At 43.1% G+C, this 144,179-nt stretch overlaps 2 protein-coding genes across 3 annotated transcripts; both read left to right on the top strand.

Annotated features, from left to right (window-relative positions):
• Positions 1–24,803: 24,803 nt before the first annotated feature.
• On the top strand, positions 24,804–42,253 carry LPL (lipoprotein lipase). 2 transcript variants are annotated; one of them, XM_074812641.1, is made up of 10 exons: positions 24,804–25,049; positions 31,830–31,993; positions 32,126–32,305; positions 32,931–33,042; positions 34,923–35,156; positions 35,397–35,639; positions 36,715–36,835; positions 37,648–37,830; positions 38,985–39,089; positions 40,106–42,253. In XM_074812641.1, the coding sequence occupies exons 1-10, from the start codon at positions 24,968–24,970 to the stop codon at positions 40,149–40,151; spliced, it is 1,470 nt and encodes a 489-aa protein (XP_074668742.1). In that variant the 5' UTR covers positions 24,804–24,967; the 3' UTR covers positions 40,152–42,253. The 2 variants fall into 2 exon arrangements, with proteins under 2 accessions (XP_074668742.1, XP_074668741.1); XM_074812640.1 differs by having other exon boundaries at positions 31,827–31,993.
• Positions 42,254–56,102: 13,849 nt separating this feature from the next.
• AMBN (ameloblastin) lies at positions 56,103–98,409 on the top strand. The gene is made up of 3 exons (XM_074813662.1): positions 56,103–56,253; positions 97,494–97,544; positions 98,044–98,409. The coding sequence occupies exons 1-3, from the start codon at positions 56,155–56,157 to the stop codon at positions 98,407–98,409; spliced, it is 516 nt and encodes a 171-aa protein (XP_074669763.1). The 5' UTR covers positions 56,103–56,154.
• The last annotated feature ends 45,770 nt before the right edge of the window (positions 98,410–144,179 follow it).

Genomic DNA, 144,179 nt, shown 5'->3' with positions numbered 1-144,179 from the left:
TGCAGGGTGGTGATGAGGTTGGCAAAATAAGAGAGGGGGCAGAACTTGCTAGATGGAGCTTGATGTTCCTCTTTGGCCAAAAAAAGTTGCTGCTGTGATTATTCACCCTTTCCAAGGCTATTAGTGGGCTGTAGGCGTATAGGGTTTCAAGAAAAGTGTTATTCATTTAAAAGCCAGTTAAAAAAATACCAGCAACCAACTATGTGTCTGAACAGAAATACAAATTTTTGGAGAGCCAAACACCTATTTATTGTTACTGAGAAGCCAAGTACTTCTGAAAAACCTCACTCTTTGTTGGTTCTTGTAGTTTCAAATCTGATGCAGTTGCAGGTGGGGACAGTTCAGTGGTAGGAGCTTTCACATGGATTAGTAGCACAATAGGTTCAGGAGCAGAGGGAACAGTTTGTGCGTTGCATCACAGCAGCTAAGAAAGGCATATGTGAAATATCACCCTCCCATCAGCCATGCAGGCATACATCTCAATCCTTTCTTCCTCAACTGGCTCCTCCCACTTCAGGGGGCAATGAGGAATGGAGTGCTGTGCGGGGAAGGCAGTCACTCATTGCAGAGGAAAGGTCAGTCTTCGGTGAAGCAGTTATCATTCAAGCCTTGTGCCTGCTCCACAAGAGCCAGGACTTAACATTCTTCCTGAGCAAAGGGAAAGGAAGGATGGACTGGGGTAAACCACTGTGCATTTTAAACAGCTTTGATTCTGAGTTGGAGTTTTATGTTAAATACCATGATTCATCTCTATTTATTTTGTTAAGCAGTGAGCAAGCAGAAAGTCTAGCAGCTGAAATGATGTGCCTGAAAGACTCCTGGCAGGCAATCCACCAAACAAGTATTGATTAGTACTGCCACAGGAGCCATTTTGCACAGTAAGACCTTTAGTCTTTACTCTGACAAATGTTCATAGAAGTAAGTTAGCTGAAGGTGTCCTTCTCTCACACTGTAGGGCTGAACTGGAAATGCAGTTTTGCTCTCCTAAGAGCAGAATTGTGGAAAGCATAGCAAGAGCCATGAGGGAAAAAATATGGCTAAGATTCCAGGGCTGCAGGAGGCTTTAAAAAAGGAGGAGAGAAGACAAACCCAAAAATTTCCCCAAGGGAGATAGCATGGTATAACTGAGAAGTCCTCTAGTGGGCTGAAATGGCCAAACAGAGGCTTGCTGGTAATGGTGCTACTGGACAGCCTAGCCTCACTCACCTCCTGTGGGGCATAATGTGAAGGAAATCAAAGGTAAGAAAGGTACAATGGAGGTGCTATTATACCATTTAGCCTTGCATTACAGGCAGAAACTTCCCTGCATTGCCACAGTAGAGTGCACGTCAGTACAATGGATGAGCCAAGCTTTGCTCTCCCAGAAGAGGTCTAAAGGTGCTACCCTTGACACTTCCTACCAAATGGTTAATTCCTCCTTAATTTTAGAAATATTTCTAAACTCAGTGTAAACATCTGACTTCAATTTCCAGCCATTGGTTCCCATTGTACCTTTCTCTGCTTGATTAAACAGCTTTTCAGGATCCAGAATTTTCTCTCCCACAGAGGTGCTTTTGCACTGCAATCACAGCCTATTTAGTTACTTCTTGAAGAGCTAAACAGATTGAGCTCTCCACTTCTCTCGGTACCAGACATCTGCTCTGATCCTAGCCTCAAACGCCCATTCTAGTTTTCTCAATGTCCCTACTCATGGGCATTTCAAGTACCATTACATCACAGTGTGCTCAGACACAGTATTATACCTTAGGTTTCCTTCACACAGGGTGCATAAACACAATCACACCTCTTGTCCTGCCCCTTGCCTCTCTGCAGAAACTTTGCAGAGGCACTGCTCATAATACCTGGTGCTGACAGCCAGAATGGAACATTGCATTTTTTCTGGGCTCCACGGTGGTCTGTGGATGAATTTGCTCAGGGTGATGACCTGTTTGGCTTTAAGCTCCCTGAGCTTCTTTTTGCTCTTGGCTATGAAAATAGGTGGTGTTATTTCTGCTGGCACCTTGTTGAACTACTTGTTCACTGTTTTCCCCAAAGAACGGAGGGATGCAGATCTCATTCTCGCATCATAATCTTCTCCCAAACTCATGGGAAATACATAGTGGTGAAACAATCAGTATGAGCTCATGCTTGGCTGTTTGTGACGGCTAGATGAGAGGCACCTTGCTGGTTGTACCTAGAGAGATCTCTACATGCACGATATTCAATCCCTCTATGAGTGACATACCCTTCATAGCTTGCAGGTAATGCCATCTCTCTCCTGGAATTAATTAGGTGTTGCCACATCAACAGCAAGTTTCTAAACTAGGTAGGACGATTGCAGTAATTTGCACGATTTAGATTTAGACAATTTGTAGACGATTGCTCAGTCTGTCAGCAGCTCAACAAACCCATAAACATCAGTCCAACAAGGTGATATAGTGGGAAGTCTCACAGGCAAACAGGAGTTGGTAGGATCTTGAGTACAGCAGCTGGGAAGGGGTAGTATCTGGGGAATGTCCTGGGTTTTCATCCTCATAATGAAGCAGACAGTGCTTAAATGTCTGCAGCTTGTGGCTAAATGCTGACAAGAGTCCCTGCCCGTCCTGTGAACAGGTGAGTGGCAGGTGAATTGCCCCAGGCCCTGGATGGTGACTTAATGGAGGGCTCTGCTGCAGCTCAGGTGAACCACAACCCTGCTAAGTTGCCACGTGGGCAGTGAGAAGGGGGGTCTTTCTGCTCCTTTTACCCCTGCATCCAGGGAAAGCTTTTGACTGTTTCTCAGATATAATGCTGTCTCCATTGCCCATGGAGGTCTTGGTCTGAGGCTGCTCCCGTACTGAACTACCTTAGTTCTCATCCTGGCAATATGCAAACACCTTGCTAATCCACCATCTCTGTGTGATATGGATTTAATTTAGGTTTAGGTGGCTTAAGACATTACTGTAGTCAGATGCCCAGTCCATCTCTTGGAAAGGTGTTACTGGACCTGAAATGAAGCAGTACATCCATGTTTCATCTCAGCATTGTTCACCTCGCACCACCAATGCACTTGAAGTTGCATTAAAACAACTAGGTATACATCCTATAATGTCATGGAGTATAAGATCATGCAGGAAATAATGTGACAGAGAAGGAAAATGAATCCGTCTCTTCCAAACCACTGCCTAAATCCACTATCTTGGAGAAAATATTTTATTACAATGCTTTGGCTGCAGTGATTCTGAATGATTTCAACTGCTTTGGCTTCAATGCAATTTTAGCCATAGCGAAAGCTAAAACTGTATAGAGCCTGTGCCGAAGTGCATTTTGAACTGAGGCTGGTGCGAAATGTAACAATCTTAGCAAAACTGTGACTGGTACTCTTTCAGACTTTATGGTTTTTGTTTGTTTGTTTTCCTTAGCAATTAATTATTTCAGGAACAGGTGGAGGGGAGAGGATGAATGCATCTATAGAGACGTGTTCAGTCTCAGCCATTTAAACAGCAATTAGTTGTAATCTCTTCTAATTTATTAACTTGTTCAGGGTCTGATATCACAAAATATTAATAAGAGCTGGACAGGGAATTCAACAGCAACAAACTATCTGTATACATTTAATTGAGTGTTCAGCTTATTAACTTGTAGTGATAGTACAATTTGAAGACACTCCACTGTGTACACTGATGTGACCTCACCTATTTTACTCTGTGTTTATAGTCAGTGGGGACTCTCAGTACTTCTCTGTTGTTCTTGGGAACCATTTTTATTTCACAGCTCAGGTATTGATTTCTCCTACTAGGGGCAGGCACAAAAATAATGGAGAAGCACAGGGCAGGATCCAACTGGGGCACTGGAAGAGGAGGACTTGTAATTATGAACCATCGGTGTCTAATTCCATCATTAATTTTGCAGGAAAAGGATCAGAAGGGACACTTGTGGTCAGATGTACACATTGGCTGCAAGGACTGATAAGGTCTCATGCACCACATGCTGCTCTGCTTTGCCTCCATGGTACTACCTCTTCACCACTGCTCGATGCCTTTCTTTGCTATATGCATTTCTGGGCTCCCTCCTTGCGACACCTCAGGTTTTTCCTGCTACATGTGGATGCCAGCAACCATTAGCAAGATGCTGTAGGGCTGATTCTTCTTTACAGCTGTCTAAAATGCAACAGGAAGGAATTTCTAAGGACCTAGAAGCACCTTTACTGATTTTTCTAGCTGTACCATCAGCCAGCCCACAAAATGGGGGAGGGGAGCCAACAACCTTAAAGGTGAAGCACCCTTAAATGGAGCAGCCCTTAAAGATACATGATCATATGTTTCACCAGCAGTGCCATTCGGGCTGTGAGCTCCCAGTGCTCACTTTATGGAAACCTTTTAGGAAGCAAGACCCCACAGCTGGTAGTGGTAATGTATCATCATTGGCTGCTGCCTTAGTCCAACTGTTTTAGAAAACTCTAACAATTGTGCCCCGCTGGTGACAGTGACAGAAGGCAATGGGACCTGGAGGTGCTGGCAGGATTGGTGGCCACCCAGAGGGCTTGCTGGGAGTAAGGAACTCCGTTGTGCTGTGGCCAGTGCTAATGAGCCTCTGACGCAGTGGTTTCTGGCTTGGAGATTCCTGGAGTCTGCAAGGCCAGCCCTGGGCTGTGCTACACTTCTACTGTCACCGTGCTTCTTCCAGAGAAGCCCAGAAACACAGCAGAGGCGGTAGACTTTGTCTCATTTAGCTTGTGCAGCAAGTGTGACTGCCAACCCCTTCAGTGGGACCCATCTTGGTTCTATGCCCACACACATACTTTGTGTATGCCTCTGCCACAACTCAACTTGGCAAAACAAGGGGAAAGCCCTTCTCAGGTGCAGCGAGGGACACAGGACTGGCTCTGGGGTGGGTGCCTGGGGCAATACCTGTGCTTGCAAGAACAAGGGCTGACAAAATGGCCACAGCTACCCTTGACAGAGTCAGGGAAATGCAGACTGGTGGCTGCTGAAGGAAAAGCAGGGAGTCTGCCCTCCCAGGGCCTTTGGTGCAATGCCAGCTCCTGGCATCCTCCTTCACCCTGCCAGGGGATGCAACTGACCTTCTCTGGCTTGGTTCCTGGCAGTAGTCTCTTCAGGGTGTTGCTTTCCCTGCTCCTTGGAGGCCAGCATACCCTCTGAATCAGGAGGAGGCTTTGCAGATGCATGCTGCAGCACCCTACATTCCTCTCATGATTTCAGAGGGAGCAGGACTGGAAAACAATCAACACCCTGGAAATGCTCTCCACTGATGCATTAACTTTTGCATAAGTGCTTACCTCAGTGCAGTCAACCCTCTGGAGATGGGATGGGGGAACCCACGCAAACAGAATATCCTGTACTAGGGACTTCCTTAGTTTAGTTACAGGGTTTGTTATTTTTCTTTGTGTGTTTTAAGCCTATTATTTGCAAATGTTTCTGCATCCATGTGTTATGAGAGTGGAATTGCTCAGCTGCCCATCCACCAAGCCATTCAGTATTTGACGCATAGCCTTAAATTTCCATTTATGACTTATCCTTCTGAAATGAAGTCCTGATCCTTCAGTCCCTGAAGCTGCATGAGGTTCTTGCCTTCCTCAGAGGCTTTTCCTACACCGAATTTACACTCACCCACAAATATTGCTAGGCAAAGTAGTAATATCATCTAATCACTGCATGTTCACCTTCTGAGGAAGTTCAGGGGTTGCCCTGGAATGCAGACTGTGCATCAACACCAGGTCTAGTTGCTGTTTTCCTCACTATTCATTGTCTAATGGTGAAAGCCAGTCAGCTACTGAATGTTTCCTACAGAGCTTAGCCGAGTAACACTTGTGAGGAGAAAAGCTCCTCTTTGCTTCCACCTCGCTTTCAGCTGCAAAAGACCATCTGAAGAACAGTGACAGCCATCTCCTTTATGATCTTTCCATCGCACCAACCCACTAGAGCAGTTAAATCTTCCATTTTGGTGCCAGTAGGTGGCACTGCTTACTCTCTTAAATGCCTGAAAGCGAAGCAAAACGTTCGGCCTTGCATTTAGAGGTACCCTGTTGGCAAGTCTCACAACCTTTCCCAACACTGCAACACCATCCAAAATCAGTGTCTGAATTTAAGCTGGAAATTACTCTGCTTTCTAACCACCAGCGAAATTAAGTTGTGTGAGCACTTCCCTGCTGGAATTACAGGGGCAGGAAGAACTAGGTAGTTTTATGCTGTAACATGCTAAATTTGTGAACAGGGTGGCATGGTGTGGTTACCTGATATTAAAGAATTACAGTCCATGACCTTGCAATTTCTGCAGTAGTGTGCTAATGCAGTCTGCTGAATGAAGCTGGGCCACTTGTGCTGGATTGCAATCATGTTGTGTCACTCCATGGCACAGACTGCCAAAGATGTGGCTGTGCCATCTCTCTTCCCAGTGGATAGCCATTTCCTTTCCTGGAAATAAAGCACATGGGACACCATCTCTCTATCATAAAAAGACTGGAGAGTTTTCCAAGTGGATGTTGAAAGTTCTTGGGTTTGGCATTTTAATGCAACTTTGCTGAGAATTAACACTTCAGGAAAGGGAACTTGGCAGGTTATAGATGGCTATGGTGCCATCACAGAAGATGACTGTCTACAGGGAGAGAAGGAGCATTATGAGGAGGAGGGCAAGCAGCACAAAGGCAAAGTCTAAGTTGTAAACCCTCCCCAGTGCTGTCCTGCATCCTGGAAAAAATACACAGACACATACATGACTCCAGGGAAAACCTCAGGGTCTCTTGGAGAGGGTCTCTGGAGGACTCTTCCTAGCACTTAGCACCACTGAATTAGATTTATGAGCAGAAGACATATCTTTGATCCACTCATGAGGGGACTACTGAAATGGACAGGATACATTAAGTGACATGCCCAAGATCACCCTGGACACCTGTCTGAAGCAAAGGGCTAACCATCATGCTGTTCATCCTGACTCAGGGAAGTGGAGGTCCAAGCACAACTTTTTATCAAACCATTTGTGTCATCACACAGCACAAGGTGTCCCATTGTAACAGCTAATGCGGTATGCTTTGAGCATGATGATGAGAGACTGTGTGATTCACCTGCTTCCTCTGAGGAGATACTCTGGGGCAGAAGACAGACTGTACAAAAATACTGAGCAGCTCTCTGAAGGAGAACTAGGCCCAAATCAGCCCTGGACCACTGCACAGCACAATCATGGAGCGTGGGGAAAGTTTTAAGAACTAGTCAAAGCCCATTGTTTTGCCCTCTGTCAGGTTGGTCTGCTTCTTGCTGCCAGGATGATATACTGCACATGCCAGTGCTCTAGCTCCAGATGCGATATGACTCTGCCTTTCTTTACACAGCAGGTAGACTACTATTTCCTGAGCTATGCATGGCATCTGACACAAATATGGGATGCATGTGAGCCATCATTCAAGCTGCCCGTGGCAAAAGCAAACAGGCCACTCTTGGCTCTACAGTGACCTTCTACTACCATATGCTGTCCCTATCTTCTGATTAGGAAAAGCTTGTTGGAGTGCATGTCTGCTCTTTCAGGAGTTGAAATAGCTCTAATGGACCAGGCCCTACATGGTTCTCACCTGTGCAGCTGGGGTCCTTGATCTATACCACTGAGATACCACCCTTGATGGAGTAGGAGTGAGGCTCATCTGGCACAGGAACCTGAGCCATGTGGAAGACACCCCACCAGCAAAACTTCAGGACACAGACAGTGATTTTAGGCCCTTTCCCTCTTAACCATACCTGAAAGGTCCTATGTTCTATCTACCTCATTCTTCAAACTGCTCTCCAGAGCTAACAGTTTTGGCCCCTGAACACCAGCTGTGCAGCAAGAGCAAGGCCTGGAGAATACATTTCCTTATCAGATGACCATTATCAAATACCTTTCAGTTTGTATCATAATATTCCTTTGTCCCAGATTGAAGATTCCTGAATGAAGAATATAATTAACATCAGCCAATATGCACTGTGAATTAAAAGACTTTCAATTCCATTGTATATTAATTCTATGGTGCCTACTTACATTACACTTCCTGGATTTATTTTTAAATTGTGGCAAAGCACTGGAGTCTATTCTTCTTGGAAAGTGACGTATGACAAGCTGTGTAATGTTCTCCTGGTTGGAGTCAGATTGTCTTCTCACATAGTGACTTTACCATTTTTGGCTGCAGACCCTTACAGAAAATTTGAGGGTGATAAACACATGTACCCAGCACCATTTTAGACATTCCTGATGTGTCCAAACCCTCCACCCAGAACAGGCAGATCTGGTCTGGCACCTGCGGGCCCACAGGGTCCACAGACTATTGACTGCAAGGTACAGCTTTGGTAGGTGGCCCTTTTGTTATGCAATATAGATTGTTTCTTGCATATTCATGTACCAATGGAAAAATAATGTTGTTCTGTACCACTGGAGGAGTTATGGGGGAATTAGCCTCTTGGACTAATAATCAGCTCATCACCTGCTTATTCTATGTCATGCCTTGCCCAGAGCACTGCAGCCAGAATGGACTTGCATCAGAAGTGGAAAAGAGAATAAGAAGGGCTTCTATGGTAGGAAATAATAGGTTAAAATAAACAAGTGAATGTACAACTTGTCCACTTTGACAATAAGAAATTACATATGCCTCTCTTTCACTTGTGCAATCAAGGAGCTGACAGCCAAGTAGAAGGCAGAGTGATTTTTTCTGGTAAAAGATGCCTCTGCTTTCTTTTCTTCTGCAGTTAGGAAATCCCACTCCTTCACCTGTGGCCATGATGGCCTTGGCTGCACATTTCATAGGTCAGGCTGACCCAGATTGGCCTATTCCTTTGAGTCCTCCAGAGTCCTCCAGTGACAGCACAGAAATGAAACACATGGTGTTTCCTCCTCAGACTAGGCTGGGCCACTGCTCTACTGTTGGCAACCCTTCCTCAGCTCTGCTTTTTGTCTTGCAGGGTATATGCTCACTGCCATGATATCCACTCATTGGGACTAAATTAGCCCTGAAGCAGCCTGATTGGGGACATATTGTGGCATTGCTGTGGTAGCCAAGAGCTGAGAATGGTTCAGCTGCCTGAGCATGGGTGGCTGGTGAATGTGGAGGTCCTGGTCCTTGCAGTGGGCCACTCACCCCAAAGTGTGCTGCTTCTAGAAGTGTTTCAGGCTCTGTTACAAGAGCGACATTGGTTGTGTTGACTATGGTATGGAAAGGAGGACAACAACAAAGGAAGAAAATATGACTCCTCGCTTGCTCACACTGCATGTACCTGTATGTCCTGACTTCAGAGAAGAAGGATCCTTCCTGAATAATATAAAAGTACCTTTTTTTAAAGAAAATGACACTGTGTTTTCTTTCCTGCTACTTAGGACAAGCAAAGCCTAGTATTTAGTATCAAAAGAGATCACCTGTCCAGAAGCTCTTGGGAGATTTTGAATGCTGTCACCAACATGGGTGCAGCATGCTACTCTCTGGAAGAGTAGCATGATGGTGGAGGAAGTGGCAATGCAAAGCCTCTGAAGGATGACAGTACTGGAGAGACGTGTTGGCACTTCCCTCTATCACAGGCATCCAGAGGGAATAAGGCATGTAAACAAATGTCAGGCTTTTTATTTGTTTCTAAGTGGGGCCTGCAAAGCCCCATCAGGAGGTGGAGGATGTGCCCAGGATATGCAGCTCCTTAGGACCACTCTTGGGGCCTGAAAGCTAAATAAACCACCCGGGAGCACGAGAGGGTGTAAAATGACAAATTATTCTAACATTGCATGTGTCCCTGAAAGACCGCACAACTATTGGATTAGCAGCCAACAGATATCTCTTCATTAATGAGAAGACAAATAAGCTAGTCGGAACATGCCACAGACAGGGTGGCCTCATGTTTCCTTGTAGGTCTAGTCAATGAATCCCAGAGCTCTTTTCTTCTATTTATACCCCATTAGCAAGCACCAGCTGAGTGTCAGATGCTGCTAGTTTTGCTAGGCTGGAACTTGGAGGCGCTGCCTGAGACGAGGGTCCTGCTTTCTAGGACTCTCACATCCCAGGCACATATTGAAAGATTTTTTCAACCTCCATGAGGTCCAGTGGTACCAGCTACCAGACACCCATCTTCTTCTCAAACCCCTCCATAAGCAGGTTTGAACAGGGTTTCAGAGGTTTTCTCCTCCAGTTCAGGAGCCAGTCCTTCCAAGGCCATATCAGCTATTGGTAAGGAGTTGCCATAGCTGTGTTTGGCAAGGAGCTGTGCGCTTTTGGAGCAGTGCAAGAGTGCACGCTGAATATGCCTGTGATTGCTCTTCTGCTAGAAATACCAATTGGCCAAGACCTCAGCTGTGTAATGCTGTGAACCTCAATGTGTCTCCTGCAGAGTTTGGCAGATGAAAGACCCAAGGGAGGAAACTGAGGCATAGCAAAGTGTTTAGGCTCTTTTGATGGTGCTTGTGGTCCCAGAGTGGGAGAAACTGTTACAAGATCTTTTGTCCATGACAAACATTAGCTGACCTTCATGTGCAAGGTTCTGAGTGATCAATGTCTTTTGGATGAAGTTTGAAATTGGGATCTGCCCTGTGCCTTCCTTTCTCCTTCTAGGGATCGTGTCATACAGTCTTTTAGCACCTCGTCAGGACTGCATAATTGTGTTTCAGATCTTGGGGGTCACAATTTCTTTAATAGCTCATCACGAAAAAATATTGACTCACGGACCTGTTCCTGCCTCTAGACCTCCTGAAATGCCCATGCCCAAGGCCTTCAGGGTCTGCATCTGAGAAAATATATGAGACAAAACTGCTCCAGATAGTTTTACAGCCTCAATACTGAACATGATATCTGAACTGAAGGTAGGAATGGGGATTACTTGCTTTAGGAGAGGGATTGCTTGCTTCAGGTATCTTTAAGACTTCAAGTGTTTTATCTGCAGTGTAATAAACTGTCTGGTCAATTTGTGGATGGTGAGAACCTGATGACGGAAAGAGAGCTACAGGTTAAAGGTATTGATCATCCCCTTTGGAATGATTTGTCCTGCAACAAGTGACCTTTCCTGGGCAAAAGCATATTAAGAAATATTTCTGAACTTCTTAGCTTGCATTTAATTTCAGTAAATAATAGAATTTTAAATAGCTCAGGACTAGCAGTATGTTTCATAATTTGCGTAATACTGTTTTTTTCCTAACTGTACACTAGGGATGAATGGTAGGAGTTTATGTCCTATTGCATAATTAACCAATTCATGCTGTTCTTTCCTGATTTTTCATAACAGTTTTGATACTTCTGTAGCACACAGTGATTGTCTTCTGGCTGAAGATTTTTGTTCCTTCTTTTGCATTTTGCTGCTTACAATACACATTTATGGGAATACCCCAGCCCCCCTTATCTTTAACTTTTTCTGTCTTGTCAGTAACCCTCAAGAGGCTTTCTCCTTTATCTTTTGTATCTAATGACATGTGCATTGGAACAGCAAATTCTTTTTCCATTTTTCAATATTTTCCATGCCCTCACCTGATGTACCGGAAAGTCTTTGGGCTCCTTGCCGGGGCCACAGAAAACCAGTAATGGATCTTCCAGAACTGTACGTATTTTTAACTCTCATGTCTGAAGACCTATTCTGGAACATATAGGAACTGCCATACTTTTCCTGAAGGCTTGTTGTCTGATTTTGATACTGCCTACTAATGCTAAATTCTTCCAGAATAGTTAATGGACTTGGGTGCCCGGTCTAGAAATAAATGGGTGTCAAGTGTTCCTCTAAAAAACTTTGAAATCTCTTGGCCACACTATGAAGTCTGTCTTTGCATCTTTTTTCAGAGAGTGTGCAGTGGGAGCACTCTCTTGAGTTGGATCAGGCCCTAAAACAGTTTTGTTTTCATCAAATCCTGTATGTCATCCAAGAAAAACAACTGGAACTTTCCTTTGGCTGAATTAACTGAACAGCTCTTAGAGTCTGTGTTTGACTTTCTGAGGACTGAATTGTATTCTTAAGGGATAAGGAGCAGGGGAAAATTGTAGAAATTGACTGCCAAAAGTTGGTGGCAGGGACTTGAGTAGGTGGAGGGATAGCAACAGCATCATCTTTGTCCCAAGAGAGTTGTTCCAGTTGACCCTTTCAGGGTTTGCAGAGCTGAACATGTGAGTGGGAAGGGCTGTGATCCTGTCTGTTTGCCATGGCACTCTGGGGCTTGGAGGGTCTTAAAGTGGTCACTGCTGCCCCTTTACTGGGGTAGAGGGGGCAAAACATGCAAGACATGATACTTAGACTCTCTTTTCCTCTTTATTTCTCAGCAGACCTCACTGTGTGCTGAGTCTTCAGCCAAGCAGAGTCTTATGAAGGTGATGTGTTTCCAGTTAGGTTGCACCTAAATGTGCTGGAATTCTGTGCTGGATCAGGGCATTTCTGTGTAAGGGCTTGATGCACCTTGGAGGGCCTGCTTGAAATCCATTTCACAGAGAAGGTTATGATATAGTTGAGTTAGTTTCCAACATAACACCCTCTTTCTTTTGTATTTTCATATGTGGAGACAGATACAAACACTTGATACAACCAAAATGCACAAACTGAAGTAGTGAATGAGAAGTCTCAGAAGGTGGTGAGGACATGCTGCAGCTGTATTCAAGGAGTGATTTTACAATGGAGTGTTTCCAGTTCTTGGTGAACACATCAACCTTGCCTCAAATACGTGTCCTCAAAGCTGCACCAACCCCCAGATTCACCACAAAGAGATGCTCTTTATAGGTTGCAGACAAGAATCTGCTTGTGGATGTTGAGTTGCATTTAGCAATCATTGGCTGAGCTGGTTGCAACGCAAGCTCAGTTCATGCAATTTCAGCTGTGTACTCCCTCCAGAGCATTGTGTCAGACAGGAAAGGCCTGTAACTTTTAAAAAGGCTGGACTCCCAAGGGCTTTAGATTGCCCTTCTCTATCCTTGGGGAAGAGATTAATTTTCCGATGGGTGTGGGTGTAGAGAGAGAAAGGATGGTGTAAGATCTTGGAACAAAACATCAGACTGGGATTTAAGCAAGTTTGAGGCTAGAGGGGAATCGGCCTGATTCTCCTCTTGAGTTGTTAAGCAGTGATTTACTGAGATGGTTTACCCAAGTGCAAGGACCCTTAAGCTCAAGTTTGATATCAGTGGGTTGAAAAAGAAAGCCACATTCTCAAGTGAGAACAAGGCATAAAGGTGATCAACACAAGAAAAAGATCTAGAAAAGGGATGTATTCATGCAATATAGACTTGTATGAGGACAGCTGAATGAAAGGGCTTGTCACATGAGACCTTATCAGTAGAAGAGCGCTAGCAGCATTGACTTCAGCTCTACAGTTTGCCAATTTGTTTGGTAGGTTGGGTAGCAGTGTGAGAATGAATAGCCACCAGAAAAAAAGGACTGGTCAGAAAAAGAAAATAATAACTGAATTTACAATTTATGCACTTTTAGTCTCAACAGGATTTTTAATTTTAGTAAGAAATAAAGCTTCTTGCTCCTGGTTTGACCACATATCCTGAAAGTTTAAAAGGCCAAAAGTCTTTCCAGCTTGTGCAGTCATAACACAAAAAGCTAGTGAACTGATCCTGCTTGAATTCATGTCAGGTAGATAGGAGGCCTCCTTTGTGCTATCCAGAGGTTGCAAGAATTATTTGGCATAGAAAGTAGCAAACTTCTGTATGAATCAGCTGTATTTTTGTGGAGTTGGCGGGGCTCTGGATTTACTGGAACTTCAGAATCTCTTTTCACAACCCCTCTCACAATGGTGGGTATATACAACTTGGTACTCTGAATTTTGGGGTCAATGTTAGAGTGCTACAAGCAACACAGATGGATGGATGGAGCAGGCTACAGCACTGTCTGGACAGCCCAGAATTTTGCCTCTAGAACAGGTGCTTAAGGAAAGGCTGGCAGATATACCAGACCACATGAATAACTCTAGGTAGCCAGCTCACACAAAGGAGTATGTGCCTCACATTTTCTGGGAGATCATGCCATCCTGTAAATTTCACATGTGGTTTCAGCATGCAAGAGTCCTCTTCCTCCAAACTGTTTCCTTTCTCCAAACTGTTTCCTTTCTCCAGTGCCTGGGGCGATGGAGTCTACAGAGGTTTTGGAAATCTAGCTTTTGCAATGCATGCTGTGATCATTGGATGACAGGTGATAAGGTAATATATAATTGCTGTAAGTCTCTTGCTCTCTATGCCAGCATCCAACCATGGTAAATACTTTGGGGAACAGGATTTCTCTCTGAGCATCAGAGAGAACAGTAGAACGAGGAACGAGGCACAGACACACACACACTGACATATTTCAGCAGCCCTAGTAGAAAACAAATACTGCCCTCTGCTCAAGTCAATCAGTGCTTCCAGTCCTGTGTTTCAACAGGACCAAAATCTACTGACAGGTTGAGCTGGGAGGAATGAGCCTGTTCTTTCGCAAACAGTATCGGGATAAGCACTGGTTCTCCTCTTTGAGGAGGTACCAGATTTTGCTTCCACATGTGTAAACGCTTCATTGCAGAAGGAGGGTCATCTGGCCAGGAAAAAGGCTGTCTAGTAAAGGGTCTTGTTTCACTATAAGGAAACCTTAGACTTCACTGCCAGCTATTGCAAAGTTTACTAGTAGCTGATGAGAGTTGATTTACTGTAGCCACTGCGTTATTCAAGAAGCATACACCTTTCCAGGCAGAGTAAATCCAACAATTATACAGATGCCAAATTATGAAAAATCATTTATGTTTTTCAAGTATTTGCATTTTCAGATTCAGTTTACAGATCTTTGAATTTATGCTGCTATTATAAAGTCAGGAAATTACTTTTTGGGGATAAAAATGTTTCATTTTCAACAAAAAATATTTTAAAATCCTATGAGTTTTTTTCTTCAGAAAAAGGAAAAACAGAAAGTGAAAGGAAATTGGAAGCTCAGATGAAGAAATTTTAAAAGTCTGGGTAAATTTAAGACTAAATAGATCATATACATACAGACTTGTTCTTGCCTCACTCTATAGGAAAGTGGGCAACTGACCACTTCTTGTTCTAAAGTACTGCAAGGCAAATCGGAAGGGCTGGTCCTGCAGCATTCATTCAGAGCATGAATCATGCACCTATATGCATAGATCTGTATGCAGACACCTGCCAGTGTAGGCAAGTCCAAAAGCAACAGCCCCGATGTGTCCTGTCTGCAGCAAGTCCCAGGTATCTGGGAGTGTGTCTGTTTAATGGCAATTGTGATACTGAGTTTCTCTGCACAAGCACAAGTGATCTTCTGCAGAGATCCCAAAAACACAGACCAAGTATGGCAGTGAGTTATCATTAAGAATCATTTTTATTCCAGGATCAGGGAAGCTGGCATGTTTGTAGTATATTTCTCTGGCTAGTACTGTTCCAGCAAAAGGAAATGAGATATGTGTGTTACCCTGTCAGCTGGACCAAGTTTATAGCTGCTTAGCACCTTTGAGAATGGCAATTGCACAGAGCACAGAGCAGCTGAATTGATCGTTGTGGATTTATGTGGTGTATTTGAATGGAAAGTAGTTGGATGCAGAAGAAGATTCAGTGAAACAAAAAACTTACAGCTGAAATACCTGTCTGAGGCCAAACACAACTACTTATTGACACCATCAGTGATCAATAACTACTCATTAAATCAAAAAATGGTCAATATTCAAATTTGATTTCAAGAGCTGGGTGGTCATTTCCTTTTCTACTTTTTAAAAACAAATTTGAAATGAGGTTCCAAACCAGAAGGTTTTAAAAAGCAATGTTTTGCTTTAAAACGTGTCAAAACCAAAAGTTTGGGTGGCATTATTTTTTAATCTTGAGCAGTTTAGTTAATTCAGCACAAAACTGCAAAATACTGTGATTGAGTCATAACATAAATTTTAAAGCCAAGAATTATTTAGGTTGAAAATACTTTGCTGAGCTGTACTTACGCCTCGAAGGAGAAGCCTGGGCTGTTTCATCCTGAATTATCTGTGGAGCACTGACTCCTTCCTTTACCATGCCTAATCAGCCCCAAATTTGCCTTAATCCATTAGTTTTGTTTGCTCTGTTGTCTGTCTCTGCTTTATCTTGGGAAGGAATAAAGGTGACAGCCCAGAACTAAACAGGGCAGTGACTGTCCTCTTCCATTGTTTGCAAAGCAAATCACAGGGTGGTTCTCCCCTCTAATCAGGGTCCCATAATGTCCCTAAAACACAGGAAAGAATTTTTTTAGATCTCCCTTGTGAAATAAAAACTCATATAGGAACTGATTTTTCCATGTCCACATGTGGAAGCTCCTTTGAGTCGAATTCTTTCTTTTACAAAGCTTCCTTCCCTCCAGGCTGTTAAGGAAAAGAAATACACAGGCCAAAACAACAACAAAAAATCCGTGCTTGGCTGAGATGACAAACTGCAACATCCAGATATAAACCATTGAAGGAGTCAGAGAGTGGCTTTCCACTAGTTTGTTGGTAAACATAAATGAATGATAAAAGAATTATTCAGTAAATCTGAGTGGACATTACAAGCAAGAGAAAACCAGAGCAGATTGTGAACTGTTCACTAATCCTAGAAAGGGTTGAAGCTCTCAGGAATGAGGGCAAGTCTTGTGGAAGCAGGTAGTTTATGTCAGACTCCTCTTTCAGTCCTGCAATTACTTACGACTCATAGCTTGCATTACAGAAGAGTAAATGTTTAGCCTTCATGGCCACAGAGAATAGTTTGATGACAAGAATGTTAAACCTCAAAGATCAGAAGGCAAATAAAAAATAACCTAGCATTTGTCTTTTGAAATAAAACAAAGAAAGCCCAGCAGTTTTTAAGCTAGACTGAGTAGTATTCATTCTTTCTGCTGCATGTATTTTCTAGAGCTTCTTCTCAGGCCTGTTAGTTCAACCCTATACTTCAACAACATTTGTCGAAAATCACAGGGTTAAAACATATGTATGTAATTGGATGCACCCCTGCTTCTCCATGTGGTCGAACAGGTATGCATGGGCTCAGTTCAGTTCAGGGCAGTGTCATCCAATTCCCAGTATCTCCTCACATTTTCTGCAGTGGCACTTACGATGGGTTTAGATGGCATTACTAAAACCTGAATTCAAGGTCATGTCTAGGTCAGGACTGCTGCTGAAGAAAGTCCTGTATTTGGTCCTCCAGGGTGCCTAAGCATCACACAGCCAAGCAACTCCAGAAGTAGCCCACAGCTGGTAAATGCAGATGTCCTCAGAAAAAGACATCTCTGTTAGGAGCAGTTTGAGCACATGGAAGACACAGAAACTGCCTTTTGCATAACAACCTGTGCTACAGCTGCTAGATGTGAAAGTGCTGTTTGGTCCTGGGCTGAAGGCAAGCTGAGGCATCCAGCAGGAGCTGAGTGGCAAGTTTGAGTGCCAAGAAGACTGAGGTCCTTTGGTGGTCTGTGGGACCAAAACAAAATTTTGTCAAGTTTACATCAAAATGGCCTCAGGAAAGTCTCAATGCTTGGAACAAAATGTAGAACAACAGTGGTGAGTCAACAATTTATTTTCCCTGGAGAGGAAAAGCCTAGCTTCAACAACAAAGGCCTTGGTGTGGCATGGATGTGCTGTTGGAGGTGGCACCCAGCCGGTGGTGTGTTCCTCTGCCCAGCAAAAGCTTAACCCATCCTGCAGTCCGGAGAGCTGTCAGGCAGCTGGCACAGGGGTCTGCTGCCACCAACAAAACAGATGTGTTCCTGGGACCTTCCAACTTGTTGGAGGCACTTTTCACTGCTGCTCAGCTGTGTGAGTCCACAACTCTATATGTACTAGGAACTTCTCCTACTGATTTTATTTCCCCAAGACTTTTAGGTCAAAAAAACTTTTAATGCAAGGGCCTGGAAGCCTTAGTTCTTACTCCGATATAAAATAATACCTAAGGATGTGAATGACTTTAAACATCATGACCCTAGAAAATTTGAGGAAGAAATTTACTCAACAAAGGAACCAATATTCCTTAAAAAAGCTGCATTCCCAGAGTTCTCATGGCATCAGACCGATTGAAAATCAAATTCACATGTCCTTAATTATTTAACAATAATTCTTAATATTCCCACAGGATAAGTAATTTGAAACAACCCACAGAGCTATTTTGCCTGTTTCCTGGGGCAAGTTTATGTCATAGTTTGGTTAGTTACAGTGTTATCTGCTGCCTTGGAAAAACAGGCTATGTTAATACGACCATTACCTAATTCATGCCTAGAGTCTAATCTCGAGATTTCTAAGCCTTTTAGTGATCCTTTGAGTGGCCTCTTTATAACTTTAAACACAAGGATATTTATTAAGGTAGCTGCCATAGTAAGTAAACAGGAAGATTTCTAAGAATAGCCATTTTTTATTTGGCATCCTACCATCTACACACCTGCAGACTTGTGTATAAACACACGACTAGTTTTTCACAGCTAGACATGAAAACAAGAATTCCCCAACAGATTTCAAGGATTCACTGGGAGATGTGAATATGCAGGAGGTGAAGGCACTGGTGAAGCCTGATATCATTGGCATCCAGAGCAGTTGGAGACTGCCAATACTTTTCCTGTTTTTTATTATTTATTCTGGTTTTATACCCCTTAGAAAGACCAGTGGGTGGGGAGCCTGCCCTGCCAAAGGCAGTCTGGGCCATGGGTGTCTTCCTGCTCCTGACTTTGTGCACAACCTTGGGGCAGGCCATTTCAATCTTTGGTGCCTCAGCTTCCTACTCTCTTTCTAAAGTGCTTACACATGGCCTTTGGAGTTGCAGAGGACAAGAGTTGCTGCCAGTGAGAGTCTCACTGATGTCTGCTGTGGCCCCAGGGAGGCACTGGAGCACAGCAGGAGTGAGTCAGGAGGAAGATGGTGACAGAGACCATCAAACCATCCAAATTTCCATCTGCTCTGTGTGTGCTCTGACAGGTGGAGAGGACCTTGATGCAGACTGACTGTATTTTCTGCTTCCAGGGCTGCCCTTGACACCCAGGACTGGTGCCCCTGCACTCCAGCAGGAGCTGGAACATGCCTCTTCTCTTGTGTGCTGCATGGCAATGCCTCCAGTGACAGGCACATGCTTTTCACATGAAAAGTGCTAGACTGAGACAGAAAAAACTTCCCCAGATTTGTGGCTGCCATGAGCAGATGACAATGACAGCATCATTTGGTGCCCTGAAGGCCAAGTTGATGTACTTCCCTCACAGGCTCTCTCTGAATGAAAGGCACCTAGGGAAAGTGTGATTTTTCAACTCGGAGAATCCTGTCTATGGGATCTGAGGCCCTCCATAACCAAGGAATCAGGTCTGCTATTTTTTGGGCTCCTCCCATAGTTTGCATGGTGATTGGGGTCAACTGACGAATGGTGGGATTTTGTTGCTGCAGCCCCTGCCCTCCCTCTCCCCTTCCCCTCTTGTTTATATGTCCTCTTTGTTGCCATGTCTTAATTTTGGCAGGAGTATCTCTGGGACACGGACTGCAGCTATACATGATCCTACATAGTGTCAGCATACTTGTCAAGATAGTGAAGTAATGGGGTGAAAGAAGTGGGTGGAAATAAATGCTATTTATTCGTTATTTACATGTGACAAATAGAATAGACCAGACAAGGAAATTTTTACAGTGCATATGCAAAGTTGGTCTGTTTCCTGTCCATAGTTTGAAGACAGATAATTTACCGAGTTCAAGCTTTTCTCAAAATGTTTTAAATCTTCGTGAGACCTAAAAATTGATGCACGTAGAATTTAGGAGCACAAAATTACTGCAGTAGTTCCTGGAGGCACTGCATGAGTGTGGTTTGACCACAGGCAGGCTGAACTGTCCTTTGGGAGCACAACCCTCACTCCATGAGCACTTGGGTTGGATGTCTACAGCAGGAGTGCTGGACCAGGAGGCAGTTTTTACTTACCAGTTGCAAAATCCCAGAGCAGCAATGCTAACTCAGCCTAAACTTTAAATGAAAATTAAAATAAATCTCCTTTGGGATAAGATGGAAATGTCAGCCCAAGGAGGAATCTGTTCTCAGTAAGTTGCAAGCGACCGAAGGAGATACAAGTTGGAATCCAGCCTTGGCTGCACCACACACCATCTGTCAGCCTTGCAGAGCAAAATAAAGGAAAAGCAGAAAGTATGCGATTATCCTCTCCCTCGCTGGAGCACCCAGAGGCCAGAGAAGTGACTTCCCTTTCCCGACACTTCTTGAGATGGAAATGACACATTCATTTTCCCACCCTGGCAATGCCGTGCATTGCTCTCTCATCCTACTCACCTTCCCCTTGGCAAGCAGGGACACAGACTACCAGGCTGGGACCTGAATGAGAAGGTTTTGTTCCCATGGTTAGAGAGATGAGTTCAGCAAATTGCAAGAGAAGAACAAGAGAGAGCAGGGGTCGATAAAGTCTCTCCACAGGCACCCTGCTGGCAAGATGCAGGGGCTTGTTCCTGCCCTATGGGAACCTGAGCACCACTGGGACTGAACGCTTTCAGTAAGGCAAGAGTTCTCTCCTTCTCCCCTCTCCCCTTGCACATTTTCGTAACCTTGCAAAAGTTTCAGACAACGTCATCTTTAACCTACTGCAGGCAGGGCTTGGGAGCCATGTGAGGGACAGCAAGGGGGACCATACTTGATCAGCACACCAGTGCCATGGCCAATGAGTGGGGAGCTGGACTACACTCCCCTACTCGCCACCCCAAAAGAGGTGCAGGAATGTCTCTCCTCTGGCATTGAATTTTGAAAGATGTGTCTGGCGAGACAGCTAGCTGACTTTGGCAGGAACTACCAGCAGTGTGACAATTAATTAAAACACAGTTGAGAAAATCGTAGCACAAGCTTATTCCATGGCCAGATCTGCAGCTCAGTAGCAGAGCAGGGCATCCTGCTCTAGCCTGTATCTCTTTATCTGAAGAAGTAGGCAGCTTGCATTTTGCACTAAAAAGAACAGAGCAGGATGAAGAGGGATGAATCCTTGTGCTAATCAGTGAGAGAGGACCTTGTCTGCAAGATAAGGAAAGGCAACCTGGAAACAGAACAGCAAGTCATACCACAGCAATAGAAAGGATAAGCAAGGCAAGACAGCTAAAGGCTATTTTACACGAGGAGGATCCCCTCCTCCTGTTGCATGTGTGCACTGAAGACTGAAGGAGCCTCTCTGCAAAACAGAAAAGTGAGCAGGAGGAATAGGTGCCCTGTCTATTGCAGTCAGAATTGCAGCTGCTGCACAGCTCCCCATATTTCGATGCCTTCAGCTGAGCTTTCCCAGGTACCAACAACAGTGAAGTTGCATGGATTGTGTTCCTAAACAGACACCCAGGTGGTTCCTGCTGTTACGTTTCTCACCACTGCACATTTAGGGAGATTCAAGATAGCCATGACATGCAGACTTCCCAGCAACTGTAGCTCTCACCTGCCTGCATGCCTGCCTGTCACTGGGTTGCCTCTGACCCTACTGACAGGCACCTGCGCCCCATGCTCACTGCCAGTGTGGAAAGGCAGGCAATACTGTGCTACAAAATGGGCTTGTAGATCAGTGTTGGTGAGACAGGCTTGCCACAGGTCACCCTCCAGTCCCTGGATGGCTTGATGCCATATTGTTCCTTACTGAGAGCATATCAAAGAGCTCAGCCCAGGATGAGAGGACCTCCACTGCATGTGAAGCTGTTGCTGTAGTCCAGTTAGTCATTGCGGACACAGGTAGGGAAGAGTTATTTTTTTATCCTCAAACTGGGGTTTCATTAAAAATGGTTGGTTTTCAGAAAAATATTTCATTGATATCTTTGATCAAACTTTGATCGAAGTAGGAGAAAAAGATCCTTTTTTTGTTTGTTTGAACTTACTAACACAGAAATCACCTGAAAGCTCACTCTGACTTTTTGGACTTAATTGCACTTATCTTCTGTGGGGGGAAGAGAAAATTTAAATATTTATAGGGAGAAAAAAGACTTACTTACTTGCATTTCCTAGTCAGGATGAGAGCAGAACATGGTTTTTGCTTGTTTCTAAGCAGATAATTTTTGGAAGACCTCTCATCCTGAAAGAGCTCTCATCCTGGAAGACCTCTTATCTACAACTATCAAAATTTTTATACGAATAAAATTAAAGCAGCACTGGAATTTTCAAAGTTAGTGTTAGTCTCTCTCTCACACCTCCCCCTTCCCCCCCTGCCCCCAACGTTTCAAGCTGTTTTTGCACCATTGCTGTGGAAATGAAATTTTGGGGTTGATTCTCCTATTGCTTGCTGCTGTGTGAGGCCAGTGAATTTGTTTGGGGTTTAGCACAGCTGCACCACACACAAAAATGCTGACCACATTGTGTTGGAGATACTTGTGGGCTTGTTTTGACTTTAACCTTCCACATGGTCTGTGGGTGCAAGTACCAGCCTAGTTATGCAACTCTTGTCTCCATTCCTCCAGACTCCCCCCCTCCTTGTCCCCCCTTGTTAGAAATCATGTATTGTAGCTCTCGCTCTATTACCTTCCACCCACTTTGGAATCCCTGAGTACTATAAATCAGGCTCTGTTTTACAGATGGAACTTTGCTTTCCCCTATAGGATTATGTATTTTACAGAGGAAGCAAAACTCAAATCCAGTTAATGATTGCACTGAAGCACACTGAGTTGATGCCATGAAGCTTCATCTCCATCTGATCATGATTATCTGCAAGGGAAAGACACTTTTTAAATGTTGGAAAATGTGCTGTGTCAGACTGGTGCAACTGCACATTGCTTAGTGTTCAGGGACACATTCTGCCTTCATGAAGTCCCTTCTATCTCAGATTATTTTGCAGCTGGGTTTACAACAGATTTAGGCAACTTTTTCAAGATCCAAGAAATCAGAATTATGCTCCCGCCCCACGTCTTTCATCACTTTGAAGTTTTCTTTTAGTGTTTTGTTTTTAATTTCCTTCTTTGTTTTAGGTGGAGATTTTGCATAACTCTTTCAAATTATGTTTTAAAATTAGACATGGGCGTGAGAAGGAACAAAAAATTATACAAATGAGCATTTTCAGTGTAACAAGATTTTATGCTGAGTAGGTTGTAAATCTGCTGCTTGCCCTTGCTGTCAATGGGTTTCGTGATCTCTGTTGGGAATGAATTGAAAGTTTGTGGATTAGCAGAGGTTAGTGAGGGCCAGCAGTCCACCCAGGGCTGCCCTGACAAGCATTGCCACTGCTCTCTTCTACTTGCCTAATCTGATCCCACCAGCCGTTAAAACTACACTAGTTGTCTTCCCACAGTTACATTGTAATGTAAGTTTTTGCTGGCAGTAGCCATGGATGTAGCTGTGCAAAACAGGAGTCTTCATGCTGTTTTGCTCTGACTGGGTTGGTAGCATCACCTATGATTAAGGTGGCGTGGCTGTCTCTTTTTTTTTTTTTTTTTGTTTGCTCTTTTAGTTTGCCAGATGTTGCCTGTATGGATTAGAATTTTCTAGGAAGGATGTCTGAACCTAGACAGAGTCAGACTGATTTCTAGGGGGGAAATTACACTGTAGAGTTTCCACTAAATTAAGAGAAAATGCATTGTTTAGTCCAGATATGCTTGGGACTTAACAAACTGCAGCGCAATCCATATTTTTCCCTGCTGACACCACCACCATCCGCTGGTGAGGAAGGCTGGTCACTCTCCTTATCACCACCCTCCTAGCCCCTGCCTCTGACTCCCACCCTCTCCCGCTGCCTCAGCCACTGCTTTAGCCCTCCTCCCTGACCCTGCCACTCCAGTTGTCTCAGTTTGAAAGAAAGTCTCAGCACGATCAGTTTGCACCCTCATTAAATTCTTCCAATGCCTTTTGGATATAAATAGGGGCTGGTGGTGGAGGAACTTCAAGTTGTGTCCTGGGGGAGAGGTACCGTCACATAGACCTTACTGGTCTTTTAATGGAATCTAACATTGCAAAGGTGACCCAGTTCTGCTACACTCGAGCAACTGCTTATTAACTAGCCTTGCTAATATGAACCATATATATTTTAGTCTCCTAAAGTGACTGGTCTGAGAAGAATCAGTTACCCTCAAAGTGAATCCCATTTGCTTCATGTTGCAAAACCCAGGGAGTCCTCATTCCCTGTAAGTGTCATAAGCTTCTTTATGAAGCTGGGCCGTTGACAACACACTGCATAGTGAAATGAGAACTGGCCTTGTTATTAATTTAATATTTCTCTATGACATGTCCTTACATAACTGATCTTTCACCCAGTGGCCACCTACGCAAGGCTGCTTGCAAACCCTGTCACTGAGAGGGCAGAGAGAGTTGAAAGGCTGAAAGAGGCAACTTTGTATTTCTCCAGAGTACAGATGCAATCTCCAGAGAATTAATTTGTGATCCAAACTTGCGCTCCCCTTGAGTGCTGACAAAACAAGGTTTTGGCAAAGGTTTTTCGAGGGAACAGCATAAGGCCCCTTGCAGGCACTGAAATGAAAATGGAAAATGATTCCTGGTGCAAAAGCATGGATGAGAAGGAAGATGGTCTGTGAGGCACAGCGGAGCTAGGTCGCCAAAGGCAGGGGTAGCACGGGGAGAGCGGCGGGGCCGCGTCCTGGTTGTGCGGGCGGGGATGGCGAGGCAGAGTGCGGCGGGGAGCGGCGGAGCTGTGTTCGGTGCGGGTGGAGAGCGGGAGCCAGGCCCGAGGGCTCAGAGCCGAGGGGTCCGTGCACACCGGTGCGCTCTGCCTGAGGTCCTGGCTCTCACCGCGTCGTGCCGTGCCGGACGGTGCCATGACGAGCCGGGCCGAGCCGCGCCGCTCCCACGGGGCGCTGCGATCCCACCCCGGCTCGGCTCCGCACCCAGCCCCGCCCCGCCCTCCCCGGGCAGCGCCGACCCCTCCCCGCAGCACGCGCCCAATGGGTGCGGGGCTCGTTTGCATATTTGCATACTGGCGGGGACATAAGGGCCCGGCGAGGCAGCGGTGGTGATAGAGGTTGTGTTGCCCGTCGGCCTCGAGGCACTCTGGGGCTGCTCCCGTAGCGATTCATTACCATCGCGTTATTTTTGCGCTACAGTTGTACTTATTTTAACCAAAAAAAATTTTTTATTTAAGTTTTTGCACCGAAACTTTTCTGCCGCGGCAGGGCGCGCAGGGAGAAGGAAGGCGAGATGGCCGGGAAGGCGTTTCTGGCTGCCCTCTGCCTCTGCCTGCGCGGAGCGGCGGCTGTCGGCGCGGCTGCGGCCGCCGGCGGTGAGTCCGGGCGCGGGGAGGGGGCGCGGGGCGGCCGGAGCCCACGGCACGCACGGGGCGGGGGGTGCCGGGGCTGCCGGGCACGCCTGTCGCGTTTGGGGCGGGGGCGGCGCGGGCAGGCGGAATGCCGCCGGTGTGGCGGGACGGGGGAGTTTGCAACCCAGTTTTGCAAGGCTCTGCGCGGTGCTGGGGATGCTGCGGCGCTGAAGAGCGGTGTTGGGGGGACCTACGTCCTGTTAGGACAGACCCGGAGCGCAGGCACGGGCTGTGGAGCTTCGGAATGTGTTTTTTCGCCAGGAGCAAGGTGGCTTCCGAGAGTCCCTTGCTGGACGCGCATTGGCACAGCCGTAGCAGCACGGTAGGGTCCATCGTCTCCCTGCGAGGCCAGGGTTGTCCTGGTGCATGGGACTCCCCCATCCCATGGGAGCTCAGCATTCCAACTTTCTACTGTTCTTGGTCCGAATTGTCCAAGGCGAGGCTGAGTTTCATCAGTGTCATGATAATGTTTGGGTTGTTAATGCCTTTTAATGCAGCAGAATCCATTAGGGAAAAAGTGAACAAAGGGGTATACTCTCACAGTGTCTGTATATACACATATGATTGTACCCACGCTATGCCTGTGGTACCTGTATTTGTGCAGAGGCACCCTCCAGGCTAGAGGGAGTGGGACACGGGCAAATATTGACGACTAAATGTTCACTAATGCTCTCTGTCACAACATGATTGCAGCTTTAATGAGCAAAGAGCCTAGTTTTAGGAGACCACTACTCCTCAAACTTATGTTAGCAGTGTGCCTCCACAGTCTTACTTTCTCACACTAATCTCCCAAACATAATTATCTTTAAAAGTCCACAGCCTTAGAAGAAAATGTGACTGTAGCTCTTAGAGCTACTGTGTGATGCTAAAACGGAATATGGAAACTACTGCTTTTTTCACTGAGGATGCCTGTGTTATTATTTCCTTTGTGTACAAGGAAGCTGAAGGGAAATACTGAAAAGTAAGAGGATGGGGTGCTAGGGCACAGCCAAAGGAATGTATTCTCGCTTTGAATCCTATCTTGTGCCATCAGAGGCAATCAAAAGCAGTTTTCATCACAGTGTCCAAGTAAAATATCTAGCTTCCCAGAGCAAGCTTTCATCTCTGTAGGAATTGATTTGCCACAGACTCACTAATCTTTACATTATTTCTCCTTAGGAACAGGTTATATGAAAACAGGTTCTGTGATCATCCTAAAGGTATCCAAGCCTTCAGTCCCGCACTATTTCTTGCACACCACAGTAAAAAGATGCTTTCCATGGAAACCATGGAAAATACATGATCCAGCCCTCTAGGAATCCAGAATATTTAACAAACAACATAGAAAAAGATATTCTAGGTGAAGATAACATTGGTGTTCCATGAAAAGATGAAAACACTGCTAGGAACACATTCTGATCTCCATTTTTACCAGCATAAATCCAGAGTCAGGGGTTACAGCAGATTTACACTGTTGTGTGATGTGAGCCGCTGGCTTTTGCTATTCCTGCATTTGGGATGGACCTACAAGAACAGCTTTGGCATGGTCTTTCCAGAAACAGTGCATTTCTGAGAAGGCACAGAGGTGAGGCTGTCAGGCATCAAAAGTGTGGTGGAGAACAGCATGAGCACTAGCACTCTTAAAAGTTTGCTGGAATCTCTTCTGTGCAGGATGTGCTTGCATGTTATGGCTTTCTCATACATCTTTTACTCCATATTACTGCAAGGTCTGATTGCGTTTTGCTGTGTTGGGCTAATTCCAGATATCCCAGAGGGACTGGTGGATGGCAAGAGTTCTGCTGGATTGAGTTACAGGCCTCCCAGCTGCAGCTGAGTAAGGAAGTATTTGATAGGGAGTGTGCTGGAGAAGGGCGAGCACCCATGTGCACAGTGCGAGAGCAGCAGCATGCCCTCGTTTTACTAGCTGCAGGACTTGAGCTGGGAGGTCCCTGAACTTGGGCCCAGTTACTTTTCAGAGATGTTGCTCTTTCTGTTGACTCTGCCTGGGAAGTGAAGAAGAATGTACTCTCAGGGCTCTGCCATTCAGGAAGACATAAATAAACTTGAAGTTGTAATTTCTTTACAGCAAAGTTAAACAATAACCTGACTTACGGAGTAAATTTAATGGAATTGCAACACACAGTAGTCTTCTTTCAGTTTACAGTGTAGGTCAAATTAAACAATAACAATTTCTGTGATACAGACCCTTTATTACAGCTGACCATGAGTTTACTTCTGAACTCCTTTAGGACATTCAGTATGACTGATTGATGGATGATCCTAGTGCTGGTTATCAGCTGAGGGAAGAGTTATTCCAGATGAATATGTAAATGTTTGATGCTGTGTGCAGATGTTTGTTGCTTTGCATGTGTGTGTATGTACATGTCTGTGTGGGCTTGAGTTTACAGTCTAGCAGTATAATTTCTAATGGTCTTTGCACCTATTTAATAGTATTTCCATTCTGTGTACATAATGATAGGAAATTGCTGTTTATCAAAGATTCCTTTTTTAAACCATGGTTCAGGTGCATGGAATCTGACAAATGCATTGTTATCATATTTGGCATTGTGTGTCTGATATGGCCAGTTCAATTTTTGATTAGTATTCCAGATGCTGTTACTTCCTCAAAATTCACGTTTTTCTTCATCAAAATCAGTTGCCAGGTTGCCTTGGCCTTCCCATGAAGGAAATTTGAAGCCAAATTCTCTTGAGTAGTTTGTAAACTTGTATTTGTACTGGGTCAGAATGCTTAAAGTCAGTGGAATGCTTTAAAAATTGTTGACTCCCTATCTGAATGGAGTTTCACAAATTGCAAGTCCAAAGTGTCACAAGGTTTAAACAGGAAAATGAAACTATGGAGCTTTCCCAGTCTCTAAGCTTTTATTTTTCCTCTTTCTTCTGAGTTCTGTGATATTATTTATACCTTGACATACAAGAGAGCTTTTTAAAATATGAAAACTGAGATTATGTAAGTGGAGGTGTAAGAAAAGCGTCAGAAAGTTTGCAGAGCATGATAAAATGAAGTTTGGCAATGCAGCCTGTAGACTGTTAGAAAATCCAGCTTGGGTCTGAAATTGATAGCTTAATTCTTAATTCCATGCCTTTTTCCAGTTCCCTAAATAAGTGCTTTGTAGGTCACCTTGTTAACTGAAGCACATAGTAGTGGTCAGAAAACTTTATTTTGTAACTGGGGTTTGCATTTGAAGCTGTGTGCCTTGAAGCTTTTGCAATACAAAACATATGCCTTCATACCTCTGAAAGTGTGATTTTTATTTTTTTTTTTTTTTTTGCAAAAGCATGGATTTGTTTTGTCTGTGCATTTTTACCTCCAGGTCTGATGCTCTTCAAGGCCTTGTTTAGAAATGAACTCGGATTCTTGTTGATAAAAATTACTCCAGTGTCTCAGTATGGATGCACATAAATATCTTTGTATCTAATTTCTGTGTCTATATTATGTAAAACCTGATGCAAATTCAGGTAAATTTCTATCCACTTTTTATAAACATGCTGAAGACTCCCCATTTCTGGGTTTTCCCTTGTTTAATTTAGGTTAAAACACATCATTAACTAACCAGTGGTGGCTGTGTACATTGCCTTTCTCTGCATTTCTTTGGCTTTGTGTACGGCTGTAAGAATAAGACCCAACTGTTTGACTAGCTCAGTTAGGACACGATTCAAGGAGACTTCTCACTTTATGAGGAAAAGGTGTGTGACAAAAGTCTATGTATGACAAAGTTTGATTCTGAATAACTTTTTAAAATAGACCAAGATACTTAAGGAAGTACAAAAGTAGAAGTGAGAAATGTTACCTTTATGAAGTGATATGCTTTGTAGCTTCTCTGCTGCAGTTTTAAGGCATGTTACATATAGATGTCAGTATGTGTGGTGAGTGCATACATACTATTACATGCCTCTCTACTATATTTCTAAAATTTAATCTGTGGAAGGTGGTAGGTGAGGTGGTGTTGCAGTGTTTGTGCAGCACAAGATGAGGTGCAAACAAGTTATCTTAGGCTCTGAGCCATACAGAAGTTGCAAAGCCTAACTGGCAAATTTTGAGGAGAGCTTCTTAATGAGCACATCATTAAGAAGTCTCCAACAAACCCCACCACACACATTTCCCTCATCCAGAAGGTGTCTTGCTGTGGGGAACTGAGCATAGGTGGACATTAGACAATGTGAGACTTTCTGTGAGCATAAAAGATAAAAATAATTTCTTCTGACTTTGTAATTCCTCATACAACATAGCTAAATGAGCAGAGTCACCTTCTTTCCCTAATTCATGGACTGTTGCTTTGCAGCTGCTGCTTTCCTGGTGGTGACTGCATCTCAGTGCTCCTATGTCCTTAAATCCCAGCCAAAGATTTCTATACCAAAACACATGAATATTTGTAAAGCACTTTGCACTTTTTCAGTGGTAGGTGCGACAGTATGGCAATCTGTCTTAAATTTGGTGCACTTTTCTAAGCGCACCTTCAAGTATGGTGCACTTGTAGTAAACTGAATTTAAAATTCTAAGTTTATTTTCAAAAGAGAGGGGGTCTGAACTTGTATATAAATTCTAGCATGTGTTTATAATTGAAAACACACTACAAGACAGGATATCAATTGAATTTAGATTTTGGATAATTATCAGATAGATATTATTTCCCTTCTGAATTAAAACTAAGTATGAAAGGAAGCACTATCAACTAGTGAGCAGGTGGATTATTCTTGTTTGCTGTTCTGTGCTGGGCAGGCGCATACATAATTGAAAGTCCTTGCATTGTATGCCTTACAGTTGAAATCTGTTCTTGGTCCTCTCAAGGTTTTACTGATTTCACTGCTGAGTGAAAAGTTGTATTTGATATTTAACCAATCAACCTTTAAGACTCTTCTTTTTCTGACTAAAAATTAAATAGTGTAAGTCTAAATTTGTTTCTGAAAGGGATTTTGTACTCTCTTCGTGAGAAAATGAAGTTTTGAATGTGCAAAAATATAAGAAGGGGCAACTTCTGAGAAAGATCAGCATTTGGTTAGTTTGGTAAATTTTGCTTTCAGTAGGTAAAGTCTTTTATTCATCATTATGTGAATACTTATACTGGTTTGGAGAAAGGTGTTTTTCATAAACTTTATCCTTTCTTTAGGGGGAAGGAGATAGGAAGGGGGCCCTCAGTGTAATTATGCTGGATTAGCTAGCCATCCTAGTGCAGTCAAGGTCAAAACCTAAAATTGAGCACTGCCTATGTTCAGTGAACAGTTCTTGTTACTGCGCTGTGTGTGCTTTGCTTTCTGCAGGTGAGAAGTCCTGATGAACTCGGGCAATGTTAGGCAGTTGACTGCGAATGATAGAGTCTCTCTGAGACTTGTACATGAGCATTTGTTGCCAGTCTGTGTTCTGTGATTTCTGTGGCCCTCCAAGCACAGCAGTAACCTTCCAGGCTTTATACAGCTACCTGAGTGCTGAGTGAGGTCAGGCATAAGTCAGTGCCCTGCTGAGTCTGGTAGCTTGAATGAGAAGACCAGAAAACCTAAGTTTTATTAAAAAATGGGTAGTTCATTCATTGCCTCTGAGTGATGCAGCACAACTTTATGGAGAAATACAAATCTGCCAGTTATCATAAAAAACCTTTTTTGCGATGGAAAAAAAGGGAAGTGGAAGTCTGTTTTGCATGTCTGACATGAGGTCCTCACTGTGTCCGTTTGCATTCTGTATGGTGGCTTGGAGCCATTCATTAATGTGTGTTTAGGAGTTTGTAAAAGCTTGGTCATGATGATGCCAAGAAACACAACACTGAGTAGAACAGAGCTGGCTCTAGTTCAGCTGCACTTGGAAAACAGGCAATCAATATTTGCTAAATGCAAGTTGCCAAAGTAGAGCCTGGATTTGAAAAGCATTGGAGTTTAAGTCCACAGTTATTACAGGGTCTGCTGGATATAGAGGTACTTAAGTGTTGATTCTGATGTAAAAAGAGGAGGCATTTAAGTTTCTTCTCAGACAAAGGAAGTAGTGAGCATGAAGTCTCAAGTCACTTCCTTGGCAGGAACAAAAGGAAAGCTTATACTTTGAACCTGGAGGGAGTTTTGTAAGAAGGTATCTTCACAGGTCATCACATACTTTGTTACTGCCAGTACATGATCTTCACCTCCCCCCTTCCCCCCATTCAAAATACCTTAAAGCAGAAGAAGTTTTTTTCCTGCAATGTTGCTTATCAGATGATCTGAAAAATTACTGCCTTCAAAATATAAGCTTCTGCTTTGCTAGTTCAGTTTCCTTAATGCGTGTCTGATCTCAACTGCTGTTTTTCTCTGGCAAAAAGTCAAAACTAGTGCTTCTAAAACAGTGTTGACTTTGCAGCTCTTATTTTTAATGCACTGTGACTACTGTGCACTATAAAGAACCTTGTTAGGCAGTGAGTATTGATGAAGTGATGTGGAAGATTCACCACCACAATATGTAACAGGGGTATGAACTGTCCTGTGCAGTTTTCTGTTCTGCTGTGGTAATGGGGAAAATACTGACTCCTAAAAGGAATTCATGCTTCTGACAGCTGGCCAGATTCTCACTGTTTTAGCAGGACCTTGGAGGGTAAGCAATTTTCACCCTTTGATTTCCTCTTTACATGGCTGTTGTCATGCAAAAGGAGCACTGTAGGAAATGAAAAGCATGTGTCCCTTTTCTTGACTGTTCCGATATCTCTCCAGCATTGTACCTATGACTCCTGGACTGTTTGTCCTAGTACTGCTAAACCACTGCTGTATGTTTCCTGTGCTTTTGCATAGCAGAAGCTGAGACCAATTTTGAGGGAATTGAGAGCAAGTTTTCCTTACGGACACCTAAAGAGCCTGACGAGGATGTCTGCTACCTGGTTCCTGGGCAGGTGGACAGCCTGGCACGGTGCAACTTCAACCATACCAGTAAAACCTTTGTGGTGATCCACGGATGGACGGTAAGAAGAAAGGGGAGGGATCTCCCTTTTAAGCAGACTCCTGATAAACTGTGCTAGATACATCAGCTGAGGTGTCTATACACAACAGATAATATTAAGATATCGCCTTTTTTAATTAAAAAAAACCAACAGGTGACAGGAATGTATGAAAGTTGGGTCCCGAAACTGGTGGATGCTCTGTACAAGAGGGAACCTGATTCAAACGTCATTGTGGTGGACTGGCTAGTTCGAGCTCAGCAGCACTACCCAGTGTCCGCTGCATACACTAAGCTCGTGGGAAAGGATGTTGCTATGTTTATCGACTGGATGGAGGTAAGACATGTAGTCACATGTCTCCTAGGACATTATGTACAATGTGAGACAAAACAGCAGTGATGCAGCTGTTAATCTCCTATTGGGTAGGTAGAGTTAAGCAGCTGCAGACAGTACTCTTGCTGGACTGGTAAAAATCCCAGCTTTGCTTTACGGTTATCTCTTACACAAGGATGCCTTTTATAGTGCATTCCAGAAACTTCACCCTGTGGTCTGCCGAGCTCTGTGAGTCCACAGTATTTCTGAAGGCTCTGTGAGAGGTACCTATGAAAGACAGTTTCCTACATATTATACAGCATCTGGTCCTTGGGAAACAGAAGTCTGCCCTGCCTTTGGGAAATACTTAAGAGATACAGAAACTGGTAGGGAGAGGGTGGCTGAAAACCTTTGATATAATAGCCCTGTGTTCTGTCCTTTATTATGCATTCCTTTCGGCTTAGATTTTGCCTTAAGTTAGTTAACTCAAATGACCTTGTATGGCACAAAACTATGCTAATTGTATTTAGTGTTTCTTCTGTTATTTATGGCTCAAAGACAAATCCCAGTGTTTACAAATTATTTTCCCTTGTCTTCTGATGTTTTCTCATTTGACTTCAAACTTTAAACAAATTGCTGTCTTCTGCAGGAACAATTCAATTATCCTCTCAACAATGTCCACTTGCTGGGGTACAGTCTAGGTGCTCATGCTGCTGGGATTGCTGGGAGCCTCACCAAGAAGAAGGTGAACAGAATTACTGGTAAGAAAACTTGTGGTTGTAGAGTGGAGAGTCCTGTCTCTTCCACGCTGAAATATTATGATCCTTTGGAAAAATCACCAGAATAATTGTTGTTTGTTGGCAATACTCAGGTTATGTGTTCATGCTTTATTGAATCGGCTATTTCTGTAGTAGAACTGGAAGAGGTTCAGAAAAGAACAGCAAAGGTGGTGGGTGAAAAGCCTTGATCTGCTTCTGCACAAGAAATGAGTAGGCAGGGATTCATCAACCATGAAAAGAGACTAGTTGGTGGGGATGTGATTGAGATTGGCCATGGCTTGGAGAAGGTCACAGTATCTCTTGCACCATGAGAACTTCAGCTGGTTGTGTTCATCCAGGTGGTCATCCTTTGCAGTTGGTGGGAGCTGTTCAAAAGCAACAGGAGGTAGATCCTTTTGCAGTGGGTGTAGTACCTGCAGACCTTTTTTCTATGGGATGCTGTGGTTGCAGAATTTTATATGGATTCAAGGGAAGAGTGGACAGATAATTAGAAGAGATCCACTGTGGGTTACTAAAAAAAATTAATCCTAACAGGCTCAAGTAATATTCTGGGCTGAAAATAATACTGAGAGAGTTTTGGGAAGCAGAAGGAAGTATACATAAGCTTGCCCTGTTCCTATGCATGTTTAGATGTCTGCTTAGGGTGGTTTTTGGAGGCTGAGAAGTGTGCTAGACAAGACAGAATGCACAGCCACTTTGAGGCTGGTTTACAGCCCAACACCTGTAGAGCTGAGTCTGAGCTGATCTCAGTGACAAAGGAAATGCCAACATCAGCAAATGAGTCTAAGAAAATCACTCATCTGTTGTGTCTTCACTGCTGAGAGCTCGGGAGCGGCATTCAAACGGGAACCTAGCTCCCTTCTTCCTAGTATCCTTTGCCCTTTCACCTGAGCCTGGCTGTGATCCCAGATCCACAGGCATTCTAGAGGGTGGGCTAGGCAGCAGTTGCATAAGGAAAGGCTGACTCCTGCGAGGTGGCAGATTAAAATCAGGAGGCCAAAGCACTAGTCTGTCTACCCTTCCTTTCTCTCAGCTGCAGTTTTGTTGCTTTCACTGAGGCTGACATGTCACACAAAATACCAGTAGTGCTCTGTTATGCCCCCTTGGTGTCCAGGATGAACCTTTCCCTGGAAAATGGGAGCATAGGGAGGGATGGGATGTGGTCCCTGAAGTCCTCATAGCAGAGGGGGAGGCAGCTCAGACTGGGGGAGGCTAACCAGGGATGGGTAGCCCAGATGCCTGTCCCCACTGAGGGCTGCAGAAAAGACATGTCCCTTCACTCTGCCTTCAGTCATCTCTCAAGTAGTTGTCTGGATTTAAGAGATAGTACTTGTTCAGTGGCAGAATAGTTCTGGCTGGTTTTAATATCAGTGCTGCTGCAGTTTGACAGTTAACCATAATAATCCCCTTCCCCTTAGACATGTAGACAGCGAAGCTCTCGTTTTCTTCCTGCTTGTTCCCCCAGCAGGCAGTTAACAGCAAGACATTTTCCCCATTTCACATGCTTCAGATGGAAGTTTTACAATTCTTGACAGGGGAGGGAGACACTGAGAAAATATTTACTAGTTTGTTTCTTCCATCCACTAGAAATGCTACAGCTGTGAGGAAGTTATCTGGGCTTCTTTACATATGTTTACATACACCTTATTTTTTAAACAGTGACAGCATTTCAAGGTAGTGTACTTGATTCTCCTGTACATGTGAATTTTATTTAAATGATCCTATTGTAATGTCTGCAGTGACACCAACACCATATGCTATACTCCAGCCCAATGTGGTAGCTGAGTTTGACATTTGTTATCATTGTCAGTGTTTTTGGCAGTCAATAATCTCAGTTTTTCTTTCTGGTTCACCCCATACAGGACTGGATCCAGCTGGTCCTACCTTTGAATATGCCGATGCCCTTACCCGCCTCTCCCCAGATGATGCTGACTTTGTGGATGTCCTACACACTTACACTAGAGGCTCTCCAGACCGCAGCATTGGGATTCAGAAGCCTGTTGGACACATTGATATCTATCCTAACGGTGGAGGTTTCCAGCCAGGTTGCAACTTGGGAGAAGCACTCCGTCTCATTGCTGAGAAAGGCTTTGCAGGTAAGGCTGCTCTGAATCAAACAGTCTAACATTCAAAGGGAGATCTCCAATAGCCTGCAGGTTTCCTGCAAACAAAGATCTCCAAGAGGCACAGAAACTTGTTCTTTTAAGTGCTTTTAAAAGTCATCATATAAAGCCCAGCTCTGGCATAGTGGATTGTGCCTGTCAACAGCATTGCTCAGGGGTTTATATCACTATATGCATGTATGTATAGATATTACACACTTTTGTTCTTTCAAGATGTGGATCAGCTGGTGAAATGCTCCCATGAACGATCCATCCACCTCTTCATTGACTCCCTCCTCTATGAAGAAAAGCCCAGCATGGCCTACCGCTGCAACACAAAGGAGGCCTTTGAGAAGGGTCTATGCCTGAGCTGTCGGAAGAACCGCTGCAACAATTTGGGTTACAAGGTCAACAGAGTGAGAACAAAGAGAAACACCAAAATGTACTTGAAGACCCGTGCTCAGATGCCCTATAAAGGTAGGTCTTGCTTCCTTACTGCTGAGCAAGACTGGTACTTTTGCTCAGCTGTGTGTCAGGGTGGGTGTGTGCTGCAGCTGACAATATTGCTGCTTTGGTACTTGTGGTGAGCAGGAATGAAGCTTATCTGCAGTTTGTCATTAAGTGCAAGCTAAAGTGCAGTCTCAGAAAAACAGTGTCATCTTACTCAAGGTGTGGAGTTGGGTGGTAGAATACAAAAAGGAAGGTATTTTGTAACAAGTTTCTAAGTAGCAAAATTAAGAAGATTTACTCTGGCTTGGTCACTTGGAACAACTGAATCTTCCAAATTTTTTCTGTATTTTTCATCCAAATGAATTTTTCCTACTGCTGGAAAAATAATTGGCAGATCGCAGCCTGATGAGCAACTTTAAAGATTTGCAACCACCAGGCTTGTGCCTTTCATAGTGCCTTTGCCAGAGCACCAGACCTCATTAAGATATCACAGTATTTCTTGATTTCTATTGCCACAGTGGTGAGTCTGAGGAGGTCACTGCCAGAAAGAACTGGAAGGGAAATAGCTTCTGAGTTGGATTTTACTACTTCACTAGCTTTGGCTGTACCACATTGTATGCTCATTATGTGTGTTTTGTGATGGACCAGCAATCAGAAGGCATATTCCTGCAGTGTTAGAACAGCTGCAAGACTAGTGTTTTGTTGGCATTTGGTGCTTAATCTGCAGTGCCAGTGGGTTGAATTTTTTTCACTAAGTTTCCTGTATGAGGAGGGCACAGCTCATTTGTTTCAAGTCAAGGATGGCAAGTCTTACACATTTATAACAGGTCTGAAGGTGATACTGCAGACTCTGGAGTTATTATAGTGGCAGTCAACTTAAATGAAGAGTTTAGTTGCAAGAACTGCAAAGGTGTTTTTTAATTGTGATTCTCTTGCATCCTCATCTTTACCTCCTCACAAAAATAGTTCCCTGGATACCTGCAGGAAACTGAACTCCTCAGTTTAGTGATGCTGGCATATTCTAGCTTAGGGGTTTTGTCACCAGCAGTCTTTTTAGAGGTTGAGTGTTTTCCTAATGGCCTTTTCTTTGGTGTTCTTTCAGTCTTTCATTACCAGGTCAAGATCCATTTCTTTGGAAAGACTAACACAACCAAGACAAACCAGCCATTCCTGATCTCTCTCTATGGCACTCTAGATGAGAGTGAGAACATTGCTTTCACACTGTGAGTAGCTACAGAAACAACTCCAATGTACTGTTGAGGCTACTTAACTCTGTTAAAGCCCTAGCTGAAAACCTTGTTCTATCCAGCTACAAAAATCTTACAGGGTCCCAGGATCTGCTTTTGTCCTTGATCAAGGGGAACACATCCACTGCTAAAATTAATGATCTAAGCTCTATAGGAGCTGTTCTTGATAAGAGATGTGATATACAGAAATGTGAAGTCTGACCTGTGGCTCAGCCTAATAAGAATTTTTCAAGTGTGGCAAGTTTCTTGTTTTTTTCTCTTTTCAGTGTCTTTATGCCATATTTCAGCTGTGTTAAAGCTCCTTAAAAGCAGACTGCAACTTAGAGTTAATTGTCCAAGTCTGAATGCCTCCATGCAGAAGCTGAGGGAGACATGGGATTTACTTCCACAGCTCTGCAAATAAGCAGTAGTCTGAGCTTACATCCCTGCACGTGGGCTGGCAGGGAATGGGGGTGGAAAGCACCAAAGTCTGTTTTTCACTCTGAGGAACATAAACTGTTCCTGGCTGGTGCTTGTCTGGTTTCTCTGAGAGCCACCAGCACTGGAGAAGACGCCCTTTGCCTGGCAGTCTGTCCCATGATTTTATTGCTGCAGAAAGCTTTTTCTTGTGCTTTTACAAAAGCTTAAAGTGTTTTTTCCTTATTCCATCCATCAGAATGGATGGAATGGAGAAGGTTGCTTCCTTCTCTGCAGTACATAAAATCCTTGTTCTGTTTCACATTAATTTTCTTTATCTGTCCAACAGTTCCCATTTTTTTTGTTTGTTTTCCTTATTCCACTGCCCACAGGCCTGAAGTCTCCTCAAACAAGACCTTCTCCTTCCTGATTTACACAGAAGTGGACATAGGTGACCTGCTTATGCTGAAGCTGCAGTGGGAGAAAGACACTTTCTTCAGCTGGTCAGACTGGTGGACTCCTTTTACATTTGACATCCAGAGAGTCAGAGTGAAGTCAGGAGAAACTCAGAAAAAGTAACTTGTTTTGATTGTTATAAGCTATATTAGTTTTAATATTAGACAGTGTTTTCTGATTCCTGGTATCTCACAGGGAGGGACAAAACATGGAAAGCAGTTACAAATGGGTGCAGCACTGATGATCAGGGCTGCAGTGGCACCAAACTAGCATTTATGTCACCCAGGTTCAGTTGTTTGCTTCCTCTGGATCTGCAATCTTTATTTTTACTCCCACATAATTCAATTGCATAGCACTGTCTCAAGTGCCTCAGATTAGTTATAATAAGCAGGAGAGGATGTCCATGAACCAGCATCTCTGATTATATTTGCAGTTCTTCTCCTCCTTTCCTTGGACATTTGCATAGTTTTTTTTGTGAAGAGCATGCTTAGAAGGAAACTTTTAGAAACCCTTCCAAAAATGTGCTTGTACAAGAAATCATTGCTTCATTAAGCTGGCTTTTCTTGGAAGTTGAATACCTGAATGGTGGGTGAAAGCTGAAACACATGACTGTTGCAGGATGTAGCTAATGCATGAATGTTAAAACAGCAAAGTCTGAACTGAACTGCTTTGACCTGAATTTTTTGAAATTCACTGAATTCACTGGACATGAGATCTGTTAGCAGAAAATGGACCCAGAACAGAGTATGCATGTCCTGTGTACAGTATTGTGAATAATGTTTCTCATTTGAATAAACAAGGCAGTCACTTGATCAAAGAACAGTTATCAGAGCTGAACAAATATAGGGGTGGGGGAAGTACTGATAAATAGAAAAGCAACTGCTCAGGTCTGAGGAATTTGGCAACATTCTTTGTTTGCAAACATTTGAGGGAGTAATTCAAAGATCATTCACCTGACAAAAAAATCACACAAGGACTGGTCCAAGAGACTTTGAGATAGAGCTTCTGCTTTTAGCTACAAGATTTTATGCAAAAGACCAGTGAAAGTTATGGCTACAGTTTGAGGTACATGCATAATGCACTTAGCAGCTTTTTTTGCACAGTGTTTATTTTGTCACAGAATTCTCTTTTTTAAAAATTTTCTCACAGGTTTATAAAGTAGTAGTGCCCCATGTGACAAAGTATAAAGACTACTTCCAAGCACCAGTCCTGTTCCTACAGTTAAATGAGACATCTAGCTCAGTCTTGTGATTGTCCAATATTTATTCCACAGGGTGGTGTTCTGTTCTCGAGATGGCACCTCGCATCTTGGTAAGGGAGAAGAGGCAGCAATATTCGTGAAATGCTTGGAGCAGCCTGTCAACAAGAAGAAAGGAGGGTATGAGTGATGACTATTGTTTCTGGTTGGGTGAAACTTGAGTGGTAGCAGGAGGATCTAATAAATCTTCCCAATTTAGTTGACTTGTGCACTACTCTTCTCAAGGCTTCAGAAACATCACAACTCAGGCTAACGTGAGGTTTGCTTATGGCAGCTTTGGCAGCTTAAAAACCCCTAATTCGGTTCTCTAACCACCTCAACCACAAGGTGTGGTTGCTAGCATGTCTGAAAAGCAAGTACAAGTCACTACCTCTCACATTCACATGGTAGCCAAGTATGAATGGCTGTTAGAGGGGGTTTACAGACCAGGCACTAACACAAAGAGGAAAGCATGCCTCTATCTAAAGATGCCCTACATTTACCCTTAATTGAGGAACATCCAAACATCCATATTGAGTCAGTCCAGAGCCCTTTCTCCTTACTGGCCAGCAGCATATTCAGAAGCTGGTACAGAAACTGAGCAGGCATACGCAGGTGCTCCCCCTGGCACACTGCTTTCTGCTGACAACTGTCAGATGAGTGACTTCGAGATTTGCATCTCTGATTTGGTTCAGAGATTGAGTCTTTGTACTTAATAGCTCTTGGTGCACTTTAACTTTTTGATCAATAATTTTTCTGACCCCAGAGGGGTCAGAAACTTTCAAATGTGAGGCCAGCTTTATTTGGACTTTATCCATTAATGTTTGAGCTGGAGAAGTGGTTATATTTATTTTAGTGCAATTTCTATGTGTGAAAGGTCTCATGGGGACACTTCTAGACTGAGATCTAGTTCTTCATAAAAAGGCATGCATGCTGACCTTCACTCCAGGGCAATGACCTGGGGAGGACTTGAGAGCTCTGTGTATGTATCTGACATGTAAAATCAAGCAGCAGCCAGGAAAACCCAAGCACGTAATTTATTTTCCTGTTAAGTAGTATTTTTTAAATCTTAAGTCTCAAAAATAAGACAAAACGAACAAGTATCTTATGTCTTCCTCTTCACCATATTTGTCTTCCCTCCCCACCTCCCCCCACAGTGCCAAGAAAGCCTCTAAAGAAAATTCTGCTCATGAATCTGAGTGACAAGAATGAAGATTTTCCACACTGGGGAGGAGGAGAGTTTGTTCATCCCCATGGATTGGATATTCAGAACCGAATATATAGACATATTTAACTGCTGCTGGCTTTTTGCCTGCTATTTCTAGCTATCTTAGGAGACTTCTTGTAAGGAAGTCTCAGCATACAGAGTTATTAATCATAAAGATACATTATTCAAATAGTTAAAAACAAAAAGAAACCTGCAAAACAACTTGCTGAAGGCTTGAGTGCTGGGAAGAAATAAGTAATTTTGCTTAATCGTGGTGCCTTGTGACAAGGTTTCTTGACATCAAATCCTCTATAGTAATATTCTAGTATTTATTGAAAAGAAGCAAAGCTCTATACCTGGATTTTATTTCTTTTCAGGATTATTCTGAAACTGGACAGGTTTTCTTCTGGCTTGGCTAACTGAATTTTCAGACAGTTCAGTGGCTGGAGTTCATTGTCTGCAAGTGTGTGTTTAGCAAATGAGTAGGTTTCTCATGTGAAGACACCTTTGCTGTGTGTTACTAAAAGGTGTCAGGACTGTCTTAATATGGGGATGAATCTTCTAGTTTGTGGTTGTGAATGTGTTGTACTGGGGGTTGATGCCAGTGCCACTTAGCAATAGGTATGATCTGTTAAGCTATATACTTCTATGCAGCTTACCCTGGAATAAATAGCAGTTGTAGAAGACAGCAGTACCAGTGTCCTATGCAGACATTCAACTTGTCATCTGTGCTTTCATTCTTTGCAAATGAAACCATCTAGTCTCTAACACTGTGCGAATAAGGAACTGCAAAGGAATTGAGCTATCAAAAACTGCAGGAAATGGGTTTTCTTTTTTCCCACCACTTGCTTACAACCTGTATGCCAAAACTGTGACAGTTTCTTTGCTCTTTCACACCAAATATCAGTCATGCAGCTGAGTGGCTGCTGTATGTAGTGCAAGTGAAACCACTTGACAGGTGACAAGCATGCTCATGTTTCCCTGTACTGGAATTGTGATTGCCAGTGATGTACCTTGGTTTGTTGCTTGACCGTGATACAGTGCTAGATCCTAGGAGCTGCTTGGTTTTCTGACATGAGGTGGAATTCAGCAAGGAGCAGGAGCTGTGACAGTTAAAAGGAGCCTTATTGTATGATGTACAAGAATGAATGCTCTGCAAAACACTTAAAATAGACATGCTGCAGGTTGCCAAAAATAGATATATTGAAGGCATTCTGCTTCCTCTTTTTTAAATAACATGTAACTTTTCTAGTACGCTGAAAGATTCAGTAGTCCTCTTTTAGCTTACTAGAAGATAAACTAAGTACTGGGGAGGCAGAAGGGCTTGAAGGTAGACACTCTGAGAAGTGTAATGTGAGCTATTGATGCTGGTTTTTGTAGTGTTTTCCTGCATGTGCAAGACAGTGTGGAGGTGGTGATTTCTCCGATATCATCCCATCTTGAAAGCAAAACCAACATGTATGCATTTATGTGCACAATTTGTTTCTTTTTTCCAGCTGTGGCTGCTAGTATATTTGGGGATAAAAGTCTTACAGTGCAATATATTGGAATATTAATAACTTTGAAATTGCTCACATTTGATTTCCTAACCCTTAAAATACAGCAGAGATGTGATGAGTCACTGAGGGTGGGGTTGAGTATTGAGCCACTGCCTTTGAGACCTCTAAAAATAAATATAATGATTTATTCCCTAGAGCTTCACATTTTGTTGCAATTTTCTCTTAAGAGCTAAGTTCCTTGGAAATAAAGTGTCTGAACAGGTGTGCTGTTAATACAGGATCAAATACAAACACATACAGAATGTGGATACAAAATAGTGAAGGTTCTTGTACATGAGGACACATGATTTAGCTTTGGATGTTATTTATTAGCTGTAAATAAGATATTTATGTGTGTAAAGGTAGTTTGTATATATTGCTAAAGTTGCTGACAGTCTCTACATTAATACAGTTGTGTGGTATTAATCCTGTAAATAGCTTTCAGAGACTTTAGCAACAAACCACTGCATTATTTATGTGGTTAATACTTTTTTTAAAAGAAAGCTCCTCAGTTTTGTACAGAATGGAAACTTATGGTTTTAATAAAATTCTCAAACTGATGCCAAAGTCACTAGTTTCCTTTTGATGAAACAATCTGCTGTATATCTTTTATGTGAAAGCCATAGCCTTTTACTTGGATTCTGGAATGAAAAGATAGGGTAAGACTTTTTTTAAAGCAAAGTGTGATTTTTTTTTTTTATTTTTTTATTTTCATTTCATTTTGAGAAATGCAAAAATTGCATATCAGGTCATCAAGGGATCACTCTGTGCCAGCAAGTATCCCTGTCACAAGAGAAGTAGCTGGTTACCTGCAGTTTGTGGTTTTCAAGTTTCATGCCCCTTTAAGAACAGCCCTTACTTCAAAAGGCTCATTTCTTCTTTTTTAGTGAATGTTAGAACTATACTTCTGCTCTTTGCTGTTAAAATAGAGGTGTTCTGGCCCTGTGGGTACAGGAGGCAAGTACCAGTCCCTTACCAGCACTACTGCTTAAGGGAGTAACAGTGGGAAAAATACCTGACCCACATGATGTGAGCACAGCTGAGCTCAAAAGTGGTTGTCACAGTTTGCTCTGTGATACACAGCAAGGCTCTACCAGGTCCCTTTGAAGGGGAGCACCAGAGTTAAGGAGACTTGTGACATGCATGTGGGGTACAATATTGGGAGTATTTACAGCAGCTCTGAGTTGGCTTGGGAGACTCTGCTTCCAACACTTACTTGGTCAAAGAGACTGCTCTTTGACAGGAGTAGAAATTCACTCCTCCTGAAAACAGAGGGGAGGTATGCAATGGAAAACTGATGGACACAAAGCAAAAGGATGAATGGAGGGAGAGGGATGAAAGAGGGAAGGGAAGGGGGTTAGGGAGTACCCTGGGGGAATGAATGGGAGAGGGAAGTCAGAGGAAGAACCCAATCTGTAGAGAGGGAATGCATGGAAATGCTGGCAGCAGGTGTTTGAAGGAGACTGCTGTTTTCCCTGTCAGTGGTTGGATTGGAGGACTGGAAGGACTCCTACAGTTGTACAAGACAAGGCCTGTTACCACATGTCCTAAAAGCACAATGATATTAGCATTCTCTTAAAGCCACAGCAACCTCACTACACTAAACACATTATCGGGTAAAGCAGAGAAATAGTTTCTGGTGCAGGGAGAAGAACATAAGTCTCCCCTCTCAGCCTTCAGAGCCATCCCTGGCCCCATTACTCTTGCTCTGCAATGCCTAGCCACATCAGGAAAGGTGATGATCCCTGATCACCCTGCCAGCCGTCTCTGGAGAGGGTTATGGAAGGAATAGACTGTCCCATGTCTAACCAAGGACTTGAACAGGCAGAAAGAGCCATTCTTGGCTGGAAAGAAAGGGTGAAGAAAAGAATTTCAGCTAATGTACCTGCAAGGCAAGGAAGTCTTGACGCAAGTACCGAGTGCCTAGATTTTATTCCTACATATTTTGTTCTGAGAAATTTTTGGAACCAGCAATGAATGTGCTGTCTGTAGGTGTCTCCATACTCAGTTAACTGTTTGGTATTTAGCTGATTTGACTCCCCTGCTGAGGCACCATATTCTTCACAGGTGCCTGAAATGCAAAACTTGATTTCACATCAGAGGGCAGACACTTTAAACATTAGATTGCGGGGGGCAAGAATAATAGTTTATCATCTGTAATCCAAGATTAGTTCCCCTATAAAAGCTGAGAAAGCACTCAATTTATTCAGCACTGAGAAGACTTCCTCCTTCCACGTCTGTAAAGTGGGCGGTTGATTTTCAAGAGCCTTGAAATCATGAAGGCCTGTATAAATCCCACAGCTTTGTATACCAATGCTTTTTTTTCCTTCACAAACTGTGATGCCTAGCTATGGAAAATGCTTTTCTTGCTTCAGATATAGTAGTGTGTCTGCTTTTTTCTGTGTGTTTTGAACAAAATGTCAGAAGCTTGCTGTTTTGGATGAGCAAGACATTGCAAACGTGTTATTTCTAAAGCTGGTCAAAAACAAATATTGAAAACAAATTTTCAATAAAAGGGAAGAATTAAAGTAGCTCTAGTATTTTCCTTTTTGTTTACAGCTGACAACTCAGGGCTGTCCATATTCTGACTTTGTTAATCCAAACATAGCAATATTAAAATCCTCAGGTCGAAGGGGACCAGTCCAACTGCCACCAAATCATCATTCAGGAAAGAAATTTCCAGCTTTACTTGCTGCCTTTTTCCAGAAAAGTCTTCCAGTCAAATGTCTTTTGTAGCAGGTCTGGAAAATCACCAGTTTACACATAAACAAATAAAGGGATTAGCATTCTCTAGTGGCTGAAGGAGAACAAGGAAATGAGAAGAGGAAGGGAAGGGAACCATTTGGCAGAACATCCTACGCAGAGCTTGTCTCAACAATGCTTTTATATCCATGGGTGGTGCTATCTCTGCTCAGCAATGCTCAGGATCCTTCCCTAAATCATTTCAAGTTTGCTCAGCCAGAACAATGTATCCACAGCAGAAAAACAGATGCTAAACAGGGACCACTTTGGGTGTAGCAGGTGTTAGTGTGTGGGTGCACTGTATGTCCAATGATGTAATCTCCCAATCATTCATGTCAGATAAACACCTTGTTCTTCATTTTAGGCCCTTCCTGTGGGAAGTAACCTGATATCATCAGTCTTGCTTCTCTCCAGTGATTCTAGGGTGTCTCTGTTCATCACTCCACCATGTCGAACCACTCAGTGAGCAGTGAGACAGCCTGGCTGGCCATGTGTCTGTCCTCAAAAGTGCCAGGAAGTGAAGGCATGTCCCGTGTTGCTCCACCTACCAAATTTTTTTTTTTTTATCCATAATTAGCTGTAAACCTGAAATCTTCTAAGTAGTGACACAAGGACACTCCCAAACAGAGAGGACTGCCAGTGCCAGCTTCGCTCCATGGAAATTAGGAGCAGTGGGAACAGATTCCCATGCTAGAACAGGTTCAAAAGATGCTAAGAATAGCCACACTTTTCAAAAGAAGCATTAAAAAATTACTTCAAAGTGTTTCCTTGCCAGGTCCTCAGGCTTTGGTGAGGTCCTTGCTTCCTTCCTGTGGTACGCTGCATTCAGGAGCCTTTGGGGTTTTCTCCCGCACCCTACACAAGGCTCCTTTAACTGCTAGGATTAAAAACCTCTTCCCTGGCTGACTCTGAATGTGAGGAAAGGGCTACCAGGCTTGTGCTCCTGGTGAAAAGACCAACTCTGCCCTCACAGTGTGAGGCCTAATCCAAACCCCACCGAGGCTGGGAAATTTCTTTTTGTTGACAATGTGGGCTCTTGAGTGCTTTCCTAATACCTGGCATGATACCCCAGCTTTAAAATGAAAGCACAGCTTAGACTTTCTTGCCTTTGCTCCTCTTATGCGTCATTATCAAACTGAGTGCATAAAATATCTGGTCATGATCTCCTCAGGCATTAGGTTAAATACCAGCTCTAGATGACTTCTCACAAATATTTCCAGCATCTCTTGGCCAGTATAATCTTGCTTATCTATGGGATGCCAGAACAAACAGTGTAATTACAGTGATGTAAATAGCACCCAATTAAAATTAAAAAGAAAAAGAAAAAAGAGAGAGAGAGAGAAAGACATGGTACCTAATACCTCATTTAACATCTAGGGGCTGCTGTAGGAGGGTATGAGACTAAGACAATCCCAAGCAAACCCCACCGTTTGCCTTGGCCTTCTTGCTGGCAGGCCAGATGTTCCCATGGGCAATGGGAGCCATCTCAAGGATGTTTCCATGTAACTCCAGCTCACTGCTCAGTGTGGCACGCTACCCCTACGTGTCAGGTGGTGTGCCCCTTCCAGACCCTTGCTGGGTCTTTGCTCTGAAGTCAAGCATGGTCACACTGATTCTTAAATTCCTCACTGCTGCCAAAATGCAAAATGTGAAATAGCATAGCTAGAGCAGGTGTTTTCTTCATCTGTAGCAGGGAGGTTCAACAGCCAGGAGGTTTGACAGAAGTCTAGATTTTGGAGCATTTTGTTACATGTCAGGGTCAATTTTGAGATAAATCAAAAAAACCCCAAGCCAAAACAACAACAAAGAAACTAAACAAAAAGAAGAGCAGAAATGTCTAAGAAGAGGCAAGAGAGAAGAGACATTTTTTGGTGTTGCAGCAGGTTGTACAGTATTGTACTGTAATGTAGTGAAATCAACCATACCAAAGCTAGCACAGTAAAGCTGTCTTAATGTTAAGCATTCCCGTGATTTTAAATACACGTTCTCCTGACATCAAGAAAATGGAAGTGTGCACCTGAGACTAGGTATACACTTAGGTTCTTTACACTGTTTCGATATCTATTAAAAATATTTATCCCATAACAAACAAATCCTAAAGAAAAGTGTGTAAAGACCCATTGTGAAAAGATCATCCAGATTACAGAATTAAGAGCAAGATATAAATAAAGGTTAAAAAGTAGAAGCACATATTCAGCAAGAAGAATAAATTAAGAGGAAATGGAAAAGCAAGGAAGAAGAGCTCTGCGTTAGGAAATTATTCCACCCAGAACACCCACCCACACATTCTTGAATGTAATTGAGCTATTATTTATATATGACTAATTTCCCCCCTTTTTTTAATGCATTTATAACCCAGACACAAAATTAAGCCAAATTTTCTTGTTTATCTTGGCAAAATTTTGCTTTTTGGGTGCAAGGTTTTTCAGTGCAAGGGTACAAAGTAGATCCTAATCTCTCTGATTTGATTTTTCAGGCCTTAGACAGAAGACATAGACCAGGCTCAGTACAACAGAAAAACCACTTCCAATATCAGTCTTCTCTTAATATCCTGAGAACAGAGCAGTGATGGAGTAAGCAAATGCCTACACAATGGCCAATTCAAGAAATGGAAGATGTTTCCTTTTTTTTTTTCTTTACTTTTTATTTATAGAGCTGTGTTCATGCACCTTGCTGTAGTTCTTTGTTTTTCTTTTAACATCAGTGAATTTAAAGACCCTGGGGAGAAATCAGGGAAATGCTAAGGAACATTCTTTTGACAGTAACTTTACTCCCCTACTTAATGTGTGTAGATATAAATTTGGACTATAAAAACTATTCCATTTTTGTGGCTGGATATTTTTAAATGGAAGGCTTAAGCACCCAATCGCATTCTAAATATGGTGTCATTTTTCCCCCTCTGCATTTGAACGCATTATTTTGAATTTGCATGGGAGGCGTCAGAAGAGGACAAGAGGACAAATCTCGTGAATTTTTGTCAGTGCTCAAACAGCCCTCTCTGAGACATTTCAGTTACTCAGTGGTTCTTCTCCTGAGTGACTGGTCCCTTGAACATCACTTCATTTGCTTTTGGCCATTCTCTGACAGGATCTCCATGATAGCATCTTGTTAGCTGTCAAGGTAGTAGTCCCATTACCTTCAAGACTTCCTTGGGCATTTTACAGGTAGTGATAATTGCTGTTAGATGGGACCATTTTCATCCAGACAACGTGTAACCAAGTTGGCAAAGAGCTCTGAAAAGTAGCTTTTAAATAACCAGAGAGAACTTGTATTTCCTTACCAAGCTTGGACCAGATGCTTGGACATCTTTGTGTAGGTATGACTAAGTCTTTATGACCTTCTCTCTAAACTTATACTAGCTTGCTGCTGAATCCTGTTTTCTGTTTCTCCTTTCATTTCTCTTTTGACCGAGTTTGCAGAATTCAGCATCCTTTCCCCTACCAACGCCTCTGCACTTCCTGTCCCATGGCCTTACAGGAGCCTGGTGAATTTGTGTGTTACTCTTTGCAAGACTATCCTCCCTTCAGCCAGTTAGATGAGACTGCATCAGCTACTTCTCTAAGGACTCTGCAATATATTTTTGCCTTTCCTATTAGTTTCCCTTAACCCCAGCCTTTGGTCTAACAGACACCATGGATGGGGAGAGAAAGGCACCATACTGAGATAACAAGATAGGTGTTTCCAAGTCCTCCATGAGTTGATCACCTAACATATTGGAATAAGAGGACCTACCTGTGAAACACCTTCTGTTGTTTGCAGTGTATGTTAATTTAAATAAATAGCAGTAGTGTCCTGTCTGGACTTTGTTCTGTGTAACTTGATGACAGGATCCATATCCTGTAAACAATATCCTCTTCACTCCGTGTCCTGTTTTCTATAGTATTCATTGCTGATGTACATACAGTGTTGTTAAGCAGGAACACATTTCTCCCTACAAGGTCTTGTATGTGTGTCACTGGGAGGATTAACTTTTACATGCCTGCTTAGTGTCAGTCAAAAAAAACCCCTAAATGTGTATTTTATATAGTCAAGTCCTATATTTAATGTTTCTAGAGATGAGACAAAAAATACTAAATCCTTGAGGAGAAACACTTTCATCATTGAATTAAGTAAGTAGCACACTCTTTATTGGACTGAAGGAGAGGCTGTTGACACAGTTCAGGTCTCTCCTAACACTACACCAAACTGGACTTTCTTACATTATGTAAACTGATGTTGAGTGGAAATAAATTCAGCTGTTTGTGGAAGAGATGCTTGAAGATTTGGAACAGGGATCTGATGAATTCCCATAACTATATTAAAACCAGTTTTATTGCAGAAGAGGATTAATTGCCTGCTCCCTACAGGTCAAGCTTGGTCAGTGGTGCATTTGAGCATAATAAAACTCCAGTAATAGGTTTCCTGAACTTTTTTCCTATGATACAAGTCCTTTCTACATTGATACATTTTAACTTTGAAAGAATCAAGACGACCAAGGAGGTCGTCGACCATGTGAAGGACTGTCACATTAAAGCAGAGACAATAAGATCCCTTACTCCTATCTCTTGATAAATTTTGTCATGAGCAAGTGAAACATCTTGACCTGTGGGAACAAGTAAATCACTGTTGCAGCATTCAAGATGTGGATTTAAGGTTCTGCTACATTGGGGGAAGCATCGCACAGCTCTCTGCCTTAAGGAGAACCATCTGCAATTTGACAGTAGCTATGCCAGAAAACAGATAGGTGGATGCAAAGCTTGGAGAATGGTCTGGATCCAGGACCACTTCTTTTGGTTAAGGATTGACACAGGAGAACATATCACAAGGCAGCTTCTGTCAGCAGTATTTCTGTTGTTTTTACCAAAGCACTTTGATTTGGTAACTTCGATTCTGTGTCATCTTCTGTAAGAGAAAACCTGCCAATATTGCTGTCACCATGCACAGACATGTGAAGTGCTATAAAGAAGAGTAGCCAGGCACACACTTCTTTAGTACAAGCAGGCTGACAAGAAACATGGCTGTGTTCCTCCTACCTCTGCTAAATGAACAACAGAGTACAAATCTGTGAATAACTTTTCCAGAACAAAAAACAGGTCCAGTGTAACACCCTGAGCAGCTGGAAGCAGCAAGGGTTGATGCAGAGGAGGAGAGGACACTGGTCAATATTTGGGCTTCAGCCATTACTGCATGAAGGAGCAATGTAATGCAAGAAAGATCTTTGCTCTTTAACAATGGTGGGACAAATGAATTCACAAATAGGGGGGAGCATGAGTGAGTAAATACTGTATCACTCACTTGCAGTATTTATCAGCACCTTTCACATTTGTTAAAAGTTAAAAACCAGTGAGCGAAAGAGAGAGGAGGGGAAAAAAAGCTTTCCTAGTAACTCAATACTCTGAAGACTGAATGCTGAAGATAAGCTAGTCACTGCGGTGCAGTGCTGCGGTGACATGCATGCTCACCCTCCCAACCCTGTGAAGTTGTGACAGTTAGCTCTCTGAGTCCTTCTTACTCAGCCACAGCACAGCTAGGTCTGAGGTTCTCAACTTCTTACCTTACCAGACATGTTGTCTTGGATTGTTACTGACTTCAGACCTTCCTCATCTCCGCCAGGCAGCGTGAGAACAATCTATTTTCCTTAAGGGTGCAGACAACGCAACAGTAAACTCTGGAATCTGATCCTTTCCTCTTTTGTGTTCACAAATTACAATTGACAGGAAGTATTTCTAGACTCAGCGGGTTTTATTCTTTGAAAAATACCTCAGAATAAAGCTGGAGGTGAAAACAGCCTTTTACAGCACTACCAAGTATGATCCCAGGGATATGCATACAAGGGCAGCCTTGCAGGAGGGCCAGTGGTCTGGCATTGCACTCTCCCTATGTATGTTTGATGTCCTGCTGATATGAGAAGAATGGATTGTCAGTCTCCTTTGCTAGATTTATCCATCACATCTCTGCTCAATGTACTGCAATGTGCTACATATACACATTTTTTTTAATTTTCTGCCAGCCTTGACCAAAGAGAACTTCCAGCGGCTGTGCACAAGTTCTTCATGTTTTATGGAGCCGATAGTGGGTTACTTCAGCTATTCTGGGAGATCTGCTGTGCTCTCTTGATAAATGACAGAATCAGGTGGACAGGTTTAGGAGCCTTTGCTTCTCCTGGAGAGACCAACCTTTGGCTACTGCTCCCTAAAAGACATCTCCTTTGTACACTTTTCACAGGAAGAAAAGAGGTCCTGAGCCTGGGATATCTTCACAGAGCTGTGGGTAGGCTTCATGTCTCCCTCTGACCAGATGTTGAAAATGGCTCTTGCACATTATCAGTTTCTGGGAGACTTGTTTGTCTCCCTCAGAGGCCCCATGGTGAGGAGATAAGTAGGTGAGAGGAGGAGAAGGCTCAGTTAGAAGCGGGGGGGTGAGTCTTGAAGGAAGGACCTAAAGCTGTCTGAGGTGTGTAAGAGGAGCTAAAGTGACAGCTGTTCTTTTTAAGAGTGTTAAGTGATGAGCTAGACCCCAACACTGTCTACGAAAACCACAGTCTCTGCAGGTGTGATCTTGCCCTTCTGGTGTGGGTAGGCATGGACCAGGTAGCACTAGGACACAAAGGGGAACCACTTGCTTTGGAAGAGAAAGCAGTCTGAAAACCATATAGACTAGGAAGAAATGGCATGCAAATGGCATGAGTGGGCAGTGAGAAATTACTCACTGCATCCTTGTCATGTTACCCGCCTTACCAAATGTATTTTGTCCCCCACTCCTGGCCTACAGATGAATGCTCAGGGGCACAGCTCTTTCCAGTGCCTTCCTGACCTCCTCCTCCTTTGTGACCGCAGTCTGACCCTCTTACGTCTTCAGGATGTCTGTTCCTTTTCCGCAGAATCTTTCCCAGAATGAGGTACATGTGGGAAACCAGTGAGGAGTAAAGAAGAAGATATACAAATATATGTCAAAGAGCCCATGCCAGTCACTTCCACCGTGGAAATGAAACCTTCCTTTGCTTCCAAGGGAAAGCAAGACTTGAAGTCTCTGAGATCAGCAGCCTCCCGTACCACCCCTCTCTAAAATCACTACATGTAATCACTACATATATCTGTATATATTTATACATAGATTATATACATATTTGCATACTGAGTCATCTAGGCTCCTTTCCTTGCTTAGATTTTCACTTGGATAGCTGCTGCCTGACAGCCACCATAAAGCAGCCCACCATGAGACTAACATGAGAAGGGAACTAAACAAAGCTGCTGCTTCAGGGGAGAAAGGTTACTTTTGGACAAATTCCTGCTGAAGCGACAGGATGGTTATTTGCAAGTGACTGCTGCTTGTGCAGGGGTGGACACAAGGTTTGGTGTGGAGGGAAGATGCTGTTTCAAGCACTTGGCTTTAGAAGTAACATGTCTGAAAGGATTACTTTGGCTATGGACACAGGCAGTCTGAAGAAAAATCTTAAATGGAGCTTAGACTGTTTTTTTTTTTTCCCAAGACACTGATGTTGAACATAGATTTGAACTGGCATATTATTTCCTTTTTATTTTTTTTTCCCCACTTGCTTATCTACGCACTTGTGGGCCTACACCTTCCTACAGCTTGCCTATCCAGCAATCATTAATGAGTTTTATTCTCATTAGAATCTATTTAAGAAACGCAGAACAAAGCTAGTGGGGTAGATTAAATGACTCACCTAAGAGACCATGGATGGTTCAGCAATTGAAAGCAAGTCTCCCAGTGCTCATAAAAATTCTTTCATCAGCCTTTTTCCTGCCAGGCACTTTGAACGTGATTAAAAGTAGAAAAGAATTTTCCAGTCACCTCACATCTGAGTGTGTTAAAAATTAGGTTCACTGTAAAAAGGTACGATGGCAAAAAACAGTTCAAGATCACTTTCAAGAGCAAGTCAAGCCCTAGGAAAGAAAAGGGAACAAAGCAATATCCTTGTTTGACCAACTCTTCTTTACCATTTCTGATCCCCGATCACTGCATCATTTCAGGGAGCCATCAGTGTGGCATTCCTTGGGTCTGAAAATCTGAACCCTGCTGTGCTGATGAGTGCAGCAGAACATTTATATTGTGCATTGAGGTAATTTCCACATGAAATTTAGGCTTAACCCTGGGGCAGGTGCTTTGACTTTCTCACTGTTAGACAGTGAGTCTTCTTCCCCTTTCTTCCCACTCCTTGCCCCACTGTTGCAGGCCAATAACCCCTGGACCTCAAGACTAGGTGGCCACAGGCATCCTTTGGGACATGGTGGACCCCTTTTTCTCCAGGCTGCCACAGCAACCCTGTGAGGGAGAGGAAGGTCTCTGCAAGTGGTTTATGTGTGCTTTTGCACAGACTGGCATTCCCAGCCATGCTGCTGCTATATGAGGTGCTCTTCTTGTCTGGAAAACCTTTCAGAGCATTCTCATGAAACGGGGATTTATTATTCTGATCCCACTTGGTGTCTAACAATACACAAAATCTATGCTATGTAGCCAACAAACGTAGCAGGTTCACTCAGGCAGCAGCCTGGGATGTACCCTGGTGTGCTGAGGACACCTGTGGGAACTTTCCCTCCTCACATCTCCAGTCTAGATAGTGACAGCAATGTATCTATGATACACCCAAAATCTCAAGACCAAATAAAGGATGTATGTCACAGAACATGGAGTTTAAAGGTGGGACACCTTGACACAAGAATTTTAGATGCCAAAAGATTATGTTGTTCAGAAGTGATCAGACATGTTCACAGAAGAAAAGTCCATCTAGGGCTGTCATGCACAGTAATACTGCATGTAGTACTGGAAATCCCTGGGCATTGGATGACTGGAGGCTGGGAAAGCATCCTGGAGAAACTTGGCTACCTTAGCTCTGTTCTGCCATGTTTGCTGTTAGCCACTGTCAGAGAAGTATTCACAGCTGGAAAAACTGTAACCTGGTCCAGCCATTCTCATATATTCTAGCTGATAGTCCTGTTTACTGGTTATTCACCTTCCAAATTAGAGCAATTCTAGCACACTTAAACAAGGTTTATTTCAGTGTCTTTGTTCTTAGGGTTACCTTAAAGAGTTGGTAAAAACCAATTGTAAATATGTAAGTTACTCTCTGCTCATTGGACTTAGAAAAGGGCTGGAGGTGGGCCCTTTTCTTTTTTTTCTTTGTCCGTAGAAAACCCTAAAGCGTGAAACTTTCCAGATGGTAGATACACAAATAGCTTTGATTTTCTATTCTAACAAGTTTAACACTTTTTGCCTTAACAGAAATTCAAAATATTCAATAGTGACAGTGAGGATTTAACTTTATAAAGTGAATGTGTCTGTATAAACTGAGAAGTCTAGCACAGAAGTAAAATTTTTGTATCTAACTGTTCACCAATAGGTGCACAGTGTGTTAAATGATACCAACTATTGCCAAAGTGTTTATACTGAAGCCCAAGGTACACAGTCCTTAAATGTTTATTTGTTAACATGTTGAATGAGTTAGACTTTAAGCTAAGGGTTTACAATGGGTCTTTGCTGGTTTTCTCTATTTTTGTCCTACACTGTGGCTCAGTGTACCTAGACCCCCTGTGAGACTCACTCTGTCTCACAGTGTAGACACAGCCTGAGTGTCTCACTGGGTAAATGAGGATTAAAAGGATCCCAGATCCCAGGACAGTGAGGTGACAGACAGAGGCTAATTAACAGTTTAGGAATGTCTTCACACTCAGTGGGTTTTGGTTTAATGGTTTCTCAGCTCATGAGAAAAAATTTCTCATTTGTTCCATGCTGAGGGAAGATTGTTCCTGAGGCAAAGATAACTTATTTCTGGAAGCCTGAAATCATTATGTTCCAAAAGCTGTACATATAGACTTCTCCCCAGTGCCAAGTAACAGATGCTATCATGGGAAAGATGTCCTCTTCCCCTCTGGTCCCAGCAGGCAGAAATACTGGACCCTGTAAAGGTGTAGGAAAAGTAAAGGACAATATTTAGGTACAGTAGTCCAGTAGCAAGCCACATGGCAACCTGGGATTCACAAATCAACATTTTCCTATTTCCTTTTGCTTCCACAAATTATTCTGTGTTTTGGTTTTCTTCCTCCCCTGTGCTAGAGGAGGAGGATGCTCTGATGATGAATGTGGAGTGGTGTCAGAGGAGTAGAAGGTCTGAGAACATGAATTTCCCTCAGTCTGGTAGTTATGCTGTGGGCTTGCCCACACAGCAGAGTGATGGGGTTTTCCACCCTTTGTTTCTCTCCTGAGTAGGCAAGGAGCACAGCCAGCCATGTTTATAACTAGCAGCCCTCATTAAAGGACTATGAAGAGAGGAGGGCGTGAACTTGAGGAGAGCACATTAGTTCAAGCACATGAAGGACTGGGAAGACTGCACCATATCAGAAGTGGCATATATGACTGCTGCGTACACCGCTGCAAAGCATGTACTTTACCGTGCCACCTGCTTTTGCAAGGCTTTCTGGAGAAATTGCAATTGCAAAAAGCAGAGCCAGCTGCCCTCTGACACAGAAGAGTGAGTGCATACTATTGCCTGTTCAGCACTGTGTGTATTCAACTGCTCAGCTGGCTCAGTCCCCATTTCACTTGTGGGCTCAAGCCCTCTCACTGATCATGTTCCACACATCTGATGTAGCTCTTGGGCTTCCCACTGAAAAGGTAGCTGTTGTGAGCCCAGTTTGGACTAAGGTGGCTGACTGTCTCGACTGAGTTGTATTGTACTACACGTAAATGAAAGTTCTTCAGTTTTGTCTCAACAGGACTTGCATACTCAAATGTCTCTTGCCCCCCTCAAGACACGCATCATTCAATGTACATACCTAGCAGCATGGCATTGTCATGATGATTTGCAAAAAGGGCCTTCATGCTAGAGAAATGGAATGACTACCCCAGAACAAATAGAGTTAAAATAAAAAAGCAATTACTTGTTAAGTCCTGGGGCTATGGGTCACAATATACAGTGTGGATGAAACAATTTCACATGAAAAAGTACTGAGTCTACACCAGTTAGGGACTGGTTTTGGGTTCGTGTCCTATCCTCGTTTGTAAAGGCAGCAAGAACAGATCCAGTTTAAGGCAGAAAAAGTGAAGTAGTCAAAGCAGCTTCTCCCCTGGACCATCAAGTTTCTAATACATCTCTGCTCTGTTAATCCACTCTTGCTCCTTGAGAAGAGTGTACTCCTCTGCTATATATGTTGTGCCTTCTTTCAGAGCAACAGAGCAGAGCAGTTGAGCACTGAGACAACTAAGCACCCTGCCATATGACAGAAACAAATGAGGCAGAAGCCAGGAATCAGAAGCTGGAAGAATTGAGTTTTTAGGCATGGTATGAATGCCATTTAGTATAGCCCACACCCACTCCTGGGTCACTCTCTTTATCCAGTTGAATGGTTTGTGGAATCAGATTAGTTCCTGTGATTACTTTTGTGGTTACAATTGAATCTATCACATACCTAGGTCCCTTGGCAGCATAACATGAGGCAGTCCTCATATACAGCTGCCTACAAACAAGGAACATGGGTAATTTCTTGTTGATCTGTCATATTTTTCTTGCCCGTTGACTATTTGTTTTGATGCCTTTCCCTCACAGAGCATAGCTGGTAAATCAGAAATCCCTGCCTTTAAGAAATCTTCTCTCATCTAGAAAACCTGAAAAAACCAAAAAGCTGTGGTTTTAATATTGTTCTTCTTTCTGGTTCCAGTACACACAGGCCTTCTGCACCACCTGACCTATTCAGCTGAGTGGAGAGATCTCTGAACTGAAGTTATGAGCAGTAACATGCTTTATTTCTTGAAGGATCTCGGAAGCAGTTCACACCAGAGGGCCAAGCTGGTGGACTGGAGAATTCTGATAAATGCAGAGAAGGTAATGCAATGCCAACAGGCTTAGCTATCCACTTTTCTCCATCTTCTTTTCTATAATTTCCAGCTTGTTCCTGATGAGGATGCTGACTCAGACCAAAGTTCTATATTCATGGCTGTCCCTTTTTCTAGTAGTAAGCTAAAGGTTGCACCACTGGATTTGCATCTGCACCCTGTCATGGCTTGTTCCCTATAAAAACATCTGTGGAGTGTAGGAAGGCTGGCACTGCACCAAAGCAATGTGAACAGAAGTAGTGATTTATTACTCTTCCATATAAGGCTAATCAGAGAAGCTGGCAGATTGACACTGGTCTTCAGGCAATGCACAGAACTGGAGAGGTGAGTGGGAAGCAGCCTGCCCTATTACTCAGCCATTCCCCTGAGGTCCTGTGACAGAGCTGCACTCATACACAGTGACCAGCTCGGCCCAAAACAGAGAACCCATGATATCCACAAGACTGCTTTCAACACTCCTCTGAATGCAGAATTTGCCCCTCCCACAGAGAAGTCCTCTTCTCTCTATGTGCTACCCATAGACCTTGAAACCTACTTGGGCCTGAAAGTGACACTACTGAGTTAAGTAATAGTTCCTCACACAGGTGTCTTACAGGAACTAGTGGAGGACCCTCAGGGAAAATGGGCCTTTGCAGCTAACAAGATAGTTTTGTAGGTGGATGGTGTGGATTAGAAGTGTTTGAAATATGGTTGCTGTTCTCCCCACTTCTCCTCAATCCTCCCACTGCCTTCCCAGGCAATCTCTTATATTATCCCTCAGGACAATCTTTTTTGTTGTCTGATGCCAATACAAAAACAGGCAAATTCAGGCGTCACCTATCAGCTTGGTGACCTGATGTAGCACACACAGCAGCAGGGCAGGAGCAGGTCTAAATCCAGCTCTCTGGGGGATACTTACCACTGTGTCCTGCATGTTTCTTAGGGATGGAAATGCCAGGCCAGGCTAAGAAAGGAACTCTGGCAAAACTGGAAGTCATTGCCACCTGAAGACAATGACTGCAGGTTTCCAGTGAGTGGAATTCTGCCAGGTTTTATTCCAGCAAAAGAGGTTGTAGCTCTTCCCTCATCTTGACTAGACTGCAGAATTTACAGAGAAATGCATGGAGAGATTTAAAACAAATGCATGGAGAGATTTAAAACACAGTAAGAGTTCCCTCTAGAGGAGTGAAGCAATAATGTATAGATCTTTCCATGCTCTGCTAGAGCCAGGGCTCCATTTCTTTACAGGTAAAGGCTGACAGTGGGATAAACCCCCTTATGAATTCCACTGCCCATGCACAAACAATAAAAACAAAACAGTGTCAGCTACACAAAAAAAGGCCAGCAGGGCCTTCCAAGGGCTCTCAATCGTGAAAGAGAAAAAACCTGAGCTTCTAGCTTAATCTAAACACAGTTTAATACAATTCTGCCACTAGAAAGAAAGAAATCACTATTATTGCAAAAACTGTGAGAATTCCTCACAGCGATCATGACCCCATTGTGCTGGATGTTGTGTATCCCTCCCTGCAGGGCTCAGCAGCTAAATAGGAGAGAGAAAAGAAAATCAAGGCACAGCAAAGGGATTAGGTTGTGGTCAAGGTCACGCAGAAGGCCGCTTGCATGGACAGAATTTATTTGTATGGAGTCATTGTGCCCCCAAGTCTTGTTACAATTTTTTCATTAATATTGCTCTAGAGGAGCTTGGTTTTAGAAATGCTTTTGTTCCATATTCTCTGAATATTGCAAGACCTTTTTTTAAGACATATGAAGCATAATGGAAAGACTGCATGCCTGTATAAATAAGATTTAACTTTGTTTTGACTCCTTTGATTTAACTCCTTTTGATTGGGACTCTGATCACAGTAGGAGCACTGTGAAGACACATAGCCTAATGTACCAGCTGTGAAGAATTAATATTTCTTGTCTTAGCAGTAACTGTCCAGAAATCTCAATGGGAAAAGCCATGGGATTAAGTTGCCTAATTTCCAAACTAAACACATATGAAGGCAAAAGGGACAAGATCATTTGCACTGGGAAAGAAGATGGCAAATGACTGGCTGGGAAGAGGTATTGTCAAAAGGATTTTGTATTACAACAGACTGATTTACACAGAACTCTTTAGGCTGGGCTCTTCAAAAGAGAATAGAGGAGATAGGCATACAGCTCCCACCTACAGTCATCTGAAACTTCCAGCTACAATAAAAGCATGTTATGCTTTGGCCTTCTCCATAGATGGGTTTAAGCATAATGTCACCTTGCATTCACCTGATGTTTTTCATCCCAAGGGAATGAGATTCCTTCAAAAACGTGTGAAGAATTGTTGAAGTAATTTTACACATGGGGACAGAGAGACAAGCACAGCAAATGCCTGCACTAGCAAGGGCAAACAGCTCTCTGTGTCTGGGCTAAATCCCATGGAATAGTAGCGCAGAGACACCCACAGCTAGAGACTGTGGGCAAACTCTGGCTCAGATGCAACCTAAGTACATAAACCTACTCAAGGAAAATGTCCAAAGTCAAAGAACTTAACTGCAGCAGGATAAAGATCATATTCTGCTTATTTGTAACACATGCCCAGAAAGTGGTGAATAGGTGAAAAACAGCAGACTTTACAAGAAAACTGACATTTCTTGGGGATATTTTGTGATACTGAATTATGGTCTATCTGTCAGATATTCATATACACACACATAGAGATGTATATATAAACTACCTTCCACCCATTTTTCATATATATGCAATGATTCATGGAGGAAAGTGGCCTGGAACTTAAAGACAGCTAGTGAACAGAAGATCAGAGATCACAGAATCACTGAATCATTCAGGTTGGAAAAGACCCTCGGGATCATCGAGTCCAATCATCAGCCCTACTCTACAAAGTTCTCCCCTACACCATATCCCCCAGCATCTCATCTAAACCACCCTTAAACACATCCAGGGATGGTGACTCCACCACCTCCCTGGGCAGCCTATTCCACTGTCTGATGCAGAGGTCTGCATGATCTAAATGACTTTTGCAAGTATTTGTGAAACAGTATTTAGATACTATTTCAAGGCAAGTAAAACAATAATGTGTACGAAAGCCGTAACAGTCTGTCTGCGTGCTAGTTGCTTTGTTAAACACAAAGGACTGAAATGGTCAGTGCAGCCTTGATGTCTCTTATTTGTTCTGGATTTGAGAGTTAAGTTGTGATAAATAATCTGCAAGTTAATACAAGATGTTAGAGTAGTGCCAAATCCTGCCCCATCCAGACTGGTTTTGTGACAGTTTCATGAAACAATTCACCACAAGAAAGTGGAATATGAGACAAGTGATAAAAACAGGGTTCAGAAAGCAGCGTAAGGACCAGCCAAGTATTTCAGAAGTTTAGCATCAGTTTCATAGGCTGTATCTGTGACCCTGGACAAATCATCTGAATAGTCTGTGCCTTCACATCTTCAGCTATGAGATAAGGTTTTTAATACTCATCCCACCAGACTGCTTTGTGTGCTTCTCAGGTACAAAGTTGAGGCCATATAAATTCAAAACACAGAAAAAACCCCAGAATTTATAAATTTTATGAAAAGTGCATTATAAATTATAGTATGGAGCAGGCTCCTACAGTTGATGTAGTTCCATGCAGTAGCACAATTTTTATTATGTTAAATCCTGAGAAACAGGATTGTCATGATTTTTATCTGCTGCTCCATACAATACTGTTGCTCTTGTATAGGTGTTTGGAACCTGGTGTCATGGTTTGAGTCAGGACAGAGTAAGCTCACATGTTAATTACTACACCATAATTGGATTCATGAGAAGGAGTTTGGGTGTTCATTGCCTCTATGAAACAGTAACTAATAATGCAAAGAAGTCTACAAAGTCAGAAGCAGTTATCTGTGCTTCATCTTTCTGTATAGACAGGATTGAAGCTCTCAGCGGAGGAGCAGGGTGAATGTGGTGGCCCTGGCCATGAGAGCCACTTGATCCCAGGTCCTTAGAGGTCCTTCATGACCATCCTCCAAGGCAGAGTTATGCCATCCTCCCTCTCGGGTGGAGGTGGGATGAGATTGATGATGAGAAGAGTATCTTCCAGACTGTTGGATCCTTCCTGGCCTATGGACCTCTCTGAGCTATTGCTCCATGATGGGTGTAGTGATGGAGCAAGTATTCTTGTATCAGTTTAGTTTTGGTTTTTTTTGCCAATATCTTCTTTTTTTCATAACACCTGCTTAACTGTGCTTTGTCTAAACAGTGTTACATCCCTACAACTACATAGCAACACGCTGAAGGTCAAACTACAGGCCTCTGATATTGTCTAACCACTGCACAGGCTCTGTAGCTCTGTAGGTCAAGACACTAGGCCAAGGTAATGTAAAATTAGAGCCGGATTTGTAAAAGGGTACTTGGTAGAAAAGCAAAAGCTCTTACACATTTTGCTAATGCTGAATTTATCAGTATATATGTGTACAGTAGTCACTGTACACATCAAAGAAATCACCTACTCCAATAATGAAAACATTCTCTGTATTTACAACATCAGGATGTTGCTAAAAAACCCTCTACTACTGCAGCACTGTCCTGACAGTGTTAAGAAAAATCTGTTTAATTGTGAGAAATAAATACCAAAGAGGCCAGAAAATAACTGGTGCTTAATTAGTAAGGCAAATGTGGAAAAATACAGAATATTTACCATTTATCTCTACTGCAAGGAATAGTTTGGTTTCTTTCTTGCAACTCCTCAGTTTTTTGTAAACAACTTCCAAAAATTATTCATCAATTTGTATCTTTGATCTTTTAAATACAGCCTTTGCATAGCCATCAGTATTTTCTGCAAACAAACCTCTGTCTCTTTTTTGTCTATCTTTTGTTTTCCTGCTAATAAAATCTTGATTGTTCTCTATCTGCAGCAGGAACTGTGATTTTACTTGTATAACTCCACTTTATTAATTGCACCCTCAGCTATAACCTTCTATATCAAAGTTAACAAAAACAAAGCAGGACATCTCCCTTGTTTGCAGATTTGCTCACATGTTAAAAAAGCCAGTTTGAGTCTCTGTGCTAATTCAAGCACTTCCATTCAATACTGGTAATTATTACAGTTCTTATACTTTTTGATATCAAAGAACGCCTGTGTGAAAACTTCTGAAGTCTTAATAATCAGGAGTGAGAACTCAATCATGCTTCTGGAGAAAAGTCAGTATCTGCATTTTAAAAATATAGCCACAATAGTTCAAAGGAGCTTTCCAGAAGTCAACAGAGTCTGTTTGTTTCTGCCATATATAAGAAAGGCTCACTAGATCGCTTTCTATTGGCATTCCTTACCATAGATGCAAGACAGCGTCTGACTCAGCAGAGCAGGCAGGGCACACCATGCTCTGAATGCATGCAGAAAACAAAATCAGTAACAGAAAAAAAGGCAAAACCTCACAAGTCAACCCATAAACCAAAAAAATTGTGAGCACATATTAAATAGATCCAGCTTTTCTCAGAACTTCAGAGAACTTGATTCCTTTCTACAAACGGTCAAAAACAACATTAGATTGTTGAGTGTTTTGTCCAAATTAGAAAAATCTAATCTGTGTCTCAGTTTCTTCCCAAGTGACTGTTTAAATTATCCCAATATGTCACATGCATCTAATTTAGACTCTTCCATGCCCTTTTGTCTCCAGACATAGAAAGGACAGTTAAAATGACATTTAAAAAAAATCCAGTGGAGTCTGGGTTGAAAGCCTGGGTGAAGTCTGCTATCTGACTCCCAAGAACAGGGAGGATTGGCCACTATGAGGTGCTTGGTTTCCCTCCACAGACCACTCATCTGTGTTACCAAATACTTCCAGCTCACGGATCTGACCTCCTTATTCCTAGTCACACGAACTTTCCACAGAGTGCCTCATCTTTGTGCTACTTGCCTGCAGCACTCCCTGACTTGCTGGCTGTGCTGCAGCCATTTCTGAAGCTGTGGGCAGCCTTAAAGAATGGTTTTGCCCTTGGTGGCTATTACTTTGGTTTCAAAGCTAGTGTACCCACAGCAAAATGTTTCTTACATGCTCATCACAAAGAGAACTTTAAAAACAGTGGAAAACCATAGCCTGCAAAATATCCTCCTCTCTGCCCCATTTTGTGCTGCACGGGAATGGACCACAGGAAACTTCTTTACCTTCTGCCATGTCTCTCTTGCAACCAGCTGGACACATGCTCCCCTGGAGGTTGAGAGATGGGAAAGCAGGGTATGCTACCCCTGGCAAGCTGTGCCTTGCTGACCTCACTTTGGCTGCAAGCAGACAAGTGCTCTGGCAGCATCTGGGCACAGTGATTGAGAGCACTAGTCAAGCTCAGAGGAGACGATGGGAGAGGGGAAGAGTTGCATTAGAAACATAAATCCAGAGCCTTGCAGGGATATCTGTGCTGGATTGTGGAAAGCTGATACTGGAAACAGATCCACTGCACATTTAGGGTTTTTAGCTGGCTCCTTTTAGCATGACATCAATATATAGATATATGTGTGTGTGTGTGCATTTTTGAGACCCCTTTATACACATTTCCAGATCCCATCTGATACAAAGGTTCTCAGGATTGAAGGGAATCAGACGTATCACCAACCACATTTGAAATTAAGAGTTGTTATTATGAAGTTGCCTGTTGATATGTTTAAGAATCTTGTTCATGTTGCTGCTGTGTGGTTTTCTATGGGCAGTCCAAAATAAAGCATAAAGGCTGTCTCCCTTTCCAGAGGACACCTAGTTTGAGTGTGAGACACAAAAGGACAGATGGACAGGGCCATAAGACCACACACAACAAGGATGCAACGTTTATTACTATGGCAAACATAGTTGTGTTATCCCTGCAGCTTAGCTTGGGAGGTATCTCAGCAAAAGGAAGTGCTTGGGAGGGCTGAGAAGAACAATGTGGTAGTTATTCAGATGTTAATCATTGCACTCAGGAGAAGTGTTCTCATCTGACTAGCCTCAGTCTTAATAATCCTTAGAAATCCTGCTGCAGTGAAGTTTGCAGGGATCCTGAAAGACTGCTATGGCTCCCAAGGTACTCCATGAAGTGAGCATTAGGATACAAGCAGGCTCTGAGAGATCTTCAAAAGTGAAGCCTAACAACTTATATTTAGCTTTATAAAGAGATGGGAGCCCACAGAGGAAGGTGAAAATAAGGGTAGACTATTCTCAGAAGGGTAGACTATTCTCTCAAACTATAATGTGTGTGTTGTTTCAAGAAGGCTAGCAAATGAGCTCTCATTTCCACAAGTCTCTGTGGATCAGGTTTCCCATAGCACTTGCTGAGAAGAGCATTGCAGTAGAATACCCTCAGTCTTTTCCAGTATCAGCAACAAAGCAGGATAATGTGAAGACAGTCATTATAAAAAGCACCTTTTACTTGCTGACCTGTTACCCTAGGAGGGACAATTTTAGGTGAGAAAAACAGGCACCAAAAGTTTAGAGAGGGAAACCCCTCTGATGTTCAACTGGGACAATCCATCTGTCCATGGCTACATTTAACTCATGTGGCGAGTCTATGTTCCAGTTTCCTTATGTCATGACCAAGGCCCTCATGAATAATTTTTTTCCAGGTGGACTGTTTCACTAAGGTTCAGAGGCAGACTTGAACTTGGCATTTTCCTTGGTTCCTTACTTTATAGCCTGTATTTTCAGGGGCTGGACCTCCCAGCTATGTCTACTTCTCTGATTCAAATCATGTTTATACTTTGGCTGTAAAATGCACTTCCAATAAGGAATTTGAAGACTGCCTTTTCATCTGGGAAATGGGTTTAATTTGCCAGTTCGTGTCTATGCAAGCTTAAATTTCAAGACTTTCAGAAATGGGAGAAATTATTCTTCTTTTAATTATATAGGTAGCAATGCTATCTCAGGATTTTCTTCAGTATTCAGGTTTGACAGTCTTGGCTTCCAAAGGAGCCTAAAGGAGTTGGATCTTCCAACTTCCACCTTCTTACCATACCACAAATTCTCACCAAGTGAAAGAAATATTATATGGTTGCAGACCTAATTTAGATAATGTCTGACCAACTGTATCACTGTTCAAATACGAGTAAACATGATCACAAATTTAATTAATGTCTTTTAATCTCTTTTCTAGGACTGCACAACAATCATATTTATTCCTTAAAAACTGAGGAATTTGTCCTGATCTTAGATCCAGTAGCTTTCTTTAGTGCTAAAGTATGAGTGTCACTTATCTCTTCATGTGCTTTATTTCAAAGCCTAATAAATGATTGCAACCTTAACTGTACGTTCTCAGATTATCAGAGTTGCAAGATGTGCTGCAGATTTATGCCACTGTTTTGCAGGGTGCTTAAGATAAGTCATGAGGAGGAGCAGACTGAGGTACCATGATGCTGCCTGTCTTGCCACTGTCTCTTGCTAGATTGTTTTAACTCCCCTTCTTGGCTGATGACATTTTTCTCTCTCTCCCAGCAAAGATCTATTAACTGAATTGGTTGTCAGCTGGCCCAGAGTCCTTCTTGGAATTTATGTCTCTTGCACAGCGCAAAGCAGCTCTGTCTTGCTTTGATTTTAATGAAATTCACTTTAATGCTAGGCAGAAGTCTTTTCTTTAGCACTTTTTAATTAAGTGGTAACTCTCTGGACTTTGAGCCAACACATCTTCCTTGTGATTAATTACATTTAATCAGATTTTTCTGTGAGGAAAAGCATTAAAATAAAAAAAAATCAAGGAAGTTAGATGCAATTTTGATTCGCCATCCTTCATGTGATACAATTGGATAGTAAAGGAAGTAATTCTTTGGTAACTGTGATACTGGCTGCTTTTGAATCCCCTCATCTACTTTTATGTTATATTCTCAGTTTTTTACATGCAGACCTGCTTGGATTTCAGCTGCTTCGTTATTGAAAAAGACAGCACTCAGTTTGAAGACAGGTACTTTTTGGCCTAGTTCAGGAGACAGGAAAACCTTGGCTGTACTTATGAGTGTAGATTGTCAAGAAATAGTTAATTTGGTGAAAATGGGTATTATTACCTGGCAGGAAAAAAGAGTTACACTATCAGATGAGAGTGGAAGACAGTGTCCTATATTATTTTAATTTATTGTTAGTAGTCTGATGAGACTAGAGAGTGTGAAAATGTTCCCCATTGTATTGGGTTAAAAATTCACACTGTGAATTTCCTCCAGGTGGTTCTCAGAAAGAAGTTTGGTGCACACTATCATCTCTGTACCTGGCACTTCCAGGGAAAGCACTGTGGTTCAGATCACTGACATTAGATGTCTAAGGAAGATGATAGACATACCCTGCTTAGTAAGTGATAATGACTACTTCCAAAGTGCTCCAAAGCCAGCAGGGCAGAAAGTGACTAAGGAAAAAAAAACATCAACAGAGTATTGAAGTGATTTGAGCCAGGCCAAACAAGAAGTGGTGAGAGGGGCAGAATATAAAGTTGGTACACACTGGACAAATAAGGGGTTTATTGAAGCATCACAGCAAACATTTGGTGTTATCTGAGTCCTGACCACATGCAGTTTACCCTATATTACCTTTCAGTTGTCCCGGTCAGATTACACTGTTAACTCCCATTATGGTTTTTGCAGACAAATCCAGATGTATCCTGTTACCATCTGTGCTTACAGATTCTTCTTGGGAAGAACAATTGTATTTGAATAGATTGTCCAGACCCAGCTTAATGAGGAGCTCCACCAAAGAAAAATTGCACTAATTTGAGAAGCATGCACAGAGAGTTTAGAAAAGTTTGTTTTAAAGTAAGGATGATGTTGGTTCAAAATCCAGTATCGTATGACAGACCAACATTCGTGTGACTTCTGTAGCCAAATTCTTGGTTATTACCAGGAGCTTATAGCATTTTCTGCAGAAGTAAGGGATGGTGATTCTGGAAGTCTTGCCATTTGCTTTGTACATCTGCCAAAAGTAGACATGTTCTGGTGTTTCCTATCTACACTGAAGTCTTTGCTGCACCAAATCAGAGTGTACAGTTCAAGGCAAGAGGAAATGTAATACGAGTGCTAGCATAAACAGGCCTTGCAAGATCACCCAGCACTTCCTGTATCACATCTGCATCTTCTAATGAAATGGAAACGTTACTATTAGAAATGTAATATGCTGTTCATGTCACGTGTCATCCCTGTTCTGGTGGCTAACTGCTTCCCTTTAAGAACTTGTAACTTATACCTAACATGAGTTTTTAGTTTCAGGTGATAGGGCCTATTCTCAGTAGATAAAAATCTAACTGGCAAATGAAGGTCGTCATCATGCTTTTAAAGCTCAAAAACTCATAGTGTGCAGAAATCCCGTTGACTTCATAGTCTTCGGAGCATACCAGTTTCTCACACTGAAATTGCACTCCAGATAGTGGTCAGCAGAGGAGGCTATTTGCAGCCTTCACTTCAAATAGACAGGGGATAGTGTGGTCATATATGGGACAGTGTGGACAGAAGCCAGAAATTTTTAGCTGTGAACATCTTAGAGCCATCATCTAATACCAAGATTTAGGTGAGAAATAATAATAATAATAATAATGACATTATTGTCTGCTTGTAGTTCCATTTATTGCCTCTAATTCATGATGTTCTAGTTATGGATGAGGCAGCTTTTCTATTACAAGCTTCTTCTCTGTGTCTGTGTCACTCGAGGCTGACATTTCTCACAGTAGCTGTCAGTCCAATCATAAGAGAATTTTGTGATTAATGAGATTCACTTTTTGCTGTTTCTGAGGTGTTTCAAATCCCACATACATAGTTTAACAGAGGGAAAATGGGACAGTTAAGGCTTCTGATTCTTCATCAGCAAGTTCTACTGATGCTCAGATGTACACAGGTGATTTTTTAACACAGTGACCAGAGGTTTTGATAAAGCAGCAAAACCTTAGCATCTGATTTGCAGCCCTGCCCACACATTTCTCTGAAAGTAAGCCTGGTTGAAATGCAAAGGGAAACTGATGTGATTTTTGCCTTGCACTGAAGGGGAAGATTATAGAAGTGGATTCTCTGATAGCTTTTGTTTCCTCTGGTTATTTTTAAAATAATTTTCTGAGAATGTCAGACTTGGTTTTGCAGTTTTCTTATCTATTATTATTTGTGCTACAGTAGCTTTCAGGGTCTCCAACTGGTACCAGGGCTCTGTGGTGCTTTGTATGTACATAATGCAGGGATTTTGAAGATGTGTAGCAAAGCAGGAATGCTTAAGTAGACAAGGATGCTCTAGGCTGGAAAAGAGTTGATGGACAGGAATAAGATAGAGGTCTATTCTGAGAGGAATGGAGAAAGTAAAAAAGGAAATTACTGTTTTTCATAGCAAAAGAAATAGCGGACCCCAAATGAGACCAAAAAGTAACATCAAAACAAAGGAAAGGACATGACACTTCACATAATATGTAGGTGAGTCATGGGCTTCCTTGCTCCAAAATGTTATGGGGCTGATTTTTCATGGATTCAAAAGGAGATAGGACAAATTTATGGAAGAGAGTTTGTCCTGTCCTACCTGGAGGGTAGTTAATATATAGAAAAATATTTGTAACTTATGAAGTTTCCAGAGCCAAAAAACTGTTAATGTCTGTGATAATATTTTGTGATAGTATCATTGTAGGTGTGTCCTGACCTTACATGCATTCTTAGCTATCTGGTTTTGTGTGCTGCTGAGATTCAGGCCTAAATGAGCCTTTGGTGTGATCCAGTGTGACTATTCTTATGTACTTTATATTACAGTCTTTGAATTGTTTTGTTCAAGAGACATGACCACTGTATGGAAGTGGTTGTTGCTCTCAACATAAGCCGGGCAGCATTCAGAGCATGTCAGCTTCCCATAGCAGAATTATGAATACTTAAACAAATTTTGACAAAAATTTGTGTTGTAAAACTCATTATTTCCTCACATGTCTACATAAGGGCAGACCAGGACAACTCAACTGCATGGATCCAGAAATATCTGGAAATGGAGAAGGCAATCTCTGGATATGTCTGTTTCATGATGGGTAAAAAAATCTCTTGGTGAATCTCAGCTTCCCCTGAATTGCTGAGTCAGTCTCCAGGCTGGTTTAAGAAAGCCCTATGGACTTAATAAGTTATTGATACCTATATTGCTATGGCTAAGGTTGTCATTGATCTGCAGACATCTATGTCACCAGCAATTTAGATGGCCAAGCCTTAATTCAAGGATGTTCCAGAGTTTGATGATCCCAAGCTTTCTGTTGACAGGGTTTGGAAATATTTTGAACTGGATGAAAACCTGGTATTCTCCACTAGCTCTGAAGAGTCCAGGGCCCATTCATTAAATATAATGGTTACACTGTGAAGTCCAGAAAAATAATCTTTAAAAAAACCCAAACCTGCAAAGTCTAGTATGCTTATATCCTTGTGATAAGTCATAGTCCTGTAGGTTTTATACAGAATGTGTGCCGGCAACGAAAACAGAAGGAAGATCCACAGATGCGTTGACAGATATTCTCTATATTCCAGAAGCTAATGCTTTTTGCCATTTGTAGTGTTTTCTGACTGTATCAAATACCTCTATTAAGAAACTGAATGTACCATTATATTGGTAAGTGGATTAGGAGCTGCTTGTCTCTGAGGAGTCAGAGATCTGCAGAGGGCTTCTCTGGGATTCATAGAATCATAATATGGTTTGGGTTGGAAGGTACCTTAAAGATCATCTAGTTCCAACCTCCCTGCCGTAGACAGGAACACCTTCCACTAGACCAGATTCATTGACAGATAAAACTTTCTGGAAAGGCTAAACTAGACTGGTGCTCTGACAAGAGGGTAAGCTGAGGTTTAGGTGAATTGGTGAATGACAGACACAAAAGAAAGAATTACTTTCTCCAGCACCCAAAAACTGGATGTGACCCAAAGTTACCTTCTGGGAGAAAGAACATGTTTCAGAGAAGGATTTTGCTAAATGCATTTGCTAAATGCAGAGGTTCTCTTATCTGCAGTCACTTTTGGAGTCTCAGTCCATTAATCTATCCCTATCCAAAAAAGCACTTAATGAGCTCTTCACTGAGAACATACACAGGCCCCCTTGCCAGCAACATCTCACAGAGTTTGGGAGAACCAGCTTGCAAAGTCATGTTAGCAAGTTACAGAAAAGAGGCAGAGTCTGCAATTAGCCAAGGGAGAAAGAAAGACTTCCAGTAACATTTTTTTCCCTTAGGCAGGCAAATCCCAGCTGCCTTATCCTGGCAATCTTTGACAGACAGCAGTGCAGAATGGTTGTCTACTTATATAAACATATTTTCAGGAGGGGTAGGAGTAAGTTTTGTATGTTAGATCCTGTAAATATCTTCCAAAGCTCTCCCTTGCTGCATTTTTACCTCTTTGTTGTACTTCAGTGTTTATCTTCAAAGTCCCTAGAAATTTGGCAGCCAGATGCTTAATCCTCAAACAAGGATCACAGTCCTAGAGACTACAAACCTTTTGTATTATTCAGTTTTGTGTTGTAACATTACCTAACTGTCAAGGACTCAACTTTTATTTTGCTTTGTTGTGTTATTAAGCTTAGTAAAGGGAAGAAAAAGGGAAAGAAAAGGGAGCAGGGTTTATGAAGAATGGGCAAGTGGTTTTCTGAAGAACTTAGCTTACATTTAGGAACCTCAGGGACATGGTCTGATTTTTGACACTATGTTCTAACAAAATTTTTTTTTTCTAGGTATTGCTTTCCATAAAAACCCTGTGGTTTTCTGGTCATTTTAAACTTTTGTATGCCTACATTGGTGCTCAAAGGGAAGGTCTCACCCTCTTCCCACCCTAGCGTTCCACCTCCCATTCCTCTGCTTGTACTGGCATAAATGTTCCTGGAACTGAACAGTCAGCCAGGTCTAAGAACAGATCAGCTGAAAAAAATCCTTAAAAAATACTTAAGAACTTTCAGACTTGAGCTGCTGCAAAATTACATGTATTCTGCAGCTAGCACAAGAAAAGCATAACTGAACTGCAGTAAGCTGCAGCATGAGATGGGGCTACCTCTCTTATTGTTGATAAGGATTTCTGTGGTGTTGAAGTGACTGTGTAACAACCTTTTGAGCAGGTGCTACTGTGGAGAAGCAGCACAAATTTTATTCTACAACTTAAATAAACTGCTTGAGATGCTCTTTCTTGCTCCCTCCTTCAGCACATGCAAGATTTTTCAGGGCAGTAGGAACCCTTGCCAGGCCTGATTTCAGCTGTTAGTCTTGTTCCTTTTGCAGACACTCCATGTACAGCTGAACTCATAGACATCATCCTTTTAGTAGCAGAGAGCACTTACATCTTCATCCTGCATTTGCAGGGTGAGTCTTCTGCCTGTAATAGTACCTTTACCTAGTGCTTCCAAGGGAATAATCAATCTGATGAATTAAAAGTGCTCTGCCTCTCCTTATCTTGTCCCAAAGAGATCTGTAGCTGTCAGGAGAGCCTGCACCATTAATGGTCTAGAGGTTTGCATTTGGGCTGTTATGTTGTAACCACAGCATTCAGACCTTCAGACTATTGCAGGGAGTTATCATAACTGCCCAAGAGATTTGATGTCTTGCTCATCTTATTCCTGGAGCAAAGCATTCATGCGTGGACCAACACTGAAACTGGGCCAAACGCTGTTCTTGTTCCCATAGTTATTCCCATGGGACTTGACTGTTTCCTTGGAAATACACATGCTGCACAGACTAAGGTGCTCACATCAGGGCCTTCTTTCATACTTTCAGGGCTGAGGTGGCACCAAAGGACCAGATTGCATTTTTGAACGACTTTCTCTGGCTCTAGACAGCTCCTGGCACACAGGGAGAAGAAGAAAAGGAGGGTAAGGGGAGCATCCTGCTGTCTGTGCCAATACATGCAGACTCAAAGATCAGGAAAGAGATAACTGACAAACCCAGTGAACTTAGAAGTTGTAATGATTTTTAATTTCTGGAAAATTAAATGGAGCTATTTTGTATTCCCCACCAAGTTTTAAATCTCATTTGGTAACCACCAGAAAGATGTTCCGTTTAGTGATATTTACAGTGAAAGATTTTACTAACAGATGAACAGGTGGGATTCTTTTCATGGTTGTTCACCAAAAGACATATTACTGCCCTGCAAAACCAGGTGCAGCGCCTAGCACTGTCCACAGGGAGGGGAACAAATCCTAGCTCCTAGCATGAGCTGGGATTTTTTGCAGAGAGAAGGTGGCTTATCCACACCAGAACAGAACAGAAAAGGATCTGATTACATTTTACCAAACAGGCCAAATGTTCTGGCCAAGACTGCAGGGTGAATTTACATTTTGTTTAGAGGCAATTGTAACAATCACTCTGAACCTTGAGAAAAAGTGTGTGACTCCATTCTGAGGGGTGTCGAAGGCCCAATATGCAGACCAGACCCTCTTCATAGGGAAGTCTGCTGCCGCCCTGGGGCCCAGGTGAAGGCCCTCACAGTAAAACTCCCCACTCTAGTGAGACCCAAGGACTACTACCCTCTCTTGGTTTTTCAGGTAGGTAGCGACGACATTACCAGGAGAAGTCCTAAAACAATGAAGAGAGATTTCAGGGCCTTGGGGAAACTGGTTAAGGGGTCAAGGGCACAAACTGTGTTCTCCTCCATCCCTTCAGTTGGGGGGATGGATGAAGAAGAATACAGGAGAACTCAACAGATGAACTTGTGGCTCCAAGACCGGTGTTACCGTCAGGGCTTTGGATTTTTCAATTATGGGTTGGTATACAGGGCATCAGACCTTTTGGCATTAGATGGAATGCACCTGTCCCAGAGGGGGAAGAGGATCTTGGGGCAGGAGTTAGCTGGGCTCAGTGACAGAGCTTTAAACTAGATTTGAAGGGGGAAGGGGGAAAAACATCAGCCCATCTGAAATGCTTGTATACCAATGCACGCAGCATGGGTAACAAACAGGAGGAGCTTGAAGCCATGATGAAACAGGAAAATTACTATGTCATGGTTATCACAGAAACATGGTGGGATGTCTCCCATGACTGGAGTGTGCCAATTGATGGCTACAAGCTCTTTAGGAGGGACAGACAAGGAAGGAGAGGTGGTGGGCTGGCACTGTATGTTAGGGACTGTTATGATTGCTTTGAGTACAAGTGCAGTGAAGACAGGGTGGAGTGTCTTTGTGTTAGAATCAGGGGGAAGGCCAACAGGGTAGATGTTGTAGTAGGAGTCTACTATAGGCCACCCACCCAGGACAGAGAGGTGGATGAAATATTCTATACTCACTTAGGAGAAATCTCATGATTGCTTGCCCTTGTTCTTGTGGGAGACTTTAACTTCCCAGACATCTGCTGGAAATACAACACAGCAGAGTGGGACCACTCCCTGAGATTCCTGGAATGTGTGGGAGATAACTTCCTGACACAGCTGGTGAGTGAACCGACCAGAGAAGGTGCCCTGTTGGATCTCCTCTTGTGAACAGAGAAGGACTGGTGGATGATGTGGCAGTTGGAGGCTGACTAGGGCACAGTGATCATGAAATAATAGTGTTCTCTATTCTTAGAGAGGCCGGGAGAGGACTAAGAAGAACTGCCATCCTGGACTTCCAAAGGGCTGACTTAGTCTTGTTTGGGCACCTGCTTGACAGGATCCCTTGGGAGACGATCCTGAAGGGTATAGGGGTCCAGGAAGGCTGGGCACTCTTTAAGAAGGAAGTGTTAATGGCACAGGAGCAGGCTGTCCCCAGGTGCTGTAAGAGAAGCCGGCGACAGAGAAGACCACCCTGGCTGAACAGGGAGCTTTGGCTGGAACTCAGGGAGAAAAGGAGAGTTTAAAGCCTTTGGAAGAAGGGACTAGCCACTCACAATTACAAAGATGCTGTGAGGCTATGCAGGGCAGAAATCAGGAGGTCTAAAGCCCAGCTAGAAATTAATCTGGCTTCAGAAATCAAGGACAACAAGAAATGTTTCTATAAGTATGTGAGCAGCAAAAGAAAGACCAGGGAGAGCCTCCGTCCCCTGCTAGACGCGGGAGGAAACATGGTAACAAGTGATGAGGAAAAGGCTGAGGTCTTTAATGCCTTCTTTGCCTCAGTCTTTAATAACAAGACTAGTTGTACTGAGGGAATCCAGCCTCCTCAGCCAGAAGACAGAGACTGGGAGAACGACCCCCTCGCAATCCAGGAGGAGACAGTCAGTGACCTACTGCATCACACAGACACACACAAGTCTATGGGACCAGATGGGATACACCCGAGGGTGCTGAAGGACCTGGCTGGGGTGCTCACCAAGCCGCTTTCCATCATTTACCAGCAGTCCTGGCTGACCGGGGAGGTCCCAACAGATTGGAAATTGGCCAATGTGATGCCCATCTATAAGAAGGGTCGGAAGGATGATCCGGGAAATTACAGGCCTGTCACCTTGACTTTAGTGCCCAGGAAGCTGATGGAGCAGCTCATCCTGAGTCCCATCACACAACACATGCGGGACAACCAGATGATCAGGCCCAGTCAGCATGGGTTTATGAAAGGCAGGTCCTGCTTGACAAACCTGATCTCCTTCTACGACAGGGTGACCTGCTGATTGGATGAGGGAAAGGCTGTGGATGTTGTCTACCTTGACTTCAGTAAGGCCTTTGACACCGTTTCCCACAGCATTCTCCTGCTGAAACTGGCTGCTTGAGGCTTGGATGGGCACACGCTTTGCTGGGTAAAAAACTGGCTGGATGGCCAGGCCCAAAGAGTTGTGGTGAATGGAGTTAAATCTGGTTGGTGGCCAGTCACGAGTGGTGTCCCCCAGGGCTCGGTTTTGGGGCCACTCCTGTTTAACATGTTTCTTGATGATCTAGATTAGGGGATCAAGTGCACCCTCAGTAAGTTTGCAGATGACACCAAGTTGGGTGGGAGTGTTGATCTGCTCGAGGGTAGGGAGGCTCTGCAGAGAGACCTGGACAGGCTGGAGCGATGGGCTAAGGCCAACTGGAGGAGTTTCAATAAGGCCAAATGCCGGCTGCTGCACTTGGGCCACAACAACCCCCAGCAGTGCTACAGGCTTGGGGAGGAGTGGCTGGAGAGCTGCCAGTCAGAGAGGGACCTGGGGGTGTTGATTGACAGCCGGCTGAACATGAGCCAGCAGTGTGCCCAGGTGGCCAAGAAGGCCAATGGTATCCTGGCTTGCATCAGAAATAGCGCGGCCAGCAGGGACAGGGAAGTGATCTTACCCCTGTACTCGGCACTGGTGAGGCCGCACCTCGATTCCTGGGTTCAGTTTTGGGCCCCTCACTACAAAAAGGACATTGAATTACTCGAGCGTGTCCAGAGAAGGGCACGAAGCTGGTGAAGGGTCTGGAGCACAGGTCGTACGAGGAGCGGCTGAGGGAACTGGGGTGGTTTAGTGTGGAGAGGAGGAGGCTGAGGGGAGACCTCATCACCTTCTACAACTACCTGAAAGGAGGTTGCAGAGAGCTGGGGATGAGTCTCTTTAACCAAGTAACAAGCGATAGGACAAGAGGTAATGGCCTCAAGTTGCACCAGGGAAGGTTTAGACTGGATATTAGGAAGCATTTCTTTACAGAACGGGTTGTTAGGCGTTGGAATGGGCTGCCCAGGGATGTGGGTGGAGTCCCCATCCCTGGAGGTGTTTAAGAGTCGGGTTGACATAGTGCTTAGGGATATAGTATAGTTGGGAACTGTCAATGTTAGGTTAACAGCTGGACTAGATGATCTTCAAGGTCTTTTCCAACCAAGATGATTCTGTGATCTGTGAAAAAGGAAGACATCTCCTACAAAGAGTATTCACAGTGAAAGCACAGTCTCTTAACCTATTCTGATAGTTCTTGTCGTAAGAGGTGATCTGTTGTCAGAGACATACTTCCTGAGCACACCCAAGTATCAACACTATGTTCCTCCGTCATGTAGTTTCTTCGTGATGGACAAACATAGTGCAGACTCACTAACTCAAAATTACCTGAGTTCTCCAAACAGCAGAGCCCTGTGAGCATGGGACCATGATGAAAATGGCATGGCTAGATCTCTGACTGGAGTAGCTTTGTACTGTGCTCCTTTCATGGGCTGAAGATCCCCAACATAGGCCTACCTGTGCTTTAAGGGATTAGAGCAAAAGCACAAAAGAAGGTTGGCCCTGTAATCATGTCACATAGCAAGGAAGTCCTGTTTAAGGACAGTGAATGTCCATGTTCGTTCTTGACCATGGCATTGAGTCTGTTTACAGCAGATCTTCATAAAGACTGGTGTGATCACACCTCCTGGCCACTTTTTTGATTGTGCAGAACTTGATAATCTTTTGAGACTGTTTAAGATTCAGACCTGTCTGTCCTTCAAAATGGCAATGCTTTCACACTTTTCATTAAAGCCTGTGGCACAAGGTAATAGTAATGTAGGTAGGAAGCAGACTGATGAGAAATGACTCTCCTGTATCTCATCCTGGTTACCACAGGGCCAGGCAAGACACTGTACCTTTGCAGGGTGTTTGTGTGCTCCTGCTGTCTTCCTTGGTCCTGTACTTACAGGCACTCAGCTATAGCTTCATGCTAACCTCCCTCTTCTCCTGCTCAGACATGCATTGGCAGTGGTTGCTTTATTTAAAGGCACATGCTTTGTGTATGAGAGATTGCCTTCTGGCCCAGGCTGAAACTATGAATACAACAAGTCACAGTTCCATGGCTTGGTGGCTTTGGCAGGTTTTAGATGAGGCTTCTGATTTATGCTGAGGGCAGATAAGCTAAGGATGCTGCTTCTTGCAGTGAAGGCTCTGTCTTGGTCTGAGACCAGTCAGACACAAGTTGGAGCACACAGGAACGCTGTCTCACCTGTGCAGCACTTAAACTTGTCTGAAACAAGGCAAAGGCATCACAAATCAGCGTCTCAAATCAGCTCTATCCTGGGAAGTTCAGGAAAGCTTGAGCTGCACCTTGGAGAATCACGTGAAGCTGGTGGTTCTCTGCCTTTACTACTCGATGCCATGTGAGTTACATTTTTTCCTTACCCTTTGGCTCAGAAGACAAGATAATTTATCATGTGAAAGGCATGGCTTGTGCAGAAGGGGTTCTGATTTCTTTATTTGCTGTGACACTGTTGTGGGGACTAATATTAGTCATATGTGAGCTCTGAAGTCCCTTTTGTTTTGTGAGTCAGTACAAACTAATGAAGTCTGTTTTGCTGATGCTGTGTGGTTTTCTTCAAACCCTTGGATGTTGTGCTGCAGATTACAGCTTTGCAGGCAGTTGCCTCACTCTAGAATTAGACAAACTCTTTCATTCTTTAAAATGATTTCATCCGTTTTTACAGACTTTCTGTTGATTGCCATTAAAAGATAAAAATATAGGTCTCCAAGCTTTTCTGACACTGCTTGATGCAGGCTGAGAAGATCAATGTTGTTTAGCACAAAGTTAAATAGTTTTATATTTTAATTTTGAGCTAGGATTGGAAAGGACATCTGCTGAGCAAACTCCAGACCACTAAAAGCTATGGCTCTAGTTATCTCCATGTGGGAAATCACTCTGTTCTCAGTGAAGTGGGATGAATACCTCCCTTGCACTGACATCCTGCCACCTTGTCTGAGATCATGAGTTCAGAGAGAGTCTTGACTCTTAGTTTCTTCTAGATGCCTGATTTTTAGATGTTTGAAGTTAGGTAACATGAATCCCAGCCATAGTGCTTAGGATGTTGGCCAATCTGTCTTCAGTCTAGTATAAAGAAATTTCTCCCAAGAATGTTACTGGACCAACAATGGCAGTAGAGGAATCCAATTTAGAACATGTAAACTGATTATAGTGACCTGAGAAGCTCTTATGTCATTCCCACTACAGCTCTGCAAAATTCCACTAGAAGACCTATTTCAAGAATAAAGGCCAGATTCTAGCTTTTAAAAAAAGGACCTGCACTGTTGCTAATTAGAAGCATTAAAAAACTTCAATAGAATTCAAATTAGAAGTGGGAGAAACTTCTGATGTTGATGGCCTTTGTAGCAAAATAATGAAACTTTTTTCTGAAGACTTGTTTTACATCTTGAGTGGAAGAGTGTCAGCTGAAAACACTACCTGCAAAATCAACCTGTTTTGTTGAGATGAAATGGATCCATAGCATATGCTGTGAAACCATGGTGGGAGTTTTCCTACAACTTACTTTGCTCAGCTTTCACATGGAAGTGTGACATACCATTTCTTCATGGTGTTCCCCTAATACATGCAGAGTGATACTTACTCAGATTTGTTTAGGTCATGCTTCTTTTCCTGGGTTTATTTTAGAGGAGTTTTGGTTTTGAGCAGGAGACACTTCTGAGACGTAATGATGAATGTGACTGAGAATGCAACTGATTAAGCATTGGGTGGTAGAAAAAAAACAGATTACTTCTGGCTGGTCTGTTGTGCAGTTTAAATTTGGGAGGGTGCTTGTAACACTGTAAACACTTGGAGATCTTTGTAAGTAAACACATATGATTCAGACACAACCTGAGATTGGAATGGAGAAGTCACTTGCTGCAGGGATAGATAGGGTTAAAAGTAATAACAGGTTATGTTCTCCTGAAAGCACATAGGAGAGAAAGAATAATACTGTATTTTTAATGCAGGTAGAAATTCAGAGAATGAAGACTGTAATTCTGCTTCTTTGCAACCTGAGAACCTTTTCTCTGCCAGTATGTTCAGTCCCACCTCTTGTTTGGTTGGGTTTATGTGCTAACTTAGCTGCACTATCAAAGAAAAAATGAGATTAACTGTATTTTCCTTTCTGCTTTTTAAATGTCCCCAAGACAGCTGCAGCAAATCCTGGAGTATTGCCCCAGAGGCAGTGGTTGGATCTCCAGTAGTGTGCAGATTTAAAAACAGTACCTGAGTGATCTAGACCTAGGCGTAGATAGGGTAGAATCTGCTTTGGGTAGAAATTTTGTGATTTCATACCATGTTGGAGAGTTAATGAGTAGGGGATGGTGTACTGAAATGAACATAGCTGAGGGCTGTGCTGTAGATATATATTCTTCACTCTCTCATTAGTAAAAGGCATGGCTAGGCAGCTGTGCTGTCCAGCGTTCCCTGCTGTCTTGTAAGACTCATTTACTATGATTTCATAGATTCGTAGTACAAGGCAAGGCTTCAGCGATCATATCGGTGCTGTCTCAGCAAGACAACCCTGTGCAAGATGGTACTTTTGAGGGTGATCTTGAGTACATGAACACAGAGCTGCACTTCTACAGTAAGCCAAGTCTTTTTCTGGAATGACAGCAAATGTTTATCTCATCTGTTTGTTGGAAGATGTAATTACTCAGCCACAGGTTAGTAGAGTTAAATCAAGCCATATTCTGTTACACAGAGATTTGTTTCTATCCACGAGTAAGGCACACTGGAGGAGTACTTCCTGTGAGCAACAGCAAAACTTTAGCCAGGTGATATAAAAAACATATTCTCCTCAAACAAAACCTATAATTTAATTTATCAGACAAAGCTCTCTGTCATATTCCTTCTATAAATTGTGTTACAGTGAGGTGCAATCAATCAGTATTAGTTTTCAGTTCCAGGATAAAAAACTTGCATGATGTTATCTGTACTCTTGAGAATATTTGAAAAGTAAGTCATGAAGTTTCCAGTTTGGCTAATTGCCTAGGCCAGCTCATTTAACAAAAAAAGAGAGGGAAAAAAAATTGAAGCTGTGTGATTTAGAAAACATCTAAGATGTCCGATAGGCTGTGTTGCTACAGCTTCTGTCAGTAAAATAAAATAAAAAAAAGTGGACAAAAACTTCAATGAATTGACATTCCACTTTTGGAATCCACAGCTCAGATTTACATTCATGGTATGTTTTATGGGCTTCAGTGCTGAAGAGAGATGTAAGTGCTTGTATGGCCTTTAACAGGACTGCAAGGAAACAGGGCTGTCTACAGTCTGGCTACTGTGTTTCTGTCTCCATCAGCACTGTGAAATATTGCAGCAGTCTCCATTTAAATACATTGGTCTACTGTGTGGAGAAAATGCCCATAACTCAGAGCTGAAATTACACTCAGATAGGAGCTGTCTTTGGGTTTTAACAGAAATTCATAAAAAAGCTGTTGTAATGGTACACAGGAGTAGAATTCAATTGAAACTTGAAAGGAAAGCATGAATGTCTAAACATATTGTTTAAAATGGTTTGTGTTGTTTTTTCTTTTCCATTTATGAGGAACACATAAAGCAATGGACTTTGGAAATGCCTGCTTTCATATTCCAGATTGTGTACCTGCTGCAGATGTATGGTGCTTTGCATAACATTGCCCAGCAGACGCAGGTACCATGCACAGGATTTCCTACTCTGGGATGTAATTTGGGATTGTGGGAGCCCTTAGTCAACTGTAGTTTGGGAGCAGGAACCAACAGCTCACCATGCACAAGAGATGATGATAATCTCCTGAAGTCCACTAATTCCTTTCTCACTCCTGAGGTTTTGGTTACTCTCACATGAGCAGGTGGTGTATTCCTCCCACAAGTGTAGCGCATCCTTCTAACACCATAACTCTGGCTCAGTTTCTCACTTGCCAGCCAAGAGGCTTCCACTTACACATAGCGGCTGATTGTGCTAAGGTCTAGAGTGAAAATTTATAATCCAGCATTAGGTGTGGGTTCATATCTCCCTTCTATGCAAACCCAAAGTGAACCAACTTGGTAAGCAGCTGTCAGTAACATTATTGTTGATTATTGTTATTAATTATAACTGTAAGAACTATAAATAATTACTAATTATTATAATAATACAATACCAATATGTTAATATATTCGTTTCCCAAAGTTAGGTACTGTGTCACCATCTGAATGTCATCTTCTCCAGGAAAGAGATCTACTTCACAACAGTGAATGGCAAAAGCAGGACGTTGCTCCTGACCTGAACATCGGTACAGATCAAGGCATGAGAAATCCTTTGATAAACCCACTTGACAGTAAGGAGCAGAACAGAGCTAGCCAGGAATAGAAATCCAAATCCAAAACCAGCAATCAAACAATTCCAGATGTTTCTCATGAGTTTTTTCTGATTTGGTTTCAAAACAAGGAAAACAGTCTCTGAATGAAGACTGAGTCAAAATTAGGTATGTTTGCATGGACTGGTGAGAAGTGAACAGGGTGGACGTAATGAAAATGCATGAATGTAAGGAAAACTGGTCAAATCTAAAGCTGAAAACTAGAAAGATTTTGTGATCCAATCAACAAGCATACATGAAATCTACATAAGAGCCAATAAATTTCATTTAGTTCTTTTGTGTCTCATATAGCCCTAGTCCTGCATCAACTTTCCTGGTTTTGAGTCAAATAACTAGATTTTTTAATTCAAATTGTCCATGACTTTAAACCAGTGGAAGGCCTTCTCAGTTTCTATGTTTGTTTTTTACAAGATAACAAAGCATGGAAGACACCAGATGTATTTCAGTAAGAAAGTGTACTGAGGTTTCTGAGACCTCTCAGATGTGTTGGGCCAGCATTACCTCGTCTGCTTGTGCTCAAAGAATCCTGAGAAAGATGAGGCAGGAAAAACAAAAAGGCTGCCTTGAGCTCTTTGTCAAGTCTTCCTTTCCAGACAGAAAGAAATAGGACACAATTCTTCTGATGGATTTAGCTATTCTGCAACATGAGACCTAAGGCTAGCAGGAGATTGTATTTCCCAGGGTGCTCCCACATCTGTCTGTAATTCTCTTGCAATTGGGCTGAAATGAAAGGCATCCTCCCACATATTTGTTCTGCTTTCCAGAATAAGAAAGAAAACTGGACAATTTGTCCAAGGACAAGAATTTAGATAGCAGATGCCTAAGCTTTATGCCACGCAAAGTGTCATTGGTCTGTCTGGATTCCATGTTGTAGAATTACTGACTGAATTTACCAACTGTCTCAGTGTATTATCTTTTTCTCCTCCCTCTGGTTTTTTTTTCCTTTTTTTCTGTTTTTGGTAACACAGATGCTTCCCATTTTAGTTGCCCAAATGGGGCTATGGGTAAGAATGATTATCCCTGACAGTTTGTATAGCAATACAGCTGTGTGCATGAATGCTTGCTGATCCAGTGAAATTAGTGCGAGCATGGTCCTGGTGGAAAGCAAGCTGGACATGAGCCAGCTGTGTGTGTGCCTTTGCAGCAAGGAGAGCAAAGTGTGCCCCAGGCTGCCTCAGCAAGAGAGTAGCTAGCAGAATAAAGGATGTGACTTTTCCATGATCCTGTAATTCTAAGGAAGAAAACGTTCATAGCTGTCTTAGATGCTTCTTGAGGTATCACAGGAAAACTTGATTCACCTGTTAGACACAGCTATGGGTAAGTGAAAAGGAGCAGCTCTGAAACCTGAAAGCCTGAAGTGAGCTTTTAGCTGAACTATGTGCTTTTTACTTTGTGGTTAAAATGCCTCATGACTTCAGTATAAACTGATTATGTTACTTCATACTGTAAGAGGCAAAGAAAATGTATGTTGTTGGCTTCTCAGTTCAGCTGAGAAGATACATCTCTGCAGTTCTTAATATCAGTAGATAACCCAAAGTGATTTACAGCTGGATTTGTAATCATATTGATTTAACTTGTTTATTTAGTGAACTAAGTTCAGCTAATTGAAGGCCATTGCAAGCACATTAGGAGCTGGTACTGCTTTAGCAAGATCAAATTTACTCAGTTAAATGGCTTTAACTTTTAATGTAGACACTGAGCCTAAGATGCTTAACACAAGTGTTTTGAACCTTTAAAGAAACATTAGGGTCCCATCCTCTTCCCTTCCTCCACCACATTTAACGTGACTGTAAATTAAATAAGCAACCCCAAAATCTAGCCTCTCTGAATGCTGACTTGAGCTAACTTTGGTTGTTTGTTCTCTTAGGGAGGAATGCTTACTTCTGAGGAAATTGTGTATTTTTACTTTTTAGATTTTCATCTTGAAATATGAAGTCAGTGAAACAGATGAAGATTACTTTATGTCACTGAAATTGTTGGCATTAGTATTATCTTGAGCCTAAAATCTCATCTCTGACTGTGACTAGATCTGTTGTTCCAGGTAAAGTTGCAATGACCAAATTTGAGAATAAATTTCTGTCTCTTACAATGTCAGTTTGTATGCCAAGGCAAAAGTGCTTTTATCCTTTTTATCCTTTCCATAAATAATCTCTGTCCTCTTTCATGGAGTTATGTTTTTTTCCCATTAGATGCATAAATATTTCAGACTTTTTATAATCTTTAATCTATCTTGCTGGTCAGACTCAGGGATGCATTGCAACAGCCAATTCCACAAGTTAATGAAGTGCACTACATGGAGACATTTCTTTCCCATCACTTTTAGATGAATTGCTTTTCTTTCTTGTTGAAAGCACTCTGGATCCTTTCTGTTGAAAGAGGGCAAACAAAAGAATATCATAACTTGCCTTCTTTCACACGGAAGTCTATTGTTTACTGCTAGCCTGTCCCTTGTCTTGTCAATTTTTGCTTGCAATTAGCCCTTTGACTCAGAGTAGTTCCTTCTGTACTGACAGCATATGAATTAGTACGTGACAGACTGGTTCAGTGCCAAGATACGACTGCATTTCCTGGCAGTTTCATTGTTGTTTTCAATTAAGGGATTGCAACCACTGAAATCTGCAATATTCATTTTGGTCTTGACTCCAGTGATTTTCATTCCTTTACTTGTGCAAGAGCTTTCTCTTGTGTGGTTTAGCTGGCTTTTGTTTTGCTGGTTACCCTAAGTCCAGTAAGTCTCTTACACATATATTTCATATTGTTAGGGGCGTGGATTCCAGAAGCTTCCCTGCTTCTCCCTGGTTATCCGCTGCTATCCTGTACCAGGGAAGGTACTGTCCACCCAGAAGAAGTGGCAGGACTCCTTTCCAAAAGCTCACAGGCAAATCCTTCTGAAAGCAGTTGTGTTCCTAAGAGCTCAGGTCTAAGTGGTGCAACAGTAGATAAACAGTGCAACAAGGACTAGGCCATGGCTAGTGAAGGGGTAAGCATGTCCTATTAGCCTGCTACAAACATGCTGCCACTTGGCTTATTTTAACTCCCTTTTGTGCACACCATGAATGCATGCAGTTCCTTTTTGGCAGCTCAGGTAGCATACAACTTACTGAACTACAGCAGTAGAACTTTATCCAAACCCCAGACCTTCCACTTAGCAATTGTGTCTCTGTTTCTAGCAACTGGCTTCACCATCCTTGCTGGAGCAGTTATATCTGGGTTTCAAGGAATATTGTTCTGGCACGGTCAGGCCCAGGCCCTTCCTGGGTCACTAGGAAGGCATACTACTAGCAGGCCAGCTACCAAACCCTGATGGCACTATCGGGGAACTTGGTCCAACCCTTCCTGCCAGCATCTAGAATGGTTGGCAGAATGAGGATGGTGTCACAGAAGCTGTCAGTAGAGCAGTCCTGGCTCCTGTTTACCTTTCTGCAGACCATGTTTTTGCTGAACCTCCCCTTTTCAGGCCCGTGTGTTCATATGATAATTGTGTACCATCAGCTTCTCTTCTAGGTGAGAAGAAATGGTGAACTCTTTCAGGTCCTCCTGGAATGGAGCTCAAACTAACACTTGTGCTCCCTTTGAGAGAGGTCAGTACTTTCTCACTCTCAGAAATGGCTGTCCAGTCTCTTGGAGAGAATAAAAACCCTATTACCACATTTGCCTTATCCAAAGTGTTGATGGTTATGCAATTCTTAGGGCTTGTTGAGATGCATGAGAGATGGGCTGATGGTGCCAAGCTGTGGCCAGAAAACCTCTGTAGTTAGATCTTCCTTCTATACACAATAGGGAAGCCGAACTGCCACTTTCAGGGACTGTGTAAATGATGTCCAACCAGACCCATGCTTCAAATAATGTTCTTTGATTTACAGGAATTGGATGGAGCATGAAGTTTGTCAAAGGAAAAAGAGTTCACTGTAATTAGTTGTAATATTGATACAACAGGCCCTGTAAGCCTCTGGAGAACATGATTCACAGAAATATAGCCATCTCTCTCTGACTAAACACTTGCAACAACACAGTATGATTGAGACTGGTGTTCGAGGTCCAGAGGTTCGAAGGTATTTAAATACATAGTTCCCATTCAGATTAATGAGACTTAGGCACATCAAAGACCTGTGGGATCCTGGGCCAAACAGTATAGTCCTTATGTCCTTTATTATCGGACATTATCAGACCTTGACAACATAACCATATGTTGTGGTTATTGGATTCAGGTCTGATTCCACTAAAGCACCTTGCCTGAAAGAGCAGATGCTTTCAAGAGAACTGTGAATTCATCTTTTTGCTGCCTGCTGCCTGCTACTGAGTTACATAAGCAGAAAATGCACCACAAACTCTTTTATTCCAACATAAATATCCTTAGGCCCTATTGTTTATATTTTTGAATTCTTTCCAGTGGAAAGGCAAATACACACATACATGCACACACAGCCCCATGCAAATACAGAATAGCAGAGAGAAAAATGACACAAATCTCCACTGATAGGAGAGTTTAACCAGGCACTAAGGTTCAGAACTGGACTCTAAATAACCTTCTCCACGATGAAAAGTAGTCCAATGGCTTAGATTTGCTTGTTGGAAAGATGGAATATTTCAAAAGATGAGAGTCTTCTACATAAATCATGTTTGGGGCTGTTTGACTGGAACTATTTCTACCCTCCTGTTGTCTCCTCTGCCCTTGGCACCTGAAATTGTAGCTCCAGCATGGAAAGCTTGAGAAGATGATAGGGTTCTCTTACTGAGCTATGGCCTTCAACAAGGATTCACTCTGAGGTTGAAGCAGCACAACAGCATTGACATTAAGGCATGTTTGGGTGAAACTCCTCAAGGGGAGCACAAGCACATTGCCTATTTGGTGGGCTCATGCCAACGCCTTAACTCTTAGTACAGTAGCTATGCAGCAGAGATTGAGATTCAAGATCTCATTGTTCAAGCCTACACAGTAATAAAAGAAGCTGCACTTCTTTATCAAAAGCAGATTCAGGAAACTGCTGAACTGCTTTTCCCCCTCTCTTCCTAAACCTGAATCCACATTTTCAAGCTTCAAAAGTCCTTAATTTAATCTTTTTCTTGCAGCCCTATTTCAGTCTAGCAGTTAGGGATAAACCTTTTGTTAACTGAAGTGACATGTGTTTCTCACCTACAGCAGCAAGAAAAAACTGCTGAATACTCTCCACATCCTTGTACCCTCAGGTTTTCCCACAGGGTTCCAATATTTGGCTTGAAATGCCTTATATATGTATCAACATTACTCTGGTCACAGAACAATATCACTGCAACCTGAAGCAGCTCTCTTCCAATTCTTAAGCTTTGAAAGTGAGTTTTCTGTCTTCCAGCTTAGTAGCTCCTGGAGGCAGAGAGAATACAGTCAATGAAGATTAGAGTGCGGTTCATCTTACCAAATGTAGAAGACCACTTTGGATAAGAAATGTTGTGTGATTAAAAAGAGTCACAGGAAATAAGCTTCCATATCTAGGCTTGCTTTGGAGACAGCTAGACTGTCATGCACACCCCACTTCGGATTCAGTTCACACACTCTATCATCAGCAGGTAATTGCCTGTATCACAGATGTTTTGTCTAAACTCGGGTACCACCTGCAATACACAGACCATACTAATGAAAAAAACACTGGCAGAGACACTCATTTTTATGAAATGGACTAGGAAGTAGTGAGGCGCATCAAGCAGCACAAGTCGTCCAACTGGAATTGTACAATTGCAGTTCTACTCATCCTAGCATCTTCTATGTGTTGTGCAAAACAGCTACCACAGAGCTTGATCTCCTCCTTCAAACTATTTTTTTGTGCAGGAGCAATGACAGAAGCAGCTGCATTTGGTGAAGAAACATAACACATAAAATTACTACAGTTCATGAAAATTGTAGCAAATCCTTTTGTGCACAACTACAGGCTGCTGACTTGCCAATGAAAAGGAGTGAGAGTGATTCATGGATGCAGCCAGAGGTTTAAAGAGACATTCCTCTGGGAGCAAGCAAAATGTCTCCATTTCATTTCTAGGTTCTGTCCAATGAGAAGCACTTTAACTATTCAGAGATAAAAATGATGTGTTCAAATGGTGGAAGCAGGTGCAAGTGACCAAGGGAGGAATACAGAAATACTATCCAATTGTGCAGGGATGGAGTTAGGAAAGGCAAAGGCAGCCTGGAGTTGAATCTGGCAAAGGAGGTGAAGGTCAGTTAGAAAGAATTCCATGTATACACCAGTAGCAAAAGGAAGACCAGGAAAAACATGGGCCCACTGCTAAATGGGGCATGGGTCCTCGTGACAGAGGACATGGAAAATACCAGTGTATTCAATGCCTTCTTGTGGTGGTTTAGGCCCTGCCGGGGTCTGAGACCACGCGGCCGCTGCCCCTCCCCCACAAAGGGAGTGAAATACAAAGCCCCGGGGCTGAGATAAGGAGAGGTTTAATACAACAGTGCAACAGCAACACAACAAACAACAACAATAGCAATAACAGTAACAGTAATAACAATGAACAGAGCAAGATATCTACCCATACAGCAGTGAGAGAACCGGCTGTGCCAACCCACGCGATCACCGATTCTTCCCGCGCTCTGGCGCCCGGATGTGACGTCAGCATGGTATATGAATAACCCGGCTAGAGCTTCCCCCCACTGCTGGGGAAACTTAACCCTATCCTGGCTAAACCAGGACATAATCCACCCCTTTATTCTATACCATGTGCGTCACATCCAGCTGCCATTTAGCAATTAGCAATAACAAAGAAAAATTAACAAAAGCACAGTATAATTCACGGTGTGTTTTCACCCACAATCGAGTCCCCCTGTGGTACGCATCGGACCTCTCCATCCCCCACCAGGTGCACCCAGGTCCTTGAGCAAAAACAATCCCGTGGATGGGTTTGCCTTTGCCTGGTGCAGGACTAACCCAGACCATTTTTCCTAGTAGATCCCTCATGCGCACCACAGGGACTTTATCCCCATCTACAACACGTGGAAGTTTTGACTGAGCTGGGCCAGCTCGATTGGCAGATCCTCTTGTGCTGACTAACCAAGTGGCCTTTGTCAGATGTGTGTCCCAGTGTTTGAAGGTTCCACCCCCCCATTGCTCTCAATGTAGTTTTTAACAGTCCATTGTAGCACTCGATCTTCCCAGAGGCTGGTGCATGGTAGGGGATGTGGTAGACCCACTCGATGCCGTGTTCTTCTGCCCAGGCATCTATGAGGTTATTTCGGAAGCGAGTCCCATTGTCCAACTCAATCCTCTCTGGGATGCCGTGTCGCCACAGGACTCGCTCTTCAAGGCCCAGGATGGTATTCTGGGCGGTGGCGTGGGACACTGGATAAGTTTCGAGCCATCCAGTGGTTGTTTCCACCATTGTGAGCACGTGGCGCTTACCCTGGCGGGTCTGTGGCAGTGTGATGTAGTCGATCTGCCGGGCCTCTCCATATTTATATTTCATCCATCAATCTTCATTCCGCTGGGGCTTCACCCATTTGGCTTGTTTGATCGCAGCACACGTCTCACATCCGTGGATGATCTCTGCGATGGTGTCAATAGTGAGGTCCACCCCTCGATCTCGAGACCACCTGTATGTTGCATCTCTGCCTTGGTGGTCCAAGGTCTCATGGGCCCACCGGGCTATGAACAGTTCACCTTTATGCTGCCAGTCCAAGTCCACCTGAGCCACTTCGATCTTAGCAGCCTGGTCTGCCTGCTGGTTATGTTGATGTTCATCAGTGGCCCGACTCTTGGGTATATGGGCGTCCACATGGCGCACCTTCACAACGAGGTTCTCCACCGGGCTGCAATATCCTGCCACACTTCAGCGGCCCAGACGGGTCTGCCCTTGTGTTGCCAGTTGTTTTGTTTCCATTGCTGCAACCACATCCACAAGGCACTTGCCACCACCCACGAGTCAGTGTAGAGAAAGAGCCTCGGCCACTTTTCTTGCTCAGCAATCTCCAAAGCCAATTGGGTGGCTTTCACCTCTGCGAACTGGCTCAATTCACCTTGTCCCTCAACAGCTTCAGAGGTTTGTCGTGTGGGATGCCACACTGCAGCCTTCCATCGTCGATGTTTTCCCACAATGTGGCAAGACCCATCAGTGAACAGGGCATATCGTTTCTCCTCCTCTGGCAGCTCGTTATATGGTGGGGCCTCCTCAGCACGTTTCACCTCCTGTTCTGGTGACATCCCAGCATCTTTGCTCTCTGGCCAGTTTATGATCATTTCTACTAATCCTGGGCAGTTGAGGTTCCGTGTTCGAGCCCGTTGTGTTATCAACACAACCCATTTACTCCACGTGGCATCTGTTGCATGATGTGTGGAGGAAACCTTTCCTTTGAACATCCATCCCAGCACCGGCAGTCGGGGTGCCAGGAGGAGCTGTGTCTCAGTGCCGACCACTTCTGAGGCAGCTCAAACTCCTTCGTACGCTGCCACTATCTCCTTCTCAGTCAGTGTATAGTTAGCTTCAGAGCCTTTGTATCCCTGGCTCCAAAAGCCTAGAGGTTGGCCTCGGGATTCCCCAGGTGCTTTCTGCCAAAGGCTCCAGGAAGGGCCATTCTCCCCAGCTGCAGTGTAGAGCATGTTCTTAATCTCCTGCCCTGCCCGGACTGGCCCAAGGGCCACTGCTTGAGTAATCTCCTGCTTAATTTGTTCAAAGGCTTGTTGTTGCTCAGGGCCCCATTTAAACTCATTCTTCTTGGGGTTACGTGGTAGAGAGGGCTCACAATCAGGCTGTAGTTTTGGATGTGCATCCTCCAGAACCCCACAGCGCCCAGGAAAGACTGAGTCTCCTTTTTAGTGGTTGGTGGGGCCATGGCTGTTATCTTGTTTATCACCTCCATTGGGATGTGGCGACGCCCATCTTGCCATTTTATTCCTAGGAACTGAATCTCCCTTCCCAGCCCCTTAACTGTCTGTTGCTTGATGGCAAAACCAGCCTTCAGGAGGATTTCAATTATCTTCTTTCCTTTCTCAAAGACTTCCTCAGCTGTGTCCCCCCATACAATGATACCATCAATGAACTGCAGGTGTTCTGGAGCCCCACGTTGGGCACCAAAAGTTGTGGTGGTTTAGGCCCTGCCGGGGTCTGAGACCACGCAGCCGCTGCCCCTCCCCCACAAAGGGAGTGAAATACAAAGCCCCAGGGCTGAGATAAGGAGAGGTTTAATACAACAGTGCAACAGCAACAGAACAATCAACAACAATAATAATAACAGTAACAGTAATAACAATGAACAGAGCAAGATATCTACCCATACAGCAGTGAGAGAACTGGCTGCGCCAACCCACGCGATCACCGATTCTTCCTGTGCTCTGGCGCCCAGAGGTGACATCAGCATGGTATATGAATAACCCGGCTAGGGCTCCCCCCCCACTGCTGGGGAAACTTAACCCTATCCTGGCTAAACCAGGACACTTCTTTACCTTGGTTCTTACTGGTAAGACTGGTCTTCAGCATCCCAGGCCCCTGATACTGGAAGGAAAGTCTGGAGCAAGGAAGACTTACCCTTGGTGGAGGAGGAGCAGGTTAGAGAAAATTTAGACAGACCAGACATACACATGTCCATGAGAATGTTGGCATGAAACAATGATTGCTGAGGAAGTGGGCTGTTGTCTTTTCAAGGCCCCTCATGGTTGTCCTTGAAAGGTCACATAGGGGGTTTCTGAATACTGGAAGAGAACAAAAGTCACCCCCATCTTTAAGAAAGGCAAGAAGGAAGATCCAGGGAACTATAGGCCAGTCAGCCTCACCTTGATCCCTGGGAAGATGGTGGAGCAAAATAATCCTGGACACCATTTCCAAATACATAAAGAACAAGGTGAAAAGAAGTCAGCATGGGTTTACAAAAGAGAAATCACGCTTAACCAATGTAATATTTTTGTTCAATGAGATCACTGGCTGGGTGAATGAGGGGAGATCAGTGGCTATTTTCTACCTGAATTTAGTATGAGTCCTAAACATTTGCATAGACAAGCTGACAAACTACTTGTTAGATGAGGTAAAAGTGCGGTGAATTGAAAACTGAACAGTTGCACCCAAAGCATTGTGATCCATGGTACAAAGTCCATCTGGAAGCCAGGTATTAGTCGTGTACCACAGGGGTTGGTACTGGGTCCAATACTGTTAACATCTTCATTAATGACCTGGATGATGGGGCAGAGAGCACCCTGAGCAAGTTTGCAGATGATATAAAACTGGGGAGAGATACTAACGTAGCTGTTGGCTGTGCTGCCATTCAGAGGGACCTTGACAGGTCAGAGAAATGGGCAGAGAGGAATCTCATGAAGTTCAACAAAGCAAAAAGTTCTGCACCTTGGAAGGAATAACTCCATACACCAGTAAATGCTGGGGCTCAACTGGCTGGAAAACAGCTTGACAGAGAAGGATCTCGTGGTCCTGGTGGATACTAAGTTGACCCTGAGCCAGCAACATGCCGTTGTGGTAAAGAAGGCTAATGGTATCCTGGATTGCATTAGGAAGAGCGTTGCCAGCACATTGAGGGAAGTTATCTTTCCCCTGTAATAGTTTTGGAGCCTGGCTCTGTTTTGGAGCTGCATGTGACAAAGTGAAGGTCCTAGTGAGTGGTTTGAGGCAATGGCATCATGGAGAAATGTGGGATCTGGCCCTGGTATGTATCAAGACATACATCAAATCAGCAGGGCCAGGATTTAACTATGCATGCTCACACAGTCAAATTTGGGATTGCAATTCCATTCCAGGCAACGAGGTCACTGACATTTCAGGAGGTGCATTTGTCTTCTTCATTCTTCATGCAGCCCTTCTGTCATGCAGGACATGCACAAAAAGGAGAAAGACACTTCCAGTGCCGCTAACTGTAGGTAGCACAGGCCAGTTGTATTTTCTCTGCTTATTGCCTGTGCTCTGCCTGGAAAGCTGTACTTTAGACACAGGCATTTCTTATTCTAAGGAGAAATTATGCTCATTTGTTTTGGTAAGATGTTTACCATCAATTACAATCAGTTTCACACTGCTCTGTTTCCATCCCAGCTGTAGCTTTTTTTTTTTTTTTTTTTTTTTTCAGGGGAGCAGGATGATAGGGAATACAAAGTCCTATGTTTCTATGTTGAGTTGTTGCTGAAATTGAGTCAAGGCATAATGTCTTTCTGAATGTTATATCCTGGGGAGAACAAGCAAATATTGATGCTGTCCTTATGCTGCATTTGTAATATTTGCAAGCTAAAGTAGTTACAGTATATTACTTGAGTTGAAAACCACACATAAGCTTTATTTGTCCTTTAATTAAGTGTTAATTAAAAAACCCCCAACTTTTTCCCCCCTCTTTTTTTTGGGGGGGGGGGTGGGGGGCGTGGGGGGGGGTGGGGGGGGGTGGTGGAATAGAGCAAATGTTCTTTTTTCCAGACTAAAAAGATACAGTATGAAATTATCCAGGTATTCTAAGGTCCCTATGGGTTTTGTAACTCATTGTGTAAGAATAGGGAAAACAATTACTGTTAGATTAACAGAATCTGATGAGACATGAAGTAGCTCAGTGCTAGATTTCTTCATGAATGAAAGGTTGCCTTAGATTTGTAAGTGATTCTTTGCCTGGTATCTATTTATTCATTTCAAATTCATGAATCTTTTAATTCCCTCTTTAGCTGGGGCAGAAACAGAAATTATGAAAAGCTCTTCATTCCCAGCAATGTCCCTCTTATATTTCACATCTATCTAAAACACAGGAGAACTGAGGGACTGTTTTCAAGCAGTTCAGCTTCCAAACAGATGATAATAATAGGCACGGGCTTATTTTTTATATCATCCTCTGATGAGACTGGAGACATTAAAGAGTCCCTCCTGTGGCTGGAGAAAATCCTCTTTCCCTCTTTCAGAAATTACTGATTTGGAGAATGCATAAAAAATACAGTGATTTGGATATCTATTGAGTCTGAAACAAAATTATTTTCTCAGGGTAATGTTAATACCAATTTTCATGTCCAGCTTTGTTGTACAGAACAGACTTACTCCTTCAGAGGACTTTCAGACTGCAAAATTTCACATCAATGCACAATCCTAGCAGACAATCTTTCCCTAACCTTTTATTACAATACTGACATCATCTGGTGAGCTAAGCATAAATTAGACTCTCAGAATGAGTAATCTTCATGCTGCCTGGTTATCATGGCCTTTCATTCATGTATGTCAACGGGCAATGTCTTGGATTCTGGTACCACTTACTAATATTATCACCACAAACTCTTTAAGAAAAACTGTAGTCTGCAGATGGGAAATGTGTCATGCCTGATACTGAATTCTCAGATAGCTGCCACAGAGGAGAAGTACTTAGGACATGAAACTACAGGGTTAACCAAAGATATCCTGGGCACTGAGTAATAAGGCATCCTCACCTGAAATGGATATCCATTTCACAGGAAACAGTGAACTCCTTCACTGGAGAAAGCTCACAAAGCAGTGCTGGGATCAGTCTGAAATGGTTATGCGGGGACACTTAAATTGCTGTGAATGACAGGAAGAGGCCCAGGCCAGGCTGACATTTGCCAAAGTCACCTGTATCTGAGCTGAGCAGTTAGGGCCCCTTAGGATGGTCAGGGGCTTCTGAGCACAGCAAAAGCTTAAAGCGACAACCCTAGTCCTTGGCACATTTTCCTGTATCTCTCACTAGCGTGTGCTGAGCTCCTTCAGCCAGGCTGCAGATACTCACACCCTCATGTTGTGGACTGAGGACCTCCTGCAAGGCTGTTCAGTCATCCTTGACATGGGGCAGAAACTGAAGGAACACTGCAGGATGGCTTTGTGATCAGTAGGGCATTGCAGAATGGGGAGTAAGGCTTTGCATTGCATCTCCTTATAGGTCTTTGTACCAATCTAGGAGTAAGAGGGAACAACTTTTTGCCTCTCAGCGAGGCCCCAAGCCTGCCCCCCAGCAAGGTAGCAACTGTGTCCATGTGCCCAAGTCCAGTCATCTGAAATGTTGTCCAGTCCTGCACCATTAGAAAGTCATTATGCAGATCCATGTGCTTAGAGATATTGCAAATATTGCTCTTCATCTTGGTGCTGCTAAAAGGAACAGCAAATAGTAATTTCTTGTACTTACCAACTCCTAGTGGTCTGAGCAACTTCAGCATTTGTGTCATGGTTTTGACACTTGCTGGTTCTTCATCCATTTCAATAACATGCAGAAACTATCAGGACACAGAGAAAGAACTTGTGTTCTGTTCTTGTCTGGAAGTGTAGTCCCAAACTACCCCCTGCTCCCTTCCTTGCAGAAATGATAAAGGGTTACCCACATAAAGAAGAAGATACATCAGTTAGAATAAAATATTTTCAGTTGGAAGGGACCTACAATGACCATCTAGTCCAACTGTCTGACCAATTCAGGGATGACCAAAAGATAAGGCATGTTATTAAGGGCATTGTCTAAATTCCTCTTAAACAGTGACAAGCTTGGAGCATCAACAACTTCTCTAGGAAGCCTGTTCCAGTGTTTGACCACCCTCCCAATAAAGAAATGTTTCCTAATGTCCAGCCTAAACCTCCCCTGATGCAGTTTTGAATCATTCCCACGCATCTGATCACCGGATACCAGGCAGAAAAGATCAGCACCTCCCTCTCCACTTGCCCTCCTCAGGAAGATGTAAAGAACAATGAAGTTGCCGCTCAGCCTACTTTTCTTCAAACTAGACAAACCCAAAGTCTTAGCCTCATAGGACATTCCTTCTGGCCCTTTCACCAGCATTGTTGGCCTCCTCTGGATTCATTCAAGGACCTTAACATCCTTCTTAAACTGTGGGGCCCAGAACTGCGCACAGTATTCAAGGTGAGGCCCCACCAGCTCTGAATACAGTGGGATAATCACCTCTTTTGACCAGCTGGTTATGCTGTGTTTGATGTATCCCAGGATGTGGTTGTCCCTCTTGGCTGCCAGGGCACACTGCTGACTCCTATTTAGCTTAGTATTAACCAGCACCCCCAGATCTCTTTCTGCAGGGGAGCTCTCCAGCCACTCCTCTCCCAGTTTATACTTGTGTCTGGTGTTCCTCCATCCCAGGTACATAATCCAGCATTTGAACTGTTACGTTTTATCCCATTAATCATTGCCCAATGGTCCAATCTATCTATGTCCCTCTCTAAGGCCTCTTATCCCTCAAGAGAGACAACAGCACCTCCCAGTTTGGTATCAGCAGCAAACCTGCTAATCATGCATTCGACTTCTGTATCCAGATCATTGATAAATATATTGAACAGAACTGGCCCTAGAATTGAACCCTGAGGAACACTGCTTATGACTGGTCACCAGCCAGATGTAGCCCCATTCACTACAACTCCCTGAGCTCTGCCCTTCAGCCAGTTCTTCAGCCAGAGCACCATGATCCTGCTCATCCCACAACTGGACAACTTGTCCAGAAGGATGCTGTGAGGGACAGTATCAAAGGTCTTACAAAAATGCAGAAAAACTACATCCGCTGCCTTCCCTTCATCCCCTAGGTGGGTGAGCTTATCATAGCAGGATATAAAATTAGTTAAATAGAACTTTCCCTTTGTGAACCCGTGTTGACTATGCCTGATGATTACATTATTCTTTAAATGCCTTTCAACAGTACCCAGTATAATCTTCTCCATAATTTTTCCAGGAACCAGATTAGACTAACAGGTCTGTGGTTCCCTGGGTCATCCCTCACATTCTTTTTGTAAATTGTAATAACACTGGCCAGCTTCCAGTCAGCAGGGACTTCCCCAGACTCCCAAGACCTTTGGTAGATTATTGAGAGGCATCCTGCTATAACATCCGCTTGTGCTCCTTCAGTACTCTGGGATGAATCGCATCAGGCCCCATGGACTTGTGAACATTCAGTTGATACAGCTGACAATTTCAGTGTCCACAAATAGAAAGTCACTGTTCCTAAACTCACAGTCCTCCTATTCAGGGGACCAGGCAGCCCAAGGTCTATCAGTATTATTAAAGACTAAGGCAAAAAAAGCATTGAATGACTCTGATTTTTCTTCATCCCTACTAGTCAGATGACCATCTTCAACAAGTTTTCAACAAGTTTCAACAACTAGTTTTTCAACTAGTCAGATGATCATTTTCAACAAGTCCAATGTTTTCGTTAGACCTCTTCTTGCTTTTAGCATACTTTAAAAAGCCCTTCTGACACAACACTAGCCAGTTTCAACTCTGAGATTTGGCCTTTCATGTTTTCTCACTGCATATAGAAACCACAGCTCTGTAATCTTCCTGTGAAGCCTGACCTTACTTCCAGAGATCACACAATTTCTTTTTCCTCTTGAGTTCCATGAGGAGTTTCCTGTTTGGCCAAGCTGGTCTCCTGCCCCACTTGCTTGACTTATGACACAGGGGGATTTGCTTCTAAAAGGTGGTTCTTAAAAGCTGACCAGCACTTGTGGGGTCCTAAGCCCTCAAAAGCAGATTCCCAGGGTACTGTGTTGAATAACTGCCTGAATAGCTTAAAGTTTGCTTCCTGAAGTTTGGAGTAACAACTCTGCTGTCTTTTTTTCTCATTACACTGAAAATTTTAAACTCAAGCACTTCATGATCATTGTGGCCAAGAGAGCCACCTGCCATCACATCCCCTATGAGTCCTTCTCTATTCACAAATAACAAGTCTAGGGCACGTTTCCTAGTTGCTCACTGACAAGAAGTTGCTTACTTGTGACAAGAAGTTATCTCCTACAAACTTTGAGAATTTTCAAGACTTGCTTGTCACAGCAGTATGATATTCCCAGCTGATGTCTGGGAAGTTGAAATCTCCCATAAGGACAAGGGTTACCAATCTGGAAATTTCTCCTAATTGCCTATAGAATCATCAGTGCTTATGACCTGGCTGGGCAATGGGTAGTAAACAGCCAGTACCACATCTCCTTTGTTTTCCATCCCCCTATCCTCACCCAGAGTCTCTCAATCACATCGTCACTAACTGTAAGGGCTGTACAATCAAACCTTTGCCTTACATACAGTGGGACACCTCCACCTCGCCTGCCCTGCCTATCCCTCCTGAACAGCCTGTAGCCCTCCATCCCAGCACTCCAATTGTGGAACTCATTCCACCAAGTCTCACTGCTACCAATGATAGTGTAGCTCTGGGAACTGACCAATGCTTCTAGTTCATCCAGTTTGTTTCTCATACTGCATCCATATTAGAAAATAAACATTGTGGAAAGTTGGTACTTCTTAATGATTAAAAATAGGCAGGATTATCAAAAGAGAACTGCTGTTAATACTAGTATAGTTATTTGCTATAGTTGATGCTAATCTCAAGCTTCTCACAACACAGTTTTATTCCAGGAAGCTCTTGGAAATATGACCAACTGTACCCTGATTTTATGTCTCTTTGTCACAAGTGTTTTGACTGTAAATTGTACAACCGTGTGTTGCTTACTTATTTAATCTACCCAGCTGCTTGGGTTTTGTCCACAGGTTTCTGTATCCTGAACTGAACTGTCAAAATAATCTTTACCAATATACCTATATTCCCTTCCCAGCTTACTGGTGCTGGAGAATATAAGTTGTCTTTGTACCCACCAGGTTAGCCAATCTGAGCTCAGTTAATGGTCTGAGAAAGAAAAATTCCAAATTTCAGGATTATTTCCAGTGAAAAGTACCCACTCTTCATATATTAAAATGGAAAAGACAGCTGAAGAGTGCTGGTTCAAAAATCAGCAGAAGCCTTCACGACAGCCAACAGTTTCTTAGGATGTAAGCAAACATACTGCTGTCTTGAGCAAGAGTGTTAATCAATCATGCCCAGCAGTAGATACTGACTTCAAACCATAGAGGTAGGAGAACTGAATTTATAACTGCAATGGTAAGCATCGAAGTTCTGGTCAGCAAGGCAAGACCAGTTAGTTATATTTCGGTTTCTATAGGCAGAGGGGTTTTACCCATAGCTGAAAAGCATGGTTTTGTACTTCAGCCAAACGAACCTAATAATGAGCTGCTGCTGAAAGAGGTGCTAATAATCACTCCACCTCAGCTCCTTGATTTGCTCCCTTCTGTCAAACCAAGTGATTATGTGCTATGAGAGCTAGTGAATGAAGTAGAAATCTTCATTTCTTTTAAAACACAGACTTGATTTCCCACAGACTGGCTACTGGAACTGACTCCCATAAAGGTGTACAGCCCTAACTGTGTGTCCATTCAAAGGTGACGCCACCAAGACAGATTGATAAACTCTAAGAAATCTGTACACCAGGGATAGTTTGTGCTATGAGAGCAGCCGGGCTCCTTTCACAACCTCAGGGTCTTATCAGGAAAATGTAGAGGACAGGAGAATAAATCAGTGTTCTTGACAGTATATTGAAATTGGTAGTATATCAGTTCATATGATAACCCTAGACTGTACCACATATTGGGCTTCCCTGAGCTTGTTTTGTCTGTGTGTCTATGGGTATTATCCCCTGTTCAAAAGGACTCTCATATCTGTTCTGTCTGTTTGCAGATGTACCCTCAGCATGCCAGACCACACGGAATGACAAGTATAAGCCCTGAGGTATGTATCCTCCTATTCCAACTATGCATGATTACCTCTTGAATAATAAGTTGACAGATACAAATGAAAAAAAGGTAAGTATTATAGGAGATAATATCCCCCCTACTGTGACTTGCCACCTTTCTCCTATCATGTGTCTAGATGATGTTGTTCTTAAAATGCAGAGCAAAACCACAGAAGTGGGGCTGGTCAGAATCTTGACAACTATTCAAACATTTCAAAGCTTTAACTGTCAGTATCCCAGGTACTCTGAAAAACATGCTGCAGGACTAGACTTGATTTTAAAGATTATGGAAGGATCAGACAAATATCTGGGTGACATCTGGGCGCTTTGAGAAATGTAAGTGGTGGTATTAGCATCATCTCAGGCAGGACAGGGCAGATTACTTTCCTTATCTATCATTTTTCACGCTGGGATAATACTGCTATCATCTTAGCAGCAGAAAGATAATCTATTTTTTACACATTTTAATAACAGTATTGTCTCTTTTCCTTGCAGTATGAATACACATTGCCTGTCCATCCTCTGCCACTGCCATTTCAGCAGACACCACTTCAATCCCAGCAACCTAAGTTACAAGCACAAAACCCATTGCTGCAGCGCACCCTGCAGACTGGCAAGCAATTCCGAGCCCAGTACAATGAAGCACAGCCACTAGTCCTACAGGAGCAGACATTTCACCAAGAAGAACTTTCAGGGGTCCAGCCACAGCTGCCAGCTGCCAGAAGTCAATGGCATGTAGTTTTCATGTATGCAGGCTCACTGAAATTTGGTCCGTTCTTTTGGCTTGACAAGTCTCTGGACAGGTTCTGTGCTATGGGTAGTTTGCCAGACTCGTTCCTGCACTTTGACTCACTGAAATAAGACAGCATTTATTTCCATTGGGAATGGTAGTGGCCAGATTCTTACCACAGCTGGAAATGGTAGGGCAGTGGCAGTGTTTATCTCTTCATCTCCACCCTTTATGGTACCAGTTCAGTCTGGAGAAAGTGTAATGAACATCAGTGGGAATAAGGGAATACTTTTGCTGGTGACGTTCAACATGTGATTCAGGACAGAATATATCCTCTGAGATCTTCAACTGGAGCAGTTTATGGTCATTTGACTCAGAAAACTGGCTCTCCAAGATGAATATAGACAGATTCTTAGGCTGCCTTCTTTAATAGAAACCCACTGATAATTTGAGGGTTGTGTAGGTTTGGTTCTTGCCCAGTGCAATACCAGACCTATATGCTACAGATAAAGGCTGACCTCCAATACCCCTTTCCCTGTGAAATCTGATATTTTTGTCTACAAAGAATGGTACTTCAGATGCAATGTCATAGCATAATATTATGTATCTTTGTGCTATCAGCCTCAAAATAAACACTGTTGCCACATGGGTTTATTTCAGGAAATAATGCAAGTGCTAAAGAAGACCTAGTGTGCTTGAAAGCTGATGTATTTTTCCAGCTTTTTCAGTTGCTCTAGTAACAGATATTACCTTTTTTTTTTTTTTCCTACAAACTATGCCTTATTTTTTTTCCTTACTTTCATTGTTATTGAAAATGTACAAAGAACAGCAGGAGATTGTTTGAAGGAAGATTAGGTAGCCAAAGTGCTCTCTTCATATACATATGTTCTTCAGCCAGGCCAAATACATTCCCTGATGCAAGGTGTCATTTAACATTTCTTCTTTTTTGCTGACTGTTAGCTGATTCTCTCTCTGTTCAGCAAGTCTTGGTCTTTTTCAAGTATGTACACTGACTGTTTTTTTCTAAAGTAATGCAGCTACCAGCACCAAAATATTCGGGGCATTTGGGTCCAAGGTGAGCATAGATTTTAATGTATAGCTTTCTCAGACACTGTACCACAATTACGTTTATACCAAAGTTTTGTGGCAACTCTTGGTTCAACTAAATTGTCATATTATCAGTCAGAACTAAGCATCAGCTGAGGAGATGTCATTTTTTGTGAAAACAGTAAGTCAGAAAAGTATGTGTCTGTGTAAAAAATCTATTTGTAAAGGCATAAATTCTCTTCAAGTGCCTCAGTGATGTTTCCAGTCGCACCTACACGAACGGTGTAGGCAGACACATATTTGCTATGTTTGCCCTGGCTGATGGTGAGATACAAACCAGCTCTCTTTCATGAGCTGAATAGTCACATTCAGTGTATGTGCAGCTCTGAGCTAATGCATTTAAATGGCTTTGGCCTGCAGCCAGCAGGGCACACAAGTGAAGCAGATGTAACCATCTATACTTGTCTGTGCCCCCAAAAGTCACTGGTCATTCTTTCCATCTTTGATGGCATTGAACACTTGTTAACATCAACAAATTATTCTTTTCTTTTTGCTCTTGATGTACCCAACTTCATATCAATTAGTCAAGCAAGGGGAAGCACAACAGGCCCTAAAACAACCAGTTAGTTATTTCCCATGTCTTACTCTCCAATTCTTTCTGCTTTTACTCAGTTGCATCAGCTTAATTCACTGATTATTACTTTTTGTTTTATCTGGCTTTACCTTCAGCAGGGTAAAGCTCTCCTATGCAGCAATCCAAGGGGTAAATTTATTTCAATTTTTCTCACCCTCAGACAACTATCCTTTCAGTGGACATTGCTGAAGGTAGAATTCAGCTTGAACTGAAAAGCTGATGTATTCAAAACCATGCCACAGACCTTTATATACTCCCCTTGTTCAATAATGGCCACTGGGCTCTGTGTCTAGCAAAATTTGTTTTAAAATGTGTTTCAAAATCTGCCAGAATGCCTTTTTCATTCATTTTCCCTCTAAAAGAATAATTTTATTCAGTGGTGTTACACTTGCCTTGCTTGACTCATGCGCTACTGTCTTTTTATCAGGGTGTCCCTGAAAGACTTGACATGGGGAGTTCTGAAGAAATACAGGTGAGTTATATCTGGGTCTATTCCATTAAAAGGAACATCTGGCTCTAAGAGATCATAAGGCAAGATAGCCTGGACTTTTTGACCGTAAATTCCAGTGAAACTGTTCTGTGTATTCAGTCTTCTTTCAATCACAACCAAGGGCTTCACAATCTTTGCAACACATATTTGTGTAGAGGTTACTGTAAGCTTAATGTACCTTAAGTTAGATCACAGATGTTCTCATTGCAAGACTTCCTTACACTATGGAAGCAGGAGGCAGAGAACAAATGTAAAAAAGAATTAAAGTCCTGCAGTCTGGTCATGGAAGAAGAAGGTGTGATAACTCAAAAACTTTGTATCTTTTCGAGTGGATACTGTCTTGGAAAAGGACCAGAGAAAATTAATAATCATGACTTTAAAAGGCACACTCAGATGGTAATTTTCTTCCTCAAGCCTAAAGTCCACAGTGGAGGGCCATTTCCCATTTCAAGAACCAGGTGTTCACTGATAACAGAAGATGGCAGGCACTGGTGGTACATTTAGTCACAGGATAAAGACTTGCTGGCTGATCTGTGTAGCACCTGCTTCTGAAGGGTGTCACCCCAGTACCAGCCTCTATATCACAAGTGGCTATGGAGACTAGCTAGTCTTCTGCCTAGGCTTGCCAATAGCAGTGGTCTGCACACATTGATGAGGAGCTGAGGAAATAACACAGTCCTTTCAACCTGCTTTTTCTCAGGGAGACAGAGTGGGTGAACCAGTCCCTCATGCTGAGCTTCCCATTTTTATTGGCATTTATAGTGGATTAGGAAGGCGCCCCCAAAACCCAGCCCTCCAGGGAGATGTCAAAACTGAAGATTACTCACCAGCCACAGGACAAAAGATGCTATTGCACAGAGCTGTCAATCAGATGTAGGAAGGTTCTTCACCTCCTGGGGCCTTCCTATCAGACATGGGGAATGATGTCCATCTTCCAGATGGGATGCTGGTGGGCCACAGTGAGTCTGTGACACTTGCTGAAAGCAATTTGCCAAGCAACCCTATGCATCCAGCAGGTTGGAGCAGAGGGATTCTTGAGGAAACATGCACCACTGCCAGGACAGAAGGAACTCAGAAGGAACTCAGTTTCCCCCTGGCAGCCTTGTAACCTTCATTTTTATAGGCCAGTCCCTCTGGAGGTCCAGAAGGAAGTGAATATGTATCCTACCTTGTACTCTGATGCTCTGCATACACCCCAATCAGGAAATGAAACCCAGCGGTTACTGATCACGTGGGGTGTAAAGTTCTTCCAAGAACTGTGAAGTGCTCTGCTTGTGTACGATACATGTGTTTTCTCTGCATGATGCACTGGCAAAGGAGATCTAGTAACCTGTTTTTCTGGAGATGCAATAAAGCGTTAATTATATTAACCAATGAATACAGCTATGGAAATTCTAGCGCAAAGGTTTTTCTTTCTGTATTATTTGGGAGAGGGGAAAAAATATGATTAACTGAATTTTTTTAATGCAGTGAATTACTGTATATTTCCTCTTCATGCTGCTGTATGTACTCAACTTTTCCTGTTAAATGTCTCCTGGGTAGCAAGCAGAAATGCATCTTAAGCGACAAATGCTTTTGTGACATCCTTTTGTATTGGGAGTCTGTGTCTCTCCATGGGTGATGTTGGGTATTATCTGAGAACAAGGTAGTGCTTAAGTAATAAAGATTTATCCCACCATGCATTTTGCTGTTGCTTTTTGAAAAAAAAAACCCTCACAAAACAAACCACTTCTCCTGAATGTGAGAACATTAGATGGAAGATATGACATGATGTTCCAGATATCCAAGAAATGCTGCCTTTGCTTTCAAAAACACACAGCTGAATCTTCAAGATAGTCTTCAGTCAAAGAGATCTATACCAGACTTTTGACTTCCAATTTGCCAGAGTTCTGTCCAGACTGAGAGGTGAGCTGTGCAGGCACAGTGTAGCTTGCTGTGTATACATGCTGCATGTCAGGGCAAGGCTTCTGCCACAGCTGTGTTCAAGCTCAGAGAGACAGCAACCAGAGCAGTATTGCCAGTGTGGAGTTTAATCCATTACATCCATCGCATCCTTTCAGAGTGGTTTGCATCAAAAGTGAAATGAGGTAGAAAGTCAAAGCATTTTTGATATGGAAAAAACAGATTAGGAAGGAGCACTAGCAATGTGTATTTACATCTGGGGAGAATAGCTTCAAGTCCCAGGGACACACATTACTTCTATGACTGATAACTGCTGTCTATGCCACATTACTGGAGGTAAAGAGCAGAGGTGTTTATGGGTCCTAGAGACTTCTCTGGGACATTGGAGAAATATGCTCCTTTCACAATAAACGGTCTATCTCAAGGCCTCTGTTCCTCATGGCTCTTCAGACTCTCTCATGACAGATATGTCAAGGTATTTCAGCCCACTGTCAACTGGGGCATGTAGGGGCACATGACTCTTATTTATGGGATGAGGGTGACATGCAGTGCGCAAGTGCCAGTATGAAATACATATCTTGTGTTGCTTGTGTTGCACAATGGCTTACTCTGAATTTCTGCCCAGAAGAAGTAGGAGAAGCACATGGGTGAGACTGGGAAAGCCTGAGGATTGAGACTTGCAGAGTTACTGAGGAAGAGAAGGTGGAAGGGTAAAGAGGAATGTAACTACACCAGCAAAGAGAAAGTCCAAGGTGAGGAATTTGCTAGTAAGTAAAGCAAAGTGGGGATAAAGAGAGCAGGGATGGGGAGAGGGCACCAGAAATAACATAGGTTCAGTTTTCCCAGCCCAGTCAAACTTTATTACCTTCAGGCAAGGTAGGAGATGTTCTCCTCAGCCTGGCTGAAAGTGGCAGAAGGCTCAGCTACATCTGTCCCTGGATAGTGTGAGAAAAGAATATATTGAATGTTAACCACACTGGTGGCTCTGTTGCTGCTATTGGGAGCTACTGGGTTGTTTCATACGTCTAGATCATAGCAAACAATGGTCTTAGCAAGCTCTAAGTCACAAGGACTTTGCACTTCTGCAGCTTTTCATAATCTATTTGAACTTCATTCAAGCATTTCTAAACCAATGCATTGGATCAATCAAAAAATATGTAACAATTGTGTAATATGAGCCTATCTTTTGGGTATTTCTTCTCATCTAACACTTTTCAGAGCACTTGGGCAGTCTTACAGCAGTTTGTCTGGTTATCATACCCATTCATCATAGGGGAGTTCTTTTATCCTCAAGTTATGGGTGTACAAATTAAAATTCAAAGGGACTTGCTCAAGTGCTTTCAGGTAAATGACAAGAAACAAGGAAGGTGAAAAGAAACAAGGGTGTGAGCTCCAGGATTTAGCCTACAACTTATGTTCTAATCATTTTTGATCACGTTCTGGAAAGAACCAATATGTAATTATCTTTCTCTACCCATTTCTAGAGAGAGGAAGAGCTACTAGAAGAAGGCAATATGGCGATTTATTGTGCTTTCATTTCCCAGCAGCTCAGCCCTGCAAGGTCGTCAGCGTACACTGCTTTTGGAAGTTAATATTTATTGAAAACACTTGCTTTATTCCATGGTTAGGAATGTCCAACAAACTTGGAGAAGGAGATGAGGAATCTGGGACTTCTTTTGGATCATTTATCACACTGAAGACTTTCCAGAGAGGACCTAAGTGAAAGCAAGGCCCAGCAAAGAAGTTCCTTATGGAGAGAGCAGAAAGGATCAAATTTGACAGAAGAGGAGAACAGCCAACAGAAAGAGTTTTTTCAGAGGAACAGAGCAGGAGACGAGGTACACAGAGCTTAAAAAGCATTCAAGAGGAGGTATAAAAATGAATGCATCATGTAGTTATTGCTCCTGCCGAAGAGTGGCATAGAACAAGACAGCATGGTATGGCAGTTCTAAAGACACAGACGGTACCATTTTGCACAAGTCAGTGCACTAATTTACTCCTTACCACCTTCCATCAGATATACTCTCTGTGATCTACTTCATTGTTCCTCCTTGACTGTTTTAAGCATTTCCTTACATTTTCCTCGCCACTTGTTACCTTGCATTTGCATGGCAGAAGAACTTTCAAAGTACCTGCTTGAAAATACCACAGTCCCTGGTAATCCTGCAATTTTTTGTAATCTCAACTGCTAGATTTGCACAGCAATCTGCTAGATCTGTAAATGTGGCTTGTTATAGCACAAGCTCCCTCCCTCCACCCCAGACTGTTTCACATTCTCTGAGCAGATTTCCTCTCTTCTCCCAGATATGGGATCTCACTCACCATCAGCTGCACTATAATTTTAGGGCAGTGTTATCTTTTAGTATGGGCAGTAGATCAAGCACAGCTTTTCCCACTTGAGCTTTATGAGCCCACACTTCAGGGAACCACAATAGCTGTGAGCAATTGGACCTACTTTGCTAGTAAAGATCTCCCAGCACAGTCAGTCACTCAACCGCTCTTTTTTTCAGAAAGCACTAACACTCAGCTGTAGGCAAAGTTAAAACACCACATATAGTTCCCTGTCCTTGTTTTCTCAGTGCTCCTGACCTTTCTCTGTCCAGGACTTCTCTTTCACCATGTCATCTCCCCAGATCATGAACAAAATATGGGACTCATTCATCCTTTATTCTCTCTAGTCCAATTTACAGGGAACTGGCTGGAGAACCCCATCTTTTCACAGATGCCAGATACCTTTATCAGGTGATTCCCTGACTGGTTTCAGCAAATTCTGCCTGGGTAGCAGCTGTCTGGATACCAGAAATGCTTCTTCTGAAAGAACATATTTGTTGCCTTGGTCATGCATGACAGCTGTATAAGTCTGTGAATCAAATGCAGCTTTGTGATATACATACTTACAGATTACCCATTTCTTATACCCAGTAAATGCCTTTGGGATGAAGTTAAACCCTTGAGGTAGGGTGAGATGAAGTTTGAGATTAAACAGGTAAACTGGTTAAACATGTAAACTGTTTCATGAAAACAGTCAGAAAATCTTTGCCTTAATCTAAAAGATTCTCCATAGGTAACAAAATAATGACCTGGGAGGTATCTTTTGCCAGTGGTACATGGATTTTTTTTAAAGGTGACCCTTGTGGATACCAAAGGACTTTGGATATTGTCTATCCATTGATTTAGTGGGCTTCAAGTATTGAAACACATTAGAAGCCAAAGGCCTTACAAGACTCTGGCAGTCAGTTAGGCCATAACGGTTTTACTGAAATAGTTTCCCAAATAAATCCTGAGTATCAGCAAGTTCTGGGGGAACTACTTTGTTCTGGAAGTGAATGAAGATAAGTGGGTGTAAGTATTTGTGAGAATCTCTGTGCAAATAATGAGTTCAATGTGATTAATCTATGTATAAATTGCTTTTAGACCCTTCAGATTGTTTTTTCTGAGAAGACACATCTGGAATTTTGTTCATCTGAAATGAATCATGAGGACAGACAGTGAGGACTGTCTGTTGTTTCTTTAGGTAAGAGAGCACTAGAAAAGAGCATCAGCATTTCAAAGAGACTGTCACAGTGGTAACACAGACAAACAGCCTGTTTGGAGCACATCTCTCATCTGCTCCTGGATTTCAGATGATTGTGATCAAAGTGTTGCCAAAAATAAGGTTAGAAAGCACTCACAAGGTCATCTCATCTATCTATCTTCTGCTCTATCTTCTTGACTTCAGTTGTACCTATTCCACTTTCCACAGATGCTGTCTAGACTATTCTTAATGACTTCCTCCAATGGAGACATCATGAAATCCTCCTCTTAATGTGTAGTTTGACATTGCCGCAAGTTAAAATCACTGCTTGTTCCTTTTGTCTCAGGAGACCATCATAGTCTCTTTTTTCATGCAGGAAAGTTTATCTAGATGAAGCTTATTTCTGTGCACTGCCTGTAAGATAAACAGCCCTGGTCCTTTCACTCTTGCTTTCTAAGCCATGTGTTCTTGACTTCTGAAGAGCCACACTGACCTCCTCAAAGAGATGTTGCTCAAGGAATTGTGTAGTGCCCAAGACAAGGCACAGTAACTCATCTAGTCCCTGCTGGTGCTGGCCTGTTTTGTAGAAAGCACACATGTTCCTACTATGTCTGTGTGGCATAACACAGAGCTAAGATGTTCCTGCAGAAATTCCCCAGCCAGCTCAGCAGTCCTTGTCCAAGCCACAGTCTAGGCTTTCAGGCGTCATCCCAACCTCCCCATTGTGCAAGACCAGCACTGCACACCTAGTTCACTGGCCCTGGGATCATACTATAACTTTGACTTTCCAATTAGAGCTATATCTCCTTTTCAAAGTTTCTCTCAGTACTCCACCTGGCATCTGGAATGACAGTGGGGGTCTTAAGCCCAGAAACAATTTTATCTCTTTTATAAAACCAACACAAAACAAAACAAAAAAACAGAGCTGCATCATGAAGATTGGTGTGAGTGCACAGGAATGAGTCCTTTTGCTGTCTCCCTTGCCTGGGTATGCAAGGTTAATCCAACTGCTTCCTGTGGGGCAGAAAAGATTTCTTCCAGAACAAAATGCCAAAATGCCAGACACTTCTGCTTTTTTTTAAGTACCTTCCAGCAAGGATCATCTGCTAGCACCACCTGGACATCATGAGTTCAATCAATTTCCTCTGTTAAAGGTAAACTTAGCTGTCGGAAAAGGGGCAGATCCCTTTTCTATTTGTAGCTAACATTGCACTTTGCCGTTGACCGTAATCTGTGATAGAAAGTCTGTTTGGTTTCACCTCTCCTTCCCCATGCTCCCCTCTTTCAGGGAGAATTTAAATGGTATCATTTGTAAAAGTATTTGGAAAGATAAGCCTTCACTCCCCACCACTCATTTGTATTATGGAGTGTCCCCACCCCCAAAGTCATGGAACAAAGAAATTACAATGTATTTTTTCTTTAATAATTGGAGACCTCCTTTCAAGGGGACTTCCTATCTGTGGTACTCTGTTGCTTGACTTTGACGGCATCATGAGCAGCTCACAACTCTCATTGCCCTACAATACTCCCAGGGGTTTGGGAAGGGCATGGAGGATGTCTGGAGGCTGTTCTGAGTGAAAGGTTTGGATACATCCTTTGGTACCTATGTTGCAGAGGGTTCCCAGGGACTTAGTGATGCTTGAAGCAGTCACAGGAGAAAAGTGTGGGCTGTATTCAAAACACCCACAATCAGTGTCCCATTTAGATATTATGTTTACCTTTCTCCTATCAGAACACAGGAAGGTGGGATTTGGCAGCCATCAAGAGCAGAGGATCTAGATCATTCTGTATCAGTTTGGATTTCAGCAGTATGGATGGCTCTGGCAACAGTTTTAAGCTGTTATCTAATGAGGCTCAGTGGTACCCTGTAGACTCCTGCTACTCTCAAGGGGTGGGATACGTGACTGAGAGTGCTGAACTAGCAGAAACATAACTGCAGCTATTTCACAGAGTGTCAATTTTAGTTTAAGTACAAAAAGCTGACGCATTTGGCCTTATACTGATGAAACACATTGATGTTCATGCAGTGGTAAGCACTTCTAGAAGTGATACAGCCTAAATGATGTAACTTAGTGGTTTTCCACACAGGAGTCTGTGGCAGACTGGGGAATTAAAGAGGGCCAATACCCCCACTGCTTGTCTCCAAAGATTTGACAGGTCTCTGCTGTGGGAAATTAATGCACCTGTAAGATGTTCAGCATCCCAGACTGAGTCCTTGCCTGCCTGCAAAATTCTGAGACAGAATCAATTACTGCTTGAAGCTAATTTTATGGGAACTGTGACTCAAGTCATGCACACCTAGTATGTTCACTGTAGGGGTGGGAATCCCAGTATTTACTCTGTCAGAAAGGCCTTTGCAAAATATCGATGTACAGATTTTAACACAGACCACAAAACTTTGGTGTAAGGTGTTTTTTGGTCTTTCAGAAATTGTTGAGTCTGTAGAAGGTTGCCTCCCCAGACCACCTGTGATTCTTGTGCCTTGAGAGGTTTGCAGATCCATGTAGACAATTTGCCCTGAGTCACCAACTCAAACAGGTAAGCAGAAAGGGACACAGCAGGGGCGGGTAGGCAGATTTCCTTACAAAACAAAGAAAAACTGTGGAAACAGCAAAAGAAAAGACAATAAATGCCTAAGTCAGACTTACAACACTTGCAACAAAGCCTCACCATTCAAAGGGAAGAGTGGTGACAAAACAAGATGGTTAAATACACTCTGCTGACCTCTCCATATCTACCATCTTTCATTAGCTTTCAGCAGCATTCTGGCCTAACTCTTGTTAGACAGGCATTTAACTTCCAGCTAAGAAACACGATGGAGGGAGCACACCACAGAAACGTAGTTTTGCTTCTATGCTTTTTTTTAGACTTACTTAAGACCTCGCTTTGGTGTTCTGTAATAATGTGTTGTCACAAGAACTGCAGTCTGCTGTAGTGACTCCGGTATGCTCCTGGTTTTTTTCACTAGGTAACGGTGTGTTGCATCTTACATTGCTTCAGAAGACTGGGGAGGTAAACTGCTCTGGGATGCTGTATATTTAAATAGTAGGCGTACAACGCAACACTGCTATCTGAAATGCTAGCCTTTCTGTTACGTGTGCTAGATAGATACAGGTTTACTATTGGGAAAGGTGAAGAAGGGCTCTTTTCTTTCCCCCTACAGCATCTGTATTCTGTCTTTCTATGCTGGGATCAGAAGTGTTGATGAGACACCTCTCATCCTAGTGCAGTCCCATACTACTTTTTGGCCCCGTTACACACCCCACATGTGATTGTGTGGGACATATAGGATCTATTATGTACAATGTATGAGGAAGTGATGCAACTGCATTACTATCCCATCCACATCAGGGCTGTGTCTGTCCCCAGGTGTTTGACATGCTGCAAAGGAAGTGTGCAATTTTGAGGGCCTTGCATGAAGGAAACCCTCCTTCTTCAGTTTCAGGCAGGCAAGCTGAGGCATTCATCCCTGTCAAGACTGAGGCAGCCATAGACATCTGTGTAGACGTAGCATGGCCACTTTTAGAGTTTAAAAATAAAATAATTCAGCAGCCATTAAAGTATAAACTTTTGTAAGAAGCTTTCTGAAACACGAGTTAGAAAAGTTCCAATGCCCCTCCCCATGTAGGTTTAAGCCCAAGTGTATCTCCTTCATGATGGAATGCAGCTGTATGGGGCAGAGGTTTGGTCTGGATCACATAAGGAGCTCTTTATACGTGGAGCCTGTATCACTGGGGATGAGGTCTCTTGGTCTACACAAGTGCCTCAGCACTGAGGAGACTGGGGAGAAGACCTGCCTACAACTCACATCAGCCATCCCAGGTCAGGCTCTAAACAGCTAGCTTGGACATTGCTAACTCTGTAGTTGCAGCGGCCTGAAGCTGGTACACGCAGGCTGCACCTAGCTTGGTTATTCCTAAAACTGGTCATTGCCTGAAGGACAGGGCACTTCTGCTGTAGATGCTCAGGCACCTTGGCAGATATCCTAGGTAGTTTCACTTAGCTGGGACTTGACAGCACACAGATCTACAGGCACCTGATGTCTGTGGTGGCCACCACAGCACATTTGCAGGGACTTTACCCTAAAGCAAGATGGTAAGGCAGAATAACTCTTTATCTACCTGGAACAGCACAGAGGGAATTGAGTGGGGCCTCAGGCTTAAGCCTCACCTGTGACATGAAGTTGTCAATGCTGCAGGGGTTCTATCCTTTCCATAAGGAGATGACTGGGTTGGGAGCAGGCTTGCCCCCACGAGGTCCTGTGAGCCTCTGCTTTCTTCCACGTTGGTGATTCCAGCCCAGACATGCTTCAAACGCAAAGTGTCCAGAGCAGGCTAATGGAGAAACTTTCATAATGATCCTAGCCTTTTCTAAAAGGGAAAAAGAAAGACTTTCTTTTTAGGGCAGACCTGACAGTGCACAATATGGTGGGTGGAAAAGTGAATCCTAAAGAATGGGCTCAGACCCACACTTTACTGACACATAGTAGACATACTAGGACATTGCCAATGCATGGTACAGTGGGCATTTGCACATCTGGAACAAGGCAGAAATCCTGCTGTTTAACTAGGTCTCCTGGCCAGTTTAGGAAAGAGCTGAGCAGGCTGCAGATGAGAAATATTTATTTCATAGAAGAATGACTGCAGTCTTTTAATGTAGCTTCTGACATAATATGGGTCAGACAGTATGATGCAGCAATTTCTTCATTGGCAGGAGCTTCCTTCAATGATTTGAGAAGGCTTCAAAGAAGACTCAGCTCTCTAAGCAAATGCATTGCAGGCAGCCTTTGCTGGAATGCTTTTTTTCACATGTCTTGCAATTTCTCTAGATAAGTTTTGTGAAATGAGATCAGACCCAGTGTTTGTTCATCTAGAAGCAGGAGATGGGACTGGCTGGATCAAAGAGACACTCTATTAGCAAGTTTTTATAAGCCAGGTCTTTGCAGAGAACTCAGAGCAGGCTTGGGTAGCCAGCGGGTGACAACGCATCTGTTCTGCTCTCTTCCCAGGTGTGCTGGTGAGGGCTGATGATGCACTGTCTCTCCTTGGGATGTCCTGGACAGTGCTAGTGTCAGCATCTCTACTGAGCATTCTCATGTCTTTCTCAGACATGGATATTATTGGGAAATTTTTATTGCTATTTGCTATTTACTATTGATTTGCTGTTCACAATTGCCTCACCAGTAGTAAGACAAAGTTAAAAACTCCCAAATCTATTATAAAATCTTTATCTCCTAACTGGTTAGAAAATATTCATCACAATAGCTCTATTTCCCCAAATATTTCTCTTTTCTAAGAAAAAACTCTCTCATCCCAGAGAGTTTGTTATTAAAACCAAATGCTGGCCCTTCTTTTATTTTGTTATATTTAGTTTCCAACTTCCTTGGGTTTTCCTTCATTCAGAAAAAAGCTGACAAAAAAATGGTGAATGTGATTTTATTGCATGGAAACAAAGCAACAAGAACCTTTTTTTCTGATGAGAGGTATTACAAAAAATATACTTCACAGTGGAACGAAAACAGATGTTGATTTGGATTTTCTGATGATACAGCAGTTGCAATTACTCCTTTATTGAATGTGAATTGTCCTTTTTATTACAGTTATGTTTTCTTAGCTATGCCAGCTCCGAAAATCTGGATTTGGAAGAAAATGTCAGGAGATAATTAAATTTTCTTCTTTATTTTTTCACAATTTTTCATCTTTTTTTAGTCTGTTTTTATGATACTCTTTCCACAAACATCAGCAAGCTTTGAATCAGATGCACGGAGACAAAAAACATTCAGATGCAAACAAATACTGCGTATATGTTGTGATATCTTTTGATATAAAAGCTGTCTTAGTGTGATATAGTGGACAATAACCACTGCCAAAGGATATCCTATGTCTCACATGTCAAATTAGAAAGCAAAGCGAAATAAGGAAAGCATTTTCAATATTCTGCACATCTTTTTGAGTTTTAATTGGACTTGCTATGGTCAAATAGGGTCATACTTAAGTCCCTCAGCATAGCTTCATCTGACTTGGGTTGGTAGGCAGTCATAAAGATGGAATTAGCACACCTTTGAGAAGAACAGGGTAGTTCTCACTGAAAGACAGAGGCAGACATCTTGACACTATCAACAGTGTCATACATACATATAAGCTGGAGAAAGAAATCACATTCATAGCATGACATTTAATCACACTGTCACACGCTGTAGTGTAACATCACAGTCTGTGGATTATAAACTGAAGTTGGCTGATAATTAGTATGCAGAAACCTCAGTTACCCATGGAACAACGGTGCTCAATTTCTCCACAGTTAGTGCATTTTGGTCAACACTATTCTGAGCTTACCATCAATAAGAAGTTTGTCTTTCCCTTGTTTCTGTTCTTCCTTTTTCACAGGACCAGGCCTTGACACTTCTACTGCCTGTGCAGTCTACCTCCTGCCCAAACACACTGTAAAGTCTAGAAACTTTTCTTCTTACCATAACTTCCATAATTTCTGACCGAGTATTTGCACTAGTAGCAGAGCAACACCAGCTACTAAATCAATATGGGATGTGATGTGAGGCAATAGCTGATCCTGCACTTTCTAGGTAGAAATGGTTCTTGTTGAGACAGACCACAACTATTTTCCCATGCACAAGGCCACCATGGGTTCTTTGGGTCTTTGGCAGAGGAGCTCTCTGGGGTATTCCTCCTTTGCATGAGAACAAACTGCTCTCACCTAGGCAGCCTTAGGGTCCAGAGACATGTCTTGCTGTGTGATCTAAGGTTACTAGATTGGAGTAACAGACTTTCTGAAGAACAAGGCCTGAGACAAACACCTGGAAAAGGCTAACATAGGCTGCACCTTTCTTCTGACCTATAGTGCAAATCCCAAAGTAGGCTGCTTTTAAGAAATTCTCTGTGATGTTTTTTCTTTAGGGATATAATCTGGGTCTTTAGATGTAAAAGGATGTGCCTCTGTTTACCTGACCTACTAGCTTGGAGGCAGTATGATGCATGAGCAGGGCTGGTCAAGAATTTCAAATTTTAAAAGTAGCATATTTTTCCCAGAAGTGCTTCCTCATGAATTTGCTCTTGTTCACCAAAAACTTCTATTGGGAATATATCTTAGTCCTGAGGGGAAATTCCTGACCCAAGGGCAAAGTAAGTGTCTGAGTTGTTGAAACACTTGGTTTTGGAGGGTGGGTTTCAGATCTCTGCTTTTTCTAATGCAATCCAAGGTTGTGAACCACAGCATGATACCTGAGATGACTGGGCACTGGCCAGCTGAAGGCAGAGGACATTGTTCTTTCCTTTTTCCCTAAAGAACTGCAAATGTTATGATGCCATCCCAATGTGGGAGCTGTTTGAAGTTGTGTATTTTGAAATTTAAGAGTATCAGACAGAAAAACTCCTTCATACTGTTGTCCCACAAGCGTCATCATTTAGGTAACAATACTATGTATGGTTTGGTCATATCACCAGACATGGACAAAGCCAAATGCAGGTGCTGAAGCTTTGATGGTGTCATTTGCTGAGATATTTGAGCTTAAAATTGCTCTCAGCATGTGCAGGGAAGATTTCCCTTGTACTGAACAGGGCTGGGGTGTGGAAATTTATTGTTCCCAGATTGGGTGGAGTGAGTTTCTATTGTTCTCAAGTGTGAGGCAAGGAACTTCAGCTGCTGTCGGGCCAAAACATAGCTGGCTCCATTCAGTACCCTCTCAATGAGTTGGTGCACAACCTGGTGGTCTGTCAAGCCTCTGGGGCCTCAGAAGCAGTCTGGCTACACTAATAGAGGCTCTGGCTTTACAGGCTGTAGCTTTGACATTGCTTCATGCTTCCAGCGCAGGAGATGGCTTATTTGGCACACAACACTCTGTAGACACACATCTTGACTATTTTGCACTAGGCTTCCTGGCAACAACACCTCCCTGCAGTACTTGCTCACTTCTGCCTCTGTGTGCTCAAAGCCACTTTCTGATTTGTCCACTGCTATGATAACAGATGTCAGGTGCAGGATGTCCCCCAAGCCTTTTTCCAGGGCTCACAACTATGCAGAACCTCTGCCCAGTCACAGTCATCCATAGCTAAAACATGTCTGAAACATCAATGCAAAAGAAGCAGTAGGAAAAGATGTTACAACTCTGTAGTGACTGACTACAAATGCCTTGCTGTCCTTTCCCCCTTCAGAACCTTTATTTTGGGTATATCTTTCAAAGGGTCCCTTATGGATGGGAAGGGAGATTTCAGCAGTCAGAGGAGTAACTTCCAGGACAGAAGACAGAAACTTTTCCTGGTGGCCACTGGGAAAACATGATGTTCTACAAAGACAATAACACTGGCCACAAGCAAAGCAACTTTTCTCCCCAAAACAATTCACCAGGCCCTCATTTGAAACAGACAGCAAAAGGAAATTGTACACCTCCCAAAGAAAAATGTTGGTGTGTCTCCCAATTCCAAGATGCAGGCAGCCTGCCTGCCAAGCTGCAAAGGGTCATTGCTAAATGCAAGGAGACGTCCATCTGAGGCAGAAACTTGTCTGTATGACTGAGATAACCTAGACACTAGCTCTTTGTATTCCAAAAGGCAAGATCTTCCTTCTCCAGGATGTGCAGCATGGGGTAACCAGCACAGCACCACGTTTCATAGTGAGTTGGGCACCATGACAACAGACCCTGCTGTATTCATTGAGCCCCTCACTTAGTCACCATCCAGAGAGAGATCCTTATGTTCAGAGGGAAAATGCACTTTATCCAAGAGGCAATGCATAGGACAGCATTCCTCTTCTGAGACCAAGGGCTGTGCAGAAAACCCTCCTATGCTCCTGATTCAAGTCAGAGGCAGGAGAACCTCTTCTGTGAAAATGACCCGGTCAGTTCAGTTGGACCTGGCTCCTTCTCTGGGCAGACAGCAGGGATATTCAGGCAGTTCTCATCAGATACTGAATTTACCGCAGACAGACAGTATGAAAATCTCCAATATGTCACTAATAATCCATCTAGGCAGGAGGTCTATTTCCAGTGAACAACAGACAAACCCTCAAACCAATGGTAAAACTTTCTCTATGATGAGATCATTCCACGGGGATCATTTTCCATTCTATGGCATGTCCACTCCTAAGCCTTTGGGAAATAATCTGTATTATTCTAATGAGCAGAACATTACCCCACTGGGAAACTCCTGGGATCAGGAAACAGATTATCTCAAAATTTCAATCTTTTCTCAGCAAAACAAACTGCAATATTCTGTGGGACCATCCCAGGAGCAGGGCAGCAGTTTTTCCACTGTGACAAAAAAATATCCCAAGCCCAGGGGATACCCAGTGGAGTTCAGAGGAAACCCAGGGTACCAGGCACATTTGAACTCCCCATGCAGGCTTGTCCTGTTTTCAGGTCTGAGTTCATCTGATCACTCCTCCCTCAGGCTTGTGTGCTGTGCTGTGTGGGGAATGACAATGATGGGGGATTGCCTGATTTCCCCCCAAGTTCAAAGCCTCCACATAGGAACAAAAGTATCCCGAAGGCAGTCACTCCAAGCATGTCAAACATGTCTATCCAATTGGTCTTCAGTCTAGCTAGAGGTGCTTGAACAAAACTCCAGGCCAGTAGAAGGCTTTGGTATCTTTGGTGAAGAAGAAACTAATCAAGACAGGAGCATTACACGCTCAAAAAAGAGATCTGGTGAGCAGAAAAGGCCAGATCCAACTAGAAATGCCTGCTGTAGGAGCAATACAAGAAGTGACAGCCACACCATCCACCATTCTGGACAAATCCTACCAGCTAACCAATTCAATAAGAAAACTGCTCATGAGAAGCAGACTGAGGGCTTATTCACCCCTGCCAAAGAAGTGCCTGAGCCAGAGGCAATGAGAAGTGCAAATGAGATTAATGAAATTGATCTGGTAGGAGACTAGGCAGCCCAAAGCTTCAGGAGAACATGGTGCTTCAGCAGGTGACTGAGGCAGCACTTGTTCAGCGCTGGAGCACCATCTGGTGACAAAAAGCAAGAACAGATTTCTGCAGACCTGGTATTGTCTGCTAAGAAAACATGTTTTCTCTGCGACGGGATGCTGTTCAGATGTCTGAGCTCTCACACCTCCAACAGAGAACATCCATCCAACTTCGGCTCCCTGGCAGGAGATGTGACAAACAATCCAGAGGAAAGCAGCCCAGACTGTGTATAGCTGCAAAACTAATGCTTGCCTTTAAATAGCAGGTAAAAAGAAGATAGCCCAAGGACATAAATTAGCATACACGTAAGTTATTCTTAGTATCATTAGGAATGGACAAGGAAGAGCATCTTCCCAAATGGCACACAGGTACCACAGCTGTACTAATCTGATAGTTTTTGAGATGAGTAAATCCCCCTTTGTATAACATTTCCCTCCACTTCTAAACACATCAGGGCTGCTAGTCTTGTAAAGCATTAGTACCAGCTTTGTGTAAAGGACATGTTTACCTGGAATCACAAGGTACGAGGCAGTGGTCTTCTTTTAGTTTCACCAAAAGAAAAAATATGTAGAAGGGAAGCATATCGTTCAGGTGGATCACAAATAGATTCGTTAAACTACTCAAAGGGCTTCTTCTCATTCCTTTGTCTTCCATTTAGCTCAGGAACTTCACGCCCTGGAAGAGGCCCTTTGAGCACAACATTTCTGCACACATGAGCTGGTCAGACCGGAGTCCATGGGAGGTCAGTATCTGGCTGGCTGAGGGTGGTTTGCACAGGTCACAGTCAGAGAAGTGTGGTGGGAAGGAGACTGCTAGCTAGAAGTTATCTCCCTTCCCTTCACTGATGTCTAGACCATTTGTCCCAGCCTCAGAGGTAAGGCAAAACTCATCTCTGCCCATGGCTGTCGCACTGACACTAGTGTCCCTCAAAGAAAGCTCCCTGCTGACCACCAGTCCCTTCAGTTTCTAACACCTCTTTCAGACAGGAGATACCACACAGCTGCTGCCAGAGGCTAAAAGTTTGAGGCAAAAATCCATGACCTCATGCCACCAGAGAAAGATGTCATTGCTGCAAAAAGAGTGCATGTAAGAGCTACTGGCTTGTTTCTGTGACCAAACCTCCAAGCTGGATTCATACATGGCTGGAAAGTTGGCTGCCCAAGTGGTCTATTGGGGTGCAAACAAAGCTACTTCGAGAGCAGCACAACATACAATAAGCCATACCTCCAAACACTGAGCAACACAATAGCATGCAGCATTGGAGAAAAACAGCCTTTTTATAAAGAGATTTTTTGTTGGACATCGGGTTGACTCTATGAGCTTGGCATTGCATTGCAGGTCTTGCCTAACCTTTAATCCCAGTTTAGATTCCCTGGGTGAAAGAGAAAAACAAAACCTCTTGAACACTCGATGCAGATCTTCCTTGAAAATGAGTGCTTCCGTATTCAGTTTTACAATTTGGCATACTAGCACTACTTGTGTATTCTGCACAGTGGCAAACAATGCTGTTCATCGTGCATGGATTAATAGTGATTTGGCTAGTTTGTGCCATAACTGCCACCAAACCAAAACACAGGCAACTTAAATTTCTCTGGTATTTCCCCCTGCTGCCACTTCTGTTAATACTTATCTAGTGCAAAACCTCTTTATTCAAGTGTGTTTCTTAAATCAGTGTTGTAGTCAAAAAGGATTTCTGCAAAACAATATCTTTCTCATTGACTAGTGAATACCTTTGCTTTCATTAATTGACACACTGATTCCATTACTTCTCCTGGACAGGAGGGCCAGAGCCACATTAGACAGTCCTGCTGAAGCACAGCCAAACAGAACCTGATGGTTCCTCTCTTGTATTTGAAGGAGTTTTCCTCATTACAGCCAAAGGTATCTTTTCTTGCCACATGTCCTTGTGCATTTGGAGGTAGAGGGTGGCAGATGCAGGATAGAGAGTACATCCCACACAGAGCATCAGTGACATGTAGGTCAGCAGATGCTTGACTTCTGATTTTCTGGCACTATGCATGGTATAAGCTTCAGTGTAAGCGTAGCAGGAGCAGCATGCTCCAAGTCTGCCAGAATTGATAAGTAGAGCTGTCACTGTTGAACACTACGCATCAACAAGCCACATGCTATTTAAGACAACACTGGAGGCTTTAGGACTCTGATCAGCAGTTTGTTCCAGAGATGGACAACCAAACTCTGCCTTGCCTTGCAAGTCTTACTGGAAATTTCTCATGTTTATACCCCATTTGGTCCCTGCTTAGTCCTTCTGCTGAACCTTAGTGAATTCAGGAGTCGATGTGACCCTCAGTCCCCAAGTGGTGAGATGGGAACAGGAGCATTGACTGGTTAATTGAGTGGAAAGGAGGAAGAACCTCAAATTTAGGAGTGTTCTGTATTAGTAGGAGGAAGCAGTACTTTATACTCTGATGAGCCACAGTTCTGTAAGCTGTTTCTCTGCACAAAGAAACAAATTGGACTGTGAGTCACTCTGAAAGTAGCATGATCCTTCTATATTCCTAGAGCAACAGGTGTTCCACATATGAGTTAGAATGTTACTGAAGGTACGTGATACAGAAAGTGCTTCATTTCCCTTCTGGCATTCACCCACTCCCCTGGAAAGTTGATAGCACAATAAACTAATGCAGCAGATAAACACAACTTGGTTTCTGTTTAGAGGCTAAATACCACTTATATTCCAAAGCTGGCTGGCAAGGTGCAGGAAAGGAAACAAATCCAAATTCCTTTCTTACACCCCTGTTGGCGATTGCCTGCTGTTACAGCTCCCTTTCTTCCAGCCATACCACTCAGTGAGGTGGAACAATGGCTGAATATACAGAGCAGGGATCACAGCAATCTCTTTACTAGACACAAAAACTGTGATGATAAATATAATACCATCTTATTTTACATCAAAAAGCATTAACGATGGGGATGTTTTCAGCATGCACCTGACAAAACTCTGAAGTCCTTATCCCCTCTCCCTTCTTCACAGATTTGATATATGGTTATTTTTTGATGCTGTGAGTTAACTTACCAAATTAGTCTGAGAAGTTACAAAGTGACTTATCCTACACAGAGGCAGATCAAAAGTCTGAGCTGGTTTCAAGGGCCATTCCCCAAACAGCAAGAGTCAACTGTATTTGGAAGTGGATGAAACAGAGATACAACCCAAACCTGAGAAATCTATAGGATGTATAGACTTGCCAGGATCCCTCTGTGGGAGACTGAAATACCAGCTGAGAAAGCAAGAGTTAGGAAGAGCCCACTTGTAGTTTGAAGACCTGTTTCCCTCTGAATTGTTTTTTGTTCTGGGTAAAATTACAGTTAGCTCAGAGGAAGCTGGTTAGCATGGGAAGGAGAAGCACAGACACTGCCAGCCCTCTGAGTGTTCTCCAGCCCAAGGCCTAATCTGAGATCTGAACAGCATGGCTTCATTGCCAGAGGGAGGAGACACCTTGGGCTGGAGCAGAGCAGGAACAGCCCTTAGCCAGTTGTGTAATTAGATGTAACTTTTCCTTTGCCCCCCTTTCATTTTCCCAGCTCTTCCTTGTCCTCAGACCCAGGTTCAGCCAGGAATGCCACACAGGAAGACATAAAATGCTCATCTGTTGTTGTGGAAGCGCTGACTGTATTTCCCACTCTGGAAGTCCTTGTGTTTCAGAGCACAACAGGGAAAACTATTCATGCATTGTAAAGGTAAAATTTTTTGAGAGAAGCTGGAGAACTTAAATATACCCTAAAAGAAAAAAAAAAAAAAGAATTAAGGTAACTCTGCTTTTATATCCACCCTTTCTATCCTCAGAACCACAAAGAAGCTGATCAGACTCATCCTCTCCCTCTCTTTGAAATCAAAAGAAACAGACATGCAGTGGGTAGGGTTCAGAGATTTCTGGGTCTTCTTTACTTTGGGCAGGAGGCAATTCCAGTCAAGAGATGGAAGCTCATACCTATGCATGCACGCTTTTCTAAGTTGCCATGTTGGGAGAATGCCATTCAACTTCACAAAGAGCAAACAGACATTTACAACTTATTTGAAGTTTTGAAAGTAGCATCCAACTCCCCCACCAATCCAAACATATATTTTGTGCACTTTTTTACCATTTTTGCCTTTCCAAACACCATCAGGAAGCAAGCTGTGCTTCACGGGAAGATGTCTTGATCTCAGAAATTCAGGGTACACTTTGTTGTAAAGTCTGTATATCAAAAGAGGAAAGGAAGATTTCCAACATTCACTTTTCCAAATCCACAGCACGGCCATGACTTGCATGAAAAGGGAAATGTAAGATTTATAGCACAATATTCTTCCAGAGACAGGAGCAAACCTTGTTGTTAATCACAACTGATCACCTATTTATCACCCATGTGGTAACCATTTTGATCAACTCAGCAGAACACACCAAATATTCCATTATCATAAATACACACTCAAACCAGGATTTACTGCAAAACACATGGTGGAGGCCACTGTATTTGTAGCAGCATGGTTCAATGCAGTATGCATTCTTGTGACAGAAGAACAGGTTTTTCTTCAGTCTACCCTCCTGGCCCATCTGCTGTTTGAAGGTTAAGATGGACCATTGTGATCAACCTATACGACTTCCCCACTCTTTCTTCCTGAGCTGGTGTATTTTAGACTGCCTGAAGTCAAAGAATGGCAGTAGTTAAGCATTCATCATAACTGTTAGTGAACACTTCGGTGATTAATTATCATCACAGATGAAAATGTGCATATCATTTAAAGTTTGAATTTTCCCAGCTTCGCTTCCAATTATGGGACCTCCTTCCACCTCTATCTACTAGATGCAAGAGCCATGTGCTGTTCGATTTCTTTCTAGCAGTAGTTGTGTTCTTTCAGGTCATTGAGAACATACTCAACAGCATGGGGAGTAGTTCTTGTCCCATTGGAGGCTGAGTTCCTATTTATGGTTACATTTTGAGAGTTGTCAACCACATCTTCATTGATTTAGTGGCTATCACACCAGGCTAATTCCAGCTTTGATAAAGAACATTGTCCAGCATCATGTCCGGCATCATGTCTGGCACCAGACTTCTACAGTACAGTCCATTAACCTTCAACTCCCCTGCTCCCTTTAAAAACTCTTTTATGTGCTAAACCAACATTAAAATCAATGAAAATAAAGTAAACTTCTTTAAGGTCTTGCCTGAAGTTACAGCCAGAAAAAGTTGTTTTAAGATCTTATCTCTTCAGGCAGCAGTTTTCTGGAGAACGGAATGGAAAGGAGAATGAAGGTGCAGCATTGCTCGATGCAGAGCATACTCTCCCACATGATGTGATGAGGAAGAGCTTGGCAAGGGGAAGGGGGATGCTATTTAGAGCAATACTAAGTAATGTTGGCAGCAGAATCCTTGACTAGGATATGTTCACCCTCATGTTGAGCATGGCACAGGCGCTTGAGAAAAAGAGCTGCCAGAGCACAGCCAGAAAGAGCTGATAGCAGAGCAATCTAAAATAGTCCTTGCTTTTAGCAGGTTCTTCCAGTCTCTCTCCTTTGCTGACAGCTCTGCTGCCCTGTGAGAAAGCTGAGCTTTCAGTATTCAGTCTTCAGTCTTAAGCTGTCCCTAGAGCAAATAACTCTCTAGGAAAACAGAGTGCAAAAGAGAGAATAACTGCTCATTGAACTGTGGTGGTTTGTTATAAAGACAACAAACATACTACAGTACATGCATGACTTCATGCAGAAATCTGTTGCCCAAAGACATAAAGAGTCTGGAACAGATCCTTATCTCATGAAATTACAAATATTCCATGATTTGATCTTTTGAGACTGGACAGAGGTAGAAATACTTGCCTTAAAAAGGAGCACATGAGATACAAGCCTCACATTTGCGTAGGCCAAGTAGGGTCTAGTACACAAGGCTCTCAAAAGGCCACAAAAAGGTAGGCAGGTAAAAAAAGTGAGCAGAGTACAGAATAACTGGGGCTGAGCACCTCCTGGTCAGCTCAGGCAGAGTACCACAAGGACTCTGGTAGGCAGGAGGGAACCTGCAAGAGCTTCTGTGTCTCAGCCTAAAATTCATTTAATTTTTCCCTCATAAGTTCAGGGCATCTTCTGAGCATTAGCTCTCACCAAAGATAAAGCAGGAGACAGGAGAGAAGTGTGCAGCACTCTTTAGTCTGGAAGGAGAATGCCAGAGAGGAATGTTGTATTTCACATGCAAACTGCTGGCTAGATGATCTTGTGAGACTACAGAAGATTGGGATTTTGAATGATTTTAGGACCAGAAAAGGATGGGTAAGGAGTGTCTTGGTAACAGAGTAATTAAATAACAAATGAGGGGGAAAAGCGTGTGGGTTTTTATTAGCTGTGTTAATAGTGACATGCATTTCTTCCTTGCTGAAAATGCCCTTGATGATGGTGTATATAACTATTATTGAGTGACCAATAACCAACTGGAGTACAAGAGTTTTTGTGCCTGTCACATGTGCAGGGAGGAATTCCTGCTGACTAGTACTTCAGTTTTTACACTGCAACATTATCACTCTTCATCTGTTTCTGTGTCTCTTTCTCTAGAGCTAAAAACCAAAACTGATGTTGATGCTTCTAATAAACATTTTAGATCCTTTTTGCTTCCTTCTTGGTTACTTCTGTGTATTTTTAGGTCTGGAAGACCTTTAAAATCTACTCACATCAGGAAAATGTAGCTTTGGCTCTTCATTAAGTCTGATGTCAAATGCTGTTACTGGAATATGTGATCAGCTCGGGCTGCAGAGGAGTTTGAAGCCATACAACAAAATGCCTTTCCTCAATGGTTGGACACCAGTGTAATCTAAAGCAGGCTGCAGGTAACCAGGGCTATTCTTTCAAGCTGTGTTTGACCAGCTCATTTGACTATCAGCTACATTATTGCTGAGGTTGGCAGTTTAAGTTACCGATTGCCAGCAGTACCTGATTTACTCATTTGGTTAAGCAAATGCTGTGGCAAAAAGTTGGGGGCAAATTTTTTGTCCTTCTTTGATCATTGCCTGACACGTATATAATAGCTTTTCTGGTTGCAAAACAACCATCTCACATTGTTAGAAATGCAAAATTTTGATACTACATGCTAAAGAAACCATAGCAAAGCAAGATTAAAAGCAATTTTGGCCACAGTTCACTCTTTTGACCCAACAGGTCATGTTAAATAACTTGAAATGCCACAACTGAAACCACAGCTAAAGCATAGTCTTTAAAAATAAGCATTATTAATGCAGCCTTTTAGACCAGAAGAGACAGTAAGCCATATACAGGTGGGTAATACCTGTATATGCTATAACACATTGTATTTGTGGCTTTAATACAGTCTTCTCAGAGGTACATTTTACAAGATGTCATCAGGTCTCTTCTCCTTTCTGTCTTGCATGTTTGAAGTGCTGAGATAGACATCCTGGTGGTGGGGAATGCTGAATGAAGCCTGCCAGTGACGTCCTGTCTCAGTGTGGTTTTGGGTAACCTCTTTGAGGAGGCCATCCTAAGGTACAGAGGGTGCAGAGAAGTTGCTGGCATTGCTCCCTTGCATTGTAGGGCAGATGAGATGGCTTGCCATGCTGTGGCTCTCCCGTGAACAAGCAGTCTCAACGTGAACACTTCGCTAATCTTGCAATTGTAAGGCAAACACAATTCCTGAATGATTTCTCTTTTCTGATTACTTTGAGAAATTGCATTTTACTAAATTCTTAATTTGCAACTGGATAAACTACTTCTCCTACCTTCCTCACATTTTTATTCTGGGAACAGCTATAATGGCTGGTAAAAGTCTGTGGTGGCTGCATTTCAGTGGCTCACCAGATGGAAATAGCCCTGACCACTGAAGGTGAATATTTGGGTAAGACTGGCCAGAAATCTGAACTCATGCTTGATTAACTAGATTCAGACAAACTACTCATGTTTGGACAGCATCTTCTGTAGCCCAGAAAAGCTGCAATTGCAAACAGGCTCCTGCTATTCTGACCCATTAAGTCAGATCCCAAACACTGTGCTAATGACTGCTGTGAAAGCACAACACATTACGTGGAGTGCTTTAGCTGTAGTCTCCACTGATCCCATGAAGGTCTTATGCTGACATTAGGCAATGGCAGCTTTGTTTAGCTCTGTCACAGGCAGACTGCCTTTTCGATGCATGGATAAGGAGCTGGGAAGGTGGAACAAATGGATGGACTTTGTGCAGTTTTCCTCTTTTCTGACCTCCAGCAGCCACTGGATGGCACTAAGCTTACTGTCCTGCTCACAAACACATTCTAACAAGCCTCACACTGATTTTAGGAGTACTGAAAAATTGTCTGGGGCACTGAATTTGGGTTCTTTGTTTGGACAAGTGTGAGGTTAGTTGCCTCAGCTCTTGTAATTCAAACAAACATACACCCCCCCTCCTCCATTTTGGGAGTGCTTGCAGCTAACAGTGAACGCTCATTGGAGATCTCCACACAGGTGTGTATGGATCCTCAAACTTGCTGAGAGTGCATGTAGTCCCATCACTCCTGTGGGTAAAGAAGATGCTAAATAGCCCTCGTTCTTGTGTTAACCCCTAAAGCATGCTGCTAGCAACTGGCTACAGAGTCATTTCAAAGGATCTGCAAAAGCAGTGATAGAATACCACTGCCTTCAGATGCCTGGCAGCATATAGGGCAGTCTTCACTGATTATGCAGTCATCTTAATGCCCATGACTTCTGAAGCTTTCCCATGCCAAAAGCACACAAGAGACAAAACTATAGCACAGCGCTTTCAGAAACTGAAACATCCAACATCTGCAGGTATTTGCAGATCTCTGACCTTAAGGCACCTTATTGTCTCTGAAGATGAGCTCTGATGAGGCATTCAGATTTGTTTCCAGTGCAAGTGCTGCGAATCCCTTTTTATCATGTTGGCTGAAGGCTTGAGCAACAAATACAAAAAAGCAGGCTATATGTGTGCTTGATCCACTTGATGCATATCATGTAGTGGTACACTTGGAACTGAGGATGGCAGAGAATCTCAACAGCTGAAGCTGAAATAAATATTTACAGGTTCTGTCTCAAACTACGTAGTGCTGAGCCACCAGGATTTTGGGTGCATTTCTCCTCCTGACCCTTCTTTAACTGCTAGCTGCCTTGAACAGGTGAAAACCCCTTTGCTTAAGTTCTAGGTTGTGTTTGATTTTGTAATCTAAGCAGCTACCCAGGGAAATCATCCTTCAAGCTGCTAATGCCAGGCAGTTTGATCTGCTTTTGAGGGGCAAGTCAGAGCTGCCAGGTAGTCCAACAGCTGCATACTTCCAGTGTGAGGAAAGCTCCTGTCACAAAAAGGTATTGGGGCCTGAGATATGTGCCCAGAAGGAAGCACAAGGGTAAGTGGTGAGTGAATCCCCTCTCTCATGCTTGTCATACCACCAGGGTGGTGGTCTGGGTGCATCTGCACAGCACCTGGCTGTAATGTAGGCACACCTCTGACAACAGCTAGCGAACAGAGTGGGCTGCAAGTGATGGTGCCTTGTTGCTTAGCTCTGCAGCTACGCTGAGTGGAAGACAAAGTTGGGATATTCAGGGCCTGAAATAGCCAGGAATTGTAATACCACTGTGATTCAGTTAACTAGATGCCAAATGCTTGATCCTTTTTAATTCTCTTCAGAAGTCTGGATTAACTTGACTGCTCTTCTCCCACTTTGCTTCCTCAGACTCTCAGCAGATTAAGGCAGAAGGACAGAGTAATTTCACAAAGGCCTCATCTGAAATACACTGGCTTTCAGAAAGGACTTCCAGCCTATATATGCAACTAATATTAGAAAAGTCCAAACACTTAGGGTGTCATTTTCTGGTGTATATTTACATGCTTGTTCCTACAGAGCAGATACACATATAGGCACTGAACCACGTGAAACTTCTCAACTTCTCTTTCACTGACAGTTAGTTATGTCCAAAATCATATATTAATGAACTCAGTAAATCTTAAGATGTGCACTCTTAGTTCAGTGACATCACAGATGCTATATGCTGTTTGTTCTCAGTAAAACTGTGCATTGGTTTAATATGGACAGGGAATTTGAGAGAAGAGGCTAACTTACAGATCTTTTTGAAAGGAGAGACTTGGTACTTGCGTGTAAAACCAAACAAAATATTAGGGAGTTTAATAGCCAGATGTGGCCAAAGTGATACATTTAAAGTGACTGTTCTGAGAACATCATGACCTCATTTTAAATAGCTGTAAGCTCTACAGATGTTCTTGATTTTGCAAGGGCCTCAGAATTCTGCAGTGAATCTCAATTCAAGCTTGCTGGGTACCCAATGCCTTTGAGCATTCTGCTCAGTGTGACTTTCGAAGTACCTGAACGTCTGTCCCAGTAGCTACTGAATCTGTGTTTGATGTGGTATAAGCACACTGCAACAGAGATTTGGGTCCCCATCATGCTGCTTTGAGCCGGTAAGTCTTCCCATTTGACTTGCTTTCAGTTTTTTGATTGTGTCCTTTCACTAACAGAAGACACTTCCCAAGACAAGCAGCTCTGTTTTGTCCAAAGCGTTTGTATTTACATATTTTCGACTCCTGAAGAAGTGCAGTGGCTCTTTGGCAAGTTAATGAAAACAAAGATTGTACTCACAAGGATCCTTTGGGCTGGTGGAAGAACAGTTCAGTTTTACTGAGGTTTTGACTCAGATGTGGCTGTTTGGCTACTTTCACAAAGCCAGCTATATGCAGAAGGGGAGGCATTTGATGAAACAAGCATTACTTAGCTACAGTGTGGTCCTCTTTAATTCTTCATTTGAAAGATCCATTGTACTGTCAGAAATCCGCTGTGTATGAAAATGTATCCTTTCAGTTTCTATTCCTAAAAAATTAAAGAATGTTAAATTGACTGTTTCTGGGTCATGTGGACATGTATTAAAGCTCTCATGTCTGCAGAAGTTTTAAAGCAAGTCTAGAACAAAACTACTCATCATCTAAATTGCTGTAAGGAATAAACATGCTGCTTCTTATCAGCAGCAGCTCCACAAGGTGTGAGTGGGGGTGTGTGTTTCTGTGGGTGATGGTGGTGCACTGACTCTGTTGTGACCTTCAGTAGATACTAAATTCTGTCTGCACAGCATTGTGTAAACTGAAGCACCTACTGTCTGCATCAGAAAAGTTGGTGCTTCATTCTGAGCAGCTAAGCTGACATGTTCTCACATCTTCTTGCTTCTTCCTTGCTTGTTCAGCTATTCTGTATCTAGGGTATGCACACGGAAACTCCTTATGCTTTGACACTGCAAACTGATACTTTTAAAAATAACTGATATTTTTAAAAAATCCTTGGCAGCATGGGCGTCCTGCAGGCCCATCTGACTGCACTGCTGCATGATGGTGTCAATCAGCCACTGGAGAAAGCTCCGCATGTGCTGGTCCAGGGTGTACTGCATCAGCTGGAATATGGCTTCCTTGTGCAGGCCAAAGACTTGCAGGCTGGATAGGATGACCTTCAGCACTGGCTCTGCTGCTTCTGGGGTATCCTCACGGATCAGCTCCAGCTGGTGTTGCAGCCAGAGCACCACAGGCTGGAGCAGAGCTGGGTGCTCTCTGAAGAGGAATGCCCAGATGTCAGTACAGAGGCCACTCACAGGAACCCTGGGCACCAGCCCCACAACTAATGGCTGGGATGCTGCAGGGTGATGGAGATCGTAGGCAGCTGCATGGCCAGGGGCTCCTCTTGCCTGATGGACAACTGATGGTGCTGCATATGGTGTGATGACAGGCTCCTCAAAGTTGTCATCTGCCCGCACCAAGGGCATGACAGAGACAATTGTCCTCTTGCAGAGAGGGCATTTGGGCTTGGGCTATGCCCACTACAAGATGCACAGATAGCACATTTGGTGGACGCATGGCAGTACATAGCTGGCCTCCTTCCAGCCATCCAGGCATATTGGACAGCAGTTGTCCAGCTCTTGACCATGTTCTTTACGTGCTGCAGTGGGCTGGGGGGAGCTGGGGATGTTGAGGTGATCCCTCCCACTGGCAGGGCAGCAGCTGGTGTCATGCTAGAAAGGGAAGACAGGCTATGGTCATTTGCTAGCCCAGGAACAAATGTCCAGGTCCCTCAAGAAGGAAACCCTCCCAGCTCCCCATACCACTTTGAGGTTTCCCCTTCCAGCTCATCTCTGCTGCTGCAAGTGTGCCTCCTGGGTGTCCTGGTGTTGTCTGGAATGATTTTCTTCCTAGTAGCTGGTACAGTGCTGTGTTTTGGATTTAGAGTGAGAATAATGTGGATAACACACTGATTTAGTTGTTGCTAAGTAGCGCTTATCCTAAGTTAAGGAGTTTTCAGTTTCCCCTGCTTTGCTAGCAAGCAGGTGTACAAGAATTTGGGAGGGAGCATGGCCAGGACAGCTGAACCAAACTAGCCAAAGGGATATACTATACCACAGAACTTCATGCTCAGTATAAAAAAACTGGGGGGAGTTGGCTGGGGGCTTGGGCCTTGGTCAGTGGGTGGTTGTCAACGGCATTGTGCATCCCTTGTCTTGGGTTTTGTTTCAGTTTTTAAATTATTTTTTCATTACAATTATTATTATACTATTGTTATTATATTTTATTTTATTTTATTTATTACACCATTCTTATCTCAGCTGATGAGTTTTACTTCTTTGTTCCAACTCTCCTCCCCATCCCACTGGGAGTGGGGAGGAGTGAGGGAGCAGCTGCGTGGTGCTTAGTTGCTGGCTGGGGTTAAACCATGACACCTGGCTGCCAGAACCTGGCAGAGACAGGGAAAAATCCCCCAACACTCTGGGGTCAGGCACCAAGAGCTGCAGTGAACAACTCACTGAGCACACCAGCACCAATGACAGCCTTGCACAGCACTCCAAACCTTGTGAACTCACTCAGCTGGAGTGTGGGCATGAGCCAGACTGGGTGAGACTCAATAGGTGGATATAGTCAGCGAGGGATGCGTGGTCACAATCTAGCTCAGGGACACCACAGTCCATTACTTGAAGATGTTGTAGCCCACTCCTCAGTACATCTGTCATGGTTTGAGGCCAGAGGCAACTGAGCAACTCACAGCCACTCGCTCACACATTTTCCCTCAGGAATGGGAAGGAAAAAATAAAGCAAAAGGCTTGGGAATCAAAATGAGGACAGGAAGGGATGACTCACTCATTACGGTCATGGGCAAAAGACAGACTCATTAGGGGAAAGAAAAGAACATCAATTTAATTCAAACACAACCACCACTTAACAAACAGAGTATATAGTGAGAAGTATTGCCACATTTTAAAAACACCTTCCTCCCACCCCTCTCTTCCTAGGCTCAGCTTTGCTCCCTATTTACCTACCTCCTCCCCCACAGCAGCACAGGAGGCAGGTGATAGGGGTTGCAGTCAGTCCCACTGTTCCTTTCTTCTCAGGGGGAGGACTCCTTGCACTCTTGCTCTGCTCCAACATGGGGTCCCTCTCATGAGAGCCAATCCTCCACAAATTTCCTTTGACATGAGTCCTTCCCACAGGCTGCAGCTCTCCTACCATCCAACTCACCGGCTGCAGCACGGCCACCATTGTTAATTGGCTTGGCCTTGGCCAGAGGTGGGTCTGACTTGGAGCCAGGGGAGCTTCGAGAAGCTTCTCACAGGGGACCACCACTGTAGCCCCCTTCCCCACTATTAAAACCCCCACCACACACACACACCCAACACCAGAACCCATCGCTCGGTGATGTCACTGTCCATCACTCAGGGACATCACAACAGGCCATCCTTGTCCATGGCACTTGCACACGTGTCTGGCATTACTGCAGCACCAATGACCGCTCCATCCCCCCATCTCTTGTCTTGTGCTTGGCATCAGTGTTTCATGCCTGTCACCAAGACCTCAGCCATGTCTTCCCAGGGCCCCATCAGGTTGCTCCAGCTGTGTCAGATGTCTCCAGACACACATGGCAAAAGGGTTCATTTGATAACAGCTTGTGCCTCCCTAAGAACCTGCAGGACAAAGTCCCACAGGCTCTCCCCACTCCCCAGCACTGCTGGCCAGCCCTCTGGGCTCACCTGCTTCCTCCCATGGGGAGGACTTTGCTCACTGTTGGGGATTTTCTCCTACTTGTAGAGCCACCAAACAATGCCTCCAGCACCAAGCCCTGGATGTCCATTTGCCAAAGGTGGTGTTGCAGAGGGTCTCAAACAGGAAAAATAATTTTTAAAAAAATTAAGTACAATCAATTGGCACTCCAGCAATCATTAATAAACAACAGATTCACATGTCCATGAGAGGAAACTAATATTACACAGCCAATTCAAGGAATTTCTAGGATTGAACAACAATCCAAAACATACAATCATTCACCCAAGGGTGAGGGCTCCTAACCTCCAGGAGTTCTCCTTGGGTGTTGTCCTAACCCAAGACGAGAGATCTCAACCACAGCCTTACTTCCCCAAAAAGGACTGTATGAAAATGGCTACTTGAGGGGACTCCATTTATACCCTACGTGAATCTGATCTGTGGTCAATACCAGACTGGCTGGGAGCCCCAATTACCATAAAGACCTGAGAACAAGGGCATAAAAAGGAATCAGCAGCCATCTGGAGTATGGAAGCTCCATCTTTGTCAGGGTGGGTGCTCCTGCCACAGGTGGTTGCACCCCTGAGCCCTCGTAAAGATACCACAGGAGGCGGTCACTTCTCCAGATCAGTGTTCGTGTTCATCTCCTCAAACGCCCCGGGATAGGGCGGGGGTTCAGGTCAGGAAAGAAGATGGCGGCGGGCGTGGTTCCTCTGGCCCGGCTCCCAGCCCACAGGCGTGCGGTCCCGGGCCGGCAGGGGCAGCCGTTCCGCCACCGTTCCTCCTTCCCGTCCGCGGCTCCGGCGCTCGGGGCCTGGCCGGGCGGCTCCCCGGCGGCTCTCGGGGCCGGCAGGAGCCTCACGGCGGCTGCAGCTGCGCAGCACGGCTCTAAGCCCGTCTCCCCGCCCGGAACCGTCAGGGGCGCCCAGACACTCTCTGTCTCTCGAGTCCCTCCTGGACACACCTGGGCAGGACCCTGACGGGACTCACCTGCCCCTGCAGAGGCTTCATCCTGCTCTCTCCCGAGCACAGCGTGGACCGGTGGGCTGTCGTGGGGGATGTGGCTGTGCCACCCTCCTGAACACTTTTTTGGGAGAAGCACTTTGGGAGACCACTTGATCAAAGGCAGGGGCTTGGCGTCCCCACAGTCCATGCCAGGTACCACTCAAGCCATGGGAGCCCATGGGCCTGCAATGATGGACTGTATCAGCAGGTCCTTGGGTCTCCTCTTTTTAATGCTAGTCTGTATTCCTGCTCTGCACTGCTCTGCCCAGAGCTGGTCTGTGATGGAGGTGTCTTCCTGGGAGTGAGAGAAACCAGGCAGCCATGGATGGCCTGGCTCTGTCATCCCTGTCATGTTCGTGGCAGCAGCCTATAAACTAATTTCTGTGCCTTGGGAAGAGCAGATCTTGCCCAGCTTTGGGAAAATTGGTAAGCCAATGGGTTTTTAGACCAAGGTCATGTTTAGAAGTTGTCATCCGTGCTCTTACAGTCACTACACATGGGCTGGAAGAACATGAAATCCTCCTGTTAAGTCTCCCCTGGTCCAACTATATAGTATCATGGCAGGACTTCCATATCTAGATAACTCTGCAGTAGAAATAGTAGCTCATCTCTCATTAGTCTTCCCCCACAGAATGTTTGTCTTTTTCACTTTTAGCCATTTAATCATGTTTTAATTAATTTTTTTTAAAATCATATAATCAATGCCTGTCACTGATCCTCTCTTCATTGACACTACCATTTATGCAACCCATGATTTTCAAAAGAAGTCTAGCTACGTGGAATACATACAAGAGCAAACACTAATAAAGTTCCTAAAATGAAAGGTATTTTCAAAGCCAAAGTCGTGGTATAAGCCAGCTTAATATTAGCCACCCACAGGACCAAATTCGACTTCCTCCACTAAAAATATTTGATACTTCTTCCTTATTAGATTAACTTCAAGTAATACTCTTAAAACTGTATTTGGCTGCATGTAGCTCTACATCCACAAGAGGGGGCACTTGAATAAAATTTTAAGCGGTTTGCTACGTAGCTCTATTTTCATACTTCGTGCACAGTGCTGCCTCTGTGTGCTGGAGATGGGGAAGAGCTAAAAGATGACGAAGGTGCACGGAAACAGACTGAGTAGCCCATCAGTTCATGAAGTAGTTTGTAGAGCTCTTCTCATAGGTGGATCTTGCACTGTTTCAGTCAAGCTTTGCTTCAAATCAGCTAATGCAACACACATGCAAAAAGTGATCCATTAAAATAAATAAAGTACTGAGTCATTTTGTTCCTTGAGCTGAAAATTCTGTTCTCTGTTTCAGACAGCAATATGGTATTTTACAAGGAAATCTTTGTTTCATGATTAACATTCACACATACGCATCTAAAATAAGAAATCTAACTTTCTAAAGGGTTGAAGTAGACTAATGTGCAGACTGCTAGCCTGAAAGGTCTAGAGTTCTTAGTCCAGTGCAGAGAAGGTCTATTGCAGTTTCACATCAGCTTTGTTTATAAAGAGATTTCTTGTCGGTATCTGCCTGGAGTACAACAATGCTTCCTGAGAGAAGCAATAGGTAAGGGAAAACATACTTCCACATGCATTGCCAGTAGGCTGCACTTCAGCTATGCTGATGTGTTAGACCTTTCTAAGGGACCAGGGCTTAGCCGAGTGTTAGAAAAGTAGACATCTAGTCCTGCTAGACCATGTTTCTTGTTCTTTGCCCCTCTCTAAGGCCTCTCTGGTCTTTTATGACTGACCAAGGTGTGACACCTTGGCAGAACTGTTTTCTAACACCTTCAAAGCTGAAGTTATGAAAGAAACTGGCACAACCTTAAACACCAGGAGCACTGAGACTTACCTCCACCAGTAGACTCAATGGCAGGTTCTTGTATGCGTGTCCCTTTAAAAGATTTATTACTCTTCCTTCCACTCTTGCTTTTGTTCAATTTAAATCCTGAACACTGGATATGGACACTCTGTGCTGCTTAGGGCTGGAGACAGCTTGCACTGGAGCATCCAGGGACCCCAGGCTCTTGCAGAGAGACTGCAGTGAAGGTGTCTCAGTGGAGATCCATTACTGGCCACAACATGACTCCTGCTCATAGATCCAAAGCTTCTCCAGAGCCAGGGCAGATTCCTCTAACTAGGGTGGGACAGGGAAGAGGTGACTGCTGATCTCAAGTGATCAGATCATAACACCAAGGAGAGGGAAGAATTAGAGAGAAGGTCTGATTTAACTAATAAGGGTTCTTACTTTTCCCTTTCCTGTTGGCAAGTGGCAGCAGATGTGACTCTCACTTGTCTTCCAGGGGCTGTACAACAGTCAGAAACTAGCTTGAAAATAGCTTTTCTAACAAGAGTGCTTATGTATGGCAGGACAGAACAGGAAAGAGAAAAGAGGAAGTGGTGAGGTCCATTATTAAATTTATCATATTAATCCTGTCCCTGTTGGTGACATATGCCTAGCCAATTACATTACTTATTTTGCTGCTGCCACTGTTATGAACTCCATGAAGGAGAACAGACATGTGGCTGGATTGCTTGTTTGCTTTTTTTTCCCCCCCTTTCATCTTTTCTTGATGAAGGCATGGGTTGCATTTCCAAACCCTCCTAGCACTGGCCTAACTGCACTGACAGCTGCAATCAAATTCCTGTTTGTCTAACAGCTAACACTTCTACCAGTGAAATGCTGACTGACTGAAGCACTGAAGTAGTTCAGGCTCCCCTAAAAATACCACTGTAAGAGATTACTGTAGGAAAATACCATGATTCTTGGTCTGAAATAGTGGTGCCTTATTAGGGCCAATATCAACAGATGAGGAACCTGAGGCAGGGAAGAAGACACCTTTTTTACTTATGTGGCAACTATGGGGGAGCAACCAGGCCCTAATTTTCCTGAGCCCATGCGGGTTGGTTGAACCTAAGCCTCATTGTTTAAAGTTATGCCAAATGCCATTCTGTTGATGTCTTTGATTTCTCACAAGACATTTCATCCTGCTTCAAAGCCCTCAACTATTTGAGAATTATTCAAGGTCAGCTACAAGAACACCATCCCACTTGATATTGCTGCTTCTCAGAGAAGGCATCTGCAGAACCATGTCCGCTTGTTATCCTGCAACAAAGCTAGGATCATTTTCTCTGAATCTTTTTCTTTCTTGAGAGAGACAGCTGCTTGGCTCCACTGACAGCAATGCAATTTTAAATTCCTGAGACTCCAATTAAAAACTAGATCCATTTCCAAAATGCTATTAAGGACACACCAGGGGATACGGCTTTGAATTTATTGCCATGAATATAAAGCTTTTCTCCTTACTTGTGGCAGTACAGTGAGGAGAGAATGTGCTACAGACAAGTGTTTCTGTCTAGCACGGTAAAACAGTGCGTCCCCCAACAAAATGGAGACTGCAATTAGGGCTTTTCTCCTCATGATATGTCTAGACTACAGAAGCTGGCACTGGTGAGACATGGACATGCTTACTATTAGGAGTGGTGATCTAATAGAACAGCTGGCAAACTTTGTGTTGACTCTGCCTTGTGTCCAGTTCACTTGTTTTCTGTGAGACACTTAAGACTTGATGTTCCCAAGCGTGTGGCATCTTTTTCTGTATCAGACAGCCAAATATGCAAAATTGCTTCTTGCTATTTTGTTTCAGTATGACTTGAGAGGCAGACTTGGTAGTACTTTTTGTCTTACAACTACTGACTACTGGGGTCTGCCGAGAAAAAAAGATGATGCGGTGAGCTGTAGCAATTCAGGAATAGGCTCTGTCTCAGCTCTGCCTAAGCCTTCTCTGCCAAAGCCTTCAGCATTGGCTCAACTCCTTTTCTCTGGATGGTGATTACAGTGAACTCCTGGTGAACTCAGAAAAATTAAGCTAAATCTTCAGTTGTCTGGCAGCATCCATCCTATCCCTCCCTTTTCTGAGTTGTATATGGGTAGACACAAACCCCGTCTTCACCAAAGGACTCGAAACCAGCTGTTTCTATGGGTACCAGCAAAATGTCACTCTAAAACTGCAGCTGATGCACCACTGATTGCCAAAAGCAGATTTGTAGCAATTGCGGGGGTCAAAACTACTGAGATGTTTGCAGGTCTCGATGCACAGCTGGGCTCAAAGGGGACAAAACATGATTTCAGTGTTGAATTCAAAGGAAGGAACTTACATAAAGAGAGCAATAGACCACTGCATGCGCTCAGCATGGTGCATGATGCTCAAGGCAATCAGGGACAGGTTCCAGCCATAAGGAAATGTAGTTTGATTTAGTTATAATCACTAGCACAGGGTATTTTGAACCCATTTAAACCTAATCTTTAAGAACTGCTAGACATATTCAGGAATGAAAAGTCCAAGAACCAACAGGTAGGAAGATGATTTTACCTTTCTCTGGTTGAGCAGGTCTGAGCCCATGACATCCAAAAGCTGAGACTCAGTGGGAGAAAGGCTGCCAACTGCTTGCTGTGTCTTTCTCTACATGCTGCTATCAGACAGGACAGTGGCTTACATGGGGCTTTTGTCCTGGCAGTACAGCTGCCAGTCTTCTCTCTGTGCAGGTGCTTCTGAGCAGTCCTTAGGCAACTAAGGCCAAGGTCTCAGGCACGCTTACTCTCCTTAATTCATGCGGCTTTGTACCAAAAGACAGGACAGTTGATTAACTTTTCATCTTCACCTTGGGAGCAAAGGCAATGGTATACAGAGAAGCTGAGTCTGAAACAGCTTTTCCTTCTGAGGAGATTGCAGCATCTCTGCAGTTCTGAGGCTGCCACATTCAAAAATGCAATGAACAGGGGTGTTTCAACCCCAGCAACAAAACACTTCATCAGCTTTGTCTTCCCCTGTTGGAAGTGTGGGAAAAGCAAAACAGCGCAAAAACCTGCAAAACACACATTTTCTTAACACATGGTGCCCAGAACAAACACAGGACAGGATGGAGATCCAGTGATTTGTGTTGCCATGGCACCAAGGAGGAATGTGAAGTGAGGTGGAGGCTGCGCCGTCCAGTTCTTCCACTTTTCTCAAGGAACATTTGATATGACTATACAGATCTATCTCCTGCTCTTCCCCTTTTCTCGAGGACTGTTTTGCTCTGCGGACCTTGTCTCTCATTATTCCTCTTCTCCCACAAAAACAGCGCACACCGTGCACACACACCTCGCTGTGTCGTTACTCAAGAAACAATGGCTTGACCACAGTCCCACCCACTCACACATACATACTTAGATAAATACTACTGTGAGTTTGTATCTGACTCAGAGACGATAATCTGATACCAAATTGGAGGGACAGATCGAGGGGTTTGTGCTCCTCACCCCCCCCCCCCCCCCAAAAGGGATGCCTTTTGGTAAGATTTGGGCCGTTGGCTACGCCAAGTGATTACCTGGGAATTAAGTGTGTGTGATTGCAATCAGTTTTTTGTGTGCAGTGCTATATAGCCAACCTGCAGTCTGTGCATTTATTGTAAGCAATCTCAAAGAATCTGTAGATGTTGCATAAGAATAAACCGCACTATGCGTGAACCTGACTGCTTCTCTTGAATGCAACCGGACCTACAGCGTACGGTCTGTTCGTGCACCCGGGTCAGGCCTACAGTTACAGCCATAACTGGCATACCTATTAAGAGATAAGTCCAGCCACCCCTAGCTCCTCTAATCTCTGAGGACTGGCTAGAACACAAGGAACACAAGGGGATTCACCTCTTACTAAATTAATTCATTACCTTAAATGCCCCCCCCCCCCCCCCCCGCCTTTGAAAACAGTAAGGAAGACCCTGGAGAGAAAGGAAATGTCTTATAATGGATGGAGGAAAGCAGAATCCAGCATTTCTGTAATGAAAATTGAGCAGACTAATGTGAGTAGACTCTTCATGTCTTAATTTTTCTCCTTACCACAGATTGTGTGTTGATTCCCAGAGGAAAACATCAATCAGTACTTAATCTGTAGAAGATCCTTCCCTTCCATTTCCTCAAGAGCTGCAAGGCATTCAGACTCAGATCCCCCATTATCCACTGGAGACAGCCCACTGCAAGAACTAGAAAGGTTCAAAAAACCAAGAGTGATTTTTTTTTTTCGCCATTGCAACAATCAGAGCTGTTTGAAGAAAATAAAAGAGAAAAATTAAAAGAAAATTCAACACCCCCAGTGATCCTATGACTTGGTTATATTTCAAGGCCAGAAAAAACTGTAACTCGGCTGCAATAGGTAGAAGATTTGTTCAAATTTGACTTTAAAGGAGAGGTTCTAAGTCATTGAATGTTTACCTGGTATTTGCTTGACAGGATTCTGTTACAAGCAAACCAAAAATAAAGAGAAATCTCCAGAGGAAAACTGGATCAAACAGACTTGGAAGACAGATTTTGTCTCCTTTCAGGAGTATACTTGCAAGTTTTACTACTGATTTATTCCCATCTGAAATGTGGGGTCAGGAATGCTAATACCACCAATACCCAGAGCAGCCTTCCTAATTGCTGCATGTAAAATGGCATGAAACCATAGGAAGCAGGGAACAGCCGCTGCAATCACATGATGGACAAATGCATTCTCAACTAGTTTGGCACTTCACACCAAAGAAGGTAGAGACAGATCTGTTATGGCACTCTCAGTGACTCTAAATTTACACTGGTCACTGGGATATTTCAGATAGGGGTGTTCATGAATGCATTCATCAGACCACTACAGTCCTGCAGGCTCCCCACGAAGTGTTAGCCTGGCATCAGTGCACATGCATCCTGATTCCCACCATTCTTGAGTAATGCATTTTTAATGCTAAAACATAAAACTACTGACTTAATCCACTAGGCCAGATGAAAGATCACTCTTACCTGTGCCTGCTCTTATGGACAAGGATGGATTGGGAAGGAGTGCCTCAAGGACTTCCTGAATGAACTTCACATTTTCCTTCATTTCTTTCAAGGAAGTAATTCACAAAAAAGGCAGGGTCTAAAACAATGAATTCAAGGATTTGTCTCATTATGTATTAGGTTGCGACTGGGATGCTGGAGTCTGTTTTCATAAATATCCTGAATACAAAATTTCCATGGCATAAGAAATCCCAACAGGTGGAAAGTTTAAAATTACCTTTCAAAATTCTCAGCAGCAAAATCTTTTTGTTGGCACTTATATATAAAAAAAATGTTTTTCTGTTTGGGGAAGGAGGGGACAAGGAAGCAAAGAGATTGTAGACAGCTGCCATACCTATTTCCATGTGCAAGAGGCTGAGAAGAATTAAAGATAAAATTGCTTTATTCCAAAGTGCTTGTACACCTCAAAAGTAAAATGTTAATTCCTTTATTAATGAAAACATTAACTCCAATAAACAGGCCCAATACTGTATTTCCATGGAGACCACTGTAGTCTTTTAGAGCTCTGGGTGTCAGAGGAATATGCTATTCAATTAACTAATACTTGAAAAGACAAACATTAGTCCTCCCTACATATTTTGGGAACTCACATAACCTTAAGACAGTGCAGCTACAACAACATTATAATAATGACTTCTGGCCTCCAGTAGCTACTTCCTTCTTGTGGAGTTGCTGGATGTCAGTGGCACAAATGTCCACAAATGGGTATGTCAATATTTGTGTGATCATGCTGATGGTCTTTACTAAGGCCTTCCCCCCCTGCAATAAGGTCTAGTCTGTCTGACACTGCTTTGAAAGGGAGCAACCTGATGCTGTCAACTTTGTGCAGGTTTGTTCCTCTAGTACCCATGCCAGCCAGAGCAGAGGGCAGTGCTATGTTCACCTCACACAGGCAATATTCAAATTACAGCAGAAGGCACGCTGTGGCAAGCCATTTTTCTGGTCTCCTTGTCCATTTCTAGGCTCTGAAATCACTATAGTGAGCAAAAGGTGTGTGTAATGCTACTGTGCCCAGTGCATGCTTACAAATGCCTGCTTTGAACCAGTAATGGATCTATTCCTTACCAATTTCTCTCTTCCTCCTTCCTCCTTGTTTATATCCTGGAGCTTCAGTTCTACAAGCTCTTAGCCTAACTTCCACCTGGAGCTCTTTCCTTAGGGCAATGCCTGCTGAGACAGACATGATCTTGTGTAGAGGATGAAGATCCTGAAGGACTGAGGACAGCTTTAAGCCCTGGAAATGCTTGGTTGACAAGCCTGCCTTTCTCACCAGGAGTGTGAAAGCTCTGCTTGGGAGCCAAGGGTAAGAGAGTTCAGGAGGATAAGCCGTCCCTGAAGGAAGTCAGCATTTTGCATGACTGAACTCTATACTCTTGCAAGCCTCAGCATGAGTCATGATCCAGTTTTCTTGGCAAGGATGAGTTTAGTCCATCAGTATCTGCCCTTCATTCCTGTGTAAAAGAATTGCCTAAAAACCCATTGGTCCAAATTTGCAGTCTGAAAGAGCATGTGAGGAGGAGACTGGTTACTGAACCCTGGCATCTGATGTGAAGTTAACTTTCAAATACTGAAAAAAACTGTACTGAAACACAGCCATGGAGTTTCTCACAGATGGATGCATAGCATAACTTTGGTATGAAAGCACTGAGGACATACAGTCTGCTTGCATTTTCATGGACAGCTTTCTCTTGTGCTACTGTTCCCAGAATCTAAAAGCCTGACTGCTATTAACTCAGCTGCTTCATTGGTGAAGCTCTTGTATATCTGTTGACAGGACCACTGCAGTGTAAATATTTCATATCTACTTCTACCACTAATATCTTGAATAATCAAAACGTAGGCAAGTTTTATACTTACCACAGTAGCACTGAGCAATTCTTAAGCCCAGATCTGAGAACATTTTAGAAGCTGTATCAAAAAGGCCATGTCTTCTCTTGTAAACTGTATCTTATCATCTTTAGCCACAATATTGCATCATATAACTGGGTAATTCACAATGCCTTGAGTAAAATCAGTGTTGACAATAGGAAACTACTGTGATTCTCAATTCTCAGATTCTTCCCTTTGTAATTCCATTATGTAGCCTTAGAGCTACCTACTTTTCCTGCTCTCTGATCAGGAAGCTCATTAACTCCGATTTGGAATAGTGTAAGAGAAAACTAATGTCTTTCTTGGTTTTCAGTCCTTTCTCCAAAGTAGCTGCTAAAAGCCAGGAAGCCAGTAACTGAGAAGTGGATTTCAGAGACTAGTAGATGTCTTGACTTAAAAGATAATTAAAGCAGAAAAATGATTAGTGAGGTTCCCTGCATCTAACTACCAAATGCCTTGTTCACATGCTAAAACTGGACCAATGGAACGATCAATGTATGAATTGACCTATCTGAATCAGAGCAAAACCCTTGTGTGCATGAACTCTCTAAATCAGTTTGTTACAAAGTTAAGATAACTCAGGAAGTCTTTCAGACTGGTTGTTTTTTCCTTCTGGGACACCCCTGTTTTAGTAATTTGGTGTGCACAGAACCCCACCACTCCACTCTGCCAAGTCTTGCCTCATGCTCAAGCCAGTGATTTATACCATTTGAGCAAAGATAGAAGCATAAGCAGTAAAAGTGACATTGCTTAGAGAAGCCAGAAGATCAAACTTTGATTCAATTTTAACAAATGAATGAGGGGAAAGCAATATTTTCCTTACCTTCTGCTTTCCTTATGTCTGTGTCTGCTTGACATGCAGGTGTAGGCAAGACACTCCTCCATTACTCCATTCCTCGTCCACTACTGCTTGCAGTCTCTTCTCCTTCCCCAGTGCTACCTGAGCTACAGAAATGTTCTCAAAAGCTGTGGGAGCTACCCTCTTCCTCCTGCAGGATCAATGCAGCTGCCTCTCTTGTTTCAATAGAAAGGTGGCCTGCATGACACAGAGCAAGATTTCTCTGCTTCCAAAGCCCTCTACACTTATGTCCAGAATACATGACTATCATTTGCAGAGTGCCTGTGGTGAGGGAGGCTTCAGGGCTGGACATGAACTACGTCCAAATAAAAGTAAGATGGTTCCCTATGATCCCCAACCTGTCATGGGTGTGGATGTGCTGACAAGACGTAAGATATGAGTCCCTTCTGATGAGGAGATTACCTCAAGCTTTTGACAGACTCTTTCAGACTAAGACACCAGGAACATTATTGCTATTACTGATAAATGAAGCAGACAAACTCAGTCTTATTCCAGCAGTAATTTGAATATGGAAGTACTGAAGCATGTGTTTCACTGTTATCCAAAAAGCAGATTTGTGCCCAGCGTGCAGTAAACCAATCTTAACATGCTTAGGTGAGATACTGTATTTATTCAGGCCTGGGTGCTCGGTGGACTTTTCCACAAATCAAGCACACCAACAGCAGGTTTTCGTGCTTGTTTTATACACAAAAGTCAGAGGTTAGTCCTTTTCCAAACACACCTAATAGATACTGATTGGTTAGTGATTAACATACAATTATAATATGGTTTACATAATGCTTCTACTACTATGGATGCTCAGGGGCAATGGTCTTTTTGATCTGCGGGTGTGTTTTTTAGTATTATAATGAAGGTAGTTCACTTTCAGGACACTCAAAAGTTAGTTTCATTGACAGCTGAAGTAATGGAATAGTCACTTTGCCACATTTTCAAAGAACTCAACCTCAACACAATCCCAAACATTGTCTTTAGGGTCCAGGACGTTCTACCTATTTTTGAAGATTTGGAGATCAAAGCCTATTCTTTATGAATTTCTTATTGCTCTCCATATATGCTGTAACTATAGCTACTAGCATAATCATTAACCATGGCTCCTAGCAAATGTGAAGTATACTACATCATTACGATTGCCAAATCTCACCTGTTTTGCAGTAGTCTCAGCAATGCTTGAGCAGTGTTACAACCAGAGGTGTCAGTGCTTCTGAGCATTAATTTCCTGATGACATGCAGCCTTCTGTAATAGATGCATAATGTGCTCATTTAGAGACAAACATTTACATTAACCAGTGACATTAATTAGTGAAATAAAGCCGTTTCAAGCTGTATGCAGTTTATAGCCCTGACCAGATGATGTCTGCCTTTTATTATTCTGTGATTCACAAAGCAGCCAGGAATATATTGCTCTGCAATATGCTCTGCAAAAAGGTCTATCTGAAGCTATCAGGTAATCTGATATGCACCCACTGCTAGAAATAGTGTGTGTGTGAATTGGCACAGCTTCTAAGTGAACAGAGGGAAGGTAGTGTAGACCAGCAGGGTTTGTACTTAGCCTGAGCTGACTGTTTCCAATGAAACTTAACTGCCCACACCTCACTGGTTGACTGTCTGGGCTTGCAATACTAACCATGTTCCTCTGACATGGTTTGTTAATCCAGATCCCACAGGGTCCCTTCCTGCTTCCCATTCCTATGTCAATAAACCAAAGAGAAGCACATGAAATGGCAGTCTTCATGGCTGCCCTCTCTCAGGAACAAGTGACACTCTGTAGACTCAGGTTAGAGTTAATAAGTTAATAAGAAATACAAATAGCGAATATCTTCTGTAGACACTAGTAGAAAGTTAGAATCTTACCTGGGCATGAACTACAAAAACCAGCCACTCTTCACAGTGTGGTGCTGCAGACTCTGGTGATGAGATGAGCCTGAATCTGACACAGCATCAGTATTTGAGAAACCTTTAAAACCTGGATTGAGGAAGCTGAAATGAAAATTCAAGGGTTTTTTATATGTTGGCACCTGTATCTCTTGCTTTTGGTGTAACAAAACTGTCCCAGAGACTGCACTTGAAGGGCAGCCTGACTGGCACTATATGCAAAGCTCATCTAGAAATCACTGCATGACATACTTCATCACCTGAAGGACATAACCTGGGTTTGACAGACATATTTGGGGTGGAACTCTTGCTTCCTGTTGGAAGCTATTACTTATTTCAAAGCACCACTGTAACAACAGGCCTAGCTCAATGCCTTAAAAATATTGGTGTCAGTTGCAATTGTGATCCTTGATATCTCTGCTGAAGTAGAACTGCTTTACTACTTGGCTGACACCCATGTGGAGGTGTCAGAGCATGACAGGGACACACATAAATGTTAACACTGTACTGCTCAGCTTTTATAATTCCAGCAGTGATTTAATTCTTGAGGACACCTGCAAATGGCAGGAAGGCACCAGCAGAAGTCCCTTGGTTGTGGGAAAAATCAGGCCATAACGATGGAGTGTTTTGGAGATCCTATAAAATATAACTGACAGAGCAGAGCAGGTAAGAGATGCCACATGCTGAAAGAAAACAAGAAGTTGCAAGGATTAGGGGGAAAATCTTGGGGAAGACCTTCTGTGGGAAAATCCCATGTGTCAGTCAAGTATTTTTGTCTTTGTTTAGGGCATTTTTGAACAATTAATTTAAAAGATTAAACCAAAATTACTGCAGCTAATCAGTGTTAAGAAGAACAATTGCTGTTATGAATTTACTAATAGCATGCTGAAAGGCACATTCCTATGTTAACCAGGTATCAAGCCAAGTCTAAAACTGTATTAATGCTGTTTCCCTGTAGTTGAAGGAACTGTGCACAGGAAGCAGGGTGGTGGTGTTCATCTGACTGGCTGGGACTGGAAAGCTGAGACATGTTAATTGTCTGGGATATTTCACTTGAAAGCATACATGGATGTATCTGCTAGGAAGAAACAGGGTCAGTCCTAGCCGTGTATCAGGGCTAAGATTTGACCCATGAACCATCTGTTGACTCTCTGAATTTCTGTTTCTTGGTCAGTTCTACTCATATGCATTTATGGCCAGTTTTCTCTGCCCTGCAGTCAGTATAGGCAGTATGTATGGACCTAGTCTTTGCTAGTCCTTGAACTTGCAAGGCAACCTGAAAAGCTGCAAGACAGATCATGAGTAACTAGCTAGGGACAAGATACACAAAAGAACTCAAAAAAAAGGATTTTTATTCCACCAAAGGACTTACACAACCATAAATTTCCTTTTCCTTGAGAAAAGCATGAGGATTACAAAAGTTGCTGTTTTCTATGCCTGCATTAGCACTACTTACCAGACAGAGCAAAGTCTTCCTGTATCTCAGGCTCATCCTGGTGTACGTGCACAACTGGCCTTACATGAAGCTGATGCATGGGAATGTCAGTTTTCTCACACCTGCAGTTCCTGAATGAGGACAAAGACAGGTATGAGGTCTGTGCTCTCTGCTGTGAAAACTGGAAAGCTGAGTTAAGTTTCTGAACAGGATTTGGAGAACAGGTTTACTTACACTTTGGTTTGAAGCAGTTACAGTCCCTGACCCTCCCATCTCCTCTCTGGAGGCTTTGGGATACTAAACTTCCGCTACAAACTCACAAACACGAGCAAGGAGTAGACTTAAAGGGAATTCAAGACTTCCTAGAGGCAGACTTGTGCAGTACTAGCTCACTAATAGAAGCTGTGTTTCCGTCCATTCTGTAGGGGAAGAAGGACTTCCTGGCTCTGAAATGTGAACTAACAGCTCTGTGGGGAGGAGAGAACAAGGGGCCATCAGCTTGCAGGTTTGTC

Source organism: Strix aluco, chromosome Z (assembly GCF_031877795.1).
Source record: "Strix aluco isolate bStrAlu1 chromosome Z, bStrAlu1.hap1, whole genome shotgun sequence".
NCBI classification, from domain to species: Eukaryota; Metazoa; Chordata; class Aves; order Strigiformes; family Strigidae; genus Strix; species Strix aluco.
The sequence above is the reverse complement of the archived record's forward strand: the minus strand, read 5'-3'. Positions and strand labels throughout refer to the sequence as shown.

What these genes read in the sequence shown, in the direction of transcription:
- LPL (XM_074812640.1), top strand. Translation starts at nt 24,968, where the DNA reads ATGGCCGGGAAGGCGTTTCTGGCTGCCCTCTGCCTCTGCCTGCGCGGA. An exon ending in TGGTGATCCACGGATGGACG is followed by an intron (nt 31,994 to 32,125) that starts GTAAGAAGAAAG and finishes AAAAACCAACAG; the next exon opens with GTGACAGGAATGTATGAAAG. An exon ending in TGCTCAGATGCCCTATAAAG is followed by an intron (nt 35,640 to 36,714) that starts GTAGGTCTTGCT and finishes GTGTTCTTTCAG; the next exon opens with TCTTTCATTACCAGGTCAAG.
- AMBN (XM_074813662.1), top strand. Translation starts at nt 56,155, where the DNA reads ATGAGCAGTAACATGCTTTATTTCTTGAAGGATCTCGGAAGCAGTTCA. An exon ending in TTCTGATAAATGCAGAGAAG is followed by an intron (nt 56,254 to 97,493) that starts GTAATGCAATGC and finishes GTCTGTTTGCAG; the next exon opens with ATGTACCCTCAGCATGCCAG. An exon ending in TGACAAGTATAAGCCCTGAG is followed by an intron (nt 97,545 to 98,043) that starts GTATGTATCCTC and finishes TTTTCCTTGCAG; the next exon opens with TATGAATACACATTGCCTGT.